At 41.8% G+C, this 124,885-nt stretch overlaps 2 protein-coding genes across 2 annotated transcripts; one reads left to right on the top strand and one right to left on the bottom strand.

Annotated features, from left to right (window-relative positions):
- Window positions 1-3,602: 3,602 nt before the first annotated feature.
- On the bottom strand, window positions 3,603-15,251 carry LOC124595683. Its single transcript, XM_047134541.1, has 2 exons — window positions 15,011-15,251; window positions 3,603-4,507 (listed from the first exon to the last, which is right to left on the bottom strand). Exons 1-2 carry the CDS (start codon window positions 15,165-15,167, stop codon window positions 3,951-3,953), a joined length of 714 nt encoding a protein of 237 aa, XP_046990497.1. The 5' UTR covers window positions 15,168-15,251; the 3' UTR covers window positions 3,603-3,950.
- Window positions 15,252-16,321: 1,070 nt separating this feature from the next.
- Window positions 16,322-69,518, top strand: LOC124596073 (thioredoxin domain-containing protein 15). Its single transcript, XM_047135058.1, has 6 exons — window positions 16,322-16,471; window positions 17,193-17,338; window positions 32,676-32,894; window positions 67,049-67,251; window positions 67,416-67,546; window positions 67,652-69,518. Exons 1-6 carry the CDS (start codon window positions 16,426-16,428, stop codon window positions 67,873-67,875), a joined length of 969 nt encoding a protein of 322 aa, XP_046991014.1. The 5' UTR covers window positions 16,322-16,425; the 3' UTR covers window positions 67,876-69,518.
- Window positions 69,519-124,885: the final 55,367 nt, after the last annotated feature.

Here is a 124,885-nt window from a genome sequence, read left to right as displayed (position 1 = left end):
TAGCTGTAAATGCTGGTGGTCTAGAAGTAAAGGCTGCACAATGATAACAGAAAGTATCGGAAAAATATCGAAATCAAATCCACTCACTGCTGACCTCTCCTCCCCCCCCCCCCCCCCCCCCCTCTTTTCTTAATACTGCTAAAGGTATCAGTCTTGTGGGACCTCAAAGATAATTTTCTCCACTTTCTAGCCCGCCAGTAACAACAAAACTTTCCACAAAACAGCTTGTGGCTGCACCAAGATCAGAACAGTTAATGCTTGGGAGTTCCCGTGCCCTACAGTGGCAGCCAACACCGGGTGCCTTCACATCAGTTGCCATCCAATGATCTGATCAAGACACAGTGCACTTTGCCATATTCTGCTCTCACATTGTTACTGTAAAATTGGTTCTTATTGTAATGTTATTTTCCACACAAAATAACTCTGATAAACTGAGTGAACACTGTGCAGTTACACAAGATGCATAAGATTCTGCAAATGTATTTATCAAGTGCCATTTTCTTATTTAAAGTTCTAGTTTTTGCCATGCAGCTACGTTTTGGACTCTGCATACAGTTGTAGAACACTATGCATGTTGTGTAATTGCAAGGTTTTCACTCAATTTATTGAAGTTATTTTGTGTGGAAAATCGGACTTTCAATCTAATAAAATTTGTTTAAGTGTTTAAGTTTCTATAGGCTTGCAACTGGTAAACTACTTGAGCACTCCCAGACTGTTTTATGTAATGTAAGAGATATGTATTGTTGATGTTAATTTGTCCCATGTTTATTTTTCGTGTACCATAAACTACTGAAAAATGCTATTAAAATATGCATTGCCTTAGTACAAATGAATTACTATTTACAACTATAACCTTACACAAATATCAAAAAATAAATTATCTGTAAAACAGGCATACCAACATCAGCACAAATTTGTAAGATATTACTGGCACACACTTTGGTCTTCAAAGCAGTCTGAATTTACACGATACCCTGTGTCATACTCAAGTAGTATGGAAATTATGTATTTGGAGTATACAAATGAAGGAGTCCAGTTAAGAAACTATTCACTACCACAATTTCACATATGAAATAGTGTCTCTACAAATACCAAGAATTATCTTGATAGAAGCAGAAAAGGGCATTATCAATTGTGCAATAACACACATTTTTCAACCTTACAATATGTGGTACTGGAAGTAATGAAAGAACTTATGATGCAGGAATTTTCTTAAGTTTTCCCTACTGGCTTGGAATCTGGCTGATGGAGGCTCTGTCACAGAACAGGGAAAATATTGGCCTACACTGAGAATGGAAACAAGACCAGATGCTGCACTTATTTTGCAGTATGACCCCATCACCTCTGACCTAGCAAAGATCTATGGCATTTGTCTCTCCCAGTGGTGGCTAGAACAGATAAACCTCAATGTAAAACATGAAATTAGCTGCAATTTCTGTGTGAAGCATGCTCCCTGGGTGCAAAACTCTAAATCGCTTATCCCATGTCACATTTTAAGTCACTCAGACTGTTCAACAGAAATGGCAAGAAAATATCGAGTGAATTTAGCATTAGATGCAAGACATTATCTGTTCACACTCCCTTTTCCTCGAGGAAATGCTCCCTCTCTTTTTTTTTAAGGGGGTCGGCCACTGATTTCTTCTTAAGAAGTTAACATAACGGCATCATCAAATCGTCACAGTACCAATATTGCAAAGGAATGTTCAATGAGCGAACTGATGATACTTGAATACAAATGTAACAGTATTCACCCCGTTGATTTTTGTTGCTTTGAATCAGAACATGCAGTGCCACTGCACCCAACCTCTTGCATGCAAATGCTGCAGTTCAACATATATGTCAATTATTGAGCCTTTCTGAATATGGAAAATCATTCACAGGAAAATGAACTTTCTTGAAACATGAAAATCCTTTCCTTTCCTGACATTATTATTACATACTCACCTCAGACATGAAACAAATGTTTTGATTTGCTTCCACCTCTGTTGCACTGCACCCCCAATCCCCCCCAATTAAACCCGAATTGAACAACATGTCCCAAATGTTAGGCATTTTCCTTCCACCTTCAACTGTTTTATAATGCTTAAGCAACTTCCATAAGACTGAAGTAAACAAATTCCAATCTATTACCCCACAATAAATACTAGAACTTTAAATCAGAAAATGATACTTGATAAACACACCCACAGCAAACTAAGCATCCTGTGTAGCTGCATGGTGTTCACTCAATTTATTGAATGTACTCTGCATGGAAAATCAAAGAACAATAAGAAATAATTTTATGCTAACAATGTACAAGCAGAAATGTGCCAAAGTGCACCATGATCAGCTGGTCAGACAGTAGCTGGCATAAAGGTGCCCAATGGCAGTAGCCACTTTAGGACAAGGAAAGTGTAGCAGAAACAGCTCTGATCACAACACAGCGATGAGCTCTTTTGTTTGTGGTTTTGCTATTAGTGGTACTTAGAAAATGTAACATTATTTTTGATGTTCGATGAGACTTACACCTTTAATAGACAGCCAAATTGCAGTTCAAAAATAAAGGAATGAGTGAACTTTAATTCACTACTTTGCATCTCCATTGTGCGACGTTTACAACTAGACCACTAGCAGATACAGCACTGTACAGCTTCAGCAAACTCTTCCACATCTTACAGTGTTGCCAGATCATGCAGATTTTGAATTCTAAGGAGCAGCCACTTTTACGAGAGACTAAGTGGAAAACTTGGACTTAGTCTTGTGGCAGCCGGCTGACGGCCATGTTTTACATCTAAGACTGTACACATACATGGAGGTGACAAAAATCATGGGATACCTCCTAATATCACATCAGACCTCCTTTTGCCCGGCGTAGTGCAGCAACTCGATGGGGCATGGGCTCAACAAGTCACTGGAAGTCCCCTGTAGAAATACCGTACCACGCTACCACTACAGCCACCCATAATTGCACAAGTGTTGCCAGTGCAAATTTTGCCGCAAGCTAACCCCTCAATTATGCCACATAAATGTTCGATGGAATTCATGTTGGGCAATCTGAATGGCCAAATCATTTGCTCGAAACATTCATAATGTTTTTCAAACCATTCTCTAGCAACAGTGGCCCAGTTCCATGAATCATTGTCATCCATAAAAATTCCATTGTCGTTTGGGAACATGAAAACCATGAATGGCTGTAAACGGTCTCAAAGCAGCCAAACATAATCATTTCCAGCAATGATTGGTTTCAATTGGACAAAAGGATCCAGTCCATTCCATGTAAACACAGCCCACACCACTATGGAGGCACCACCAGCTTGCACAATACCTTGTTGACATCCTGGGTTCATGGCTTCAAGGTCTCTACACCACACTCAAACCCTACCATCATCTCCTACCAACTGAAACTTGGACTCATCTCACCAGGCTGTGATTTGTTTTCAAGCTCTATGCAAACACTGCTGCTCTCAGTCATTAAGTACAGGGCACTGTTTGTGTATTCTCAGCACACTTGACACTGTGGATCTCAGAATATTGAATTCTCGATTTCCGATATGGAATGCCCTATGCATCTAGCTCCAGCTACCATTCCACATTCAGAGTCTGTTAATTCCTGTTGTGTGGCCATAAGCACATCAGAAACCTTTTCGTACAAATCACCTGAGCACAAATGGTAGCTCTGCAAATGCACTGCCCTTTTATTCCTTGTGTACATAATGTTACTATCATCTGTATTTGAGCACATCACTATCCCATTACTTTCGTCACCTCATAATGTAAACAATGGTTACAAGTTAAAAAGTAACAGCTGCTCCATATCCTAAGGTAGAATGTAATTCTGCTTGAAGTGTATTCACAAGAAGCATTGTCGGATTTGAGGGGAAAACCGTCACCATCGATCTTGTAGCAGTGGATGATTAACTCTGTGTAGTGGCATAAATTTGTTAACTAGATGCAGTCTATGATGAGGAAAATCACGATGTATCATTCTCAGCTTCATCCAGCTGCTCATTCAAAAGCAACAGGAATTTTGCTTTCAGGTCTCTCCTACGCCTGTCACTAAGTTTCTTGAAATCAGGGAGGATGGATTGAAAAAACATCCAGTCAGCATCACCAGCTGATGACGCCCAGTTTCTCTTCATTTCATTAAATTGTTTAATTTCCAGCCAGTCAGCATATACTTTATGGGCATCGCTGTTGCTGGCTTCGGCTTTTCTTTTAGGAGGAGTTGATTGTAGCACCACATCACAATCAACCAAATCACACATTTCTTCCGAAATTTCACAACTTTCCATTTCCTGATGGTCTGTGGTGGTCAGCGTTGCATTTGAAGCTGCCATGTTGTCTTCATTTTCCTCAAGTGGAGATACATTCCCAGAAGAAGGAGCCCCTTTCATGTATGGGTGAAGAAATGAGAGGTGGGGGGCCAAATAATATGGTTTCTTTAGCCTTCCCGATCCTGATTTCAAAGGTTTCAATGACCTTCCAAAAGCAGTGCGGATGTTTTTCCATCGGTCACGACAAATCTGTTCTGAAAATTAAGGCAAAATAAAGTAAATACAAAGTAGGTGCATGTTTAAAAATTACTTAAGATTACATTTGTTTCTATAATGTAAACACTTGTCAATTATATTGACGATTACTTAGCATACATGTACGATGTAGAAGTGATGTATATTTTCCAATATCTGTTATTACAATATTTAATTTCTGATGTAACCCCACAAATATTCATTCATTATTATTGCAGGTATTTGGCTACAAGAAGCAGCTTTCGAGACCATCATTTATGGTTGTCCTAGACCAAAATATTTGAAAAGTTACTGCAGATCAGTACGCTGAACTGTGAAATCTGCCAAACTGGGTCAGTGCTGTGTCCTCCGAGTCTTTTGCAGTGGCTTACTTCAATAAAAGCTGAGTCGCTTCAAATAACACATTGAGCCTACAATAGCTATCTTTGTCATTGTCCTCAGAAGTTAAAATAACTGACTACAGGAGCTGGCATGATATTCCGCTTTTACAAGTATGGTAGTAGCATCTAAAAAACATGATGAATTAATGGGAGCAACAATATGGAGCAGGGCAAGGAAGAGTGAGGGATAGCAGGGTAAGGGTGGCAGAGAGGAATCAGTGCTGCCTGGCAGAGCATGCAGGGACTAGAGGTGGCAGGACAGGGCTGATAAGTGCAGTGTCAGGAGGCTGTGGGGGAAGGAATGGGAGAGCTTTTCATTTTTCTCCTCATCTCCCTCCTCCATCTGCCATGCAGCACCGATTCCTCATTCCTCCCCCCCCCCCCCCCTCCACCTGTACCCTGCTATCCCTCCCCCTCCCCTCTTGCCCACACTGTTACTCCCATTCAGTGTGTTTCTGTTACAGTCTGGGTGGAGTGGTTGGAGGTAGCTATGACCTGTGTGAGAGGTGTGTGTGCTTGTGAGAATGTATGTGCATTTTTCTTTTCTAAAAAAGGTATTGTCCAAAAGCTTATTCGTAATAGTCTTTTCATCGTGCCTGTCTGCAACTACATCACTTGGTCTTTGTGTCAATGTATTTGCAGCTGCCTACTGCTAGAGGGCTCCAAATTGTAATGTATAGCATGACGGTGTGTAATGTAACTATGTCAGTGCATGTTGTAATCTATTTTTGAATTCTAAGAGTTTGTCTATACATGTGGCACCCTCTCCACGTTACAATGCGAGACCACACAGCCACTGATCATCCTCCATTCAGACCCAACTTGGCCCCAACTGATTTTCATCTATTTCCATAACAAAGAACACCTTTGAGGACTTCACTTTGATAGTGAGGAAGCAGTGCAATCACAGGTGAGGTTGCTCCACCAACAAAGTCAAACATTCTGCAATGATGGTATCAACAAGCTGGTCTCTCATTGGGAGACGTGTTCATTGTCAGGGTTACAAAATAAATATGTAGACATGAAGAATAAAGATGTAGAATGTCAATTTGTTGTCTTATTTAAAAATCTTTCCAAGTTTTCACATAAAAAATTTGAAGGCATTACTTTTCAGCGTGTTCTCATATTTATATCTGTTCTCTAGGCAATGTTCAGCCTGGCTGACTTCACACATTCCCTTTGTTTAACATGTCATGACTGCTCAGCACAAAACTCAGAAATCATTCTAACAGTTTGTCCTTTGTAAAGACTACCACATTTGCAGGGGACACCATACATGCTAGGAACTCTGAGACTTATGCTGCCTTTAATGGGGCATTACATCTCAGAAGCAGATAAGTGAAGCAACACTGGTTTCAGTCCATGTTCCTGCTGCATGCTAGTCACTGCCCCACTGTATGGAAGGAATGCAGCTAGCTCAGCCTCTTCCACCAATTCAAAAGCTGTCTTTCAATGGTGGAACTTGAAAGTTTTTACTATCTCTCCTTAACTGTCACCATTCTCCCTGAACACGTGTCTCAAATGCTGAAACTCAGACTGTGCATGGTCATCACCCAAAATAATCTTTGCCTAGTGTACTAATTTGTTCATGACTGCTTTCTTGTGTAAAGGGTGGTAAAAGTCACTATTTTTTCAAGAACCAGTCTTATACACTGAATGACCAAGCCAGCCTCGTGCTTTCCACTCAGCTCAAACAGCTAAGAACATAAGCTGGCCATCCCTCTCCATCTAAACAGTGACTTAAATGTTAGGCTGGACACTGTTCATGTGGCTGATGAACTGCTTCAGTGCATTTTCATCACGAGCCCATATCAAGCAATTTGGATGCAGTCCCACAGAGTTCGAAGCTTGCACCTCAAAGTGCTCCATGAAGAAGTTCAGGAAAGATGGAGACAGTGGGCATCCCATTACTGTGCCCCGCATCATCTCATAACATTCACAGCAGTACAAGTAGTACATTGTCATTAAGGCACAGCAGAATACCTTTAGAGTAAAGGAGGATACTGAAGGCCCAAAAATGTTCAAATGTGTGTGAATTTCTACGGGACCAAACTGCTGAGGTCCCTAGACTTACACACTACTTAAACAAACTTAAGCTAAGAACTGAAGGCCCAAAGATCCCGCTTTTCTTGTATCAGCACCCCCATAAAAAGTGACAATGTCCAGACTAACCATTACATCATTCCGGCCTATCTTTATTTTCCTGAGGGTAACGAAATGCTGTTCAGTGTCTTCAGTCCACACTAACTACTGGTCTCAGAGGAATGACTTCATCTGTATGTTCAGCAATCCATAAAGTGTGGCATTAATTTCTTCAACATTTCTTTTGGCATGTGAGCTACCTTTCATAACTTCCCTACCTTTCTGTGATAGCCCGTGTTGATCGAGACTAAGCTGCCAGAATGAATCATCCTTTAATAAATTAGCACCTTCAGATGACAGACTTAAGTGTTCAGGACCACAGTGGCATTTCCAGTGTTTTCTGGTAAGACAACCAAGTCCTCTTTCTCACACAATAAAATGAGCACTCATGATGTATTAAACAAAGGGAACTTGAGAACTTATCCAGGACTTCCAGGTAAGACATCCTGTGAAATATTAGTAAATGCCTTCTCTGAAAACTACCTGGAACAAACAGTTAGGAACACCACTCATGATGGAAATATACTGGGTCTGTTGGCAACAAACAGACCTGACCTCTTTTAGGATCTTCACATCAAAGCTGATATCACTGATCATGATGCAGTTGTGGCAACAATGATGACCACAGTACAAAGGACAACTAAAGTAAGCGGAAAGATATATATGTTCAATAAGCTAGATAAAACATCAGTAGTGTCATATCTCAATGAGGAACTTGAAACTTTCAGCACAGGGCAGGAGCACGTATAGGAACTCTGGCTCAAATTTAAAAGAATAGCTGACCACGCACTGGATAGGTACGTACCCAGAAGAACAGTTCATAATGGGAGGGACCCACCATGGTATACAGTCACTGTAAAGAAATTTCTTTAGAAGCAGAGATTACTGCACGATAGGTGTAAAACAAAGCCTAGGGCTATAGACAGAGAGATACTGAATGAAAAACGTTTGGCTGTCAAGAAAGCAATGCCTGATGCCTTCAGTGACTATCATAGCAGAATATTGTCAAGTGATCTTTCAGAGAACCCAAGGAAATCCTGGTTGTATGTAAAGGCTGCCAGTTGCACCAAACTTACAAGGGAACCTCCCCATCGCACCCCCCTCAGATTTAGTAATAAGTTGGCACAGTGGATAGGCCTCGATAAACTGAACACAGATCAATTGAGAAAACAGGAAGAAGTTGTGTGGAACTGTGAAAAAATAAGCAAAATATACAAACTGAGTAGTCCATGGGCGACATAAGCAACATCATGGACGAAGTGTGCTTAGAAGCGCCATGGTCCCGTGGTAGCGTGAGCAGCTGCTGAACGAGAGATCCTTGGTTCAAGTCTTCCCCCGACTGAAAATTTTACTTTCTTTATTTTTGCATAGTTATTATCTGTCCGTTCGTTCATTGACATCTCTGTTCACTGTAATAAGTTTAGTGTCTGTGTTTTGCGACCGCACTGCAAAACCGTCCGATTAGTAGACGAAAGGACGTGCCTCTCCAATGGGAATAGAAAACATTTGATCGTAAGGTCATAGGTCAACCGATTCCTCCACAGGAAAACACATCTGATATATTCTATACGACACTGGTGACGGCATGTGCGTCACATGACAGGAATACGTTGTCGACCCACCTAACTTGTTCACTTGGCGAATGGGTAAAAAGATTCTTCTACCTTGCCCGATTTAGGTTTTCTTGTGGATGTGATAATCACTCCCAAAAAAGTGATGAAAACATAAGAGTTTGTCACATAAACTGAAAATAAAAAATTAAAATTTACACTTGATGGAAGATTTGAACCTAGGACCTTTCGTTCCGCAGCTGCTCACGTTACCACGAGACCACGGCGCTCCTGTGTTCCTATTGTCCGTATTGTTGCTTATCTTCCCTTGAACTACTCAGTTTGTATATTTTGCTTATTTTTTCACAGTTCTACACAACTTCTTCCTGTTTTCTCAATTGATCTGTGTTCAGTTTTTCAAGGCCTATCCACACTGTGCCAACTTATAACTAAATCTGAGGGGGGTGCGATGGGGAGGTTCCCTTGTTAGTACCCCGTCCCTAGCGAGTAGCAAAAGCAAAAGCTGAAATGCTTAACTTTGTTTTCAAATGTTCCTTTACAAAGGAAAACCCTGGATAACTGCCCCAATTTAATCATCAAACCACTGAAAAGATGAATGAAATAAATATTATTGTCAGTGGTGCTGAGAAACAGCTGAAGTCATTAAAATCAAACAAGCTCCGGGCATGATGGGATCCCTGTCAGATACTATAGTAAATTTGTGACTGAGTTAGCCCCTCTTATAAACATAATCTATCGTAGATCCCTCAAACAAAAAAACCCTGCCCAATTCTAGGAAAAAAGGCACTGTCTACAACCATCAACAAGAAGGGTAGTAAAAGTTATCCACAAAACTACCGTTCAATATCCTTGGCATAGGTCTGTTGTAGAATCTTAGAAAATATTCTGTGCTCAAACATAATGAGATATCTTGAACAAAATGACCTCCTCACTGCCAACCAAAATGGATTTCAAAAACATTGATCATGTGTAACCCAACTCACACTTTTTCTCACATGACATACTGAAAGCTTTGGATCAAGGCAACCAGGTAGATGCAGTATTTGATTTTTGAAAAGTATTTGACTCAGTATCGCACATAGGCTTTTTGTCAAAAGTACGATCATAAGGGGTATCAAGTGAAATTTGTGAATGGATTGAGGACTGTTTGGTAGGGACAACACAGCATGTTATCTTGGATGGAAAGCCATTGTCAGGTGTAGAAGTAACTTTGGGTATGCCCCAGATAAGTGTGTTGGGACTCTTGCTGTTCATATTGTATATCAATGACTTTGCAGACAATATTAACAGTAAAATCAGGCTTTTTGCAGATGATGCAGCTATCTATAATGAAGTACTCTCTGAAAGAAGCTGCATAAATATTCAGTCAGATGTTGATAATATTTCAATGTGGTGCAGAGTTTGGTAACTTGCTCTAAATGATCAGAAATGTAAACTTTTGCAATTTATAAAAAGAAAAAGAAAAAAATTGTTCCAGCATAAAGTCAAGTGCCGGTATGCCAGGCAGAAACGTTAGAGCAGAGAGGGCTGTGAAGAAGATGTCAGCCAATAGAATGCTGACTGACCCCTCACTAGGACAACACGAGACAACAGTGGCATCTACACGAAGAGGACATAAGCACCACGCCGCCTGGCCACGGCCCAGTTGTAGACAAACCATTCAACAAGCTTTACAGCAACAACTTAGGAATTGTATTGTTTCACTTGTATTAGGAGTTGTGTATACCGAGGAGATTTTCTTAATTTGTTTGTCGCCCACTGCTTGCAACACCTCATTGTAAATTTCTCAATGTTAAGTATTGTCATTTATCTTACTGTACTAAAAACTCATTAATACGATTTGCTTGGATTGTTGTCTAGCAATCTGAGAAAGCAGGTTTCCTAGGCACCTGAGTCGTGGCCCCTTATATCAATCTTGTCTACAGTGTGCATATCGGGAGAATGACTCACGCCTGCAAAGTGACAGATGGTCTGAAGCAGGTTCAGTCAAGCACATAGTTATTTTCATCTGCTAGAGGACAGTAGCAGACAGGACTGAACAGGAAGAATTATGATGTAGTTAAGAATCTTGACCACCAGAGTCCAGCAGTGTACAGAGACATTCAATAAACAGGTCAATAAAATGTTTTTGTGAATTGTTCTGTTTATTTCTTGAAGGCTTTTTTTGTTTATTTATGTTTGTACAGTTTTGTATATGCCTTTAGTGGTGTGAATGTGGTCTAAAGTAAATATGTAGATCACTGGTCTACTGGTGAATACTGTACGAACTAGTGTGAGAAAGTTTTAAGGCAGTGTGAATGCAGGCGACAGGGAATTTTGTATCACAATAAGTTAAGTAAGTTTACAGTAAAAGGAAAGCTAATAAAGAGCAAATTTAAAAAAAAAAATAAAGAAAAAAAAAAAGTATAAACAAAATGTTAAATGTTTATTTTGGGAAAAAGTACAGTTCGAAAGTGTGGAATTTGTTGATTGGTTAATCATGAAGAGTGCAAACTAACACAGGAGGATAATGTTTTTCTATTGGCTTTAAAGAAAATTGACCTATCAAACGGAGTATTCTTCACACGTCTTTTTTCTTGGAAATATAGAATGCTGACAGCAGTCTAAGGGAGTCGGAGCCAAGCCTTTCAATGGTATGATCATGCATAGTATGAGCTCCAAAGGAAGTTATAATTTGCCATTTTAGTTGTGCTACATGTTTCAAAAGTGTTTTAGAGTGAAGGCTTATTTATATTCCAGTGTACTTTTTTTTAGAAATTATGGATTTTTTTAAGTAATTCTGTGTGTCAGAAAAGACAGTAATTCTGCGTGGCATATTGAGCAGATCGGTGACTATAATCTTGAGCACATTAGACACCGATAAACTTAATAGTATGGCGAGCATCTTCATTTCAGAACAATCCGTGCTTAGTAGCTGTTCAGATTTCGGGAAATACATTACCATAAACTCATTCAAAATGAGAACATTTCAACATATCCAAGGGCATTATTGCTGCTAAACTTTTTATAATTACATTCAAAGTAACTAACCAGTGATGTGTAGAGTAACAGCACTGACAGATGGAGCACAATGTGCTGGAACAGCCTCCTCTTATTGCTATGAGCAGCTATGCAGAGCTGCAAACCTGCTGATGATGGTGCTCTGGCAGCACAGATAAGAAAACTGCTTTTCTCGTCCTGTGGTAGTTAAACTACCAAGCATAAACACAGTCTAATGGCACTGTGCTTGTGTTCATACTTTAATAATAAAAAAGAAAATATACAAGCTGGTTTATTATTCTTTCCTTCGTTCCAAAACTCAATGTTTATGTAGTAGATAATAATATAGGCCTCTCAGGTTCACATCCTCTCCTTTAGCTAACAGCGAAAAAAAATCTACGTTTGACAGATGCTTGTCATATGGAGTAGTCTTGATTTGCCAGACCATTAGCTCATCACAGTACAGTCTCACTTCTGTGACAACACACTACTGAGCTACCGTACATTTATAAAATACTAAAATGAGTTACTTTATGATCTGCACAACAATCCAACATTCTCTGGCTGCATACTGCAGCAAACTATATAATGAATATTTTTTGTATTATTGCGCTGACGAGTGTTTACTTGCAACAACAGAGCAAAATACACAAAAACCGTTCAAATAATTCACAGGTGTCCAGTGCACGTGTAGTACCACCAGCGGTAGGGAGTATGCTGTGCGTCTTCCCGATTCATATTCTCTTAGGTCCCATTCAACTCTATCGTAATTCTGACATCGTCATGGTATCCAATGATTAAAGTTTTATCTGTTCGTCGAAGCAGCTGACGACAAATTTCATTCCAACCTAAATTTTTAAGTGACAAACTGAGGCTTGCACAATTTGTATGCCTGCAATTAATGTTTTCAGAACCTTAAATGAGGGCTCACCATAGCTAACACTTGGCTTAAGAATCATGACAGAAGGTTGTATACATGGAAGAACCCTGGAGATACTAAAAGGTATCAGATAGATTATATAATGGTAAGACAGATTTAGGAACCACGTTTTAAATTGTAAGACATTTCCAGGGGCAGATGTGGACTCTGACCACAATCTATTGGTTATGACCTGTAGATTAAAACTGAAGAAACTGCAACAAAGGTGGGAATTTAAGGAGATGGCACCTGGATAAACTGAAAGAACCAGAGGTTGTACAGAGTTTCAGGGAGAGCATAAGGGAACAACTGACAGGAATGGGGGAAAGAAATACAGTAGAAGAAGAATGGGTAGCTTTGAGGGATGAAGTAGTGAAGGCAGCAGAGGATCAAGTAGGTAAAAAGACGAGGGCTAGAAGAAATCCTTGGGTGACAGAAGAAATACTGAATTTAATTGATGAAAGGAGAAAACATAAAAATGCAGTACATGAAGCAGGTAAAAAGGAATACAAACGTCTCAAAAATGAGATCGACAAGCAGGGATGGCTACAGGACAAATGTAAGGATGTAGAGGCTTATCTCACAAGGGGTAAGATAGATACTGCCTATAGGAAAATTAAAGAGACCTTTGGAGATAAGAGAACCACTTGTATGAACATCAAGAGCTCAGATGGAAACCCAGTTCTTTGTATGAACATCAAGAGCTCAGATGGAAACCCAGTTCTAAGCAAAGAAGGGAAAGCAGAAAGGTGGAAGGAGTATATAGAGGCTCTATACAAGGGTGATGTACTTGAGGACAATATTATGGAAATGAAAGAGGATGTAGATGTAGATGAAGATCAAATGGGAGATACGATACTGCTTGAAGAGTTTGACAGAGCACTGAAAGACCTGAGTCGAAACGAGGCCCCCAGAGTAGACAACATTCCATTGGAACTACTGACAGCCTTGGGAGAGCCAGGCCAAACAAAACTCTACCATCTGGTGAGCAAGATGTATGAAACAGGCGAAATACCCTCAGACTTCAAGAAGAATATAATAATTCCAATCCCAAAGAAAGCAGGTGTTGACAGATGTCAAAATTTCTGAACAATCAGTTTAATAAGCCACAGCTGCAAAATACTAACATGAATTCTTTACAGACGAATGGAAAAACTAGTAGAAGCCTACCTCGGGGAAAATCAGTTTGGATTCCGTAGAAATATTGGAACACGTGAGGCAATACTGACCTTACGACTTATCTTAGAAGAAAGATTAAGGAAAGGCAAACCTATGTTTCTATCATTTGTAGACTTAGAGAAAGCTTTTGACAATGTTTACTGGAATACTCTCTTTCAAATTCTAAAGGTGGCAGACGTAAAATACGGGGAGCGAAAGGCTATTTATAATTTGTACAGAAACCAAATGGCAGTTATAAGAGTCGAGGGACATGAAAGGGAAGCAGTTGTTGGGGAGGGAGTAAGACAGGGTTGTAGCCTCTCCCCGATGTTATTCAATCTGTATATTGAGCAAGCAGTAAAGGAAACAAAAGAAAAATTCGGAGTAGGTATTAAAATTCATGGAGAAGAAATAAAAACTCAGGTTCGCCGATGACATTGTAATTCTGTCAGAGACAGCAAAGGACTTGGAAGAGCAGTTGAATGGAATGGATAGCGTCTTGAAAGGAGGATATAAGATGAACATCAACAAAAGCAAAACAAAGATAATGGAATGTAGTCGAATTAAGTCGGGTGATGCTGAGGGAATTAGATTAGGAAATGAGACACTTAACGTAGTAAAGGAGCTTTGCTATTTGGGGAGCAAAATAACTGATGATGGTCGAAGTAGAGAGGATATAAAATGTAGACTGGCAATGGCAAGGAAAGCGTTTCTGAAGAAGAGAAATTTGTTAACATCGAGTATAGATTTAAGTGTCAGGAAGTCATTTCTGTAAGTATTTGTATGGAGTGTAACCATGTATGGAAGTGGAACATGGACGATAAATAGAAGCTTTCGAAATGTGGTGCTACAGAAGAATGCTGAAGATTAGATGGGTAGATCACATAACTAATGAGGAAGTACTGAATAGGATTGGGGAGAAGAGAAGTTTGTGGCACAACTTGACCAGAAGAAGGGATCGGTTGGCAGGACATGTTCTGAGGCATCAAGGGATCACCAATTTAGTATTGGAGGGCAGCGTGGAGGGTAAAAATCGTAGAGGGAGACCAAGAGATGAATACACTAAGCAGATTCAGAAGGATGTAGGTTGCAGTAGGTACTGGGAGATGATGAAGCTTGCACAGGATAGATTAGCATGGAGAGCTGCATCAAACCAGTCTCAGGACTGAAGACCACAACAACAACAACAACAAATGAGGGCTCCTCCATTTCAGTTTCGAATGAAACAGTTTTAGAATACGATTAACGTTTTACAACCACAGGCCAAAATCGTGCGTTTGTTACATGAATTACAAACTGCAACGACAAAGTTAAGGATTTCCAAATGACGATACAGATTCCACAAGTTCTTACCAGTTTCCTTCATTTCAGTTGCTATATTTTTCCAAGCCAAACTCGTCACATCTGCCCTTGAATAAGATTTCATTGTGTGATTCCACAGACAAGGATTTTTTTCAACAAGCTGCACGAAAAAGATCATCTTCGAACACTCTTCCTGTGTGAACGACATATTGACTATACACAGTACAGAAGGAAATATAAAAACGAAGACGTCTTGAATGGACACGTGCGATAGAGCGCAGACAGCCAAGCGCCTTGGCTCTCATCTGTTATCATTTATGTTTAGTACAGGCAGCATGCGAAAAAAAGCAGCTCTGGCGTCGTATGTGACGCGTCACTGCCAACCTTGTCGTGGACACTTATTACGTCTGTTTATGCGGTCAAACCACGATTTACAGCACACTCGAGACATTCTAGAATATTGCTCACGTTTGTAGAACCCGTGCCAAATAAGACTAATAGGGGACACTGAACTTATAAAGTGAAGGGCAGTACGAATGCTCACAGGTATGGATGACCCATAGGGGAGTAACACAGAGATAATGAAAGAACTGAAGTAGTAGACTTCTGAAGGCAGACGTAAACCATTCCGAGAAAGTCTGCTAACACAGCTTCAAGCACTGGCTTTAAATGACGACTCTAGGAATGTATTATATCCCCCTACTTATCCCACAGTAGGGACTGTGAGGGCAAAAATAGAATAATTACAGCACACACAGAGGTATCCAAATAATCTTTCTTCCCGTGCTCCATACTTCAATGAAACTGCAAGAAACTCTAAAACTGGTACAACGGTACAACTGGTACACCATGTAGGTGTAGACAAAAAAGAAGGTATAGCTCGCCATTCATGGCTAAATACAATCTTTAGCTACATTCCACACGCAGCAGCAGCTATCAGATCACAGGCATTAGGCCTCTTCAGTTTGAACCGAAAGTAAACAAAACTGACCAGCGACTACATTCTTCAGGGCAAGCTTCACAAAGTATGCCATGCAGTTCACTTATTTACTTATTTTCGAAGTCTCACAATACATGGGAAATAGTGAAAAACAAAACCAGTCCATTATAATTATCAAGCTATGATGTGGAGCGATAAGATGCAAGGAAATCTTTTTGTTACCGCTTAAAAACAGTCTTGTCTCAAATCGAAAAAATTCTGTGTAAATCTTTTTCATTTTTATTGTATGTAAATGTTACTAATTCTGTGTTTTCTATATTTTCGGTTAATGCAATCTGTCTACTCATAACTGGTTAATGTAATACAGAAAATAACATTTTTGAGAGTGAACACTTGTTATTTGCGGGCTCTATATAACTTATGAAGTTGGCAGTTCCGACCCAAAACTTGACAGAAACAAGTGCAAATTAATCCAGAGTGCAGACGATTGGGATTTGGGAACAATGTTTAGTGGTAAACATTTGGAATGAGTATTGAAGCTCTGTCACTTTCTTCGTTTTTTGTATTATTTGGTGAGTTCATCAAAGTTTTGTCCCGTGTAATGCATGAAGTATGTCTGTTGAACAGTACAGCAGTACGGAAAAGCGCAATTAAATTGCTAACAAAATAGGAAAAAAAAATTTCTTTTCATTGTATCAAAAAGAATACAGAAACTGAAATTTTCTTGTTCACAGAACATAATGTTTTATAGCAGAGCTACGTCCATAAACACAGTGTCTCTCTCTCTCTCTCTCTCTCTCTCTCTCTCTCTCTCTCTCTCTCTCTCTCTCTCTCTCGTGTGTTGATCTCTACTATATATCTATATATGGTGTAGTGAAAGTTCTATTGTTTTCGCAGTCCCCAAGAAAAATGAAACTCCAATTTCTCACTGTAAATAACATTATTTAATAATTTGCAATAGTTCATTGTTTGTTGGCCACTTCACAATCTCACTGAGCATGGTTTCGTTAAACACAAATTATTAACCTTAAAAATTCAGAGAACCCAGCATATACAAAATATGGTGCAGTGTTCTACATAGAATTTTCTGTTTTGCCAATGCAAATGAAAGTGGTATTTATTATTTACTTGTAATTACTAAAAGCTTTTAAACATATTGTAATTTGAAAATATTATTAGTTTTAAACAATGTTCCATAATGTGTAGGCCTGTTGATTTAGTACGACCATCTTTTTGCTAGAAAATGATGTTTCTAAGTATGTCAGAACAAATACTATGCTTTGGAATTTACAGTGTCAGTTGGTGTTTGTGCAGAAGATTTAGGACTTCAGTCTGTTGCTGCTTTGAATAGTGAAGTAGACTCCTTCGGGCATGAAAGTAAATCTGAAGTTTTGCCTCTGCGAGCTACTGTAGTGAGCAAAAGAGTTGCAGAGTTCACGGTAAGAACCTACCTGTTTATATTAATGATTTCAAAGAAATTAAAGAAAGGGATATCTAAGTAAATCTGTGAAAGTTTTGTCCTGTTAATTAGTTAATATTAAAAGCACTACATCCTCAGAATGACAATCCCCTTTACTGTAAGAGTCAGCAATCAAAAGTCACAGCTTTTAGTGCTGTTTCATACTACCCTAATTCTTTCCATTGAGAGAAAAAGAATGACATTTTCTTTGACCTCTGTCTTGATGCTTCCTCAGATATGAGGATATAGACATAGATTTCTATCACTCAAATTCTAGTGACCATAACTAGATGGCGAACGAGTCATATGGGTGGGGGGAGGATAGAGACTATATCACAGTTCATTTTAGCAGACTAAATCATGTCCAATTATGTTGCTGAAAAGTTATTGAACCTGCCGATACTGCTTGTTTACATTGACCAATGTTATCCTTAAACTGGACAAAATTCTTCTGAAATACGAGCCAATAAGTGTAAAATAAATGTCGTATAATGTATTATTGTTTTTCTTCTGTCATCACATTTCTGAACTTTGCAAACTTGCGAATAAACCATCACCTTTCCAACCTAACCTAGAGCTGGGGTACATTACGGTTTAGGCTGTCACCACTATAAAGCTGATAACGTAGAAACAAAATAAATATTGTCAAAGTCTATCTTCTCAGTATTTTGTTCATGTATGACATCGCGCGCCCCAACATCATTCCGTTAGAGATCTGTGCGTGCTTGGAATTTTGGGACTGTGAAGCATGTCATTGGATGAACTTGGATAGCAAGAGTGCATGTGGAGTGCACATGGTGCTTTTTGAGTTAGGCAATAATTTAAGATCCTCTGAATGCTCACCAGTCAATACGCAGAAAGTTATCATGTATGAAGAATATACACTTGGAATGACAGGATTTGGGTCTAGTGCAGCAGGGGATACAACCCGTCGGCTTTGGACAAGGACGTCACAAGCCGCCAGAGAGCAGTTTACCATTTTCGCTTTTGCTGTTATGTTTCAGTTTAGTTTTTTTACTGATTGCTTAATAAAGTGGATCTGTTTATTCTATCTCGTGAGATTTTTTTTTTTTTTTTTTTAAAGTCAAAAAACACTTATCAGCCACTGAAGGGAGCTACAACACTAAGAAGAATCGCTTCTCGATTGGCCACTTGTGACGTCATTGTCCAAAGCCGACGGGTTGTATCCCCTGCTGCACTAGTCCCCAGGATTTTAACTGTAAGTTGTTGAAGAATTCATAAAAAAAGTCACTGAATTTACTGCCCTCCAGGAAGGCTGTCACCCCCAAATTACATTTGTAACAAAGAACGTGTTGGAACCTGATGTAGAATGCTTCATGCTGTTGCATGGAACATATATCGAAAATGACAGGTGGGCAGTGTTCATTGCAATTGACAAAAATATTATATTGAGGACCAAATTGAGTTTGTCTGCAAAGTTATCTGGGTGCTATAACAGGACTACCGTATTTACTTGAATCTAAGCCACACTTTTTTCCGGTTTTTGTAATCCAAAAAACTGCCTGTGGCTTAGAATCGAGTGCAAAGTAAGCGGAAGTTCTGAAAAATGTTGGTAGGTGCCGCCACAACTAACTCTGCTGTCGAATATATGTAGTGCTACAAAGGGATGCTTTGCAGGCACAAAGATAAATACTGGCACCAAAACCTCTGCGTTAGCAAATATATTAAAAGAAAAGGTAGAAGAATGTAAACATTATGCCGTGTATTCTTTCGTATTTGCTGCTCTCTCATTTAAATCCTGTCTGCCTAATAAACTACAAAACTAGAGTGTGACAACAGCAAACGCAGAAGAATATACATATCATTTCATGTTTATATTCGTATTATTCTTATGCTGAATAGTGATACAGTCAGAAATGAAGCACGGCAACTGACTAGATTTTTAAATCTAAAATATCTCTAATTTCTGTGCAGAATGTAATGTACTAAAGAGGCGTCTGCAAAGATTTTCAAACGGAGAAAAATGTTCGCTGAACTCTCGTTCAGAACCTCTTCTATCATACAAAGTCTATCATTTGGTTCTTGTTGATCATTATCAAAGAAAGCAGCAGTGTAAGTAACAACAAATAGCAGTCTATTGCTTTTGTTTCGCTTATGAGAACATTCCTCTCTGTTTTTATTGTAAGCAGCGGTAGCGCGCACAAAAGCGAGCCATGCCGCGAGCGGCTACAAGTCGTAAACACTCATTATCAGAATGCGACAAACAATGCATGACACAGTACAATAATGCATTTTCAGCTTAGAGTGATGTAAACACTTATAACAAAAAGAACGGCACTTATCAGATCAAAGCAAAATAAGCAATCGATTCAAACCAGGCGAAGCATGTGAGAAAGGAAGGGTACCCGTATAAATACGGACGGAGCACCTGACACATAGCAATGGCTATTTGGTAAACCTTAACTGTTAAGCTTACGACTCGAACCAAACTACTGTAGCTGTATTTTCATCCTTTTTACCTAAATTGTGTCTCATGCTACAGTGGACCAACTTTGCTTCGATTTGGAGGTGCGGTCTAAAACTTTTCTCTACCCTTGAATTTAGAGTCTCAAATTTCATGTGCGGCTTAGATTCGGGAACATTTTTTTTTCCCTTGATTTCGAGTCTCATTTTTCAGGTGCAGCTTAGATTCGAATAAATACGGTAGATGAACTCGAATTAATCATCAGATGTTTCTACCAGTCACTAGCATCTGCTGTAATACTGTAGGTTCATTGGAAGAATGTGTACAGTCAGTAGTATGGAAGTACTCCAGTTTACATCTACCTCTAGACTCTGCAAACCACCCTGAGGTACATGGCAGTGTATGCCCCATTGCACCAGTTATTAGGGTTTCTTCCCAAGCCCTTCACCTATGGAGAACAGACGTAATAAATCAGATGTGATGACAGATATGACAAAACACAAATATTTCAAGAAAATAAAATCGAAACAGAAAATTAGAAAAAAAGATAGCGCATCCCCCTCATGACCACAACTTCTCTATTGTATGTAAATAAAGATAGATGTGGAACCTGGAAACCAATAAATTTATTATATTATTATACCTTTCATTTAATCTTTCTTTTCTATCACAATAAAGAATACATAATATAATAGGTTTATTAGAATGAGTTATATAGTTTATTGTAATATGTTACTAATATAAAATTAACTTTTTATTAAGTTGTGCAAGTGATTTGTAAGCAATCTCCATTGTAGAGTGATTGCACTTTCCCAGTACTCTACCAATAAACCATTGTCTACCACCTGTGTTATCCACGACTGAGCCTCTGTGGTCATTCCATTTCATATCCCTACAAAAAGTTAAATCCAAGTATTTCTCTGAGTTGGCTGTTTGCAATAGTATCTCATTGATATTATAGTCCTATGATACGTGTTTTTGTTTTGTGAAGTGCATAATTTTAAATTTGTGAACATTTTAAGCAAGTTACCAGTGTGTGTACACCACATTGAAATTTTAGCAATACCTCAGTTAATATTTACACAGCTTCTTTCAGATAATACTCCACAAAAGATAATTACATGATCTGCAAAAATCTCAGGCTACTACTAATATTGTTCATAAGGTCAGACTTCTGAGACACAACTGAAGTTACTTCTACATCCAGTGATGACTCTCCATCCGAGATAACATGCTGTGTCCTCCCTGCCGCAAAGTTCTCAATCCAGTTGCAAATTTCACTTGATACCCCATTTGAATGTACTTTTGACAGTAATTGTAGTTGTGACATTGAGTCAGATGCTTTTTTTTAAATCAAATACTGCACCTACCTGGTTCCTCTGATCCAAAGCTTACAGTATGTCATTTGACAAAAGTGTGAGTTTGGTTTCACATGATCGATGTTCCTGAAATTCATGTTGTTTGGTATTGAGGAGGTCATTTTGTTCAATATATCTCATTATGTTTTAGCTCAGAGTATGTTCTAAGATTCTACAACAAATCGATGTCAAGGATAGTGGGTGGTAGTTTTGTGGATAACTTCTACTACCTTTCTTGTAGATGGGTGTAACCTGTGCATTTTCCCAAAGACGTGGGCACGGTTTTTTGTTTGAGGGATCTACGATAGATACTAATTCAGTATAAAATCTGACAGGGATTCCGTTGGAGCCTGGAGCTTGTTTGATTTTAACGACTTGAGCTTTTTCTCAACACCATTGACAATAACATTTATTTCATTCATCTTTTCAGTGGTACAAGGATTACATTGAGGCAATAATCATGGGTTTTCCTTTGTAAATGAACATTTGAAAATAGTTAAGCATTTCAGCTTTTGCTTTGATGCTCTCAATTTCAGTTCCTGTCTCATTCGCTAGGGACAGGACACTAACTTTGGTGCAACTGGCAGCGTTTTGACACAACCAGAATTCCCTTGGTTTCTCTGAAAGATCACTTGACAATATTCTTCTACGATAGTCACTGAAGGCATCATGCATTGCTTTCTTCACATCCATATGTGTTTCATTCAGCATCTCTCTATCTGTAGCCCCATGCTTTGTTTTACACCAGTTATGTAGTAATCTCTTCTTTGTTAGAAGTTTCTTTACAATGACTGTATACCATGGAGGGTCCCTCCCATTATGAAATGATCTTCTGGGTACATATCTATCCAGTGTGTGGTCATCTAGATTCTTTTAAATTTGAGCCAGAGTTTATCTACATGCTCCTGCCCTGTGCTGAAAGTTTCAAGTTCCTCACTGAGATAGGACACTACTGATGTTTTATCTACTTTACTGAACATATATATATTTCTGCTTGTTTTAGTTGCCCTTTCTACTTTGGTCATCATTGTTCCCACAGGTGTGTCATATTCACTGATACCAGTTTTGATACGGACATTCTCAAAGAGGTCAAGTCTATTTGTTGCTGTCAGATGGGATATATTTCCGTCATGACTGGTGTTCCTAACTATCTGTTCTAGGTAGTTTCTAGAGAAGGCATTTAGTAACACTTCACAGGGTGTCTTAGCATTCTCACTACTAGCAAAACTGTACTCTCTCCAGTTAATTGTTGGGTGATTTAAGTCTCCACTGATGATTACAGTATGATTGAGGAACTTACATACAAGTGAACAGAGAGCTTTTCTCTAAACTTTCCAGTTACATCAGGAGACGAGTCTGGTGAGCAATAGAAGGATCCAGTTATCATTTTATGCCCATCCTGATACTGAGTCTTGCCAAAACTATCTCACATGCAGCTCCAGTTTCTATGTAAGTGGGTCTGTGTTTCTTGTCTACTGCAACTAATCCGCCACCTCCATTTTCCATTTGCCAATCCATTCAATATACACTTAAATTTCCCCAAAACTTCACTGTTTTCAGTCTCAGGTTTCAGCCAGTTTTTGTGCCCATTATTATGTGAACCTCACTGCTTTTCATGAGCACATCAAACTGGGGCACTTTGTTATGAATGCTTCAACCGATTAGCATGTTGTCATCGTCTTAAGTCCAAAAACTGGTTTGATGCAACTCTCCATCCTACTCTATCCTGTGCAAGCGTCGTCATCTCCGAGTAACTACTGCAACATACGCCCCTCTGAATCTGATTAATATATTTATCTCTTGGTCTTCCTCTTATGGTTTTTACCCCCCCCCCCTCCCCCCCCCCCCCCCCCCCCCACACACACACACACACACACACACACACACACACACACACACACACACACACACACTCTTCCCTCCAGTACTAAATTGGTGATCCCTTGATATCTCAGAATGTGTTCTATCAAACAATCCCTTCATCTAGTCAGTCTGTACTACAGATTTCTTTTCTCCCCAGTTCTGTTCAGTACCTCCTCATTAGTTACCCAATCTCTCCATATTAGATTAGATTAATTATTCATTCCATAGACCCACAAAAGAGGGGATCCTCCTGGGTGTGGAACATGCCAGATAAACACATTACAAAAATGTAATTAGAAAAACTTGAGCTTCATTAAATTTAATGATACTCAGTCAGTAAACAGTAAAATTATGTACATGGATTAAAATTAAACTTCTGATATTTACAGGTTTAATACTTACATCTGCTTTCATTAAATCCATCATTCGCACAGTAGCTAGTTACTTGGCTATTACAATCAAGTATTGTCAAAAATTAATGTAAATTATTCATTTCAATGATCCTCAGCGAAGAACAGTCAAATGATGTATAAGATTTAAAATTAAACTTCCATTATTTACAGACTTACGACTTACATCTGCTTTACGTACATCCATCATTCACACAGTAGGTAGTTAGTTGGCAGTTACAACCAAGTATTGTCAAAAATTAAAGTATAATAAATTTTCATTAAACTGGTCTACTGCACTTGTTGAGAAATTCATGGATGGAATAGGAGGAGTTGGCCACCAAAAATTCTTTTAAATTATGTTTAAATTGTGCCTTGTCTGAAACTAAAATGCTGCTTCTGTAGCAGCACTTTTCAAAAGCTTCTTTTTCTCTTCTTGCCTAAACTGTTTATCGTCCATGATTCACTTCCATACATGGATACACTCCATAAAAATACTTTCAGAAAAAAATTCCCAACACTTAATCTATATTCGATGTCAACAAATTTCTCTTCTTCATAAACGGTTTTATTGCCATTGCCAGTCTACATTTTATATTATCCCTATTTCAACCATCATCAGTTATTTTGCTTCCTAAATAGCAAAACTCATTTACTACTTTTTAAATATCTCATTTCCTAATCTAATTCCCTTAGCATCACCTGCTTTAATTCAACTACACTTCATTATCTTCGTTTTGCTTTTGTTGATGCTCATCTTATATCTTCTTTTCAAGACACTGTCCATACTGTTCAACTGTTCTTCCATGTCCTTTACTGTCTCTGACAGAATTACAATGCCATTGGCAAACCTTAAAGTTTTTATTTCTGTTCCCTGGACTTTAATTCCTGATCCAAATTTTTCTTTCGTTTTCTTTACTGCCTGCTCGGTGTACAGATTGAATAACATCGGGGATAGGCTACAACCCTGTGTCACTCAGTTCTCAACCACTGCTTCCTTTTCATGCCCCCTAGACTCTTATAACTGACTTCTGGTTTCTATACAAATTGTAACTAACCTTTTTATCCCTGTATTTTACCCCTGCCACCTTTAGAATTTGAAAGAGAGTCTTCCAGATAACATTGTCAAAAGCTATCTCTTAAGTCCACAAATGCTATAAACATAGTTTTGCCTTTTCTTAACCTATCTTCTATGAGAAGTCAGTCAGTATTGCCTCGCGTGTTCCTACATTTCTCTGGAACCCAAACTAGTCTTCCCCAAAGTGTGCTTCTACCAGTTTTTCTATCCTTCTGTAAAGGATTCGTGTTAATATTTTGTAACCCTGATGTATTAAACTGGTAATTAGGTAATTTTCATGCCTGTCAGCACTGCTTTTTTTGGAATTGGGATTATAATATTCTTCTTACAGTCTGAGGGTATTTTGCCTGTTTCATACATCTTGCTCACCAGATGGACTCTTTTTCAACAGTTTTATCATGGCTGGCTCTCCCAAAGCTATCAGTAATTCGAACAGAATGTTGTCTACTCCCGGGGCCTTGTTCCAACTTAAGTCATTCGGTGCTTTGTCAGATTCTTCACACAGAACCACATCTCCCTGTTCATCTTCCTCTACATACTCTTCCATTTCCATAACATTGGCCACAGGTACATCTCCCGTGTATAGCCCCTCTATATACTCCTCCCACCTTTCTGCTTTCCCTTCTTTGCTTAGGACTGGTTTTCCATCAGAGCTCGTGAAATTCATACAGGTGGTTCTCTTTCCTCCAAAGGCCTCTTTAATTTTCCTGTAGGCAGTATCTGTATTACCCCTAGTGATATGTGCTTCTACATCCTTACATTTGTCCTCTAACCGTTCCAACTTAGCCATATCACATTTCCTGTCGATCCCATTTCTTAGACATTTGTGTTCCTTTTTGCTAGCTTCATTTATTGCATTTTTATATTGTCTCCTTCCCTCGATTAAATTCAGTGTCTCTACTAAGAATTTCTACTACCCCTCGTCTTTTTACCTACTGAATCCTCTGCTGTCTTAGCACTTCATCTCTCAAAGCTACCCATTCTTCCCCTGTTGTATTCCTTTCCCCTGCTCTTATCAATCATTCCCTAATGCCCCCTCTGAAACCATCTACAACCTCTGGTTCTTTCAGTTTATCCAGGTCCCATCTTCTTAAATTCCTGCCTTTTTGCAGTTTCAGTTCAGTTTTAATCTACAGTTAAAACCAATAAATTGTGGTCAGAGTCCACATCTGCCCCTGTTCATAACACTTTGTATGAAAATAGCTGAGTAAATTGTTCAACCACCCAAGCAGAAAGGAAACGTTTTAGACTTCTTAGCTACAAACACCTGACCTTTCTGGACAATGTCAATATAGAGGTAGGAGAGATAGGAATTAGTGATAATGATTTCATCATAGCCACTTTGATTACTAAGTTTAATAAATGCAACATGAAATCTAAGAGAATATTCACACTGAAGACAGAAAATAAGCTGTTAGCATCCCACTTGGACACTGAGTAAGCATCATGTAGTTACAATGTGATGGATCACCACCATTCTCACCCCAACCTTCACTGGACATAACAACCCCACCAGCCTAGTTCAAAATCAGATTTTCTTGGCCACCACATCCAATCCTGGTATTGCTGATGCCTCCAAGAAAACAACTTTGGAGCACAGCACAGTCAGTGTTATCTGGAACGTATTAATTATCTGGAATGTATTAATCAGCTACTTCGACAAGGCCATCATTTCCTAAACTCATGCCCTGAAATGAGATCCATTCTCTCTGAGATTTTGCCCACCACACCTAGAATAGCTTGTCTCTGCAATATTCTTGTCACACCCTATGCTGCTCCTGCACCCGTCTCCCTATCGATGGATCCTGCTCCTGTGACTGTCCCTGCTGTGAGACTTGCCCTCTGCACCCTCCTATCATCATCTGTACCAGCCCTGTAACTGGCAAAATATATATGATCAAAGGGAGAGCCACCTGTGAAACAGTACGTGTCACATACCAGCTGTTATGTAACGACTGCTCGGCTTTTTAGGTCTATATGACTACCACTAAATTATCAGGACAGATGAATGGGCATATACTGAGGGTGTATACTGGCAACACACAATATCCTGTTGCAGAGTATGATCTACTTGACAGTCGTGATCTCTGTGCCTGTTTCACCACACGCGACATCTGGGTTCTTCCCCCAGACACCAGTTTCTCATAATTCCACAGGCAGGAACGAGCGCTACAACGTGTCCTCGGTTCTCATACCCATCTGGTCTTAATTTACGTTAATTTCTTAGTCTCAGCGTTTCTTCAAAGTAACTACTCCTTTCTTCACTCCATTTTAGTTTTCTACATCTTTCATTTTTTATCTGTCTATTTTTTGCCACCCACCTCTGTTATGTACAATGCACTTAGCTTTTCACTCTCATTAACTAGTGTACGATGTTTAAGCAGTAATCTCTGTCTTGTGTATTATCCTATCTTCCACCTTTAAACTCTCAGGTTTTCAAATTTAATCTGTTGCTGTCCCCAAAAAATCAGTCTTTCCTTTTCATCCTGTCTCTGCTTACCCATGGCTGCGGCTGACCTTCCTGAAATCTACTCCTTTTCTGAGACCTTTCCAGTCCTTTTCCTTCACCCCTCTTCCTTCCCCTTCAACACTTCTGTCTGAAAAAGGAGCCACTGGCCGCAAAGCTTGCCTAATTATAACCTTTTATGTGTGTGATCTGCCGTCGCTTGGTGAGTAGATTTTTCATCCAGCCAATTAGATTATTTTGTCAAAAATTGATTGATTTCATTGTGTTATTAGTCCATGTGGCCCTCATTTCTTCTTGTGTAACCCTCTTGTCAGTCTTTGTTGTAGTGTGTCTTGTTCAAACTGTTGTCTGTTTTCTACCATTCCGTTCGTTTATTTATCTCTCTATCACCAAGATTAATCAACGCTTTGCCCCCTACAGTTTTCGATTTCTGATTTCTGTGCATGTAGATGGATCTATTTTTATCTGCATATAACAATTCCATTGTTATTTATGAATTTGCATCTAACAATTTACACTGAGTACACTGCAGGGCCTTCTTCCGATCGTCGATTGCCGATTTTATTTTATTTTATTTTATTTTATTTTATTTTTTTTTCTTTTATTTTTCTTCCCCCACCCCCCACCCCCACGGATTTGACAGCTATTTTCTTTCTGACCTTCCACTTATCTTGCTTATACGTAATTATTTCATGTTTTTGTGCATTTGTGTTTCGCCAAACCACTCTGATCCACTTTTACTGCCGTCTCCTACGTTAGATTAATTGCTGATCTAAGTGGTTTAAATTTTCCCTTTCTGTTACCAAGTTCTTAAAATTTCCTCTCTTTTTCACAACATTCCCAATCTTTTCCCCCCTCCCCCCCTCTCCAATCTTTCTTTCGTATCATATGGGCCACTTTCTAGCAAGAAATTCTCGTTCGCTAATTACCTGTTGTTAACCATTGTCTGTTCTCACAATTTTCATACGAATTTTTATGCTTTTTTCTGAACTCTTTCCTTGTCTTTCTTCAATTTTTCTATCTTGTATCCACTCTCTGATTTATCTTTTTTGCCACTCCCACAATTTCTAACACTCCAAACTGTCCTTTCGTGCCATGATGAATCCCATCTCACATTACATCCGTTCTTTTCAAAAATGTGCTTTTCCACCATCAAGACTAAGGGCACATGTTCCATTTTTTGAAACCTGATTTTCCTGTGGAATTACTCCAAAAGGCCTAACAGTGAATGTCCCTCTTTCTGGATGTAATCCTACTGTACACTAGGCTCTTACCGTTTCAAATACAGTAATCTGTGACCTGTATGCATCATCAGCCAATATCCACTCCATCAGACTTCTCGCCTCCTACAAAATCCTGCAGTTAGCTGCCCCTCATGTTTCCTCCAATGGTGTCATCCACCAAGCCAGCTTCAGATTGCAACATCATGCCATACTTCACCCCAAAAAGCTATCCCACCTTCTCCTAAACTACCTGAACAGCAGTGTTTCCATTCCAGCCCCCCTGCAACTCCCTAAACAGCCACACCATCAACCACTGTCCTCTGCTACAAACAGCGCTTGGCCAACCTCCTTAACATCCTCCCACAGCCTTTGCCACTGCTTCCCAGACCAAGAACAACTCATAATCACAAGAACCAGTCAGAACAGTACAGTATCCTCAGCCTCCTGTCTAAAGCACTCTCCACCCCTGAGATATCAGTATTATCTAAGGGTCTCACTTTGAGCCCTAAACTTGCTTTTGATCATACTGCTTTGGTGAAGAATGTACTTACCCTCTTTCCTTCGCATGTAATGTCAGCTGGAAATATCACGTAGCAACCCAATCCCAACACCTTTTCAACAGCAAACCCAACATTGAACCCTGCCTTTAACAATTCTGGTCATGATCCCGACTTGACCACTATCTCAAAATCATCCCTAACAAGCCCTCCAAGAATTCCTCGCATCCAGCATTGCTTCACAACCCTTCCTCAGGTCCCTACAATATGACATTAACCTGTCACTGCAGAACTCCAAGCTCTACATTCCCTAAAAAATCATGACTCTATCATTATCCTTCCCGCAGACAAAGGATTTACCATGGTGGTACTTGACCAAAAGGAGTAGGTTAGTGAAGATCTACACCAGCTGTCTGCCTCCACACACAGCTTCTGCCATCAAGATCCCATCCCTGTGATTCAGAATGTCCTGCAGTCCCTCCTCAAAACCTCGGGCCCCTCACAGGGACTAACACCTCGGTCCATTAAACTTCTCACCTCACCCAAACCATGCACTCCCACCTTTTACTTTCTTACTAAGATCCACAAACCCAGTCATCCTGGTGAAGTGTTGCTAGAGGAGGCCAAAATGCACGCGTTTAATTACACGCTGACTGGCGTGAGGTCTGGAACAGTTAAGGGAATTAATAGTAGCAAATAAAGTACGTAGTTGATATAATACTTAACTTTAATCCACAATTGGTGTACATCGCTCTTGACGGTACATGTTATAATCTCAATATCAAATGCTATGGCACCTTGCTAGGTCGTAGCAAATGACGCAGCTGAAGGCCATGCTAACCATCGTCTCGGCAAATGAGAGCGCAGTCGTCAGTGATCCATCTCTGGCTAAGTCGGCTGTACAACTGGGGTGAGTGCTAGTACGTCTCACCAGACCAGCCGTGTGGCGGCGCTCGGTCTGCCACCACTGACAGTGGCGACACGGGGGTCCATCGTATACTAGCGGACCGCGGCCGATTTAAAAGCTACCACCTAGCAAGTGCGGTGTCTGGCGGTGACACCACACCTGGCCATTCTATAGTTGTTGGCTTCAGAACACCCGCTGAATGTATATCTGCCTTAGTTGATCAACACCTGCAACACATAGTACAGAGACTTCCCTACTATATCAGAGATACCAACCATATCCTAGATATACTGAAAACCATGTCTGTCCAACTCCCACCACCCACCTTGCTTGTCACCATTGATGCCATCTCTCTCTATACCAACATCCCCCATGTATGTGGTCTGTCTGCTGCTGAACATTTCATCAGTCAGCACCCACCTGATTCCAAGCCTATGACATCCTTCCTACTCAGCTTAATCAACTTTATTCTTACCAACACCTACTTCACCTTTGAGGGGCATTCCTATGCCAGTCTTTTCATTGATCGCTTGGAGAGGGCTTGGTTTAGATACATTTTTACCATATGGACTCAGGATGTTGACCTGTTAAAATTACTGGACTCTCTGAATACCTTCTCCCAGTTAAATTTCATGTGGTCCTATTCCAAATCCTATGCCACTTTCTTTGATGTTGATCTCAACCTCACCAAAGACCAGCTACACGTTTCTGTCCGTATTATACCTACTAACAATCAACAATACTTACAATTTGACAGTTGCCATCCTTTCCATGTCAAACGTTCCCTCCCGTACATTCTTGTCATTAAAGGCAAATGTATTTGTTCTGATGCAGACCCTTTACAGCAATACGCCACCATTTTCACCTCAGCCTTCACTGGATGTAATTACCTCATAGGCCTGGTTCAAAAGCTGATTTCCCAGGCCATCGCATCCAATCCTGGTACTGCTGATCCCTCCAAAAACCCAACTTTGGAGTGTACCACTGGTCGCTCAGTATTATCCTAGTCTGAAATGTGTTAATGAGCTACTTCAACAAGGCCATCATTTCCTAAACTCATTCCCTGAAATGAGATCCATTCTGTCTGAGTTTTTACCCACCACACCTAGAATAGCTTTTCACCGCCCTCCTAATCTCTGAAGTATTCTTGTCAGATCCTATGCTCCTTCTGCACCCACTTATTACTGATGGCTCCTACGTCTGTGACTATTCCTGCTGCAAGACTTGCATTATGCATGCTCCTACCACCACCTGTACTAGCCCTGTAACTGGCAAAACATACACTATCAAAGGGAGAGCCCCCTGTGAAACCACACATCGTATACCAGCTGTTATGTAAACACTGTTCGGCCTTTTACATTGGCATGACTGCCACCAAATTATCAGTAAGGATGAATGGACATAGGCTGAGGGTATATGCTGGCAACACGCAGTATCCTGTTGCAGAGCATGCTCTACAAAATGACAGTTGAGACCTCTGTACCTGTTTAACCACACGTGCCATCTGGATTCTTCCCCCAGCACCAGTTTCTCAGAATTCCACTGGTACGAACGAGCTCTACAACATGTCCTCGGTTCTCGTACCCATCTGGTCTTAATTTACGTTAATTTCTTAGTCTCAGCATTTCTTCAAAGTAACTACTCCTTTCTTCACTTTATTTTAGTTTTCTACGTCTTTCATTTTTTATCTGTCTATTTTTCGCCACCCACCTCTGTTATGTACAATGCACTTCGCTTTTCGCTCTCATTAACTAGTGTAAGATGTTTAAGCAGTAATCTCTGTCTTGTGTATTATCCTATCTTCCACCTTTAAACTCTCAGGTTTTCAAATATCATCTGTTGCTGTCACCAAAAAATCAGTCTTTCCTTCTCATCCTGTCTGGTAAGTCTCCGCTGACCCATGGTTGTGGCTGACCTTTCCGAAATCTATCCCTTTTCCTAGACCTCTCCAGTCGTTTTTTCTTCACACCTCTTCTGTCTCCTTCAACACTTTATTTTGTCAAAAATTGATTGATTTTGTTGTTATAAATAGTCTACTTTGTTTTATTGGGAGAATTCAAAGAAAGTGCAGTGCATCACTAAAGGAGACCACATACAGAACACTTGTGAAACACATTCTTGAGTGCTGCTAGAGTACCTGGGATCCTCTCCAGGTCAGATTAAAGAAATACATCAAAGCTGTTAACAGGTGCACTATTACGGGTAGATTTATTAAAGACGAGATTATTACGGAAATGCTCCAGGCACTAAAACGGGGGTCCCTGAGGGAAGACGACATTCTTTTCACAAAAAAAGAGAAGTTAAGAGAATTAGCATTTGTAATAGCCTGCTGTATGATCATATGGTTACCAATGTACATCTTGCATAAGGATCGCAAAGATGGGGGAAATCAGGGTCCATGTGCAAAAATAAAGACAGTATTATTTCTCTGCTCCATTTGCAAGTGGAACAGGAAAGAGAATGACTTGCAGTGGTAAAAGTTGCCCTCTGTCATGCATCGTATGGCGTCTTGCGGAGTATGTAGATGTGTTCCACATTATCTTGTGTGCTTAGTTTGTCATTTTGTAAATGAAAGGTTGATGGCAAAAGTCTTTTTTTGCACTCATATGTTTGTGAACAGCAAACATACATGCTAGAATTTGGTTAAGGCTGTATGGTATTGTAACAGATTTAAAGCTCATTATGGTAAGCACATTTTGATTCATTTAGTTACAATTTGTTCTGAAATAATGAAATAAACATTAATTTCTATTTTATATAAATTAGAATGTTGTTAATATTCCCCATTCTGTTCACATTGAATGAATAGAAACCAATGATTAACATATGTTTTTATGGAAAGTAAATGGTTACATTATAACTGTGTTGCAGATTTCAGCTATAGTTTACAAATCCAGAGTGACACCTTAACCACCCACCTATTGGCTCAGTTAAAGCCATTAGCCCATGGGCATCTTGGAAGACTTCTATAGCGACTTCTTCAAAAACTTCTACTCCAAAGTTGAAATAGTTGTTCTTATTCTTTTAAAGATCTTTTTTGTATATAGTTGATTGATTGACTCTGTATGGATGATTATGGTTATCAACCTTTTTCTACTTTGTTTCTTTAGGATCAGTTTATAAAACAAGATGATCTGTCATTATCATCAGATGCTGAAGTACTCCAGGGAGATGTTGAGGACCTGCAGGTGACAACTGCTCCTGCCTCTCAAACTGAAGATATTGAAACAGTGGAAAACTCAACATTAAACAATACTGATAATGGCCTGAATAGAAGTACACTTGTATCCTGCGTTGTAGGAAACAGTAGTATTGGGAAACCAGTGGAGGTAGGCCACTTGTGTAGGCTATTGCTAAAGTAGATCAACATGTAGATCATTTACAGAGAAAGAAATAAAACTAAATCCCTATATTAATAGGAAAAGAATGCTTATTTGAGTTTGTATTTGTCTGTTCTTCCCCCCCCCCCCCCCCACCCCCCCCCCACCCACCCCACCCCCACCCCCCCACCCTCCCGCCTCCAAAATCTACACATTTGTTATAGGCTGGCAAAAGCAGTTGCAATTTAGGTGGAAATGTAAACATTATTAACCGTGTATGTTACCACTCACTGCAAAAAATGGTCTATGAAATATAATCATCAGCTGTTTTATCCAGTGCAGGATAAAAGCCCCCTGAAGCTTTTTCATATGGTGAAGATAGCCTGTGAATGAATGATGAATAAATAAATGCATTATAGTCTTCACTTGTACACATCTGTGTTGCTTCTGCACGATTTTCAATGTTACCCGCATTGCGTTATATTTCAATCTCATTTTTTTCCTTTTAGTTGCTGAAATCCAACAAAGAACTTCCTTACTCCATCTACCATCCATTCATGTTGCTTCCTGTCCCACCTACATCCATCTCATTTGCTGTATGCCAATAATTATGTCTTCCACTCCTTTATTTTTCTGCTCCATCTAGTAATTCTCAAAATCTCCCTAGTGCTTGCTTGAGTAATCCTTCAGTTTTTGTACGGTTTTAGCATTACAACACAATGGCCTCACTGTCATAAGTATTTTCGAGTGCAAATTTTCTGCTTGAGATACACTGGTTACTTAGTTTTGGCCCATTTATAGTCGAAATGCTATTACAGTATTTTAATACATGTTTTAATGCATAGGTGTAGTTCTTACCTGCACTTTAGGGAAGAGGGTAGACTCCACAGACTTCATAGATAGTTGTCACTATACACATTTCCCAGGTCATTGTCACCATCTTTACGAGTGGTGGTGGTGGTGGTGGTGGTGCTACTGCCGCTGCCACCGCCACCACTGCCCCCGATCTTATTATTAACTCTTCCACACTTTCTTCCAATGCCCCTTCTCGTTGCCATGCCAATTCTGAGATGTGACATGCATGTTTGAAAATATTGTTCCATTTTATGTGAGTAATGCTACCAAATGCATCACACAATAAAAATTTAAACTTTTACATTAAAAAAACTTTCATTTTTTGTTTTCAAAATATGACTTCACCTGAGCCCACGCGAGTTCTATTGCATTAAAATGACAATGATGTAGTGAAACACATAACACTCTATGACCATTTTCTTGTGCAATTGTCAGTCTCCTGAATGATATTACGTGATTTGTGCTCCTTCACCTTTTGTAGCAGTTAAGTGTTTTTCATTTTGCTATCATATGACTGTGTGCCTTTCTTTTCCAGCCAGTCTACTATGTTACTCTTCCTGCTGCAGCATGTTGTGGCTTTGTTTAAAATAACAGAGTGATATGGAGCATTATCCAATGATATAGTGGAGTTCTATTTTAGGTTCAGTAGCAAAGATTGCATGAATCACTTTTTAAATTTTGTTTCCATCATTTCCTCATGGTAAGGCCAGATTTCTTTGATGTAAACAATGACGGCAACAACAACAATAATAATAATAATAATTAAGCATTGCACAAACCCACTGATCATTCTGGCATGTAAAAGAATGAGCCAACTTCATTTCCAACTGGAACTTTCATTGTTCCTTGTGCAGTCATCAGTGAACATAGTCAGTCTGGAACGACCAGCATTTACTCATGTTTTGTCCAACCTGATGATTTTGTGAGCTTTATACCTAGGTGCTGTCCTCAAAAAAATTGCATCTCCAGGCAACAGTATCCTAAACAACAGCTGCTCAGTCAACAACTTTCGGCAAAGGTATGAGACCTCCCCCTGCGGGTTCGGGGGTAAGAATAGGCCCGCGGTATTCCTGCCTGTCGTAAGAGGCGACTAAAAGGAGTCTCAAACGTTTCGGCTTTATGTGATGGTCCCCTCTCGGGTTTGACCTCCATCTATCTAAATTATTCCGAAGAGCGAGCCAATTGGGGAAGGGCACCTTACATGGTGCACTGTATCCTTCGTGCAATTAGACCTCTAGCCGTCTTTCTCGTCGTTGCAATGGTGTCCCGCTCGTTTTCGATCTCTTGGGCGATTACCACGCTGCACTCTGCAGTGTTTCTTTTAACTGTGACGACGACCTTGGCCATTTTTGCACCTAAGATCCAGCACGGTAGCCAGTCCGTTGTGGTGGGGTCGCCATGTACCCTCTTGGTTGTAGCCCCCTGACAACACAGGGATCGCTCTACTGATGCCTGCGCCGTTCACTCTCCACGTATGCCAAGGAGTAGATGCCCATCTCCCTGGGGCATCAGGACTCCCGGCAATGGCCATCCTGCCAGGTGGCCTTTGCTGTGGCTGGGTGGCGCCCGTGGGGAGGGCCCTTGGTCGGAGTAGGTGGCATCAGGGCGGATGACCCGCAATGAAGCGTGGTACATCATCTGTCGCTGGCGGCCAGCCGTCAGCAGTCTCTAAGCGTTCGAGAGCCCATTTTAAAGGTAACGTTTATGACCCCAAATCGTTCCCCTCCCTCGCCACACCATGGGAGGACCGACAGGCATTGCGTGACACTGAGACGTATTCGCCCAGATATCTTGTCTGTACCAGAGCTGATGGGGAATCTTTTCTATCCGTGAAGCCTCAGTTCTTTGTAGAGCATTTAGAGGACAAGTTCAGTGAGGTGGAGGGCTTGTCCAAGATGCGGTCTGGATCGGTGTTGATAAAAACGGCATCCTCTGCCCAGTCACGGAGGTTGCTCAATTGTGACAAGTTGGGGGATGTTTCCGTTAGCATCACGCCGCATAAGAGTCTGAACATGGTCCAGGGTATTATATTCCACCGGGATCTTCTTCTGCAGTCCGACGATGAATTACGCGCCAACCTCGAACGACGAGGTGTTCACTTCGTCCGGCGCGTCCATCGGGGTCCGAGGGATAATCAGGTCGCCACCGGTGCCTTCATCTTGGCCTTTGAGGGTGATGTCTTACCCGAAAAGGTTAAGGTGATGGTTTACCGTTGTGATGTGAAACCATATATCCCTCCTCCGATGCGGTGTTTTAAATGCTGGAAGTTCGGGCACATGTCATCTCGCTGTACTTCCAGCATGACGTGTCGGGATTGCGGGCGTCCTTCGCATCCCGATACTCCATGTGCCCCGCCTCCTATCTGTGTTAACTGCAGAGAACACCATTCCCCCTGCTCGCCGGACTGTAGGATATTGCAGAAAGAACGGAAGATAATGGAATATAAGACCTTGGATCGGCTGACCTACCCCGAGGCTAGACGGAAATATGAGAGGCTCCATCCTGTGGCAATGCCGTCAACTTACGCCGCTGCTGCAACGACGGTTCTCCCGTCATCACGAATCGGCTCTACGATCGGTCAGCATCCACCGGCCCCCTTGCTTGTGGGGGGCACTTCACACCCTGTTGCTCCTGCTCCATCCTCTCCAGGAGCAACGCCCTCCCAACCATCGGGGACATCAGCTCCCCCTTCCCAGCCGGAGAAGCGTAAGACTTCTTCGGCTGCTCTCGCCAGGAAGGGATCCCTTGGGGCTCTCCCTTCACCAGTTCCGACCAGTGGAAAAGCGGACGCCCGCAAGTGGTTGAAACAACCGCCAGTCCCTGGTCGTCGAGCCTCGCGGTCGTCGTCTGTCCCTGAGACTGACCCGGTGAAGCCCATGCCGCCTGAACCGCCGAAGGCGCAGCGTGACAAGCAGACTAAGAAGAAAGTCCCCAAGCCCAACGGTATTGCGGTGGCACCGATCCCACCGCTTCCTACAAGCTCTGCCTCTGAGGACGAGGTGGAGATTCTGGCGTCCGCTGAGGACCTCGCTCTTGCCGGTCCCTCGGACGCAATGGATGGCATTTGTACGGATGCTCCATCGGCGGCAGCAGGTGACCCAGTGGCGTAATCTGCCTTCCCAGTCTCCTCACGCCTTTCCCAGCCATGGACAACACCATCCTCCAGTGGAACTGCAGCGGTTTCTTCCACCATCTAGCCGAGCTCCGTCAACTTATCAGCCTTCACCCTTTCTTCTGCATTGCTCTCCAGGAAACTTGGTTTCCAGCGATGCGAACCCCCGCCCTCCGTGGCTATCGGGGTTATTACAAGAACCGAGCAGCTTATGACAGGGTGTCTGGTGGCGTCTGCATATATGTCCTTCACACTCTGCATAGCGAGTCTGTCCCTCTCCAGACGCCTTTAGAGGCTGTTGCTGTACGCGTGTGGACGCCACAGGCTGTTACCGTCTGCAGTCTTTACATTCCACCGGATGGTGATGTCTCGCAGCATGTCCTGGCTGCACTGGTCGCCCAATTGCCGCCACCTTTCTTGCTATTGGGCGACTTCAACGCCCATAACCCTCTGTGGGGTGGGTCAGTGGCAACAGGTCGAGGCACCATCGTTGAGCATTTATTGTCGCAGCTCGATCTCTCGCTGTTAAATGATGGTGCCTTCACAAACTTCAGTGTGGCGCATGGCACCTACTCCGCCATTGACCTTTCAATCTGTAGCCATAGCCTCTTACCGTCTGTCCAATGGAGTGTGCATGACGACCTGTGTGGTAGTGACCATTTTCCGATCTTTTTGTCACTACCACAGCGCCACTCTTCTGGGCGCCCTAGCAGATGGGCTATGAATAAGGCTGACTGGGACTTGTTCTCCTCCACTGCCGCTTTTGAGCCTCTCTCTACCGATGACATTGATGCGGTGGTTCAATCGGTCACCACCGGCATCGTTACTGCCGCCGAATCTGCCATTCCCCATTCCTGTGGGTCCCCTCGGCGGAAGGCTGTGCCTTGGTGGTCGCCTGAGATCGCTGAAGCGATTAAAGATCGCCGGCGGGCGCTCCAGCGTCACAAGCGACACCCCTCCCTCGACCACCTTATCGCCTTCAAACGGCTGCGTGCGCGGGCCCGCCTCCTTATCCGCCAGGGCAAGGAGGAGTGCTGGGAGCGGTATGTGTCCACCATTGGCCTCCATGTCACTCCCTCGCAGGTCTGGGCCAAGATTCGACGCGTCTACGGCTATCGGCCACCTGCCAGCGTCCCTGCGCTCTCACTGAATGGAGCAGTTTGTACTGACTCCGACGTCATTGCCAATCGCTTAGCAGAGCATTTTGCTATGAGTTCCGCTTCTGCGAATTACCCCCAGGCCTTCCGCTCCATTAAAGAGCGGATGGAACGTCGGAGCCTTTCGTTTCGCACCGACCACCCAGAATCTTACAATGCTCCATTTAGTGAGTGGGAATTTCGCAGTGCCCTCGCTGCTTGCCCTGATACCGCTCCTGGGCCAGATGGCGTCCACTGTCAGATGCTGAAACACCTTTCAGTGGACTGCCAGCGGCGCCTTCTCGATCTTTACAACCGTCTTTGGGTCGAGGGGGAGTTTCCGTCGCAATGGCGGGAAGGCATTGTCATCCCCGTTTTGAAGCCTGGAAAGAACCCTCTGGAGGTGGACAGCTACCGTCCCATTAGCCTCACCAACGTTCTTTGCAAGTTGCTTGAACGGATGGTGAGCCGGCGCTTGAATTGGGTACTGGAGTCTCGGGGCCTTCTGGCTCCATCTCAGGGTGGGTTCCGTAAAGGCCGCTCCGCCGCCGACAATCTGGTGAGCCTGGAGTCGGCCATCCGTACTGCCTTTTCCCGCCGTCAGCACCTGGTCGCTGTCTTTTTCGACATGCGGAAGGCGTACGATACGACGTGGCGTCATCACATTCTTTCTACGCTTCATGGATGGGGTCTTCGGGGTCCTCTGCCGATTTTTATCCGCAATTTTCTGTCGTGTCGTACCTTCCGCGTGCAAGTCACGGCCTCGTCTAGTTCCTCCCACGTCCAGGAGAACGGTGTGCCACAGGGCTCTGTTTTAAGTGCCTGTCTGTTTTTAATAGCCATTAACGGGCTTGCTGCGGCCGTGGGAAATTCTGTCTCTGCTTCCCTGTATGCTGACGACTTCTGCCTTTATTACAGCTCTACTGGCATTGCAGCTGTTGAACGTCAGCTACAGGGCACTATCCGTAGGGCGCAGTCTTGGGCTGTAGCGCATGGGTTTCAGTTTTCGGCAGCCAAGACCTGCGTTATGCATTTCTGCCGGCGACGTACTGTCCACCCGGAGCCGCAGCTTTCTCTTAACGGCGAACTTCTTTCGGTGGTGGAATCACACAGGTTTTTGGGGGTGGTTTTCGATGCCCGGTTGACTTGGCTGCCTCATATCCGGCAGCTCAAACAGACGTGTTGGCGGCATCTCAATGCACTGCGATGTTTGAGCCACACCCGCTGGGGAGCCGACCGCTCTACCCTGTTACGGCTCTACCAGGCGTTAATCCAGTCCCGTCTGGATTATGGGTGCCTGGCATATGGCTCAGCATCCCCGTCTGCGTTGCGGGTGCTGGACCCAATCCTCCACAGCGGGATACGCCTTGCCACTGGTGCTTTCCGCACCAGCCCTGTGGTCAGCTTACTCGTGGAGGCAGGTGTCCCTCCACTGCGGTTCCGGCGCCAACGTTTGCTGGCCGCTTATGCTGCCCATGTTCTAAGCTCGCCCGGGCATCCTAACTATCGTCTCCTGTTCCCGCAGTCAGTCGTCCGTCTGCCGGAACGTCGGCCCCAGTCGGGTTGTCCGATCGCCATACGCGTCAAGGAGCTTCTCTCCGGGCTTGGGCTTGTCCCTGTTCCGCCTCCTTTCCGGGCACCTCTGCGTACACCCCCATGGTGCGTTCCTCGCCCTTGCCTTCGGCTAGACTTGGCACAGGGCTCGAAGGACTCAGTCCCTCCAGAGGCCTTCCGCCGCCGCTTTTATTCCATCCTGGCCACGTATCAGGGCTCTGGCATTGTTTACACCGACGGCTCGATGGTTGCTGGTCGAGTCGGCTATGCGCTCACTCTAGGGGACCATTCCGAACAACGTTCCTTGCCGGCTGGCTGCAGCGTTTACACTGCTGAGCTGGTCGCCATCTTTCGAGCCCTAGAGTATATCCGCTCCTGCTCAGGTGAGTCCTTCGTTATCTGTAGCGATTCCCTGAGCAGTTTACGAGCACTCGACCAGTGTTTTCCTCGTTCCCGTCTGGTGATGGCTATCCATGAGTCCCTGCATACTCTTGCGCGTTGCGGCCGCTCTGCGGTCTTCGTGTGGACCCCAGGCCATGTTGGGATCCCCGGCAACGAGAATGTTGACGGGCTGGCGAAAGAGGCGACTAGTGCACCATCTCTGGACGTTGGCCTCCCGGAGACAGATTTGCGGGCGTTCCTACGCCGCAAAATTCTGGACCTTTGGGACACTGAATGGCGCGCCCTGCCTTCACGCAACAAACTTCGGGCCATCAAGGGGGCTACCGGTGTGTGGCGCTCCTCCTTGCGGGTTTCTCGCAAGGAGTCTGTTGTCCTCTGCCGGCTGCGCATTGGGCACACTCGGCTTACCCACGGCCACTTATTGCGCCGTGAGGATGCGCCTCTATGTCGCTGCGGCTCCGTTTTATCCGTGGTTCATGTTTTATTGGAGTGTCCGTTTTTAGCTGCGCTCAGGCAGTCGTTCGCACTGCCTGACTCGCTCCCTGCCCTTTTAACAGATGACCCGGCTATGGCTGACTTAGTTTTACGTTTTCTTCGGGCAGGGGGTTTTTATTCTTTACTCTGAGTGTTTCTGTTTTTATCTTATTGTTTTGTGTTGATTCTGGCCTTTGGCCTCCGGTTTTAAACTGATTTTTTAATGTGTTTCCAGTGGTTGGCTTTTCCTTTTTTATTTCTCTGGTCGGCCAACCACCGTCACACTCTGTGTGCTTTTAGTTCGTTTTGTCTTGTCTTTGTCTCAGTTTCTCTTGTCCTGTATCGTCTGTGATCTCTTTTGTTCCTCGTTTTTATTCTCTGTGGGTGTTCTTTGTCTTTGGAAAAAGGGACCGATGACCATAGCAGTCTGGTCCCTTTAAATCCCCCAAACCAACCAACCAAAGGTATGAGACCCGACATTATCCCTTTCTTCTTCAAAATAGCATCATACATTATGCAAGAGCTCACGAGATTTGCTCTTTAAGATAGTGCCCCTGCCAACTTTCGTACGGCTAAAGGAAGAGCTGCATCACATAACTGGAAATCAATGACACTTTACATCTCACCATTAACACAAACTACATCTGTAGCTCACAGTTGGGAGAAATGATGAATATTTAACAGCTATTTTGCTGCCACTAAGAAAGTATGGAACAAATGCAACTGTGAGTGGTAGGGGTGGCATCCCTGCACCACCACCATGGCAGTGTTTACGAATTCCAGATCTTGGACTTCTATTTGACAACATGGTCCACATGTGCAAAGTGTCAGGGAAGTACTTTTATCAGCCTAACTATAGTTCACAAAAAGCAGTCCAAGCTGTTTCACTCTCTTGTTCATTCATTCTATTGTCCATCCAGCCACAGTTTTCAGCTGCCCTAAATACCTCTGCCAAAATTTATCAGTTGGTCCTATGACAACATTTTCAGGCTGTACAAGTTTCTTTTCAGTGATGTGATCACACATTTCATCAAATTATAATCGATTTTCGACCAGTTACGAAAACTGACAACAGCTGGGAGAGCGGTGGGCTGACCACGTACTCCTCTGTATCCACATCCGGTGACGCCTAAGGGCTGAGGATGACACGGTGGCCAGTTGATACTGTTGGCCCTTCGAGGCCTATTCAGTTGGAGTTGTTTTGTTTTTATACCTGATTTTCAGGCCTGCTTGCAAAATTGCTACATTAAGTATTTCCATTTGTAGTTTGTGGGGTTTGCTGCTAATGCAGATAATGCGATTGGTAAAATCAAGGTGTTTTAGGTATATTCCATTAACACATTTTCCACGTTTCCCCCCAACTTCAGGATCTGGAAATACATCCTAAGGTTGCTGCAAATATTTTTGATGCTGTGGAATCTCCTTGTCCGAATTTGCTGTAAATTTTGAATTTACCACTGTCTAGTGGAAGCTGTACTACTTGTGCACATGTATTCTCAAGGGCAGCTAGTACAAGTTGTATTGAAAAGGAGTTGAAAACATCTCCAGAATCTATGAATCATAGTCAGTGTACTAACTATCAACTCATCGATTAACTCGGATATTTTGTTCCCGTCAGGGTGTTTGAACGCCTAAAGCTAGTGGTTTTTCTATGCTTGGCTAACGATCCATCTGTGTTTTTACTTCCGTATGCTTAAGTAACTGTTTCAGAGGATATGTTGTACTTTACCCAGAGAAAGCTAACAGATAAATACATTTGTTGTGTTTAAAAAAATTGTCTTCTTTTGCAAACATTCTGCAAATAATTCAGTGTCAAAGTGTTCTGTTACTTTGCTTTCCGCTTAAATAATTTCTGGTGAAACACCAATTTAAATACAACAATATGAATCCATCCCAAATTTTCCACTGTTCATTCTAAATACAATATTGATAAACTTTCATAGCCATGAAGCATGTGAGGTAAATAATAAATTAATTGAACAGATTTCGGTTTAAATTTGTATGTAATTAAAAGTAACATAGTGGATTGTTGATTTTCAGCCTTCAAAAAGCTATTGATTTAGGTGAAATACATAAATCATAGCGTGCAAACCATTTGTCATTATTACTCACTGTTCCTAAGATGTGTGACATCAGCCATTTATAATGTGTAACAGATAGCCTGGCTTAGTGGTAAAATGAAAAACTGATATGACCCCTGGTGAATCATAGGATTTTTCTCTGTCATTCATCTCTTCTTTCTCCTCTGCCAATATTAGTTAATCAGAGAAAAATGACAAGTTGCATTGTGACTTGAAGTTCATTTTAAATTGTAAGTCTCCTTGGCTACGTAAGTCAGTTCAAAGGTTGGAGGGTAGCAAATACGTCCCCCCCCCCCCCCCTTCAATAGGATCATGAATAATACAGCGCTGTGGTGTTCAAACCAACCTTAAATCGAATGACAGGTTTACCTGTGAACAATGTATCAAGGCAACTGACACACTACAAGGAGTGCTAATGAGTGTGCCTTAGGTTTAGTAGACCTAAACTTATTTATGTACATACTCCTATCCATAAGTTAATGTTTATTTGGTTTGAATTTTGTGGCTGTAATTGATTTGACTGAACATCAGCAGAGGGGACAGTTACAGGCTCCTGACATCCTTGTTTCTTAGTATGATGGGCCTTGCTAGGCAGCAGCAACAGCAGACATTGCCATGAGTTTGTAAAGAAATTACACAGACAGAGCTATTGCCATACATCCACAACCACCAGGCAGGGAAACCCAAGACCAACGATTGTAGCTGATATTCCTGGTCTGTGAATTATTTGTGTACTTTGGAATTAGTGTGTAGTCTTCCGTAATCTCCTCCTGTTCAATAACAACTAGTGTCATTTTATGGCCAATATAAATACAAAACTGATGTCAGGGGGTTGATATTTAAGTGTTCACTACAGACAAAGGTATTGATAATACCTGATGGGAGACCACTGCAGCTTGGTCAAAATCGTGGTATAGAACACTGCAGTATGCCCAGAACTATTTTTATTAAAGTAACTACTAAGATGTTTGATTTACATAAAAAGAATAATTTTTAGTTTTATAGTTTGGAGAACTAAACTTTGTGACTCAAACAATGGAAAATCCAGGATGGAATGTAACAATATTATGAAAAGGAAAGTTGCTACTCACCGTATAGTGGAGATGATGAGTGGCAGATGGGCACAACAAAAAGTGTGTTCCAAATAAAACTTTTAGCCCATAAGGCCTTCATCAAAAATAAACCACGCACATGTGCCCACACATGCACACGCGCGCTCGACTGCACGCTCGAGCAACTGTAACCTACATAAATTAGTATGTCATGAGCTTCCAACAGACTAGCTAGGTAGGTTTTCCGCTAATCTCAAACTACTAATTGTTTTGCCTGGCATAGTGCAGCAACTCTATTTGGCATGGACTCGCTCAACAAGTTGTTGGAAGTCGACTGAAGAAATATTGAGCTATGATACCTCTACAGCCACCATAATTGTGAAAGTGTTGCCAGTGCAGGACTCGGTGCATGAACTGACCTCTCAATTATGCCCCATAAATATTCAATGGGATTCATTTTGGTCGATTTAGGCATCCAAATAATTCTCTCAAATTGTCCAGAATGTTCTTTAAATCAATTGCAAACAGTTGTGGCCAGATGAAATGGCGCATAGTCATACGTAAAAATACCATCATTGTTTCGGAACATGGTCCATAAATGGCTACAAAATGTCTCGAAGTAGCTGAACATAGCCATTTTCAATCAGTGATCAGTTCAGTTGGACCAGATGACAGTCAATTCTATGTAAACACACCCCACTTCATTATGGAACCACCGGCATCTTGCACAGTGTGTTGTTGACGACTTGGGTCCATGGCTTCATGGGTATGTGTTACACTCATACCCTACCATCAGCTCTTACCAACTGAATTGGGGACTCATCTGACCATGCCACATTTTTCTGGTCATCTAGGACCCAACCCCAACCGATATGGTCACAAGTCCAGGAAAGGCGCCGCAGGTGATGTCGTGCTTAGGTGCTGTCGGTCGTCTGCTGCTGTAGCTCGTTAACACAAAATTTCACCACATTGTCTTAACAGATATGTTCGTCGTATGTCCCACATTGATTTCTAGTTATTTCGTCCAGTGTTTCTTGTCTATTTGCACTGACAACTCTACACAAACACAGTTGCTCTTAGTCTTATAGTGAAGACCTTCAGCCACTGTGTTATCCATGGTGAGAGGCAACACTTGAAATATTGTATTCTTGGCATGCTCTTAATACTGTGGATCTCAGAATATTGAATTCCCCAATGATTTCCAAAACGCAATGTCCCATGCATCTAGTTCCAACTACCACTCTGCGTTCAAAGTCTGTTAATTCTCCTCATTGGCCGTAAACACATTGGAAACCTTTTTCACATGAATCACTTGAGTACAAATGAGAGCTCTGCCAATGCACTGCCCTTTTATACCTTGTGTAAGTGATACTACTGCCATCTGTGCATATGCGTATTGCTGCCCATAACTTTTGGTGCCTCAGTGTATAATGTACATTCACATATCTGTGTTACTTCAGTTTGAAATGTATAACAATTCAGAAGATTGGTACAATACATACATGCCCATAAGTTGTCAGGAAAATATTCCCCGTCATGTCCCGTCACCGTGCAACAACAAATGTACCTGATCCTGTATGAATCTATGCCTTGTTTGTGAGTATAAAAAGTACCATTAAGTTTTGTTGTTCAGTTTTCGGTAAACAAAAAGAAAGAATGCAGTGCGCCAGTCTAATTGAGTCCAGTCTACCCTCTCTCTGTGAAAATAAAGTTCACTTAACTTGTGTAATCTTATAATGCTTGACAAGTGCCTAGGAAGGGACACATTAGTAATTTGATCATTTCAAGTCACTATAAAAAAAAGTCTGGTATCAGTGTATTTTGTTTCTGAACTTGATTTCAAAGTTCAATTATACAAGATCAGCCAGGTGTATCATTGAAAAATTGTTAATGTTATTCAAATGGGCACATGAGCTTTATTGTAATGTCATTAATCATAATCTTTCAAAATGATGAAGATCTGATGAGCCCTTTCATTTCAGATACCCTTCACAATCCAAAGGCTATATAAGACGACTTCAGGTTTGTTCTTGAATCTGGATTTTTATTTATTCTATTTGCAAAACAAACTTACATACATAAATAAAATTGTGAAATTTTCTGACTCGTGGTCCCCCCCTGCGGGTCCGGGGTAAGAATAGGCCCGAGGTATTCCTGCCTGTCGTAAGAGGCGACTAAAAGGAGTTTCAACCGTTTCGGCCTTCCTTGTGATGGTCCCCCTTGGGGTTTGACCTCCATTTTTCAAAATTCTATAGAAGTACGAGCCTTTTGGGGAAGGACACCTTACGTGGTGTACCACTGGTCCTAAGTGCACTAAGACCTTGGCACTCAGCATTGCACCGGCGTTGTAACCATACCCACTATTCCTCAAATTGGGCCTAAACGCCTGATGGGTTGTCCAAGTTACGCCCATAGTGCATCTCCATCTGCACCAGCGATCATGATGGACTTTCCATGGCACCAGAAATCCAGCACGGTAGCCAGCCCGTTGTGGTGGGGTCGTCATGTACCCTCTAGGTTGTAGCCCCCTGACTACACAGGGATTGTACTGCCGATACCTGAGCTGCACCCTCCCCACGTCGGCCAAGGAGTAGATGCCCGTCTCCTTGGGGCATCAGGACTCCCGGCAATGGTCATCCTGCCAGGTGGCCCTTGCTGCGGCTGGGTGGCGCCCGTGGGGAGAGCCCCTGGTCGGAGTGGGTGGTATCGGGGCGGACGTTTCGCAGATGAAACGTCAACACGTATCAGGTCGCTCTGCAGCCGAGTCTTTCAAAAGAAAAGGTACCGTTTCTAGTTCTGGTTCTCCTGCCCTTTCCCCCTTGGCCACTCCATGGGAGGAGGGACAGGCCCGCCGGCTTGGGGCGAAGTACTTCCCCCGCTATTTGGTCTGTTCTCGAACTGATGGGGGACATTCGCCACCTCCAAGCCCATGTTCTTTGTTCAGCACATTGAGGACATCTTTGGGGAAATCAAGGCTCTCAGCAAGATGTGTTAAGGGTCCATCCTTATCAAGACCACCTCCGCCACACAGTCGGCGGCGCTCCAGGCGTGCGACCGCCTAGGGGACATCCCAGTATCCATTGTCCCACATCTGGCACTAAATAGGACGCAGGGGGTTATTTTTCATCGTGACCTCCTGCTACAATCTGATGAGGAGCTCAGGGCCAACCTGGAGCGCCGAGGCGCGCATTTCGTCCGGCGAGTCCAGCGCGGCCCCAAAGACCGTCGCATCGACACCGGGGCCTTTATCCTCGCCTTCGAGGGGGACGTTCTCCCAGAGAAGGTAAAGGTGATGTGCTACCGGTGTGACGTGCGACCTTATGTCCCGCCTCCTATGCGCTGTTCTAGGTGTTTGCGCTTTGGGCACATGTCGTCACGGTGTGAGGCTGAGCCCCTTTGTGGCGATTGTGGACGTCCTCTTCGTGAAGAACATACATGCACCCCACCACGTCGGTGCATTAATTGTCCTGGCATCCACTCATCTAGATCCTCAGACTGCCCCGCATATCAGGAGAAGAAGATACAAGAAATCAAAACTTTGGATCGGCTCTCTTATTCTGAGGCCCGGAAGAAGTACGACCGCCTCCATCCCGTGCCGTTGACCACTTCGTTTGCCTCAGTTGTGTCCACTCCTTCCGCGGTATCCTCACCCCTATCCTGTCCCCCTTCCGCCTCCTCCGCCCATCAGGGGGCTCTGCCTCCGCCTCCCAAATCCCTCCCTTCCAAATCCTCCTCCCCCGTGGCCCCCACCCCCTCTGCCCCAGGGGCCACCCTTCCTCCTCCTCCTCCTCCTCCTCCTCCCCCCACGCCACCTGAGAAGCGATCCTCTTCTCAGGCGTCCATCGGGGAAACGTTCCGAACCCCAGCTTCCGAGGTCCAGCGTTCCAAAACGGACCCCGCGCATGAGGACCTTCTTCGGGTCCAGCCCACCATCCCTGTGCCTCCTTGGCCTTCCAAGAACGCCTCCAAGAAGAAGTCTCTATCCCCCTCTCCACCCCGGCGCGTTTCGTCTGACGCTCCATCCGTGAGTCGCTGCTCCCGGCCGTCCTCAGTTTCGCCGGGATGCTCTGCTGCCAGGCGCTCCGTCGGCCTTTCGTCGGCAAATGATGCGGCCCCTCCTACAGAACCAGGGACAGCGGCCGCAGCTGGCGACGAGTCGATGGAACCGGATCCACCTCCCGTCAGTTGTAGCGTTGTTCCCTCGCAACCTGGCCCTCCGCGGCGGTCGAGGTGACCAGCTCTTCCCCCGTCTTGTTCCCCCAACTTTTTGACTAGCGATGGCGTTGTTTCATTGCAACATAAGAGGTATTCAATCTAATCGGGAGGAATTACAACTGCTCCTCCGCCTGCACTGTCCGCTCGTCCTTGGTCTCCAGGAAACCAAGTTGCGCCCGACTGACCGTATTGCCTTTACCCACTATACCTCGGAGCGGTATGACCTCACCCCTGTGGACGGTATCCCAGCTCATGGTGGGGTCATGTTGCTCGTTCAGGACGATGTCTATTACCATCCCATCCCATTGACCACCCCACTCCAAGCAATAGCTGTCCGCATTACTCTTTCTGCTTTTACTTTTTCGGTTTGTACCATCTACACTCCACCGTCATCTGCTGTTAGTCGGGCTGACATGATGCACCTGATCGTTCAGCTTCCCCCGCCGTTCCTATTGTTTGGCGACTTCAATGCCCATCATCCCCTTTGGGGCTCTCCTGCATCCTGTCAAAGAGGCTCACTCTTGGCGGATGTCTTCAACCATCTCAATCTTGTCTGCCTCAATACCGGAGCCCCGACATTCCTCTCGGACTCTACTCATACCTACTCCCACTTGGACCTCTTGATCTGTTCTACCACTCTTGCCCGTCGGTTCGAGTGGTATGTCCTTTCTGACACCTATTCGAGCGACCACTTCCCCTGTGTCGTTCGTCTCCTGCACCACACCCCATCCCCACGTCCTTCGAGCTGGAACATACTGAAAGCTGACTGGGGACTTTACTCCTCCCTGGCGACGTTTCCGGACCACGATTTTCCCAGTTGTGACAGTCAGGTCGAATACCTCACGGCTGTTATCATCAATGCTGCCGAACGTTCCATTCCTCGTACTACTTCTTCTTCACGTCGCGTTTCCGTCCCCTGGTGGAACGAGGCTTGTAGGGACGCTATCCGTGCTCAACGACGTGCTTTACGCACCTTTCGCCGCCATCCTACGTTGGCGAATTGTATTGAATACAAACGACTCCGAGCGCAATGCCGTAGAGTCATCAAAGACAGCAAAAAAGCTTGTTGGGCCTCCTTCACCAGCTCCTTTAACAGTTTCACTCCCTCTTCCGTCGTTTGGGGTAGCCTGCGCCGGCTGTCGGGCATTAAGGCCCACTCCTCGGTACCTGGCCTGACCTCAGGTAATGAGGTCCTTGTTGATCCTGTGGCTGCCTCCAACACCTTTGGCCGCTTTTTCGCGGAGGTTTCAAGCTCCGCCCATTACCATCCTGCCTTCCTTCCCAGGAAAGAGGCAGAAGAGGCTCGGCGACCTTCCTTCCACTCGCTGAATCTGGAAACTTATAATGCCCCATTTACTATGCGGGAACTCGAACGTGCGCTTGCAATGTGCCGGTCCTCTGCTCCGGGGCCAGATGCCATTCACGTTCAGATGCTGGCACACCTTTCTCCGGCGGGCAAAAGCTTCCTGCTTCGTACCTATAATCGCGTCTGGACCGAAGGTCAAGTCCCCATGCGTTGGCGTGACGCCGTTGTTGTTCCTATACCCAAACCCGGGAAGGATAGACACCTTCCTTCTAGTTACCGCCCCATTTCTCTTACAAGCTGTGTCTGTAAGGTGATGGAGCGCATGGTTAATGCTCGGTTAGTTTGGATTCTTGAATCTCGACGACTACTTACTAATGTCCAATGCGGCTTTCGTCGCCGCCGCTCCGCTGTTGACCACCTTGTGACCTTGTCGACATTCATCATGAACAACTTTTTGCGAAGGCGCCAAACGGTAGCCGTGTTCTTCGACTTGGAGAAGGCTTATGATACCTGTTGGAGAGGAGGTATCCTCCGCACTATGCACAAGTGGGGCCTACGCGGTCGTCTGCCCCTTTTTATTGATTCCTTTTTAACGGATCGAAAGTTTAGGGTACGTGTGGGTTCCGTATTGTCCGACGTCTTCCTCCAGGAGAACGGAGTGCCTCAGGGCTCCGTCTTGAGCGTAGCCCTTTTTGCCATCGCGATCAATCCAATTATGGATTGCATTCCACCTAATGTCTCAGGCTCTCTCTTTGTCGATGACTTCGCGATCTACTGCAGTGCCCAGAGAACATGCCTCCTGGACCGCTGCCTCCAGCGTTGTCTAGACAGCCTCTACTCATGGAGCGTGGCAAATGGCTTCCGGTACTCTGAAGAGAAGACGGTTTGTATCAACTTTTGGCGATATAAAGCGTTCCTTCCGCCATCCTTACATCTCGGTCCCGTTGTTCTCCCATTCGTGGACACAACTAAGTTTCTAGGGCTCACGTTGGACCGGAAACTGTGTTGGTCTCCACATGTCTCTTATTTGGCGGCCCGTTGTACACGTTCCCTTAATGTCCTCAGAGTTCTTAGCGGTTCATCTTGGGGAGCGGATCGCACTGTCCTGCTTCGCTTGTATCGGTCCATAGTCCGATCGAAGCTGGATTATGGGAGCTTCGTCTACTCGTCCGCTCGGCCATCCCTCTTACGCCGGCTCAACTCCATCCACCATCGGGGGATACGTCTTGCGACCGGAGCCTTCTACACTAGTCCTGTCGAGAGTCTTTACGCTGAAGCTGCCGAGTTACCGTTGACCTACCGGCGCGACATACTGCTGTGTCGGTATGCCTGCCGGCTGTTGTCTATGCCCGAACACCCCTCTTACAAGTCCTTCTTCGCCGATTCTCTCGACCGTCAGTACGGGTTATATGTGTCTGCCCTGCTGCCCCCTGGAGTCCGCTTCCGTCGCCTGCTTCGACAATTGGATTTTGCCCTCCCTACCACCTTCAGAGAGGGTGAGAGCCCGACACCACCTTGGCTCCAGGCTCCGGTTCGTATTTATCTCGACCTCAGCTCACTCCCGAAGGAGGGTACTCCGGCTGCAGTGTATTGCTCACGGTTTGTCGAACTTCGTGCTCGACTTGCTGGTCACACCTTTATTTACACCGATGGCTCCAAAACTGACGATGGTGTCGGCTGTGCCTTTGTCGTCGGGACCGCCACCTTTAAATACCGGCTCCTTGATCAATGTTCCAGCTTTACGGCCGAGCTTTTTGCTCTCCATCAGGCCATTCAGTATGCCCGCCGCCACCGTCATTCATCGTATGACCTCTGCACTGACTCACTCAGTGCTCTTCAGAGCCTTGGGGCTCCCTATCCGGTCCATCCCTTGATTCAACGAATACAGCAGTCCCTCCATTGTTTCGCTGATAATGGCGGTTCTGTCAGCTTTCTGTGGGTCCCCGGACATGTAGGAGTGCCTGGGAATGAGGCTGCGGATGCTGCAGCCAAGGCTGCAGTCCTCCAGCCTCGGCCAGCCTCCCATTGTGTCCCGTCATCTGACGTTTGTGGGGATGTATGTAAGAGGCTTGTGTCCTTGTGGTGGGATGCTTGGTCATCCCTCCAAGGAAACAAGCTCCAGGCAGTAAAACCGCTCCCAACTGCTTGGACAACTTCCTCCCGACCATCTCGGCGCGAGGAGGTCCTTCTGACCAGGTTGCGGATTGGGCATTGCCGGTTTAGCCACCGCTACCTGCTCTCTGGTGACCCAGCCCCGCAGTGCCCTTGTGGTCAGGCATTAACGGTGCGCCATGTTTTATTGTCGTGTCCCCGTTTTAGTCAATTTCGTGTTGTCCTGTCCCTGCCATCTACATTACCGGATGTTTTAGCTGATGACGCTCGAGCAGCTGCTCGTCTTCTGCGTTTTATAACTTTAACTGGCTTGACCAAAGACATTTAACCTTTTTACTTATTTCATCTGCATCTTTGTCAGGTCCTTCTGGTGTCCCCCCTTCCCCTTGAGTTTTAGCAGATTCCATGTGCTCTAACACCAGTGACTGGGCGCTAATGACCTCAGCAGTTGAGCGCCCTTAAACCCTACCCAAAAAAAAAAAAAAAAAAAAAAAGACTCGTGGTGATGTACTTTTGGGGCTATCTTGTTTATATTTACATTGTTTGGACTGCATGAAATCCTCATTGCGGCTTTGAAATGCCTGGACAACAGGTTACAATATTTATTTTTCAAGTAGTTCTTTTTTTGAAAACTAAGCATTATGAACGGAAAAGCAAGTGGCTGCTGATGCTTTTGATGAACAACTCGCATTGTTAGCAGGGTGTGGCACGGCAGTCTGCTCATGTCTTTCAGCACTGCAGTATGAGAGCAAGTAGCGTTTGTTGCTTGAATCATTCAATTTATATAAAAATGGTGATATCCGTTTGCCTAATGCTCTTCCCCGATTTTTAATCATAACTCTCTGCAGTGGCCTGGAAGCAAAATTTCCACTACAGCAGACAATTCATCTGACATTAGATTCTTACTGCTACCCATGTGAAGCCAGGGCTATAAAATACAGCTGGGAACTGCAGGCTGCATGCACATTTCATCCGGGCTGCAGTCTGAGGACACTGTCGTTACCCAATTTGATTATAGTGTTTTTTGAGAGCTTAGCAGAATGCAGGCGAGCATTATTGTGGAGTAGCATCTTTTCACGCTGTCTTCCTGGCTGCTGTTCTTGGACTGTGACTGCAAGACATCTGAGTTGTTGACAATAAATGTCAGTAGTGATGGTTACACCCAGGGGAAGCAATTTGTAGTACACCACTGTGTTACTGTTCCACCAGATGCATACTATTATCTTTCATGGGTGCACTGATCTTTGTATGACAAGTTGCTGCTTTGTTTGGGTTCAACCATTTCTTTCTGTTCATGTTACAGGCTGTATACACCCTGGAAATCCAGGAAAAACACAGGAATTTTATTGTCCTGAAAAAATTTGGAAATTTTTTAGAATTCTGGGAATTTTTGTATTAATTTCCAGTTAAATTTTTGTAATTTTGACTGATAAGAAATGATACTCTAATGAGCCTACTGCGGAATAATACTGCAGCAATGAAATGTAATGAGATAATAACACCAAAATAAAATTTTAGTTGCAAAGAAAATGCATCATTTACAGCAACAAGACACAGCGCCCACATGAGTGTCTGCAGACAACAAGATGTGTCAAAGGCTTTAGGGTGAAAACTATGCAATACTTCGTAACAACATACTGTTTTCGATGAGCATGACATCACAACTATTTACATTCCTAACAGATTGCTAGAAAATACTGTGAATGGTGGTTTGATAAGCTTTACTTTCAAACTAAATTTCCTTTTACACAAGATGAATTATGATAAGTGTGAGACTGTGTGATGCATTTGTGAAATCGTGGAGCATCAGACCCTCTTTCAAAACTTTAAACATTAAGACCAGCCACTTAAAAAAATTTCAGGCCCAGAGTACCAGCCATTTTAGCCATTATTTAAAATTTTACTGGCACATTTGCATTTGATATATCATAAAGGGTAACATACGGTAAAAAAGACCAAGCTTCAAGTTTAGTTTTTCATATTTATTTTAGTTCTTCCATAGATTACAAATTATGCAAAAATGATGGCAAAAAGTTATCCTTCAAATGGTGGGAGGTGATTTCTTGAGCAATTCCACATGTAGTTGGCTTTTCTACGGAAAAATCAGTGCTAATGGAACATTTATTCAGCCATGTAAACTACGAAATGTTCAGTGCACAGCAGTGAAATTTTTTAATCATACATGTCAGTTATTTTCAGCTGCTGCAATTTAAGCTGTGCTCATAGGATCCTGCCTAACCACGCCCTTAGAACACTCCCCCCCCCCCCCTCCCCCTCCTCCCCTGCAAGTGAACTCACAGCTCTTTGGTTAGTTCACGCTCGGCTACCATGGGGCCCCAGCCTTTGCAATTCCTCTTCCCTTTCCATTCTGCTTGTCTATCCTCCAGCTATTCTTTTTCCCCTCCCTTGGGGAACATGTGTGGGATATTTTGGTAATGTGTTCTGAAGTTTCAATAGCCTGGCATCGGAACAGTCCATCTTTTCTGTGTTTCTTTATTTCTTTCGTTTTTCAATCTCCATCTCCTACCCTTCTTCTGCTTTGGCATTTGAAGTTTCTCTTTGTTTCTTCTTCCTTCCTGTGTGGTTCTTAAGGCAAGCCTATGCTTTTGACATTTAATATGTGACTGGGTAATGTATAATTCCCAGACCCGTGTCGACAGGTAAACTTCGCATGTACCCCCTGGTTCAGGCCAGGCCCAGGGAGGGGTGATTGCCAGTTTGTCCCTCTGTCAGGAGTTCAGGAGGTGTGAACAATCACCTAAGGTGAGGGAGTCTCCAGTTGGAAGGAGTGTGCTATTGGAGATGTTGGCAGACATGGAGGACTTTTTCTCAATGAGCCCATCACCATCTCAGTCTGTCTACTAAATGTAAACAGAATGCGGCTAAAGATTCAGATACTATCCCAGGTGCACCTCGGTTCCTCATATTATCAAGTATCGAAGGAGATCAATCCTTTGCTGTGGTTATCCATTTATTATTCAGAAAAGTGTTAATACAGTTGCAGCCCCTGCAAAATCCTGCTCTCATTTATGTTCTGGGACTTCCCTTCTGGAGACCAGTTGTTACTTTCAAGCCCAACAACTGCTTACACCTTGCCTCATCCATGGGTATTCCGTTCGTGTCAAGGCCCATTGAATGCTGAATTCTTTGCATGGTGTTATTTACACTCGGCTGCTTGATGGTCTTAGCAAGGGAGAAATCCAAACTTACACCTCTGATCAGGACATCACTGCAGTCCATCAGGTAATGAAAAAGGTTGATGCAACTTTAATGCCTACCTACACACTTTTTCTCATGTTTGATTCAGTAGTGCTTCCATTGAAGATCAAAGCAGGCTGTGAAGTAATCATAGTCCAACCGTGTATTACAAACTTGATGTGTTGCTACCAGTGCCAACATTACAAGCACACTCACATGTGCTCTCAAAACACAGTCAAATGTATAACTTGTAGTAAGGATGCTCACAAGGGCAATTGCCTGCCTCCTCCTCCCCACAGTATCAATTGTAATGGCGACCATGCCACCTCATCCCTTGAATGTCCCATGTATCTCGATGAGCGGGCCATCCAGGAGATCTGGGTGAAGGAAAAAGTACCTTACCCTGTCACTTGCTAGTTGTTGGCTAGTAAAATGCCTTTCTTTTTACTGTCTGACACTTATAGTACTGTTCTTGCTACACCTCGCTCCATGAAGGACATGGCCGTGCAGACTTGCGACCTCCAGTTCAGCACTGCAGATGTAAAATCACCCAGTATCGTGGTAGCATCCCTGTCTCCTTCTACTACAGCAGTGTAATGAGCCACCAGATCTTCGCCCTCGGTGGCAAAATCACCTGCTGCACAACCAGCAGGCCGGAAAGGATAAAAAGAATACTCCTTTGAAGATCTTTTATGTTCTTCCAGCCAACAAACATCTGTCTTCATCTGCTAACCCCAAAGGCTCTAAGAAATCAAATGAAGGCTTATGTTCTTCTCCTTTCCTGACTTTGAAATCATCTTAAACAGTGTCACTGCATGATACCTCACCCTACTGACCTCCATTTCACTTGTGTGCACTGCCTAATATTTTTCTGCTCTGGAACTTGCAGGCTGACCCAGGGATAAGGGCGATGCCTCTGTTGACCTCCTGGAACAGGATCATGCAGCCTGTGCACCTTGTTCCGGCGAGTCTTCAAAGGCTAACACTAGACAGCTGCCGAGGTGACTGCCTTCATTTGTTCCCTCCTCCCCACTCCCCATTACGACTCCCCTCTGGTGAAATGATCATGACATTAGATCCAAAAAGGAGGAATTACAGCTGCTCCTGGAATCACACTGTCCACTTGTGTTCTGCCTCCAAGAAACACAATTGCGTCCTCACAACTGCTATGACCTCTCGCATTTTCTTCCAGTCCACTTTGACCCCTCCAGAGGATGGCATTCCATCTCATGAGGGAGGGGTCATGCTGCTCATCGAGCATGATGATCATAGCCAAACGATCTCGCTGAACACTCAGCTGCAAGCTGTTGCAGTCTGCATTATTCTTCCTCACCTCACCTTTTCTCTTTGTAACGTCTACTTCTCTCTGTCATTCGCTGTCACCAGGGCAGACTTCCTCCAGCTTATTGGTCAACTCTCACACTTTAGTGTGCACCATCCCCTTTGGGGCTGTTCCAGAACCTGTCCAAGAGTGCTGTCTTGACTGATCTTCTCGATCAGCTCAACCTCTTCTGTCTTAACACTTAAGCACCCACATTCTTTTCAGACTCCACGCATACCTATTCCCATTTGGACCTCTCATTCTGCACTTCCCAGTTTGTCCGTTGTATCAAGTGATCCATTCTCTCTGGCACATACTCTATTAACCGTATCCAATGTGCTATCAGTTTGTGGTCTCCTACCCACCTACTTGAAAATCCAATTGGCAGCTTTCTAATGCCAACTGAAGGTTTTACTCCTCCCTGGTGACCTTCAATGAACATCGTTTCCCCAGTTGTGATGACAAAGTACAGCAGCTTACGAACGTTATCCTTACTGCTGCAGAACATTCCATACTTCGCACTTCATTTTTACTGTGCTTTGTCATGGTTCCCTGGTGGACTGAGCCATGCCACAACACGATTCATGCACGGAGACGTGCTCTGCGTGTTTTTAACCATCATCCTATGATGGTAAACTGTAATTGTTAAAAGAAGTTGTGTGTGCAGTATCGTTTCTTTCTTAAAGATAGCAAAGAAGCTAGTTGGATTTCATTTACTCCTTCTTTTAACAATTTCACTCCCTCTACTGTCCCCCCTGCGGGTCCGGGGTAAGAATAGGCCCGAGGTATTCCTGCCTGTCGTAAGAGGCGACTAAAAGGAGTTTCAACCGTTTCGGCATTCCATGTGATGTTCCCCCTTAGGGTTTGACCTCCGTTTTTCAAAATTCTACAGAAGTACGAGCCTTTTGGGGAAGGACGCCTTACGTGGTGTATCACTGGTCCTCAGTGCACTAAGACCTTGGCACTCAGCATTGTAACGGCGTTGTAACCACACCCACTATTCCTCAAATTGGGCCTAAAAGCCTGATGGGTTGCACAAGTTCCGCCCATAGTGCGTCCCCATCTGCACCTACGATCATGATGGACTTTCCATGGCACTCGAAATCCAGCACGGTAGCCAGCCCGTTGTGGTGGGGTCGTCATGTACCCTCTGTGTTGTAGCCCCCTGACAACACAGGGATCGTACTGCCGATACTTGAGCTGCACCCTCCCCACGTCGGCCAAGGAGTAGATGCCCGTCTCCTTGGGGCATCAGGACTCCCGGCAACGATCGTCCTGCCAGGTGGCCCTTGCTGAGGCTGGGTGGCGCCCGTGGGGAGAGCCCCTGGTCGGAGTGGATGGTATCGGGGCGGACGTTTCGCAGATGAAACGTCAACATGTATCAGGTCGCTCTGGGGCCGAGTCTTTTAAAAAGAAAGGTACTGTCTCTGGTTCTGGTTCTCCTGCCCTTTCCCCTTCCCCTTCCCTGGGAGGAAGGACAGGCCTGCCAGCTTGGGGCGAAGTACTTCCCCCGCTATTTAGTCTGTTCTCGGACCGATGGGTGGACGTTCGCCACCTCCAAGCCCATGTTCTTTGTCCAGCACATCGAGGACATCTTCGGGGAAATCGAGGCTCTCAGTAAAATGCGTTTCGGGGTCCGTTCTTATAAAGACCGCCTCCGCCACACAGTTGGCGGCGCTCCAGGCGTGCGACCGACTAGGGGACATCCCAGTGTCCATTGTCCCGCATCTGTCACTGAATAGGACGCAGGGGGTTATTTTTCATTGGGACCTCCTGCTGCAGTCTGATGAGGAGCTCAGGGCCAACCTGGAGCGCCGAGGCGTGCATTTCGTCCGGCGAGTTCAGCGCGGCCCCAAGGACCGTCGCATCGACACCGGAGCCTTTATCCTCACCTTCGAGGGGATGTTCTCCCGGAGAAGGTAAAGGTGATGTGCTACCGGTGCGACGTGCGACCTTACGTCCCGCCTCCTATGCGCTGCTTTTGGTGTTTGCGCTTTGGGCACATGTCGTCACGGTGTGAGGCTGAGCCCCTTTGTGGCGATTGTGGACGTCCTCTTCGTGAAGAACATACATGCACTCCACCACCTCGGTAGGTCAATTGTCCTGGCATCCACTCACCTAGATCTTTAGACTGCCCCGCGTATCAGAAGGAGAAGAAGATTCAAGAATTAAAAACTTTGGATCGTCTCTCATATTCTGAGGCCAGGAAGAAGTATGACCACCTCCATCCCGTGACGTTGACAACTTCGTTTGCCACAGTCGTGTCCACTCCTTCCACAGTATCCTCACCCTATCCTGTCCCCCCTCCACCTCCTCACCCCATCCGGGGTCTGTGCCTCCGCCTCTCAAATCCCTCCCTTCCAAATCCTCCTCGCTCGCGGCCCCTGCCCCCTCTGCCCCAGGGGCCACCCTTCCTCCTACTCCCCCTCCGCCGCCTGAGAAGCAATCCTCTTCTCAGGCGTCCATTGGGGAAACGTTCCGGACCCCGGCTTCCAAGGTCCGGCGTTCCAAAACGGACCCCGCGCGTGAGGACCTTCTTCGGGTCCAGCCCACAATCCCCGTGCCTCATCGGACTTCCAAGAAGTCTTTATCCCCCTCTCCACCCCGGCGCATTTCGTCTGATGCTCCATTCGTGAGTCGCTGCTCCCGGCCGTCCTCAGTTTCGCCGGGACGCTCTGCTGCCAGGCGCTCAGCTGGCCTCTCATCGGCGAATGATGCTGCCCCTCCTACGCAACCCGGGAAAGCAGCCGCTGCTGGCGACGACTCGATGGAACAGGATCCGCCTCCCGCCGGTTGTAGCGTTGTTCCCTCGAAACCTGCCCCTCCGCGGCCATCGAGGTGACCAGCTCTTCACCCGTTTCGTTCCCCCTCTTTTCTGACTAGCGATGGCTTTGTTACATTGGAACATAAGAGGTATTCGATCTAATCGGGAGGAATTACAACTGCTCCTCCGCCTGCACTGTCCGCTCATCCTTGGCCTCCAGGAAACCAAGTTGCGCCCAACTGACTGTATTGCTTTTACCCACTATACCTCGGAGCAGTATGACCTCACCCCCGTTGACGGTATTCCAGCTCATGGTGGGGTCATGTTGCTTGTTCGGGACGATGTCTATTACCATCCCATCCCATCGACCACCCCACTCCAAGCAATACCTTTCCGTATTACTCTTTCTGCCTTCACTTTTTCTGTTTGTACCGTCTACACTCCATCGTCATCCGCAGTTAGTTGGGCTGACATGATGCACCTGATTGTTCAGCTTCCTCCGCCGTTTTTATTGTTTGGCGACTTCAATGCCCATCATCCCCTTTGGGGCTCTCCTGCATCCTGTCAGAGAGGCTCCCTCTTGGCGGATGTCTTCAACCATCTCAATCTTGTCTGCCTCAATACTTTCCTCTCGGACTCTACTCATGCCTACTCCCACTTGGACCTCTCGACCTGTTCTACCACTCTTGCCCGTCGGTTCGAGTGGTATGTCCTTTCTGACACCTATTCGAGCGACCACTTCCCCTGTGTCGTTGGTCTCCTGCACCACACCCCATCCCCACGTCCTTCGAGCTGGAACATACCGAAAGCTGACTGGGGACTTTACTCCTCCCTGGGGACCTTTCCGGACCACGTTTTTCTCAGTTGTGACAGTCAGGTCGAATACCTCACGGCTGTTATCATCAATGCTGCCGAACGTTCCATTCCTCGTACTACTTCTTCTTCACGTCGCGTTTCCGTCCCCTGGTGGAATGAGGCTTGTAGAGATGCTATCCGTGCTCGACGACGTGCTTTACGCACCTTTCGCCGCCATCCTACGTTGGCGAACTGTATTGGATACAAACGACTCCGAGCGCAATGCCATAGAGTCATCAAAGACAGCAAAAAAGCTTATTGGGCCTCTTTCACCAGCTCCTTTAACAGTTTTACTCCCTCTTCTGTCGTCTGGGGTGGCCTGCGCCAGCTGTCGGGCACTAAGGCCCACTCCTCGGTACCTGGCCTGACTTCAGGTAATGGGGTCCTTGTTGATCCTGTGGATGTCTCCAACACCTTCGGCCGCTTTTTCGCGGAGGTTTCAAGCTCCGCCCATTACCACCCTGCCTTCCTTCCCAGGAAAGAGGCAGAAGAGGCTTGGCGACCTTCCTTCCACTCGCTGAATCTGGAAAATTATAATGCCCCCTTTACTATGCGGGAACTCGAACGTGCACTTGAACTGTCCTGGTCCTCTGCTCGGGGGCCAGATGCCATTCATGTTCAGATGCTGGCACACCTTTCTCCGGCAGGCAAAAGCTTCCTTCTTCGTACCTACAGTCGCGTCTGGACCGAAGGTCAATTCCCTATGCGTTGGCGTGACGCCGTCGTTGTTCCTATACCCAAACCTGGGAAGGATAGACGCCTTCCTTCTAGTTACTGCCCCATTTCTCTTACAAGCTGTGTCTGTAAGGTGATGGAGCACATGGTTAACACTTGGTTAGTTTGGATTCTTGAATCTCGCGCGGATACTTACCAATGTTCAATGCCGCTTTCGTCACCGCCGCTCCGCTGTTGACCACCTTGTGACCTTGTCGACATTCATCATGGACAACTTTTTGCGAAAGTGCCAAACGGTAGCCGTGTTCTTCGATTTGCAGAAGGCTTATGATACCTGTTGGAGAGGAGGTATCCTCCGCACTATGCACAGGTGGGGTCTACGCAGTCGCCTGCCCCTTTTTATTGATTCCTTTTTAACAGATCGAAAGTTTAGGGTACATGTGGGTTCCGTATTGTCCGACGTCTTCCTCCAGGAGAATGGAGTGCCTCAGGGCTCCGTCTTGAGCATAGCCCTTTTTGCCATAGCGATCAACCCAATTATGGATTGCATTCCACCTAATGCCTCAGGCTCTCTTTTTGTCGATGACTTCGTGATCTACTGCAGTGCCCAGAGAACATGCCTCCTGGACCGCTGCCTTCAGCGTTGTCTAGACAGCCTATGCTCATGGAATGTGGCAAATGGCTTCCGGTTCTCTGAAGAGAAGACGGTTTGCATCAACTTTTGGCGATATAAAGCGTTCCTTCCGCCATCCTTACATCTCGGTCCCGTTGTTCTCCCATTCGTGGAAACAACTAAGTTTCTAGGGCTCACACTGGACAGGAAACATTGTTGGTCTCTGCTCGTCTCTTATTTGACTGCCCGTTGTACACGTTCCCATAATGTCCTCAGAGTTCATAGTGGTTCATCTTGGGGAGCGGATCGCACTGTCCTGCTTTGCTTGTATCGGTCCATAGTCCGATCAAAGCTGGATTATGGGAGCCTCGTCTGCTCGGCCATCCCTCTTACGCCGTCTCAACTCCATCCACCATTGGGGGTTACGTCTTGCGACCGGAGCATTCTACACTAGTCCCGTCGAGAGTCTTTATGCTGAAGCTGCCGAATTACCATTGACCTACCGGCGCGACGTACTGCTTTGTCGGTATGCCTGCCAGCTGTTGTCAATGCCCGACCACCCCTCTCATCAGTCCTCCTTCGCTGATTCTCTTGACCGTCAGTATGGGTTGTATGTCTCTGCCCTGCTGCCCCCCGGAGTCCGCTTTCGTCGCCTGCTTCAACAATTGGATTTTGCCCTCCCTACCACCTTCAGAGAGGGTGAGAGCCCGGCACCACCTTGGCTCCAGGCTCCGGTTCATATTTATCTCAACCTCAGCTCGCTCCTGAAGGAGGGTACTCCGGCTGCAGTGTATTGCTCACGGTTTGTCGAACTTCGTGCGCGACTTGCCAGTCACACCTTTATTTACACTGATGGCTCCAAAACTGACGATGGTGTCGGCTGTGCCTTTGTCTTCGGGGCCGTCACCTTTAAATACCGGCTCCTCGACCAGTGTTCCAGCTTTACGGCCGAGCTTTTTGCTCTCCATCAGGCCGTTCAGTATGCCCGCCGCCACCGCCATTCATCGTATGTACTCTGCTCTGATTCACTCAGTGCTCTTCAGAGCCTTGGAGCTCCGTATCCGGTCCATCCCTTGGTGCAATGGATCCAGCAGTCCCTCCATTTGGGTGCTGACGATGGCTCTCCTGTCAGCTTTCTGTGGGTTCCCGGCCATGTAGGAGAGCCTGGGAATGAGGCTGCTGATGCTGCAGCCAAGGCTGCAGTCCTCCTGCCTCGGCTAGCCTCCCATTGTGTCCCGTCATCTGACGTTAGTGGGATTGTTTGTAAGAGGCTTGTGTCCTTGTGGTGGGATACTTGGTCATCACTTCAAGGAAACAAGCTCCGGGCAGTAAAACCGTTCCCAACAGTTTGGACAACCTCCTCCCGACCATCTCGGCAAGAAGAGGTCCTTCCGACCAGGTTGCGGATTGGGCATTGCCGGTTTAGCCACCGCTACCTGCTCTCCGGTGACCCAGCTCCGCAGTGCCCTTGTGGTCATGCATTAACAGTGGGCCATGTTTTATTGTCGTGTCCCTGTTTTAGTCAATCTCATGTTGTCCTGTCTCTGCCATCTACTTTACAGGATATTTTAGCTGATGACGCTCGAGCAGCTGCTCGTGTACCTCGTTTCATTACTTTGACTGGCATGTCCAAAGACATCTAACTCTTTCATTTATTTTATCTGCATCTTTGTAAGAACTTTCTGGTGTCTCCCCCCCCCCCCCCCCCCCCCTTGAGTTTTACTAGATTCTGTGCGCTCTAACAATTGTGACTGGGCGCTAAAGACCTCAGTAGTTGAGTGCCCTTAAACCCCAAACAAAAAAAAAAAAAAACAAAAAAAAAACTCCCTCTACTGTTGTGTAGGGCAGCCTCTGTTGGCTCTCTGGGACCAACTTCCATTCCCCAATTTCCAGCCTGACTTATTCAGGTTGTATACACCCTAGGACAACTGGGAAATCCGGGAGAAAGTGGGAATTTTTTCAGCTGGGGAAAACCTGGGAATTTTTCGTTGTTTTAGTTTTCAGTTAAATTTTTATAAATGAGAGAAAAAAAAAATCTTAAGTTGCAAAGAAAATGTGCCATTTATAGCTACAAAACACAGTGCACACACAAGTGTCTACCAACAGGAAAATGTGTCAAAGGCTTTGGGGTGAAGACTATGCAATACACCATGACAACAAGCTGCTTCCAAAGGGTGAGACATCAAAACGGGGTACATTAGATTTGTTTGAGTAGTTGCCAGCAGTCTCGTGCCCAGTTCAGTTGCGTATTAGCGGTACCTTGTTCCGCTTCTGGCTACTTAAAGTGTGGCTGGTAGCTATATCAGCTGTAGCAATAGCCAGTCAGATGCTACCTGGAAAAATTTTTCTGGCAGCACCAAAAGCTGCCAGATTTGCGCATGTGCAGAGCAGTCTGAGTTGTAGTGGGGATGGGGTAGTCTCCATGTGACCCGGTTTTATGATTTTGCTCTTTCCTCTTTGTTTAAAACTCTCACATCAAATAATAACAAAACAATTTTCTGTGGCCAGGAGCTATCAAGTGAATTAAAATACCATCACATAATTACGGAAGGCAAAAATACTTTATTTCTAATGTATTTTTATTTACACATTTTTGGCAGTCTAGCATTAATTGCCTTGCAGAACAAACAATTACTTTTGTCACTATGCTAAAGAAATTTAGCTTGTATTAATCTTTTTTCACAGAAGCAGTCTTTTATTTGAAATGAAGTGTTTTATTCCACACCATTGGTTAGTTTCAGCTGCTCGCTGAATTTCAAGTGCACATTTTCACCTTCCAGCATGTATGGCGGTATTTCATAATAAAGAACCAAACGTGAAGTAGTACAGTACTGGTACTCCAAGAAAATTTGCATCCTGAAAACCACACTGGAAAGCTTAATATCAAGTTGGGGCGTACTTCATTGTGAATCTGGCCATACGAATGTGCACTTTCAGGCGAATTACGCATTTTAGCAGGGTTTATGAAATTCCAATGCTCTTGGAATATCCTGTAATGTTCTGTTTTTGTATGATATAATAATCATATGAATAATGCTGTATATGCACGAACACCGAGCGAGGTGGCGCAGTGGTTAGACACTGGACTCGCATTCGGGAGGACGACGGTTAAATCCCGCGTCCGGCCATCCTGATTTAGGTTTTCCGTAATTTCCCTAAATCACTCCAGGCAAATGCCGGGATGGTTCCTCTGAAAGGGCACGGCCGACTTCCTTCCCCATCCTTCCCTAATCCGATGAGACCGATGACCACGCTGTCTGTTCTCCTTCCCCAAACAACCAACAACCAACCAACCTATGCACGAACATTACGGCTTCCTACGTTATCATAGCTAAAACTGAACACTTCAAGGACCAGCCACTTAGAAGAATTTTGAATCCAGAAGACTAGATATATGACATTATTTAAAATGTTACTGGCACTTTTGTGTGATGTATGTTAAAGTGTAACACACGCAAAAAAAGACCAATATTGTATGTGAAAACTTAGCCTTTGTACACTATGTATATTAATTTAAACCACTATCTTTTCCTATTTGTGTGTTCACACTACTTAACAGTAATGTTGCTATTGACTGACTGCATCACATGTCCTGTGCTCTGAATATCTGCTATCATCAACTGGCAAAATCACCTGACACGAGCTATGATTGGCCTACAAAAGCAAATCACAATCTTGATTTAATTGCTTCGGAAACTAACGTGCTGCTTTTGGTTGAAGTCAAATTCATACTTTCGTAATATGAAGATATGCAGTGTATGTGTAGCCCAAGATCAAAGAGCTTTCCAACAAACATGACCACCACCTATTCCTCTTCTTCTTCCTCCTCCTCCTCCTCCTCCTCCCCCTCCCCCTCCCCCTCCCCCTCCCCCTCCTCACCCTTAAGTGATGGGAAGTACTACGCCAATGAATAAAACCTTAGCCATTCAAAGGATTGATATGTTTTACAGTTTTGAGGGAAAGTGTGCTGTCACTTAATGTGGGAAAAGTTTATTTGCACCCAAGAAAAGTGTATTTTTTAACCGGGGAAAAACGGAATTTTTTTCGCCTTGACCAGGTATGGACCCTGCTGTTACCTCCAACACCTTAGGCCACTATTTTGCAGAGATTTTGAGCTCCACCCACCATATCCCGTCTTCCTCCCTCGGAAATTAGTGGAGGCGGCTCAGGTGATGCCCTTCTCCTCTCAGAATCATCAATGCTACAATGCCGCCTTTACTATGAGAGAGTCAGATCATGCCCCCACTTCATCCCGTTCCCCTGCCCCGGGGCTGAATGATGTTGACATAAATGTGCTTCAGCACCTTTCTCTTAAGGGGCATTTTCCGCTTCTTACGTACAATTGCATTTGAGCAGATGGCATGTTTCCAAACACTGGTGTGAAGCCACTGTCATACCCACACCTAAGCCTGGTAAGAACAAACACCTTCCTTGTGGCTGGCACCCCATTTCTCTCACCAGCTGTGTTAGCAAGGTGACAGAACATATGATTCATGTCTAGCTGGTATGGTGGCTCAAGTCTCGCAATCTACAAACCACTGCACAATGTGGATTTCGAGCATGCTGCTCTGCGGTTGGCCATCTTGTCACTTTATCAAACCTTGTCATGAAGCATTTTCGGTGGAATAACAGACTGTGGCTGTGTTTTATTTTGATTTGGAGAAAGCCTACAACACCTGTTGGAGGACTGGCATCCTCCATACTCTATATACATATGGGGCTTCCATGGCCATCTGTTCCATTTCCTTAAGGAATTCTTAAAAGAAAGTGTTTTCAAGGTATGTGTGGATTCAGCCTTGTCAGACATCTTTATCCAGAAGAACGAGTTGCCTCGAGGCTCGATCCTGAGAGCCGTTCTTTTTGCTACAGCCATTAATCCCTTTATGACCTGTCTCCCACCAGGCATCTCTGGCTCCCTTTTCATGATGAATTCACAATCTATTGCAGTTCTCCATGCGCTTGTCTCCATGAGTGGCGTCTTCAGTGATGTCTCATCATCTTTAGTTGTGGAGCATCGGCATTGGCTTTCATTTTCCACTGAGAAAACTGTTTGTATGGATTTCTGGCAGTGCAGTGGGTTTCTTTCACTGTCTTTATATCTTAGACCTGTTGTTCTCCTGTTCACTGAAACTACGAAATTACTGGCCCTCATGCTTGATAGAAAAATTTCTTAGTGCTCTAATGTCTTACCTGGCCTCCTCAAAACAAGAAAAAAATTGTCTTGCCATACTCTGTCCAGTGACATTATCCCCATACATGGTGCAAATGTTTCTGGCTGCCTCTGCTGCTGTCACCCCACTTTTAAGCTCAAACGGAAGAATTTCAGATATTTTCCGATTTCTCCACCTGTGACTCCAGTTTTTAGTATCCACAGCTCCGCTCACTATCTCCAAATGACAGTCGATAAATAAACTCTTACCAATCGGAGTACCAGTATTCAAAACAGAAATGCTTCCAGTGTCATTTCTGTGAGCAGTAAATCTGTAGTCAGAATTCAATGAAATAATGAATTGCCTGGCATTCATTTTCCCGCACTTACAATTATAACTTTATTTCGTTTACCCACTGATGAAAAATTTAAAACGTGTCTTGTCAACTGTTATTCTCCAGCATAGTTTTTTTTTTATTTTTTATTTTTTTAATTGTTCTTTGCTACACAGTCCTTACTTCAAGCCTATGCCGTCTGTATGCAATTTATGCAATAGTAGCACAATAGCATTGTCATGACCCTGTGGGCATAATTTTTCCCCACACTGATTTTAAAACGTTATCAGCCACAATGAGTCGCTGAACATCATCTGACATATGTTCCCAATCTGTTCTTGGTAATTATCAGTTTTGTTTGATTTAAATGATATACAATTTTCCACAAACTACACTTGCACACATTCTTGGAGAAGTGTACTACTTGGCAAAAGTTGCATTGTATGTACTGCTGTTTGTTCACCTCTATGCTGTTGTCATAGGCTATTATTCAGTCTTTAGAAAGACAAAACGAATAGTTGCTTCTGTATCTCATTTTGATGGCTCAAACACAGTGAAATGTAAGGAATATTGTGAGTTGGGTGACATGCTGTAGATGAATACGCAACTATTCAGCCACAGTCTTTCTCCAAGTTACCCTGATCAAAATGGGAACAATTGTTAGTGCAGTAACTTTGATTGCAATTGATTTGGTTACTTACTGATTTGACAGTGTACAAAAGAAAAAGTTGAAATGCAAAATTTATTAATTCATCCTAGTATTTGACAGCGTGGAGCACACTGCAGTGTGACATAGCGCCAATGTTTTAAAAATTTTGGTTGATGGTTGGCCCGAAGCACTTTTCACAAAGAAACAGCAATAACTCTGTTATTTTAGTCAAAGTACATGCAGTCTTATACTTAGGATGTGGTAATTTAATAATGTAACTGTATGTTATCTTTCATTTGCTTCAGCTGATTAATTCTACAAGATTATTGAGCCTTCTGGTAAGTGACCCCAATGTGACACGACGTCGCCAGCCGGCAGAATGCGTAATGGTCCTCTTCTATGCTCGTTATTGCCCATTTAGCAGCCTGGCAGCACCCCACTTCAATGCCCTCCCTAGGGCTTTTCCAGACATAAAAATGGCTGCCATTGATGCAATGAAATACCACAGGTAAGTCTACTTATGTGGTTTGATATTTTTATGTGTGTAGATTTTGTGAGCCTGTTATATACTCAATCTCATCACATTTGCTAATATGTTGTTCTTAGAGCACACATAGCTTTGTGTTCATTGACTTTAACCAAACAAAGTAATTATTGTCCATTGGTTTTCAGTTTCAATACGCAATATGGAATTGTCGGTGTCCCCACAGTAATGTTGTTCCACAATGGTCGACCAGCTGCAAAGTTCAATAATTCTGATTACACCTTAGAAATGTTTGGACGCTTTATAATAGAATATACAGGTAATCTGCTCTTGTAAATCTTCTATTGACAACTTATCATTGTTCAATCAACCAACAACTGCAAGAGACTCTGTTTGTTATATTTTGTAAATGTTATTTTTCCAGGCCTTGAACCCAAAAACAAATTGTTTGTGATGTCTGTTGACTTCAGTGGTCCTGTACCAAGTGTACCGGTCAAAGAGACTGATTACTGTCTTGTCTTGTCATGGGTGTTCATAATGCTGTGTGCAGTGTACTACTTTAGTAAGTCTGCATGGTGGCAATGGATTGTAGAAGCTGTACAGAACTCTTGGAGAGAAGCAGAAGCACACCATGAACATGTGGAGTGACAGTTAACCACTGTTCTTGTTGGAAGGGGACTGTGAACATTTCCTGCTCTTGGATTACAATCGTTGTATTGCTTGTCATTCAGGGATGGATGCCTTATTTTTTCCCAAACTTCAGTGCATTTAGCTTATCAGTTGCAGTTGATATTATCTTTTAATAGCATTTTTCTCAAAGTTGATGAAATTACGCTATATCTCAAGTGTCTCATTACTGGAAAGAACAAGATATCTCCTTTAACTTCTTGTAAATCAATTTAAGAAGTTGAAACAGTGGAATGAAGGGGGTTTATCTGTTACTGATGATCAATTTGAAGTGTTAAAATAAAGAAAATTGTACCTCTTTCAACCAAAGCATTACTATTTACAAATGTCAGTGTTATGTAATCAGATTATATAGTGTTCTTTCAGGAGTCAGTGTCACATCTTGATTTTCTTGTCATCTGAAAAGTAAGTTAAGGTAGCATCAACTAATTTCAAATGAGTTCATGCTGTGAACAAAACAAGGTACATGGAAAAACTCATTATGTTCCTAGATTTTGCTTCAGTTACTTAGTTACAACAGTAATGAAAATGTTGCATTATCTTTATTTAGTCTTTGTTAAAAATGCAGCTGTTTTAAGAAAATATAAATGCACAATTTTAAATAATTTATTTTAGTTATTTCATCCTTTGTTAATCTCATAAGACTGTATTTAACATTTTATTATTATTAAGGAAAAAATTATCTCTAGTTTACTCTGGTAAGTTATAGTAGCCTTAAAAATTGAAGAAAAAGAAATTGTTCACTTGAGCTGATGGGAATGTTGAGCCACGAAAATTAGTGGTTTTTGTAGTTATCCCCTGTTACTGCATCGACCGCACCAGCACCTTGCTGGCCGTGAGCATAGCAAGACGCCAGTGCCTGCAGGCATGGGTCCATCTGCTAAATGGTGGCACTGTCAAACAGCGACAGCAGCAGCACGTGGAGGCCATCTCCTACACCCAATGGACAGTGCCACCTCCCGAGTTGGACTTGCAACCTGTGGTTCTTGGTGTGGTCCACAGCCTTAATATGTTTGAAGGAAGAAAATGTGGTCAAATAGGCTGTAATATGTTTATTTTCCATGCTGTTAGCTAATTTCAACTGTTTGTCGTTTTCAAGTCCTTGGCACAAGCTTCAAGCTCCACATCACACTTGAATAAATAGTCTGTACGTATGTGAATGCACACACAACTTTCATACACGTGTGTAGTCCATATACAAGTCAATAGTGCACTAGATTACATCCATTAGTAATATTTGTATAGAAAACTTTCTGTATACATATTAGATGTAATCTAGTGCAGTATTGAATTGTATTTGTGCTACGCACCCACTTGAAGGTTGTGTGTACCTTTACGAATGTACTGGCTATTTGGTCAAATGTGACAAGTGCTTCAAAATGACTAACAGCCAATATTAGCTAATAGCATGGGCAATAAATATAATACAGCCCGTTTGGACCCTGTTTCTTTGCTTAAAATATCTGTTATAATGGCTGTACATACTCCTGTATATGGTCCAGGTTGTGAACAGTAACAAAAAAAGAATAATCTTGTATACAAGCACCAGAGGTAACATTCAAGATGTATATGTAAGAGCCTGTAATGAAGTGGATAAAACAATACGATCAGATTTGAAAATAACTTCCAGTTAATAACAAGATACAAGAGAATAGGATAAAATGAAAGAATCATGTTGATAGAATGTCGGAATACAGATTGCCATAAAAGATAATGAATTATTGACCGACTGGAGAGGGAGAACTAGGTAGACCTGTAAGGGATGGATGGATAATAGACTAAAACAGGTGATTGCAACATCTAATGGTTGGAAGGAGGTGGTGACGATTCATTCATGTGCTTACTTGACTTTCTTTGGACTCGGCCTTGCTATGTACGTGACCCTTGTATGGAACTTATAAACTAGTAAGTTCTGCTTGAGTGAGTAACTGAGTGGTGGCATTGTCTTGTCGCAACTTACAATGATTTTTGTAACCATCATCTTTAGGCAAAGTCGAAGATAGGGACAAAACTCATTGAAATGTTGTGACAAGGTGATGTTACCACTCAGCTGATCACACAAGAAGAATTTATCACTAAAATACACCAAGGAGGCCCAGTAGCAGCTGCTGTGTAAGAGCACATGAACACCCTAACATTCGACACCTTGTGTGCTTATTGGTTGTTTTTCTTTGAATGTTGTTAAATGTAACATAGATGCTGCCGTCTGAAAGATATGGCACTTAAATCTGCTGCGCTACTGCTCCGCTAGACTCCATGAAACTTAGCAAGAGGGTTGTGAACACACCCTCAGTTGTGCGCGTTTTAAGGAGCTTTTGCACATGCACAACTCACGTGACATAATTGCCTTACTGGCCAAATACATACGGATTTGATAAAAGGTTCACAGTGTGCACAGCTAGCCCTTGCCACTCGACTAGAAGTTTATGTCAGTGCCAAAGCACACTGTGGAAGACTTTTATCCCCATTCGCTCAGCATAAATCCTGCTAGATGATAGCACATTCCTCAGATTTGCTAATTCACTTACCATGTACTGTAGTAAAATTATATCAGCCATCAGTATATGTTAAAGTTGTACTGGCAGTAAACTTATTTTGTGGGTTTCTGAATGAGTTGTAGTATATTAAGTTATGAATTTTTTACCACACAGTAATCCATTTGAGACGCTGACAAGGGAAACTCCCATGGCACCCTCTCAGATTTGGTGGTAAAAGGGTGCGGTGAAGCCTGTCAGAAACTGAACACAGATGAAGCATGAAAACAGGAAGAAAGTCTACTGAATTGTGAAAAAAAATGCAAAATAGAAACAGTGAACGGTCCATGATCAGGAAGTGCAATACAGAGAACTGAGCAGAGCTGTGGAAACTCCATTGTGCCGCAGTTTTTTTTTTTCCACGGTGTAATGTCCGTTTGCAATAGCAAGGTTTAAGGAAGGGGCCTATAATGACGGTTTATTCTGCACAATTACTGTATTAGCAGCCAAAAGTGAGTGGCTTTCAAATGGGAAATGTCAACATTTGACGACAAGGTGGCAACTGAATCGAATCCTCCGCTGGAAAACACAAACACGTCTTTTAAGTCATACACATCAGTGACAGTACATTTGTCATATGATAGGAATGTCTTACCGATGCACCTAATTTGTACACCTAGTAAGTGAGTGAGATTTGTATGAATCTGAATGTGATCACTTCCAAGGAAATGATGAAAAGTAATAGTTTGTCACATAAGCTGCAACAAATGAATGCAGCAGTTGCACAATCACACAGTATCTCTGTGCTGTGTCAAAACATACCTTTTCAACATTTTTGAAGTTGCATTCCATTTTGGAAGTCTTGACTCTTGAATTCCATTATTGTAATGTCGTTCACACCCATTTATTTGTTGTTTTCATTTCTGTGAGAAGTCTATGTGGTATCTTGCATGCTCCCACAATTCATCATGCTTGCTTTCGACGGTAATGTATTATTATCACATGACTCATATTCTATAACCAGTGTATAGTACAATAACCGCCAAAACTACAGAAAGAGAACAAACATTCCAATGACCCCGGAGAGTTCACTGTTCTGAAAAAAAAAAATGAAATTTAGTGCTATGAGGGAGTTTTGAACACGACCCGCCCGCCTAACAAGGTATCACTGTCCTTATTTTGTTTTTTATTTTATTATTTTTTTGTCACAGTTCAGTACACCCTCTTCCTGTTTTCATGCTTGATCTGTGTTCAGTTTTTGATGGGCTATCCACTGGGCCACCTGAGGGGGATGCGATGGGGAGTTGCCCTTGTGAGAATCATAAGGGCCTAACGCACAGCACCGTCAATTGCAAGAGTGTAGCATTCATTCATGCTTTTGAAATCTGTTGATCTTATGGTGAGTCAGGTTTATCTGTGTGGTAGGCCCACATTGCATATATGAAAAATCATGAAAAGGTGTATCACTGCTTTCTCTGATTTTCGCTTAAATGTGGAATCGACGGGGGTATGCTTTAGGCCCTTATCGATCTCAGTGCCTCATTTGTATTCTAGTAAGTGACCATGTTGGTAGACATTACTACTTGAGTTTAATCATTTCTACAAACGGCACTTTGCATTTGGAGTTGGTTGTTTCCTGTGTGGGAATTAGCTTTCTTGTGCAGTGAACTATGTTGAGTCTATTTTAAATGCTAGCAGAAAAGTAAAGTTGTAAGGATGGGTCGTGAGTCTTGCTTGTGTAGCTCAGTTGGTAGAGAACTTGCCTGCAAAAGGCAAAGGTCCCGAGTTCGAGTGTCGGTCCGGCACACAGCTTTAATCTGCGAGGAAGTTCCATAACAGCGCATGCTCCACTGCAAAGTGAAAATCTCATTCTGGGAACAGAAAAGTAAATTACTAGGAAAAGTTAGTCACAAAGGAACTAGGGTCTCTGAGAACAGATCGTTTGTTTGAGAGAATGACGAAATCAAATAAGTGTGACTACAAATGAGCAAGGAAAGTGTACAGTTAGCACAAGCTGCCATTTTGGTGCAGTGTAATAATATCTGATTTTCAGCCTGGAAGTAAATTCGTGAACTTATACATCTCTTAGGGATCTTGTACATTTGTCCGAAAAAATGGAAAAGCATAAAAACTACCACTTACACAAAAATGCGAAATCGTGAGTTGCAAAAACTTACACAGTAATTTGTTATTGCCCTAAACTGTACTTAATTATGTACGAAACACAAGAATACCACAAAAACAATTCTTTCTTTTGTCAGAAAAGCTATGCATGTTGTTGTTACTATTATTATTATTATTATTATTATTTTCTTCTTTCCTTTCTCAGACCTTAGGTCTGGTTAAAAATGGAAAGTGACGTGGACCTTGATCAAGCGTGACTTCCTTTTAACTGCATGGTATATGTTATATTGCATTTAGGAACTTTCGGGTGATTGAACATGTATCAATAATTACGGATTTCTGTAGTTGTTTATATAAGTTTGGATGTAGCTGTATTGCATTGATGTAATGGTGGATATTGTGTGGTATGACTCCTGTTTTTGATAGTATAATTGGTATAATGTCAACTTTATCCTGATGCCACATGTCCTTGACTTCCTCAGCCAGTTGGATGTATTTTTCAGTTTTTTCTCCTGTTTTCTTTTGTATATTTGTTGTATTGGGTATGGATATTTCGATTAGTTGTGTTAATTTCTTCTTTTTATTGGTGAGTATGATGTCAGGTTTGTTATGTGGTGTTGTTTTATCTGTTATAATGGTTCTGTTCCAGTATAATTTGTATTCATCATTCTCCAGTACATTTTGTGGTGCATACTTGTATGTGGGAATGTGTTGTTTTATAAGTTTATGTTGTAAGACAAGCTGTTGTTGTATTATTTTTGCTACATTGTCATGTCTTCTGGGGTATTCTGTATTTGCTAGTATTGTACATCCGCTTGTGATGTGATCTACTGTTTCTATTTGTTGTTTGCAAAGTCTGCATTTATCTGCTGTTTGCAAAGTCTGCATTTATCTGTTGTAGTATTGGGATCTTTAATAATATGCTTGCTGTAATATCTGGTGTTTATTGTTTGATCCTGTATTGCAATCATGAATCCTTCCGTCTCACTGTGTATTGCCTTTTCTTAGCCATGTGTTGGATGCGTCTTGATCGATGTGTGGCTCTGTTAGATGATACGGGTGCTTGCCATGTAGTGTTTTCTTTTTCCAGTTTACTTTCTTCGTATCTGTTGATGTTATGTAATCTAGAGGGTTTTAGAAGTCGTTATGAAATTGCAGTGGTGTAGCCGATGTATTTATATGAGTGATTGCTTTGTGTATTTTGCTAGTTTCTGCTCATTCTAGAAAGAATTTTCTTAAATTGTCTACCTGTCCATAATGTAGGTTTTTTATGTCGATAAATCCCCTTCCTTTCTGCTTAATGTGAATCTTTCTGTTGCTGAATGTATGTGATGTATTCTATATTTGTGGCATTGTGATCGTGTAAGTGTATTGAGTGCTTCTAGGTCTGTGTTACTCCATTTCGCTACTCCAAATGAGTAGGTCAATATTGGTATAGCATAAGTATTTATACCTTTTGTCTTGTTTCTTGCTGTCACTTCTGTTTTCAGTATTTTTGTTAGTCTTTGTCTATATTTTTCTTTTAGTTCTTCTTTAATATTTGTATTATCTATTCCTATTTTTTGCCTGTATCCTAGATATTTATAGGCATCTGTTTTTTCCATCGCTTCTATGCAGTCGCTGTGGTTATCCAATATGTAATCTTCTTGTTTAGTGTGTTTTCCCTTGACTATGCAATTTTTCTTACATTTGTCTGTTCCAAAAGCCATATTTATATCATTGCTGAATACTTCTGTTATCTTTAGTAATTGGTTGAGTTGTTGATTTGTTGCTGCCAGTAGTTTTAGATCATCCATGTAGAGCAAATGTGTGATTTTGTGTGGGTGTGTTCCAGTAATATTGTATCCATAATTTGTATTATTTAGCATCTTGGATAGTGGGTTCAAAGCAAGGCAGAACCAGAAAGGACTTAATGAGTCTCCATGGTATATTCCACGCTTAATCTGTATTGGCTGTGATGTGATATTATTATAATTTGTTTGGATATTAAGTGTGGTTTTCCAGTTTTTCATTACTATGTTTAGGAACTGTATCAATTTAGGATCTACTTTGTATCTTTCCAATATTTGTAGTAACCATGAGTGGGGTACACTATCAAAAGCTTCTTGGTAATCAATGTATGCGTAGTGTAGCGACCTTTGTTTAGTTTTAGCTTGATATGTCACCTCTGCATCTATTATCAGTTGCTCTTTACATCCTCGTGCTCCTTTGCAACAGCCTTTTTGTTCTTCATTTATAATTTTGTTCTTCATTTATAATTTTGTTCTGTGTTGTATGTGTCATTAATTTCTGTGTAATGACTGAAGTTAATATTTTGTATATTGTTGGTAGGCATGTTATGGGGCAATATTTAGCTGGGTTTGCTGTGTCTGCTTGATCTTTGTTTCAGGTAAGTTATTCCATGTTCAAGTGTATCAGGGAATGTGTATGGGTCTGCAATGTAACTGTTAAATAATTTAGTTAGATGTGAATGTGTTGAGGTGAACTTCTTTAGCCAGAAATTTGCTATTTTATCTTTTCCAGGGGCTTTCCAATTGTGAGTAGAATTAATTGCTTGGGTGACTTCATGTTGCAAAATTATCACTTCAGGCATTTGTGGTATCATCTTGTATGTGTCTGTTTCTGCTTGTATCCACTGTGCATGCCTGTTATGTTGTACCGGGTTTGACCATATGTTGCTCCAGAAGTGTTCCATGTCTGTTATGTTTGGTGGATTGTCTATTTTAATGTTATTATTATTATTATTATTATTATTATTATTATTAATTTTGATATAATTGGCAGTGGCTGTAGTTGTATAAATTTGTTGATAAGCATAACTGTTATACAGCATATGCTATTAATTTCACACACTCAAATTTATATGAATCTCAAAATTTGTGAACACCCAGAATGTACACTACGCGATCAAAAGTATCCGGACCCCCCTCCCCAAAAACATAATTTTTTTGTATTAGGTGCATTGTGCTGCCATCAACTGCCACGTACTCCATTTCAGCAACCTCAGCAGTCATTAGACATTGTGAGAGAGCAGAATAGGGTGCTCTGTGTGAAATATGCTCACTATTTTTATATACTTGAATTTAGCATATTTCGTGACAGTACTCACTTTTCCGTGGATGCTTATAAGATGATATTTGACTTTTTTGTGTTGGCTTCAGTCATCTAGTGAAAGTATGATTCCATAATGCTGTTTCGTCGGCTGCGGAAATGTCCTGGTTCAATGTGTTTGCCTCATTTTTGGTGCTTCAAATACCATTTTTTCCGAATGTGCTTCCTTCTTGATGTTTATATAAAAAAGTAGTAGAATAACTCATTTTTGCTGGTCACTTGCAAATTGTTATAACGGGGACCTGTACATCGTTCCACCATCACACACCTAGTGTTCACTGCCGACTGACTACGGTCAAAGACGACTCCAGTGTCAAAGACATTTCACACAACACACAAGCTTCCACTTGTAACCAGTCTCTTTGATATTATTCGTCACATCTACTAATATTAATCAATATGCTGTCACTCTCGAACATATAAGCAAATTAGCATAAAATAGGGCAAATTACAATTCACAAAAAATATACTGACAAAAATATAAGAAAACATTTACAACCTCCCTCATTATATTTGGTATAGACAAATCCGGTAGAAAATAACACATCTCCCAGATCCATCACATGTGGAACTCAAGGACTTTGACTGTGGTCAGGTGATTGGGTGTCACTTGTGTCATATGTCTGTACACGAGATTTCCACACTCCTAAACATCCCTATGTCCACTGATTCCAATGTGATAGTGAAGTGGAAACTTGAAAGGACACATACAGCCAAAAGTGTACAGGCTGACCTTGTCTGTTGACTGACAGAGACCGCTGAAATTGAAGATGGTCGTAATGTGTAATAGGCAGAGATCTATACAGATCATCACACAGGAAATCCTAACTGCATCAGGTCCACTGCAAGTACTATGACAGGTGGGTGGGAGGTGAGAATACTTGGATTTCATGGTCGAGCGGCTGCTCATAAGCCACACATCACCCTGGTAAAATGCCAAATAACGCCTCACTTGGTGTAAGGAGCATAAACATTGGACGATTGAACAGTGGAAAAACATTATGCGGAGTGACAAATCATGGTACACAATGTGGCGATCTGATGGCAGGGTATCGGTATGGCGAATGCCCGGTGAACGTCATCTGCCAGCGCGTGTGGTGCCAACAGTAAAATTCGGAGGCAGTGGTGCTATAGTGTGGTCATGTTTTTCATGGAAGGGCTTGCACCCCTTGTTGTTTTTCGTGGTACTGTCACAGCAGAGGTTTATATTGATGTTTTAAGCACTTTCTTGCTTCCCACTGCTGAAAAGCAATTCGGGGATGGTGTTCGCATCTTTCAACACGATTGAGCACCTGTTCATAATGCACAGCCTGTGGTGGAGTGGTTACACAACAATAACATCCCTGTAATGGACTAGCCTGCACAGAGTCCTGACTTGAATCTTATAGAATACCTCCGGGATGTTTCGGAACACCGACTTCATGCCTGGCTTCACCGACCGATTACGATCTCTCTCTCTGTGCAGCACTTGGTGAAGAAACCTTCCAGCACCTGATTGAACATATGCCTGCGAGAGTGGAAGCTGTCATCAAGTCAAAGGATGGGCCAACACCATATTGAATTTCAGCATTATTGATGTAGGGCACCGCGAACTTGTAAGTCATTTTCAGCCAGGTGTCCTGATACTTTTGACCACATACTGTATACTCGTGAACTACCACTGGTGGGCTCTATTCCTCAGTCATTATCATGCAAGACTCTCTTCTGTCCCTTGCCCCAACACTTTAATGCCATCTCTGACCTTCCGATGAGATCTAACCCCAGCTTCTTTCAGGATAAATTGCTGCATTTCTCTCTCGATGAGGAAGCAAGAAAGACAGTGGATGGATTCCCTACTCCAGATCTTACATCACCCATGTTGTCAATTCCAATCTTGTTCTCAGTCAGGTGCGACATATATTCAGCAGTGTTGGCCTGAGCTTCAGATCCCGTCTGCAGTTATTTTTTTGTAACGCCATAGGTTGACTCTCGTCAAGTGTTCTTTTGTTTTCTACAGAACAATCTGCACCACAGGTGGTATTTTCAGTATCTCTCTGGTGAGACATTCTCTCTGTCCTGCACAAGGGCCACTGGAGAGTGTTGAGAACAAAGAAGCTGGTTCACTTACTTGTTTATTGTCTAGGGATAGATTGTGAGATTGAACATTTAATTGCTGTTGATTCAAAGTGGCTAATCCATGACAGTGCTACTCTCCAAGCCACAGCCTACACAAGAAGATACACTCACACATTTTCTCAGTTCTTCTAAGTTCACCCCATGTGGTGAGAAGAGGTGAACTGCTGCAAGGGTGCCAACACATGATGCTGAACCTCCTGCTGCATGCCCCATACCTTCTTCAGATGCCTACATTGACGAGATGCACTTTTCAGTCTCCTATCTGGGCTTGTGCTTTTGGTCACTGCAAGTATTGCATCTTAGTGGTCATCCACTTCCAGTCGGGGAACTTTCACACTACAGATGGATGTCAGGTTGGGGCCATTTATCTAAACCAACTCTGACCACAGATGGCTGCACCTTCCTCCCTCTAGGGGTCCAGGTCTTCTTCCTCTCCTCTGTCCATGGAGTCCTCCTCTTTGTTTTTGCCTCCAGCTCGACTGAATGCAATATTGCTTACTTACCCTCCTTGGATGTTTTTCCTAACCCTCCACATGGGCCATCAGGGGCCAGGTGTGAAAAAGCTCCAACAACAACCAGTCGTGACGGGTGGTCAGCGAGCACCTCACCAGCCAGTTCCTGTTCCTATCCCTAAGGTCTCGGACGTCCCCATCGATCCATCTCAAGCTTTTCTGCCACTCCCCGCAGCTGACGTCACACTTGTGGGCATCCACCTGCGATGGAACTGTCCGGTCTTACTATCCATTGGTGGCTGGCAAGGAACTTTTGACTTTGCCAAGGTCACTCAACATTGTTCCAGACAATGTCAATGTTCTTTCCTGGGTGCTGTGTGCTGTCCATATTGCAGGGGAGGACAAAGGAGATGCACAATATGGTAATCACCCACCAAGGGGAGAGTACTGTGGTAACCTTATGTTTCCACATCTACCATATAAGCATGTTGCTGGTCATGAACATAACAAGATCGAGGTGCTGGCTCATCCAGTTAAGGCCCAACTGGATTGTGCTGGCACCTGACTGCACAGGTCTGGCTGCCAGGTCATAGTACAAACAAACCACTATAGCACCATCACATTGAGGTTGATATGCCTAACCAACGGAAAGCACCACTTTGCGAATTGGACAAGCATCCTATTTGTGATAATCCCAGAGTGAAGGGCTCTCTTTCTCATTCTGTTATGGTTCATCTTAAAGGACTACATCTTATGACAAACAGTTTATCAGATGATAGTTTATTGGTAAGTAACAGTGGTGTGAAACAGGCATGTCTTGCACTACTGGTAGGTTCTAAGAGTTCCCTTCATAAGAAAATGTGCAAATTATGTTGTGCATTATGTAGATCTGTTCAGTTAGCAAACTTTATTTGTTCATGTGGCAGAAAGTGTTCTAAGGGAACTGTAACATCATGCTTTGTCAGTAAATAATTAATATCAGTTTCTTTATGTATTAAAAGTAATTATTTTCATTAGTAATGGAAAATGATTTTATCACTGCTTGTATTACACAAGTGTGGGCTAATACATACACCTTTAGGATAAAATGTGGTCAGTGTGACATCACAGCACATAATGTGCCATGTTAAAAAAAAGGAGGTGGGAGAGGTTCATGCTAGCTGAGCACAAGTTCTAAAGCATAATGGAATGATAATACTGTATAAATAGAAATAAATATAGTAAAGGAAAGTCTCCTCAGAAGTGTTCTTAGTCTTGCGGATGTGCCCATTGATCACTCATTGCCCTAACTTTTTTGTGAGTTATTGTTTATGCAGTCTTGTCATTATGTTATGGTTCTGATACCATTAGCATGCCCCCCCCCCTCCCCACCACCCTCTCATCCTCTTTCTTTCCTGATTCCAGGAAGTTACTTGTTTTCATGTCAGATTGACACCATTTAACCTAAAAGGGTATGTATTAGACCACACCTCCATAATATTAGCAGTTCTAAAAACATTGAGAAAGAAATTTGAGTAGAATAGATATAATTAACCAGCCTCTATATATGCAGCAATGTAACACAGTCATGTAGGACTTTTTCTTGATATTTAACAGTGGTAAAATGCAGGCCCTCACACATGGTGCCTAAATAATTTTTACAATGGCTGTAGTTTAATGTTGTAAAGAACACAGAAAATTCTCATGTCTGATGGAGAAGTCATCAGCATCTTGAACAGTTTCCAGCCTTTGGCTGGGGCTGTTTGGAACTTAGTCCTCCCCATCATCTTATGTCTTGCCACCATCTCTCCATCTTCACCTTGGTCTAGCCTTGTCCTTTCTTTTGGATGCATTCCTCCACTCCTTTCAGCCATGTGTGTCTTGGTCTTCCTCTTGGTCTCTTTCCTTCCAGTTTCATCTCATGTATCCTCCTGGGTATCCTCTTCTCCTCCATTTGCTGAACATGTCCGTACCATCTCAGCCTTGATTTCTCTCTCTCCTCCTGTAATGGTTCCACCTTCATTAACTCACTGATCCTCTCATTTCTTAACCTGTCTATCTTTGTCACTCCAGTACTGTTCCTCAAGAATTTCATCTCACTAGCTTGTACTTTGCTTTTCTCTCTTCCTTTCGTAATCCAGGATTCGGTTGCACGTGTCAGGATCGGGACGTAGTATGACCGGTATATAACCTTGCAGCTGATTTAGGGTACATTCTTGCTCCATATCAGGCTTCTGACACACTCCCCCGCTCGTTTATTTCTCTGTTGTTTTTTCCATCTTCCTGTATCAGTCTTCCTAGATACTTGAAACTCTCCACTCTCCTCAATCACTCCGCACCAATAGTTATTCCAGTTGTTTCTTTCTCCTTTATCCTTGTTGTGATAATCATCTCACTCTTACTTATACTAAATTCATCCCATGTTCTTGTACTGTTTGTTCCCATATGTCCAAGTGCTTTTGTACTTCCTCCTCCTTATTCCCCCGAATCATCAGATCATCTACAAACATCATAGCTTTCATCTTTCCTTCACCAATTACTCGTGCTACTGTACTTGTTATATCATCCATCAATACAATGAAGAGTAATGGTGAAAGTGCGCTTCCCTGCCTCAAGCAATTCTTCTGTTCAGTCCAAGCTGATCTCTCCATTCCCACTTCCACACAGTTCACACGTCCATGGTACATATCCCTTATCCTCCAAATAATCTGATTTGCTACTCCGCTGTTCCCCAGGGCTTTCAACACATTTTGCTTCTATGTACATTATCATACACTTCTTCAATGTCCAGGAAGGTCATTAGTAGATCTATTACATGTTCATAGTCCTGTTCCTGCAATTGTCTTAAGCAAAAATTAGATCTACCATGGACCTTCCTGTTCTGAAGCCATGTTGCTCTTCTCTCATCCCTCTTTCTAATTTTTCCCATATTCATGCTTCCAAAATTTTCTCAAAAATCTTTGCACAATGACTCATCACTGTTATCCCCTGATAGTTCTTGCGCTCTTTCCTATTTCTCTTCTTAAAGATCGGGACAATTATTCCCTTCTTCCAGTCATCTGGGATCATCTTCTGTCTCCACATAATTTTCATTACTCAATATAGCCATTGTATCCCCACCTCCCCTGCTGCTCTCACCATCTCTACACTTAGCTCATCCAGACCTGGTGACTTCCCTCCCTTCATCTTTCCCAATGCCTCTTCCACTTCTTCCCATGTAAAGTCTTTTTCTATTTTGCTGTTCCTTATCTTTTTTTCTCCTTGACTTGTTCCTCCTCATCCAGCTCTCCATTCAGGTTCAGCAGTTCTTCAAAATACTCCTTCCACATATTCTTGAGTTCCTCCTTATTCTCTACATCTTGGCCACTTTTGTTCACCATTTGAGCATAATCTGTCGTACCGTTCTTCCTCTTACTTTTAATCATCCCTTATAACACCTTTTTTTTTGAACCTTCACTATCTTCCTCCATCATTCTGGTCCACTGTTCCATCCACTTTCTTCTCTCCTCCGACACTCATTTTGCTTCTTTCTTTCTTGCTTGATACTCTTCTCTTGTCTCTACTGGTCTCTTCTGGAACCATGCCCTAAAGAGTCTATTCTTCTTCTGAACTATATCCTTGTTTTATCATTCCACCAGGGTGTTTCTTTCCGTCTTTTTGTTGCTTGTCCTCCCACATATTGCTTCTGCCACACTTACTAATGTCCCTTAGAATCTACTCCATTCCTCCTCTACCATTTTTGGTTCCCCCTTTGGGATGCTTTCCTTTACTTCTTGTAGGTACTGTAGCCTGCTTATTTCCTCCTTCAACTTCCATACCCTTATACATCTTTCCTGGTTTTCTGACCCTTTATTATCCTTAGTCCCTCTGAGTTCATTACCAGCAAATGGTGGTAGCTATCCAAGGCCTCTGATGGTATTACCTTAATGTCAATGATGTTACTGCTAATGCTGCAGTGATGCTGGTTGGGAACTCTTGGTTCAGGAAAAGAGAGAGCTACAAGATTACCTGGTACAGTCAAGACTTAAAGAGAAAGTCAATAGTTGACTACTTCCTGTACGATAGTGAGGAACATTTGATGGAGAAGTAATGGTTATAAATATATTTGTACAATTTTCCTAAGATGCCTAGACATTTTGGTGCCATGCTGTCTGAAATACCTTTGCTGTATTATTAGACAAGTCAAGCCAGATATAAGGCTATTCAGTTCCCTCTAAGAAAGAAGGCAATATTAATGGCAAGTAATTATATACGATGGACCCTCTTCTTTAGGATACAAGAGTTCCTTTGCTGACTTTATGGAAACAAATTATGTCATTGTATGCCCAGTGTTATCAAAGCTGATGGTATATTAGAACATATGAGGAAGCATTTCCTTTCTGTTCAAATATCTAAAAGTCTGATAAAAATAATCTAAAAGCTTATTTGAAACTTCCGTCCCAACTCAAAGGTGTCCACAACTGCACTAAATTTCGTGTAATATAAGTGCAACATTTAATGAAAACCACTGCAGGTATATTATTACACATTTATTGTGTTATGATCGGTTTTGTTCATAGAGCATCAGCAATTTGCTTAGCAGATCCAAAGTCATGACACTTTAACACAGCTTGGTGACCTGAAGATGCTTTACGAATGACACCAGCCATGACACAATAATTGTTTATGTAATACTACATCTGAGGTGGTTTCTATTAATCATTAACATTGTCATCTGTGGTGCTCAACATGATCAAGATTTTAAGTGAAACAGCCATGTTGTTGATCATAACAGGAGGCCAAAAAAGTATTTACAAGCTTTCTTTTGATGGACTCATTTGGATCTACCACTTGCTGGCATAATGAGTATTCCCTGAGTTTTTAGGATTGCAGTCGGACAATTTCGTCTTGTCACAATATTTTGGCTGACAAGTGATCAGCCATCTTCAGGTGTCTTAAATTGAAGTTTTTTGGTGCACATCACTGAGTTTATATCAAAAATTGTCATGGAGGTGCATTTGCATAGGCTACCACTGCAAAAGCGCTCTCTGTTGAGTTTAATACCCACTTTGAATATTGTACCATCTGAAGTGTGTAGGTGCATGCGTAATGGTAATACTGTATACATGCTTTCTTTTGAATAACAAGCCTCCAGAGTTAAAATTCAGGTGTCAACTTAATAAAATTATTTGTTGGTAGACATGTCATTAGGTGTCAAGTTTTCTTTCTGAAGATACTGGAGAAACACTGGGTCGCATGCCTTATCCACATAAAAGCTGTCATCATGGTTAATAAGATCTTTCACCAAACATATTTCCACAGTTTCCTTAATAACTGAATCCACAGGATATTCTGTGGATTATTCTGCTATGGAAATCTCGGTCATGATGAGAGCCTTGTGGAATTCAGTTAATAATTAAGGAATCTGTGTACATACTTTTGCTGGAAGCTCGTATGAACTGTGAAGGCAGCTTTTAATGGATAAGGCATGGGTCCTGGTGATTTCTTTGATATGTTTAGCAAAAAAATGTATGCCTAATGACATGTATAGCGACAGTTAATATTCAAGTGTTAATATAATAAAATTAACTCCATGGGCTCGCGATTCAACAGAGGGTGTGCATATAATGTCGCCATTAAGCATACATCGTATCAAATGGAGCAAATTTTTCGGAGATGATGCAAACTCAACAGAGGACATTTGCAGTGGTACCCTTTGCAAATGCACTGTCACAAAATATTTGACTACAAACTTAGTGATGTACACCAGCAATCTCCGGAGTAACATTAAGAGGGCTGAATGTGTGTCAAATGAAATATCATAGTAAGGTGTAGACATCGTCTGGCTGTAATCCTGAAATCTCATGAAATAGACTGATTGTTTATTTCAAGAACTAAACAGAATTGATGTACAAAATTAACAAAAAACTTTGTTAATAAATGGGGACACTTGTTTAGAAACTCCAAAATGAAATGATTATTTTCACATTACTAATTCTGAAACAATGGCTGGCATTGTGGCACTAGATGCTGGAGTTGGTGGTAATGTGTGCACGAGGTGTGCTTGCTTGTGTGCATGACTTGTGTGTATCTTTCTTTTACTGATGAAGACTGAAGCTGAAAGCTTTATGTAAGTGTCTTTTTAATTGTGCCTGTCTGCAGTTGCATGTGTCTTCTTTACGGTAAGTAGCAATCTGTCTTTTCCCACATAGTGGATATGAATTAAAGCATTGGTATTGTGGGAAAACACAAGTGACTTGTAACCAGATTAAAGTAACAGCTGACCTGCTCACGAAGCTTAATGCACAGCATGCTAACTTGCAAGTTAGAGTGTTGGTGATATATTAGGTGAGCAAATAAACACTGTAAAGCAAGTCACAATTTAGTCTCAAAGCCAATAGTACTAAATCATTGTTAAACTCTGTAGATCAGTGTTTTGCGCAATATTTATGAAAAGTTACTTGCATGAATATTGACCGTAATGTGATCAAGTAGGAAATAGCTGAATGTTATAGCTATTGAACTAGCAAACAGGTTGCTACTTCTTCATAAATTTAACTTTGAGTCAATCAGCATTGTTGATAACACTACAAAAAGGATGAGGTACGTATTATGGGACAAAGAAACTTAAGTTGTTAGTTGTCACATGGTTGGTAAGTTTACTTTTTGGGTAAAAGCTGTGCTCATAATTATCAATTACCGTATAATCGGAGAATTCACAGAATAAAATGAGTAAACATATCAGCAGTGCAGTGTTGCACATTTTGTCCCAATCTTCCTTGGGATTGAAAGACAATTACATATGAATGTGTGCATGTGTTTGTAGTTTGATTATTTGTTTCTTTTTCAAAACACAGTCAGGACACTGAGGGTTGTACACTTGTTTGTTATTACATATCTGTAACAACATACTTTAGATTTCAGTCAGTGGTGCATTGTATGCCACTGGAAGAAAATTATGTTGAGACCATACACGTATGTTATGAAGCATTGTCTGTGCTTTTTTAATTGACCCAAGACATTCTTTGCCATTGGTGTAGTGTGAGTGATGAAAGTGGGTTATGGAGATATTAAAGCATTTCAGATTTCACCGATAAATAGTAAAAAATGATTCGGTGTAGACAATGGATCCAAAAATGTGCAGTGACATCCATTAGAATGCCATTGCCCCTTCCAAACCGTGTTCTCTGTCATTCTTTGATAATGCCACAATTTTAGGAATTATTAATTATTTTAGTTTAAATTAAAGCTATACACCTGCATCTGTGTTAGCCAGCAATATACTTAAACATCTGCTGTTGTGGTCTACCTTCAAAAGTTTTTGCTAGTTAGCCATTAGTGTTTAATCATTTACTTTGATTCTTGTACGTACTTTCTAATGGTTTTGGTGACAAGAGAAGCGGTTCAAAACTGGATTGCGAACTTCACACTTCTCTTACTACAGCTGACTGACTTGAAACATTTAGCCAATCCTCTTCTCTGGACATGCGGCTGCATCGATCTCCACAACTTCTTCTCCGAGCTGGTTAGAGGAATCAAGTCTCTCTCTCTCTCTCTCTCTCTCTCTCTCTCTCTCTCTCTCTCTCTCTCTCTCTCTATCGACATAACTTGGTACACTCATAATACTTTCAGTTCAGTTCAGGTATATTTTCATTTCTACAAGTTTCACATAAGCATACAAACTCTTGCAAGTCAACTGCATCGTTAACCATGAGATACTATTAAATATAATTACAATGTGGTGGGTTTAATAACCACCAGAAATTCAAAGACAGGATTTGCTTCTAGCAAGTCTAACACCAAAATTAAGTAAGAATCTCTAGGCAAATCTTATTTCATTTGTCTATAACAATTACAATTATTCGAACACAAAGGAATAACACATAATTACTCTTTCAACTTTCCATATGGATTCTATGGCGTGAGTGGCAAACACTTGTCGGCATCACTCGTCTGACACAGCTCCTGTCCTCCCATGACCAATGCCCATCCTGCACATACAGACATGTGTTGCACAGTAAATAGGCTCTCTCACACTTATCTTTAGAACATCATGTGTTCGAGGTGGCAGAAAGTAGAGTGGTTCCAGAATTTACAGGGAAATTCTCGAATCTCTACAACTCAGATGAACATTTGCCAATTTTTCGAGGTTTCATGATATACTCCTTTGATTTCTGATGGAACAGTGCTCTGGCATGGTGTCAGTAAAGTACTTGTACAATCCTACATGACGGAAATTAATTGTTTGCTTTGAAAGTGCAACTGTAAACCATTGAAACACACAAATATATTTGGTAACTGCATGGTGAAATTTCTTTCCCTTGCAATTTGTTTGAGTTCCTATAATTATTTTGATTATTGAATTGTAACATGAAAATAAATGGTTGGTTAAAATAAATTCTGGGTAACAGTACAAAATAGATAGCAATCTATAACTGTAGAAATGCTAAGCTGCACAAAGCCAACAAAATCCATAATGTCAAAACTGGTTCAGAAATAATTTGATTTCTGCTCTCACCTTAGAAGAGATTGGTGAATGGCAATCAAATCTCATCTCACTTCACAAACTAAAATAAGCTTCATTTATGTAGTATGCATTTCTTCTGCTAGTTGTTTATAGCACAACTCATTGCTAGTTCAGTGCCACCTGTGTTGTCAACCTGGTTTGTTCTGTTCATCGGCAGTGATTGTTTCTTCTAGCACCGTTTTGATCTTGTTTCGTTTTTTATGATGGCAGGTTTAAGTGAACAATGTGCAGCTGTGAAATTTTGTTTTTTACTTGTAAAAATGCTGCTGAAACTGTTTCAGTGTTAAAAACACCTTACCAAGTTGACACTTTGGGAAAAACTCAAGTGTAAGAGTGATTTGCTCAATTTAAAAATAGCAACACGTCGATTGATGACAAATCTCATTCTGGACATACATCATCTGCCCAAATTGAGGAAAATATTGAAAAAATTTGAGAGCTTGTGCTTACAGACAATTGGTCAACTGTCAGGCTGTGCAGTAGTTTTCATCAAAAAGTTCCGATTTGTGGCAGATAGGAGACTGGTTCTTCCATCATGACAATGCATTTGCAACACAGCCATTTCTGTTGGAAGTTTTGTGCTAAAAATGTCATGGTTCTGCTGCCCCACACACCTTACCTTACCTGGTTCCTTGCAACTTTTTCTCGTATCCATGCATGAAACAGGACGTGAAAGGACATCGATTTGACAACATTGAAGAAGGGGGAAAAAAAGCAAGGAGCTGCCAATGTTTCAAACAGTGGAAGCACTGGTGGCACAAATGTATTAGTTGTAATGGAGAGTATTTTGAAGGGGATAAGGTTGTTTGTAAAGGAGGTAAGGTTGTTTGTAAACAATGTGAAGATATGTAGCTTTTAAAAAATAATTCTGGTTTTTCTGGGTACCACCTCATATGAGGCTGGTTACCTTGCATACATAAAACTGTGAATAGGAAATGAGTGCATATGTTTGAGTCATTCTCAATTACGGTAAGCTTGCTTGCTATATCACAGTTGACTATTAGCCTGCTTGCCTGTTGGGAGCTTGACAAGCTTTTAGGTGATAGCTATGTGCCATTTTGTTTTTAAGATTCTCTGAAATTTGCCTGTGCTGACCAGTCATAAGTCATGTCTGCATCTGGTGTCACAACCTGAACCACCCCCCCCCCCCCCCCCCCCCCTGGGGGACTCGCTGCTCTTTGGCGGGTTTGTGCTTGGCTACCATGGGGCCCCAGCCTTTGCAGCATCTTTTCCCTTCTGTGCTGCATGTCTTTCCTCTTGCTGTTCTTTTTCCCCCCTCCCTTGGGGAACATGTCTGGGGTGTCCTGCATTGTCCGTCACTGACATAAGAACAGTCTCACCACTGTTTCTCATTCCCTTTTCCTTTCTTTGTTTACCTTCTCCTATCTTTTCTCCGCTTTGGCGTTTGAGGTTCCTCTTTTTCTTGTTACTCACTGTGTGCTCCTGAAGGCTGGCCCACACATCTAATGTGTAATAGGTGACAGGGTAACGCATAATTCCCAGCCCCGGATTGACAGGTAGGGTTCGCACGTACCTCCTAATACAGGCCAAATTGCCGATTGGTCCCTCTGTCAGCTGTTCAGGAGGTATGACCTGAGGTGTGAAAAATCACCTAAGGCAGTTGCACCTCCTTGTGAAGGGAGCCCCCAGTTGGAAGGAGCATGCCGTCGGAGATGCTGGCAATCCTGGGGGATTTTCTTGCAATGAGCCCGTCATCTCCACAATGAATGTCTACGAAATGTAAACAGAATGAGGTTAACAATTCAAAGACTCTTCCAGCTGCACTACAGTTCCTCGTGGTTTCACATAGGATGGTAATTCCTTTGCAGCAATAAATTTGTTTATTATTCAGAAAAGTGTTGATGCAATTGCCGGCTCTGTGAAGCCCTGCTCTCATTCACGGAATGGCACTTTCATTTGGAGACTACTTCTGATCCTCAAGCACATTAACTGCTTGCTGCTTCGCTTCTCCATGGCTACCCTATTCGTTTCGAGGCCCATAGAACTCTGAATTCTTCCCATGGTGTTATTTACACTAGGGTGCTCTACCGTCTGACCAAGACTGAAATCCAATTATACCTCTCTGATCAGGATGTCACTGCCATCCATTGGGTGATCAAAAAGGTAGATTCCTCCTTAGTGCCCACATGCACTCTTTTTCTCACCCTTGATAGAGTGTTGCATCTGACCAAGATCAAAAGAGGCTATGAAATTATCACAGTCCAACTGTACATTCCAACTCCAATGCACAGCTACCAGTGTCATCATTTCAACCACACGCGAATGTCTTGTCGACACCTGGCCAAATGTTTAACCTGTGGGAGGGATGCACATGAGGGCAATTGTCTGCCTCCTCCTCCCCGTTGTATCAACGGCAATGGTGACCATGCCACTGCCTCTCAACATTGCCCCATGTATCTCGATCAGTGGACTGTCCACGAGATCCGGGTGAAAGAAAAACTTCCTTACCTGGTCACTCGCAAGTTATTGGCTAGTTGCAAACCCTGCATTCTACCATCTGGTATTTACAATACTGTTTGTGCTACATCTCGCTCCATGAAGGCCATGGCCATGACATGCAACCTCAACTTCAACTCCAATGTTGTGAAATCACCGAGTGTCAAGATAGCATCGTTGTCCCCTCGTCCAGCTATGCAACAAGCCATCAGATTCTCACCTCAGGGGGTGAAGCCACCAGCTACACAACTGACAGGCTGGAAAGGACAGAAGGAATAATTCCTTGAAGACTTCTTACATCCCTCCAGTCAACCAACATCGGAGTCTTCCTCTACTAACCAGAAAGGTTTGAAGAAGTCCAACAAAGACAAATGGTCTTCTCCTTTGCCAACTCAAAGATCTTTGATGGTGTTCGCCTGGCTGGCCTCCGTGTCACCGGTGCACACTACCAATCGCTTTTCTGGGTTGGACTCCGCAGACCAAAAGCATGCTGATGCTTCTGTGGATCTCATGGAGCAGGATCCTCCTGCCTCTGTGCCCTATAGCAGTGAGTCTTTGCAGGCAGACACTCGGCATCCACCAAGTTGACACCCCTTCATTTTTTCCTCATCATGACTCAACTCCATTGGAACATTTGCGGCCTTTGATCCAACAAAGAGGATTTACAGTTGCTTTCAGAATCACAGCGTCCTCTTGTACTCCACCTGCAGGAAACAAAATTGCGTCCTCACCATCACATTCAGCTTTTGCATTTCTTCCCAGTCCGTTTTGACCTTGCCCTGAAGTCTCATGGGGGAGTCATGCTGCTCATATGGGATGAACATTCATAGTGACCCCATCTTTTTGACTACCTGTCTCCAAGCTGATGCAGTTACATGTCACCAGGGCAGACTTCCTCCTGCTTTTTGGGCAGCTGCCTTACGCATTTCTGCTGCTTGGTGACTTTTATGTGCACCAGCCCCTTTGGGTTCTCCCAGAACCTTTCAGAGTAGTGTCCTCTTGGCTGACCTTCTTAATCAACTTAACCTCTTTGGCCTTAACAAATTCCTTTCCAACTCCTCACACAACTATTCCTGTTTGGACCTATCCTTCTGCACTGCCCAGCTTGTCCATCGTCCAAGTGGTCCATTCTTTCGACACCTATTCGAGTGACCATTTCCCATGTGCTATTCATTTGCTGACTCCTACCCCACCTGTGTGCACACCCAAATGGCAGCTTACTAAGGCTGACTGGTGGCTTTACTCCTCCCTGGCAACCTTCAAAGAACAAGATTTTCCCAGATCCGATGACCAGGTGAAATATCTTACAAACGTTATCCTTACTGCTGCAGAACATTCCATTCCTCTCATTTCCTCTTCACCACGCCGTGTCCCAGTCCCTTGCTGGACTGAGGCACGTCATGATGCAATTTGTATCCAGAGACTTGCTCTCCGCATTTTTAATCATCATCCTACAATGGCAAACTGCATTCATTATAAACAGATGCATGCACAATGTCATAGCATTCTTTGGGATAGCATAAAAGTTAGCTGGATTTCATTCACTAATTCTTTTGACAGTTCTGCCCCTTCCTGTGTTGTGTGGGCCAACTTCCAATGGCTCTCTATGACCAAGATCCATTCCCCATTTCCAGCCTGACAGTAGCAGATGATGTCATGGTTGACCCTATTGCTATCTCCAATACCTTGGGCCACCATTTTGTGGAAATTTCGAGCTCTTCCCACTATCAACCTGCCTTTCCCCATCTCGGGCGATACCGTTCTCATCTCTGAATTCTTCAGTGCTACAATGCCACTTTACTATGAGGGAGCTAGATCATGATCTCAGTTCATCCCGATCCTATGCCCCAGGGCCAGATGCTGTTCACATTAAGGTGTTGCATCACTTTTCTCTTGCGGACAAGCACTTCCTGCTATACATACAACTACATTTGGGCACAGGGCACATTTACAAAGATGCTGGCATGAAGCCACTGTCATCCCCATACCTCTCTGACAGCCGTCTTCGATCTACTGTGTGAGATTAAGGATTTGGCCACAGCATGATTTTCCTGGTCGAAATCCAGCTTGTTCGTTAATGAGGGCTTTGTCCACATAATCAGCTATGCATTTGAGGATCATTCGCTCCAGCACTTTAAATAAGTGACAAAGCAGTGAGACAGGCTGGAAATCTCACACAGTACATCAAAGACAGCTATCAGAGAGGAGAAGTAACTGGGGTCACATTCCTGGATCTCAGTGCTGCATATGACACAGTTAACCATAAGTTGCTTACCCAGAAAGTGTATGTCACTAAGGACTACACCCTTTCTATGTTCGTGCAATGTATGCTACAGAACAGACGCTACTATGTAACCTTACAATCTAAAAACAGCCGATGGAGGACACAGAAAAATGGACTTGCACAGGGTAGTGTCTTGGCTCCAATATTATTTAACATCTATACCAATGATCTTCCCATCAGCCACCAGACACGAATGTTGATATATGCTGATGATGCAGCAGTGGCCACACAGGATAAAACCTTTGAACAAGTGGAGGAGAATCTCACAGGAGCCTTAACAGAACTTGCTACCTATTACGACGGCAATAATCTCAAACCAAACCCTAGTAAATCTCAAGTATCTGCCTTCCATCTTAGGAACAAACAATCCAAACGGAAACTCCGAGTCATGTGGCAAGGGGAAGAGCTGAAACATACAAACAGCCCAAAATACCTGGGAGTAACATTGGACAGAGCACTTACTTTTAAGCAGCACTGTCACAACACTAAAAAAAAGGTCTGTGCCAGGAACAACATACTGCGGAAGCTAACAGGTTCATCGTGGGGAGCTCAACCACATGTTTTGCGCACCACGGGTCTGGTGCTGAGTATGTCAGCAGCGGAATATGCGGCGCCAGTTTGGAGGAACTATGCTCACACTAAGCAAGTTGACGTAAACGAAACTGTACGTATTGCCACAGGATGCCTCAAACCAACTCCCACAGACATCATTTACCCCATCACAGGCATAGCACCACCCACTATCCGCAGACAAGTAGCCGCCGAGATCTAAAGATCAAAACAGAAGAATGATCCTCGACACCCGATGCACATGCACCGAAAACAACGTGTCCGGCTGAAATCCCACAGGAGTTTCATTGAAACTACTGAAGAGCTCGCCACCAAGCCCGCCGCAAGGCGGCTATCTCTTTGGGAAGAAATGGTGCCACACTCCACAATGGAACAACTTGAGGAGGGATCTGCAGGATTTCAACTACCCTTTACAACTTGGAGGTCATTAAACCGGCTGCGCACTGGAGTAACTGGGTGCAAATCAAACCTATTTAAATGGGGTTACAGTGATAGCGATAGGTGTGAATGCGGAGCAATACAGGACTTGGACCACCTACTGATCTGCCCAGATATGTCTATAACATGCACTAATGATGATATTTTGAAAGTCAATGACAAAGTAATCTACGTTGCTAATTACTGGGAAAGGAAGATATAATTGGTGCATCCGGACACGGAAGAAGAAGAAGAAGAATCCCCATACCTAAGCCCGGTAAGGACAAGCATCTTCCTTCTAGCTACCGCCCCATCTCTCCTATCAGCTGTGTTTGCAAGGTGGTGGAACGTATCATTCATGCCCAGCTGATATGGTGGCTCGAGTCTTGCAATTTACTAACCACTGCACAGTGTGAATTTCGAGCGCGCCATTCTGCAGTTGACCATCTCGTCACTTTGTCCACCCATGTCATGAGCAGGTTTTATTTATTTACATGTCAAATTCTATAGAACCAAATTGAGGAGCAAATCTCAAAGGTCATGGAACATGTCAGTGCATGAAATTACAACATAAAAGTAATAACAGATAAAATAAAATGTTTATGAACCCAAAATTCAAGCCATAAGTTTAAGTACATGTAATCAACAACATAACATTAGAATTAGCTTAATTTTTCAAGGACCTTCTCAACAGAATAGGAGTGACCCATAAGGAAACTCTTCAGTTTAAATTTGAAAGCATGTGGATTACTGCTAAGATTTTTGAATTTTTGTGATAGTGTATTGAAAATGGATGCAGCAATATACTGCACACCTTTCTGCACAAGAGTTAAGGAAGTCCGATCCAAATGCAGGTTGGATTTCTACTGAGTATTAACTGTGTGAAAGCTGCTTATTCTTGGGAATAAGCTGATATTGTTAACAAGAAATGACATTAAAGAATATATACACTGAGAGGCCAATGTCAAAATACCCAGACTAGTGAACAGGGGTTGACAAGAAGTCCGCAAACTTACACCACTTACTGCCCGACCGACCTTTTTCTGAGTCAAAAATATCTTTTTGGAATGGGAAGAGTTACCCCAAAATATAACACCATATGACATAAGTGAATGAAAGTAAGCAAAGTAGACTAATTTTCGTATCAATCACTCACTCACTTCAGATACCGTTCAAATAATAAAAATGGCAGCATTAAGTCTTCGAACAAGATCCTGAACGTGGGTTTTCCATGACAGTTTGTTAACTATCTGAACACCTAGGAATTTGAACTGTTCAGTTCCACTAATCATATGCCCATTATGTGAAATTAAAACTTCAGGTTTTGTTGAATTGTGTCTTAGAAACTGTAAGAACTGTCTTACTGTTATTAGCATTAGTTTATTTTCTACAAGTCATGAACTTAAGTCATGAACTGCACTATTTGAAACCGAGCCAATGTTGCACACAACACCCTTTATTACTGAGCTAGTGTCATCAGCAAACAGAAATATTTTAGAGTTACCCATAATACTAGAGGCATATCATTTATATAACTAAGGAACAGGAGTGGCTCCAACACTGATCCCTGGGGCACCCCCTATTTGACTGTACATCACTCAGACCTCACATCAGTCCTTCTCGACACTGTAAATAATGACCTTTTGCTGTCTGTTGTAAAGTAAGAGGTGAACCAATTGTGAGCTACTCCCTGTATTCCATAATGGTCCAACTTCTGGAGCAATATTTTGTGATCAACACAATGAAATGCCTTAGTTAAATCAAAAAATATGCCTAGTGTTGAAACCTTTTGTTTAACCCATCCAGTACCTCACAGAAAAAAGAGAATATAGCATTTTCAGTTGTTAAACAACTTCTAAAACTGAACTGTACATTTGATAGAAAATTGTGTAATATAAAATGATCAATTATCCTTACATACACAGCCTTTTCAGTAACTTTAGCAAACACTGATGGCATAGAAATAGCTCTAAAATTGTCTACATTATCCCTTTCTCCCTTTTTATAAAGTAGCTTCTACATTTACATCAGTACTGTGCAAATCACATTTAAGTGCCTGGCAGAGGGCTTTACTACTGAATACTTTAATTGTTCAGGAAACTGACCATTCCTAAAGGAAAAATTACAAATATGGCTGAGCACAGGGCTAACATGTGCAGCACAGTATTTTAATATTCTGCTAGGCACTCCATCATATCCAAGAGAGTCCTTAGTCTTCAGTGATTTAAATATTGACTCAATCTCCTCCTTGTCTGTATCACAGAGGAGTATTTCAGACATCAATCTCAGAAAGGCATTTGCCAAAAAAGTTATGATTCCTTGTAGAAACTAATTTTTTATTTAATTCACCGGCAATGCTCAGAAAAACATAGTTAAGTTCTGTACATATATCTGATTTATCAGCAACAGAAATATTTTTACTATGAACCGACTATATATTGTCGACCTTGTGCTGCTGATCCTTAACAACTTACCATATCATTTTAATTTTATCCTGTGAATTAGCTATTCTATTTGTGTACCACATACTCTTTGCATTCCTAATAACATTTTTAAGCACCTTACAATACTGTCTGTAATAGGCTACTGTAGCTTGATTGTGACTACTTCTAACATTTTGATATAATTCCCACTTTGTTCTACATGATATCCTTATCCCACTAGTCTGCCACCCAGGCTGCCTTTTACTGCTACTACCCCATTGAGAACATTCAAACGGAAAGCAACTCTCAAAGAGCATGGGAAATGTGTTAAGGAAAGCATTATATTTGTCATCTATGGTATCGGCACTATAAACTTCCTGCCACTCTCGTTCCTTGATGAGTTTTAAAAAACTCTTTGCCACTGGATTAACTTTCCTACATAGTTTGTAATTATATGTGATATTTGTTTGAGTATAAAAGCCTTTTAGTGTTAAAATTTGTGCATCAAGGTCTGAAAGACCATTCACACTTTTACCAGCAGAATGTTCATCTAATAATGAAGAAGGAATAAAAATATTTTCTATGGCTGTGCTGCTGTTCCCCTGCACCCCAGTTGGAAAAAACACAGACTGCATCAGATCGTTTGAATTTTGGAGATCTACCAACATCCTTTTTCTTGTACTATCACATACAAAATTAATATTGAAGTCCACATATAATTAATTTCCGGTACTTCCTATAAAGTGAATCAGTAACCCTCTCTAGCTTGAGCAGAAATGCTCTGAAGTCAGAGTTAGTTTAATTGCATTAAATTCAACTGCCCCTGCACAACATTCAAATATCTGTTCAGTGCAGTGCCGTGATACATCTATGGACACAAGTGGTATACCGTTTTTACGTTCATGGCCACTCCCTGACCCCACAAGGAACTCTTTGAAAAAACAGCCAGCAAATCTGTATCCTGGTAAAAGAAGCCTCTGAATTGTCAAATTATTTAAGTGGTGCTTCGATGTACCAATAACTTCAGTCAACATCTATAAGCAGTTCACAAACTTTATCTCTAATACCTCTTACTTTCTGATGAAATATGCTAATTCCTTCTCTACTTGGAAACATGACATCCTCTGAAGGTGATTCCTTAGTTAGAGGGACTTCCTTTAAGCAGGTATACCTATCACTGACCTCAGTCTAAAAAAGGTGCAGCTCTAATCGGAGACTGTGACCGTGTTTTTCGATCTAGAGAAAGCCTATGAGACCTGCTGGAGAACTGGTATTCTCCATAATCTCTACATGTGGGGCTTCCATGGCCATATGCCCTGTTTACTTGGGGAATTTTTAAAAGACCGAGTTTTCAAGTTGCATATGGGTTCTGCATTGCCGGACCCCTTTATCCAGGAAAACAGTGTGCCTCACGATTCTGTCCTCAGCGCAGTCCTCTTTGCTATTGCCATTAACCGTATACAGTAAAACTTTCTTTATACATTTTTCAATGGACTACAGAAAAAAAAAAAATGCATAAATGTGAAGAACGTATGTATGAAATATAGCACCACACTATCAAATTAATTGGTAAACACAAATGAAAATCCAGTAAATAAAAAGTTACATTCTATAAAACATTATACATGCTTACTAGGTACCATACTTAGCAAAGATATAAAGAAAAATGTAAACCTCTATACAGAAGAAAATGTTATTTTGTAAAAAAATCGGTAATTTTTGCTTGTTTTGTCTTTGAGTAGCATACACTGTACCCTCAAAGCGGGATATATCTGTCATTGTTTTGTCAGAAACATTGTGGTGCGTCACAAATTGTTTAATTATTTCTAATGCATTTACTGCATTGTGAAACATTATGGAGGAATTCTGAGGCTCTTCTGTATCATCCTCATCATCAGTTTCTTCCTTGTCCAGATTCCGCGATGCACTTTGAACTATCTCGGCGATAATCACGGGTTCTGTACTGACGAGGTTTTCACCTAAGTTCACGTAATCCTCAAATGGTGCCTTCTATTCAAGTCGATTCCATTCTTCATCATTAGGTGAAATATCGTCAGTATGATCATTTCCACCATGATGTAGAAGTAGTTCAGGTTACAATAAAAAGTCTCAAAATGAAACACACTGCAGGTATGGATGATATACCTGATTTCATTATACAGAAGTGTGGGGACTTGATTACTGAGCCCTTAACCCACCTATGTAACCTATCTTTTGCTACAGGAACTTTTCCTTCATGTTTGAAAGTAGCAAAAGCAAAGCCATTATACAAGAAAGGAAACAAAGATGATGGTTCCAACTACAGACCTCTGGCACTTCTTTCTGTTTTCTCAAAATATTAGGTGTTTACCCAATGTAGTCTCATTCAGAAGAACATTTGTATTTTATCTCTCTGTATATAGCATAAAAACATTTATTTAAGTATTCATCATTCATTGATATATTAATGTGTGTTATTATGTACAAAGGTATATTATATGTAAAACTGTTAATATTAACAAAAAATCCAAATATCTCTTGCACATTGTGCAGCTGTAGATGAAATGGATCATAAATGATAATAATAATAAATGACCATGGACTTCATTTCCAAATTCATATTTTTGGAACAGTTCCAAATGGTATTGTCTGAAACTGTGCCATGAAGCTGCAATGCAGTACATCGCCTATCAGAAGAAACAAATTCATTAATAATTTCTCGAAGTGTTTTTTGTCTCCGGTAGCACAAAATGAAATAAATGGCAAGTAAAAATTGTACCTTTAAAATGTTTATTTTCATTTCATACGTTTTTTCGATGTTTACACACCTGATGGCATGCTGCATGAGCATTTAGCGATAATGCAACTTGAAATTATGTATTACTCCAAGGTCAAGTGGCTGGAGCTCACTCCTGCAATTCGCTGGAAAGAATTCACAGTCACATTTCTCAAATAGGAAGTAAGGGGAGGATGTGCTGCACAGCTGTCTACGAACAATAAAATCTCCTGGCCTGCTTGCACCCATTTTTGCATCGACGTTTTGAAGCCAGCTTTCGAAAACTTTTGTCATAATCCACGACTTCTTTTATCTCTCTGTATATAGCATAAAAACATTTATTTAAGTATTCATCATTCATTGATATATTAATGTGTGTTATTATGTACAAAGGTATATTATATGTAAAACTGTTAATATTAACAAAAAATCCAAATATCTCTTGCACATTGTGCAGCTGTAGATGAAATGGATCATAAATGATAATAATAATAAATGACCATGGACTTCATTTCCAAATTCATATTTTTGGAACAGTTCCAAATGGTATTGTCTGAAACTGTGCCATGAAGCTGCAATGCAGTACATCGCCTATCAGAAGAAACAAATTCATTAATAATTTCTCGAAGTGTTCTTTGTCTCCGGTAGCACAAAATGAAATAAATGGCAAGTAAAAATTGTACCTTTAAAATGTTTATTTTCATTTCATACGTTTTTTCGATGTTTACACACCTGATGGCATGCTGCATGAGCATTTAGCGATAATGCAACTTGAAATTATGTATTACTCCAAGGTCAAGTGGCTGGAGCTCACTCCTGCAATTCGCTGGAAAGAATTCACAGTCACATTTCTCAAATAGGAAGTAAGGGGAGGATGTGCTGCACAGCTGTCTACGAACAATAAAATCTCCTGGCCTGCTTGCACCCATTTTTGCATCGACGTTTTGAAGCCAGCTTTCGAAAACTTTTGTCATAATCCACGACTTCTTGTTACTAGTGTATTTTATGGGAAACGTGACAATGTTTATAAAAGAACGGGGCTTGGCAAATTTCCTGATCGAAAGTGTGGGGGGGCTTCTCACTCCCATCACTGTTCGCACATAAGAGCACTGTTACAAGTTTTTTTCTCTGTGGCAGTTCTCGCCTTTGAATGCCATCGTGCAGTCATGCATTACATTGTAAAAGAAGCCCGTCTCATCCACATTGAAATAGGAACATATTGGGATGTCAGTAATGTCAAACGGGTTTCTTTCCAATCTCGCACTGTCTCGGGATTGACACTTTTGCTTTTGCCACATACATTCAGACAGGTGATGCCATGTCTTACCTTTGTACAGCCAACCTGATGGAACACTGGAATTTTCCACACCGAGTCGAATTGCAAATTCATTTGCTTTTTCAAAAAGCATTAGGTTGCTAATAGGAATGCCTTCTGCTCAATGTTGTCCGAACCACTGCAAGAAACAATTTTCCTTGTCTTCATATTTCCCACCCTGAAAGTGTGTCCATTTCCTAGTAGAAATTCCGAACCCACATGTACTATCTTCAATTTACTTTGCCTTTGCTACTATAAAATTTAAAGTAGACGTAGAAATTCCTAACTCCTTGGCAACATCGACTCACTTTCGATTACTGTTTTCCTTCACAACTCTCAAAATTTGAAGCTTTTCAGCAATAGTAATGCTTTTCTTTTTTCTTCCACTCATGTTAACAGTTCTCAAAATAATTAGAAATACAGTAATACGGTACTGTAGCCTATACAGTATGAGATGTGATGTGTTTCGGGATTCCCAAGTGACGTGCAACAATTCTTCACCAGTTGTGCCCTAGTTCAGCAGAAGTTGTGCGATTCTGGGAAAACAAATGAGTGCTACACCTATTACCAACCTTTCCTATGGCTATCACCACTGCCGTAATAGTAAGGTTCATACGTTATACTGCACTTTCCAATACTGTACAGTCTCTGTATAACATCTAGTTTATGTGACAACTCTATTATTGCAGTTTATACTGTTGTTGCGTATCTGTCAATCTATAAAACAATCTCAATACTGTCACAGAAAAAAATAAGTGTTAGTTGGATTCTGATGCTCGCAACAAAGTGATTTTCTAGTTGGCAACCACAGTGCCATGTTAACAGATGGAGCGGTATTATAGTATCAAATTTTCTTTGACAATGATCTTTGATGTGGCGCAAAAGGGGGTATTACACTGTCATCAAATATATGTCGAAGTTCCTTCATGATGGCCGACAATGACTTAATACTGTTCTCTGCAGTTCAATTTTACTTACGGCATCAGCGATGTAGTGTGCTGATGTTAGCAACACCATCTTCATATAATGCAAATGTTTTCTTACGAAATGTTAATTTTATGAGTATAACTTGTGTACTGAGTGGACAAGGGTACATACAAGAACCTGTCAGACATAGAGCAAGAACAGATTTAATTATTTGCTTTGTGGTGAAGTGAATTCCCAGCAATGACGGTAGTTGCTAAAATCTACACACTACGCCACCGATGCCGTAAGTAAAATTATATCTGGTCTGCAGTTACGTCCACTGCAATTGCATTGTCACTTCATTTGTAAGAGAAGCAGAAGAAAAGGAAAATTCTTGAGTGAAGCCATGGACTTCATGGCGACATGCGAAAGATATACAACAACATTTGCTACAGGAGCTGCAAGTCACATGAAAATTCCTTTGGGAATGGACGAGAGTACATTTCAATATGTGCTCAAAGACAGACTTACCATTATACTGCAATTTCTACCTACTCTAATTTACAGTACCGGTATAACGCTCTAATGCTGCAGTGCACATTGACAAAAATAATACCAGAAACATTTGAAGCTATTTGTAAAGCACTGGAGGAGGAATATATGAAGGCAAATAAATTTAATATGTACTGCAGTCACGAAAAATTTTTACTTCCAAGGAAGTTGTAGATTTTTTCCTTTATATTATTGGGGGTATATTCTGGCCATACTTCACGGCTAATAGCATCCGCAATTTTTTATAGCTCTCACTTTTTATTCTGTTTTTGTATTCGGGATGTCATAAGTTACACGGTGCTTAATCTGCCTGGAATATTTCTGTCAATTTCGTTATATATGCAATGCCCCATGCAAATTTGGTAGTCATATTGATAAACATCGTTTGTCAGACAGTTGCAGCGATGCTAGCGCTCCAAGCGGTTGATTTCTCCATGCAGTAAAAACAAGACGAATGCTTTCTTTGATCAAATCTAGGCGAGGTGCTAGATTTTATCAAAGAAAATTTGACCAATGCCTAACTTTGATGAAGTTCCTTATTACACTATCAGATTTTATTAGTCTAATATCGGCCTTATCAACCCACTTCCCGGCAACTCACTCGGAAACACTGCATCATAACTTGTGCACACTGTGGATATTTTGCCAAAACATGAAAAAAAAAACATGTAAGTGAAAAACATGTAAATGAAGTTTTACCGTAGTTGCCTGTCTCCCACCGGGCATCGCTGGCTCCCTTTTTGTTGACGACATTGCCATCTATTGCAGTTCTCCACATCCCTGTCTCATTGAGCGACATCTTCAGCGATGTCTCGATCATCTTTTCTCATTGAGCATCGACAATGGCTGTGATTTTTCCAGTGACAAAACCATTCGTATGAATGTCTGGCAGTGCAAGTGGTTTCTCCCACCATCTTGACATCTTGGGCCTGTTGCTCTTCTGTTTGTTGCCACTATGAAATTCCTGGGGCTCATGCTCGATAGAAAACACTCTTGGTCCTCCCATATGACTTACCTGGCAGCCCACTTTACATGATCCCTCAGTGACCTACTTGTCCTCAATGGTACTTCCTGGGGTGCAGATTGAATGACTCCCCTCCGTTTGTAACAATCTCTTGTCCGTTCGAAACTAGAGTATGGATGCTTTGTTTATGCATCTGCACATCCATCCCTCTTATGCTGTCTCAACACTATCCACCATCGTGGCATCCGTTTGGCCACTGGCGCCTTTTACACTAGCTCGGTTGAGAGTCTGTATGTCAAAGCTGCTGAATTACCACTGTCCTACCGCCATGACTTTCTCCCTAGCAGGTATGGATGCCATTTGTCTGCCATGCATAGCCACCCATCCTAGGCTTCCATCTTCAATGTCGTCTTTGATCGCCAGTATGGGGCATGTACCTAATCACTGTTACCTCGTGGAGACCGTTTTCAGCTCTTGCTCCAGTGGCTTAACTTCGCACTGCCTGCGACTTTCCCAGTGGATGTGAACCCTGCACCACCTTGGCTTCGTGTGGTGGCCCTTGTTCATCCAGTCCTTCGTTCACTGTCACTTGCTCACTCTTGATGGAACCACTGTGATACTGTGATGTTTATGTGGGTTCCTGGTCATGTCAGTCTGCCAGGAAATGAGGCTGCTGATGCTGCTGCCAAGGCTGCAGTCCTCATACCTCTGCCCACTAGTTCCTATAGTCCCTCTAATGATCTCTGTGTTGCTGTCTGTCAGGAGGTAGTGTGACTTTGGTATCGCCATTGGTCCTCCCTTCATGGGAATAAGCTCCAGATTATTAAGCCTCTCCCAGCAACTTGGACAAACTCCTCTCGGCCTACCAGGAGGAGGTCATTTCAACTAGGCTGCATATTGGGCACTGCCGTTTTAGCCATTGCCATTTGTTAAGTGGCACTCCCCCACCACTTTGTGCACATTGCACCCAAGTTTTAACTTCCACCATTTACTTTCCCACTTGGTTTGCCATCTGAGTTATCAGCCGTTTTAGCAAATGACACATGTGCTGTCAACTGTATTCTACTTTTTATCCATCATAGCAGTATGGCAAAATCCATTTAATTTTTAGTTCTGGATGTCCATTTCTCTATGGTGTATTTTATAGACATTTCTCCAAGTCCCTGTTTTTAGCTGTCTTCTCTTAAATCAACTGGGATTGACATGTAATTGTTTTTTAACTCCTTTCTGTCTTCGTGTTCCATAGTTTTGACTTGGGCTCATAGGACCCCAGTTGTTTTTGTGCCCTTAAAAAAAAAAAAAAAAAAAAAAAACCTGAGAAATGGGGCCCCACTGCAGGCATGACAGGGATAGGGTTGTGTTCAGCTGGAATTTAACCTCAAAGTTCAGTTACTGTGAGTGCGAGTGATATGGACACTAATAAACTTTTCCACAGGATGAGAATGGTAGCTATCTTGTCACTGATGCTTATATTTTGATGTTTCATGTACCCGTCTTAAACTGAGGGACGTGGGAAAGGAGAAACAAGACCTGCTGACTTCTAGCCAGCAGCAGATCCAAACCACGATGCAGCTGACGGCAACCGACACTCCACCGACTCGGCCAGGGGCGGTCCAGCAGCAGCCCCTACCTGTCTGCGGTCCAACAGCTCGACACGGGGGCGGTCTTACGACGACAGCAGCAAATTCTTATGACATTCGATAAATGAGTGACTTTGGAAATTTTATGATACCCCACCATGAGAAAACATTCATTATCTCAGATGCTTACAACAGAGTCATAAATTTGCATTTTCCAGCATATTTTATTACATTCATGTCAAGCCTGACTGTTAAAAGTAGGTGTCTGTATTTTTTTGAAGCCCCTTGGATGGTTTTATTCCCGGTTTTCCGAGTCCAGTGAACCCAAATGGGAGGGGATAAGTTAATCCGGGAAGTATCCACAGCAATTTCCGAGATAATACAGTCACTGAAGTCATTTAAAGTACTCGATTCAACTATAATTTTGTCATGTCTAAAACAACATTGAAACTAAACATATGCATCTTGAGAGTAGCAAATCTACGTGGACTGATAAAAAAAAAATACAATAGATAAACTAATTTTTTTTTCTCAGCCCAAGGGACATTGTAACATCCACGTGATAAATTTTTGGCTACAGTGCGACGAGAGGAAATTATGCCTGTAACAGTTATAAACATTATCTATTCAACATATAAAAAAAGATGATAAATATTAATTATTTATATACTATTTTATGATGTAATTGGACATATCTATGTGTATCATACAAAGACAATGATAATTGTAAATTCCTTTTATGATCTGCGATTGTCTTCCTTTGTTTATGTATGGCTTTTGTAGGTTCAGCACGCAAGACGCATATCAAACTGAGGTCTGTTAAGAAATTGTAGTTATTTGTTAATTATTACTTGAAAATAGAGTTAATTATTATTATAAACATGAGTGAATAATTATTTGTAACTGTAATTCCTCACTCAGTAAGCATTATCTGTGTTAATTATTTCTTTCCACTGCAATGAGCGCAGCCATTGACGATAGCGATTTGTATCGCATTTTTGTCTGTGTTTTCGTTAGAAACAAATCAAATGTTTGCTTGATGATGTCTAAATAGTGCACAATACGAAAGTAGAGTTTCTGTAAAGTTTAATAAGCAGTTAAAATACTTATTTGGTCAAACAATAGAAAGTCTCTATCAATTGTCTGCCGCCATCTTAACAATTGTCTCAGCGGCAAATTCAAATTACGCAACTCTGCAGACATAAATGCTGAACGTAATACAAATGTGTAAAAATAAATGTGCACCGGTAGTCCCGAACTCATTTGAATGAAAATGATTCGAATCAGATTGGCTCTTAAAAAACAGTGCTCATAGCAAGATCCTTATAAGAAACTTTTCTAGCTGATGTGTGGAGCCGAAATTAATTACGCACGAGTTGCGAAGAATATTGTTTCAGGTAACATACGTCAGTGTTGTGCGCGGCTGATATTCGGTGGTTTTAATGATCATTTTGCTGAACATAACTGTTTCCATCATAATCCACAGTTGTATAGAATCCGTTGTATGAACTGTGATTTAGTGATACTTACACAACTTACCGACAACACTTTAACACGACGTTAACTTGGAGTTCTTTAGCAACTTGATCAAATCTTTAGCCGGGAGAAAAATTATTTAGTAATTACTCAATGTAATAAAATAAGATTATCATTTCCATTTACAAATTAGTTAAATACCAAACCACTGAATAACCCAGCGAACTCCACATCTTAAATACAAATGGCAAATTAATTGAAGGCTTTTCGTGTTTTCATGACTTCTGAATAGTGCATACATTTCTTTTTGACAAAAGATACATGGAATAACCTGGTCTGAATGAAGTCAGGCTAGTATTGGTTAATGGCGGTGCTACGGGTTATAAAGTATGATGGACAAAGAATAAGGCTTCTAAAAACCATGAGAATTAGAAATGGAAAGCTTATTTGCTAAAGGAAAATTCCATCAAGGATCATTACGAGGAGGGACAATAAACTGTGTGATAAGACAGAAGAAAGCTAAGGTCTACCAAAGGAATGCAACAGTGTTAAAACTGTAATAGAGCAGGCAGCTGTGGTGGCTCCAGGATGCTGAACTCCAAGAAAGAACCATAAGAGACTGAATTACTGAAACAATTGTATAGAGCGATAGACGAAAAGGAAAAAAGGGAGCTATTTGACATGGTTACAGAATGGCTGATATAAAGGAATATAAAATTATCTAAAGAAATTTGTTGGAAAATTAATGGAATAGATTCATTTTGGAAGTGAAAAAACAATATCCATGGTATATTTAGATTAAAGTTCAGTCTTGATCACGTTATGTCTGTTTTAATGAGTAACCGGTTTCGGTTTTTTCTATAAAACCATCATCAGACCCATTGGTCCCTTGGGTTGGTAGGTGGAGCTCTCCTTGCTGCTGTGCAGTTGACTGCACAGCAGCAAGGAGAGCTCCACCTACCAACCCAAGGGACCAATGGGTCTGATGATGGTTTTATAGAAAAAACCGAAACCGGTTACTCATTAAAACAGACATAACGTGATCAAGACTGAACTTTAATCTAAATATAACAATTTATTGATCACTGCATTCCAAAAATGTTTACCAAAATATCCATGGTAGACAGGAATTCGCTTATAAAATGATGGAGGACTTCAATAAAAATATAATGGATGATGCAAGATTAGAAATGATAAATAAGGCACAATGAAACTTTAGACAATGTAATTAAAAATCTGGATGAAAATTATATGTATGAAGAGGAGGAAGATGGAACAGAAATGAAAGGATTAGAAGATGTGATGTGTAAAATGAGAAATAGCAAAACAATGGGCAGCAACGGATTTAACACAGAACTGATTAAATATGCATCTCCCACACTAAAACATGGATTTTTTAATTACATCAACAGATGGGAACATTAAGAAAATTCCAGATGACTGGAAATTAGCTATAATAAATCCTGTTTACAAGAAATGAGGTAGAAGTAATTGTGAAAAATGTAGGACCATATCTCTGGTAAAAATATTCTGAAAGCCAACACTGAGACTAACTGTAATTGAAACTATTCTGGTAGATGGGCAACTGGGCTTTTAAGTAAAGTAGTGTGTGTGCAGACCTTATGTTTACTATTAGACATATCAATGAGAAACACAGTGTGTTCGATACACACACACACATTTACCATTAATACACTTTGTGAGTGCGTTCACTGGAATAAAGAGGAAAGCTATGGAAGATAATCAACTAAAAGAGGAATAATACATGCTAAGGCAAAGGATAAGTAAATTTTTATACCAGAGACTTCAATGAAAGGAATTATTCTATGACATTACTCTTTGCTAATGAACAAATTATGATTGTTGATAGTGAGAACACATTCTAAACAGCTGCTCATATTTTTCAGGGCTTGGTGCCAAATCCCAAAGAAATAATACATGATCAGAAAACAAACAGAGTAGGCTTGCCCAGCTTCTCTGGCTGACAGAAACAGACATACAAAAGAAAGTGGAAGGATTTAATAACATTAACAAAACAATATATAAATCCTCAGTACTAAAGTAAGAAATGAAATTACGTAAGTTTCTACAAACAATGTCAGTACCACTGATGAAATACAGAAATGAGTTGCAAGCTATAGTGAAAATAAATGAAAACAGAGTGGTTCCTAAGAAGAGTAAGGGGGTACACATTATCTGTCAGGAGTAGGAATTCTGATGTAGGAGAAGAACTGGAAGTGAAAATCTCAAAGGATACAGGAACAACTGAGTGGATCTTGTCACAAGAATGAAAGAAAACAGAATACCAAAAGAGATTATGAATTATTATTAACCAGTGGACCGAAGTTCTTTAGGAAGACTTAAGAAAAGATGGGAAGGTCAATAATTTTAAGCAAGAGGGTACAAGAGGCAAATACCTAATATTTATGGTAAGAAGAGGAAAATTGGATACCTTGAATTGTTCAGCTTCTTTGATAACATTTTGGATTTATTTTTTACATATCAACCGCAATGATTTTTTAAAACATAACATGGCAAGAAAAAAGTGCAACTGGAAAATTTCACACAGGATTTTTCCTTCAAAATATACTGACTATAATTTTATTCCAATAACATCTCTTTGTTACCCTAAACTGAACAATTTCGTTTTGAGACACCAAAATGTGAGCCCAGATAAACTGACTTCTCCTTTTGGGCTACTCCTAGTGATGTCATGATGACTTACCTTGTGTCTATGGCCCACATGTCATGACTTTCCTGTGTGACATTCACTCATATTGTCTGGCAGCATCAGGGTCTGTCACTGCTTCCTATACCTTACAGTCACTTCCCTGGTCATGGATCTGTTGCACTAGTTGTAATGATGCAAAATATGGAGAGAGTTGTTCATTTCTAGACAAAATGATGATTAGTGCTGATGGATAAGATCTTAAATAGTGTATTTCTGTGGATGTTTGTTGTTAATTTTTATAGCTGATGTTAGTTAGACAGGATTAACACGCAAGATTCTCTGGGATATATGGTTATGTTCTGCCTAATGAAAACTTCCTATCTGTAAAAAGATGTAGTTTGCAAACTGTGGGGCATCTCAGAATATAAATCACATTGCATATCATTTAAAAGCAATCCATTTAACACAAATGAGGAAGGTAATTAAAGGGTATCAAACTTTCTGCATGTGCCACATGAAAGGTCCAATATGCAACCTATTTTATGACATGCCCAATGAAGGTAAATTAAGATTTCAGTACAACACAATCACTTTGGAGATTATTTAAAAAAAAAAGTCTTTCACAATCATTAGGATTCATTTAGTGTCAACTTATAGTTGGCACATAAACTGTAAAAATTGTACAACTAACCTACATTCAACTTATAATATGGGATGCAAAACTGATTTATATTCTGCAGCACTCTACATGCAAAATAATTTGAATTACTTTCTACAGTACCAATTCTAGCATTAAACTGATTAATATTAAGAATAATATGTTGCTGTGGCATTTTACTTAAGATCAAGTTTGCCATTACCCAACCATGCTCATATTAAAATTAAATGTATCCCACTTTTACACTGAAGTTTTTCATGGCTGTCTTGCTTTTCTGTATTGACCTTTCATATTTATAACTATCCATAGTAGACTTTTCTTTACTGTTCAAATGATATTTTCCTTCATTGGAAGCTACTGACTACTAACAATTAAGATGTTTCCTCCACTGATTTCACTTATCGTGAATAAACTGAATCATCATTCACTGTTACCCTACCTATTTACATAATACTTCCATACTCTTAAGTCACCACTTAAACAAACTGTCCAAATGTTGAGCAATGGAACCACATACATCCATTTTGCATGAGACTCAAATGATGACCCCCTCCTCACATTCTGACATCTGACTGGTAGCACTTGGACATTGTTGAATATAACAGTAAGACAAAGCCCGAGCTGAGAAAATGTGCACTCAGCTCTGAATGTTCCAGAGAACTGGTAAGGGCTTGATTTATTATGTCATACCACTATCACTAGTAGTACTGGATTTCCTTTATCAGTCCTATCTGGTAGTCTCAGACTGATGAGCTATACTCAAGTATATGTTGAATGAGGGTTTTGTGTCTCCTTTGTGGGTGGACTACACTACCTGCAGTTTCTTCCAGTTAATTTGTCATCTGCCTTCCCTACAAATGAATCACTGATTGCAAAAACAACCTAAGTCACATTCACCTATTTTTAAGGAAAGTGAGAAAAACAATATAAGTACTATATGAATTAGAATAAGGTGAAACTTAAGCTGAAGATTAAGTAGCACTCAACAGATTTATTGTCAGCATCTCACACCTACATGCTAACCCATTTGCATAGCAAAAAAACTTTTTATGCTTTAGATTTAGGTTGTTTTTGCAATCAATGGATTTGATGATCAAAAAAATTCAAAGAAATACAAAAACAAATTAACTATTTTTATTTAGAATAAGTCCACTGTTCTTATGTTTACTGCAGAGCTGTAATAGAACATATTTTAATGCTTTTGCTAATCAACACTGTTAACAAAAGGAAAAACAATTAACAAAACAAAATAATATTTAATGTTTACAGTAGAGAAGTCCACCCAATGTTTCTTGCGTATTTACTGTAGGGCAAGTTAATATTTCATCCCAGAAGGATGACACACTTTCACTGTCAGGAATAAATTGTACCCATTGTTTAATGTCTTCCATTTTCTTCATGCCAATAGGTAATTTTGTATCCTTGTAACACTTTTCATCTGGCATCTGTGGTTTCTGCCTGTGGTCAAATTTCAAGGAGAAGTTATTGGTCTAGAGTCCTTTGATGAATTCCATTGCTTCTACAACTCCTGGCATTGACGATTTATAACAGAAATGATGAAACTTAAATATTTAGTGGTACCTTGTCAGCCTTTGAAATATCTCACTTTGATGTTTCAATAGGAAAAAAAGCAAGTCTTCTTATAAATTGATGGCAACCACTTCTTGAAGTTTACTACTTCATCTCCATCCACCAAAAGCATGATGAAATTGCAGCTTGCAGTTACTACAAGCTCTTTAATTCATGGATTGTGTACATTCTCTCTACTTTCTTGAGAGTCCTCCTTATTACCCCAAATACCCTATCATATGGCAGAAATGAATGACCGTGTATAGGGTAAAAATGTTCAATCTTTTCAAACGATTTAACTCCACAAGAGCTAAATGCAGGCAGAGCATTGTGTTGTGTTTGTTCGGTGCCGGGCAGTTATCGGAAAACAGAAATAAGTTTTTCACATCTTGGGCTACATATTCATTAATGTAGCTTAATAGAAAAGTACAAACTTCATTGGGTCCTTTCTTCACATTCCATTTGTGGTAGAGTTAAAAAAACAGATGACCTTGTATAGAAAATACCACAACAGTCAACTGGCGCAAGTAGAACAGCTCTTGCACCGAGACATGAGGAAGTTGCACATTTTGCATGTAGTTGAAACATAAAGCAGTAGTTCTAGGTCTAGTCTCTGAGTGTCTTTTCTCATCTTGCGGAGCATCATAAAACTTCTTAGATCTTCAGACATAGACAATCTTCTCTGCTATTGCTGTTCGTTTTGCTACCCCATTTAGTGTGTTTGACTTAATCTTTAATGTCAACTCTTTGCATGTGCAGTAAGTGTCTATTTTAGGTCTTCTGGAAGCAAGTGAAAGGTTTTCAGGAAAAATCCTTTTATAGTAATCGTATTTCACTGGCGAGTTAGGATGTTTGGCAATAAAAAGTTGGTGCATTTTTTTCACAGATAGTTTGCAGTCAAGGTAGTGCATAGTGTGGCTACCATAATGACTTTCCTTAGTGGGGAATGATCTGATGTGATCTGTAATTTTGACAATTTCCTCTGATGGCATAGCATTAACATTCTTACATTTCCCTCTTCTGTCTTTCGGTGTCTGCCCACTACACAGCAGTTTGCAAATTCTTTTAACTCAACACATCAGTTACTGCATAAATACTTAGAAAAGCTTTCCTACATACTTCAGATCCTTTGTCTCCAATAAGGACACAGTAGCTAAAAGATTTTTCACACCTGCTCCCCTTCTCACTTTTTGGGCAGTGTCTTTTAACATCACTAGCTGTGATCAGTCCTTGCAGGAAAAGGTCCTGATCATTCCTGCATGCCATTTTCAGAAAATATGCTAAAGCTTGAGTTCTGTTGTCTTCTGCAACAACCCAAAAACAGCTTCTTTGACAATTGCAGTCTTGTTTTGTCATGTTTTTCGAAATTGCTTTTTCTCTACAATTCACATGTTCCTCTCCATGAATTTTAGCTTTCTTTGTAACATTTCTTTGATATTCCGAAGAATGCTTCATCCTTTTCTTCTCATAACTGCTGATACACACCACTTCATCCATTTTCATAAGAACACTGAAATTAACAATGCCAATTTCTTCTGTACAGCTCTACCACACTTCACTGTAGTGCCAACAGTTGAGAAGAAAAATAACCGAAGTCCTGCACTTCCTACCTCTGTTTGAATTGCAACAAATGATGATTTTGGTTGTTTTCATGCACAGGTTGGTGGACTACATGCAGAGTATGCATTTTTGCCTTTAACTCAGTTTTCACCAAAAGTGGACGTAGGAGGTTTTTGCAATCAGCGATTCAATTAGTTTTATGATGATGTCCAACTTTAAACTGCTGTGTACACTTACTTCCAGATATTTAATGGATGTGATTGCTCCAGCTGATCATTCAGCAATTGTGTAATCACATAACATGTCTTTTTGCCTGTTTATTTACAATACATGACATATGCTTACATTGAGGCCCAACTACCAGTCTCTGCACCAAGTATCTATTTTCCTTAGGACTTCATGCATTTCACTAAAACTAGTAATTCCTCAATCCAGTAGCAAAGCTGGTGTGATATTCTGTGCACCTGTATTTTGTTTAGTTGGTGACAGTACGGGAACGTGTGAAATGCCGTCTGGAAGATAAAACAAACAGCATCAACCTGGATGCAGGTCAGACACCCTTCTTCTGTTTAGAAATTTTATTTGATTTTCTATGCTAGGATTGTATATTTTGTAGCTGTCATTTGCCCATTCAGGTGATGATTCGATGGAGGAACCACAGTGTGATGTTCTTCAGTGGAGAGGGTTTAGAAAAAGGAATTTAGTATTTTTGTTTTGTTTCTGTTATCCTCCATTTCATTGCTACTGTAATCACTGTGTGCCTGGACAGATTTCTTTGATCGAGTTATTGATTTGATGTAAGACCAAAAGTTCTGAGGATTTTCTGTCATATCAGTAGATAGAATTTTACTTTCAAATTTGTTGAATGTGTAGTGTCCATGAGTATAACGAAGTAGATGAACTTTCTAGAACACACAAAACACTATAGAATGATAAAAACAAAATGTATTTATTTACACTATATTGCTATAAAGCATTCATAATTTTGTGGCCTGTGGCCTCTCTCTCTCTCTCTCTCTCTCTCTCTCTCTCTCTCAGTTCCTTAGTACTGATTATCAATATTGACTAGCAGTCATAGTTTCACTTGCATCTTGTGAGGTTCATAAAGTTCTATGCTGTAGTGTATAAGCTCAGTGTATTTAGAGAATGATATGAAGATTATCAGAGAACAACCTGAGTTGAAGCTCTGAGTGCAGCAGCTTAGAAAGAGACATGGACCAGTCACAACTGCAGTCGTCAGCGAGCAGGTGTGAATTCGGCACCCTCTATTGGCATGTGTAGTGTCACCTGACAGTGTCTGGTGAGCCGCCCCCCCTCCAATAGTAAAATTGGGATTAATCATTTGAATTCTCAGATATGGCAGTTCTGTAATGGGTCTCTTTGGAAGAGCAATTTACTTTATCAGCATTTGCACACTGTTGTCCATATCCTTGAGAAGTGAACAATCCTGAAATCTTCTGACTTGTGCTGCATGTTGGACCCATCTTCCAGAATCATTTTTCCTCCTCTCATCATTTCTAAAGCAATCATTCTTTCACATGAAATTCCATGATGGGTCATCTCTTCGTGCATCATTGTATTTCAGCCTATCGTTGTTTTGCTGACTAAGGTGGGCACCCAAAACTATCTTGCTTCAGTATGTCATGTCACTGAAAATGTTGGTTGTGTCATGTTGTGTCTTTGTCTGACTCATGTTGTGTTCCTTCATTGTCAGCAGTCAGCAACTCATAGCAGCTCATCAAACTCATCGAAAGTATGTAAAGCTATCTCTCTTCATACTTTTCATGATAATGCACTATCAAAACTATAATCGGATCATCAACACTGATGGGGTCATCTAAATAACTGTATTGTTCATTGTGTTTCTGAAGGATTGATCCCTCGTTGCAGTCATAATTGTGTATCATAAATAATTCCTCTTTGATGTTTCATTGTTTCTTTCATCACCAATGCTTGCAGAGGAATACATTTTCAAAGTCTGCAAACATAGTGTATTGATCAGATACATGTTTTCCCCATGTTGTAGCACCTGCACATGTGTCATACACAATTATCAATTTGTTCTGACTCATTCTGAATTTGCATGACTGCACCTCTAAATTGTTTCTGTGCATCAAACTCATTAAACTGCCCTTAACTGAGCAAATGATCTATGATAAGATCCATGCAACAGCTTGTGCCACAGATTTCTTGCATCAATGTTTCTACTTCCTTTCAGATTAAGTGTGTATCAACCACTGTACTGCAAATGCTGACATTCTTCATTGTCTGTTCCTGTAGTTTCCATTCTGAATTGTAGTATTGTTGTTGCATACCCAAAGCTACTTTAATGACAAAATATTAGTCACAAGCACTTTTCACCTGAACTACCTTCTTATTCATTATTGCACTGTCAATTCGAACTTCTTGTATGATTTCCTGTCATGAGTTTACTTGGGCCTGTATTTCTGTTAGCTCCTGCATGAATTCAAATTGTTGAACGTCAAGAGATTAGTTACATTCCTTTGAAATACTGAAATGATTCTGCATCTCATTATGAATTCTATTACCTTTTTATCCAACATTTTGTACACATCTATTTTCAGTTTTTGACTATGATTATTGATTTATATATGTGCTTGATCCTGCAGCCATACATGTAGACAATGAAATGAAATAAATTCCAATATCAGCTATAATTGAGCACTGAAATGAATTCCGTGGTGACAAGTGAAAAATTGTGTTGGGCCATGAGATGAAACCGCATTTCCTGCTTTACACGAGCCTTAACTGCTTCAGCTATCTGAACATGCTTTCTGTCTGGCCCAAATCCCCCACTTGTTGTCCACTACTCAGGTAGCACTCCCTGACCACCACACCCATTGCTCACACACTGGATTCTCGCAAGAGTTCAGGAGAGATAGGACATCCGCACTGAAATAATCTTACACACCTGTGTGTGTGTGTGTGTGTGTGTGTGTGTGTGTGTGTGTGTGTGTATTCTTTTGGTCAATCCCAAAAGAAGATCACCTATATATACTGATTGAAGGCCACTCAGATCATTTCAGTGTGGATGCCCTCTCTCTCTCTCTCTCTCTCTCTCTCTCTCTCTCCTGAACTGTTGTGGGAATCCAGTGTGATGTGGCATGCAATCAGTATGGTGGACATGGGGAGTTATGTAAGTAGTGTGGAACAAGTTGGGAATTTGGGTTGGATGGAAAGCATGCTTGGATAACCAAAGTGGTTGAGGTGACCACTCACATTTTCCCAGTCCAGGGCAAATTTTTATTTGCTCCCAATGAATTCATTTCAATGTTCAGTTGTGGCTGATGTCATAATTTATTTAATTTTGTGATGTACATGATCACTGAGTTTTTTGTTCAGATCTGTCCTTAATTTTTGATTATCTGTCTTATTCTGCTACTTATTATTATCTAGATTTTTTGTTCAAACCTGTGCTCCATGTTTGACTGTGTGCACTCAGTTTTTGTAAAAACTGTATTACTGCATCCTCCCATCCTATGTCCTCAACATGATTGTTGACTATCACAGCCTTTTGTACCTAATGTCTACATTCAAAATTAAACCTTCATTTAAAGTTGTCTTTACAGTTTGGGTTCTGTTAATTAGTCCCAATTCATTTACAAGATTCCTATCACCACTGTCCTGACCAACACTATCCTCCCCATTAACTACATCTCCAGTCTCAATTTGACTTGTCATAGTTATTCAAATGCATACACTGACGTGACAAAAGTCATGGCCCTCAGACACTCTGCATTCATTTGCTGAGTACAGGATTGGCAACCCCGGAGTTCCTGAGCTGGGGATTAGTAAGTGCTGCCTGCCCTTGTCACCATAAGCCTGGGCATGTTTCAGTGACCACTGTACAGCACAGCAGTGGACGTTGTGTGTAAGGGGATCTCGGCTTAACCAGCAGGGTCATGAGGATGGTGAAAACCTGTTTGAGAAAAATCCAAACCTCATGGTGTATTGTACGCTGATGAGATGCATGGCTGTTGAGGTGGAACAGTTGTTTGTGGGCAACCTCTTGGGAACCTGCTGCAGCTCAGTTGTATAAGTCTTACTGAGACTCTGCCTAGGTGGTCTTTTATTTCCCCAGCTGCTTGTGTGACTGAAATGGACCCTTCAAATTTTCATTTTCTCCTCCCAGCAGAAATGGTGGGCCACTGGAGAGCACCAACACCCAGTACCACACACGGTCTCATGTAGCCAGTCCACCACACCCAGAAGTCCTTCAGAATTCTAGTACTTATAGTAACAGAGTACATGCTGCAAGTCAAAATATATCTGTAGTAGTTAAAACAGAAAGTTTCATCGTTTTACATAAAAATGAGTTTAGAGAGAATTGCTGGAAGTTTACAATGTGTCAAGTGCTCACAAAATAGGACCTTGTTGGTAGAGACAGCCTATTCTTAATAGGCGAAGAACATCCAGAAAGATCAATTCAATATACAGTGAACTGCACAACAACTTTAACTATAGCAAAGGTTTTGTGACTTGCAGAGATCTGGTTGACATTCTCCAAGAAAAACTGAAAGCTGAGTGGTCCCAAGAAGGCATTGTTGATGTGCAAAACATAATGAAAACGGTGGATGGTGATTTCATGAAATTGGACTCATTTCTTCTGAGTTTCAGCGGCACAAAACTTCCAGAGAACATTTAAGCTGGTTTCCTTCACCTCAGCATGCAGCCTCATTTTCCTAACGCAATGCACTGTTTTACATGCCAGCACTTTGGGCACACCGCCTTAAGTTATAAGGGAGAAGGCACTTGTGGCAAACATGATAAGGCCACCCATGAAGGTGTTGGTTATTCATCTCCTCCAAAGTGTGTAAACTACTCTGTGGATCATCCTGTCTGGAGTGGGGACTGCAGTGCCTTCCTTGAAGAAAGGAAGATACAGGATATCAGAAAAACTAAACATGTCTCATATGGTGAGGCCAAAATGATCTGTAAGGCCATGCAGCCAGCCCCTGGATGTGTGCTAACTCCTTTGTGTCTATTCTCAAACAGCCATTTCAGAAGACCGCTGCTGCTACACAAATGGAGGTTGCTAGTGTCAGCAGTAGTACCTGTGTTTGCCAGTGCGCTCCTGCTACTTTTACTTCAAAGCTTACACCTCCTCCCAGAACATGAGACAAGCCTGTGGTCACTAACACAAGTGCCACCCTTTCTGCTGGGAAGAGGAAATGAAAATGTGAAGGGTCCATTTCAGTCACACGAGCAGCTGGGGAAATAAAAGACCACCTAGGCAGAGTCTCAGTAAGCCTTATACACAAGTTCGTGTAAAACAGGACCTTAACAGGTGAAAAACGTCCAGAAAGATCAATTCAGTATACAGTGAACTGCATAACAACTTTAACTCTAGCAAAGGTTTTGTGACTTGCAGAGATCTGGTTGACATTCTCCAAGAAGAACTGAAAGCTGAGTGGTCCCAGGAAGGCATTGTTGATGTGTAAAACATAACTTTAACTCTAGCAAAGGTTTTGTGACTTGCAGAGATCTGGTTGACATTCTCCAAGAAGAACTGAAAGCCGAGTGGTCCCAGGAAGGCATTGTTGATGTGTAAAACATAATGAAGAGGGTGCTCCTCGAAAAGTTCAGTCTAGTCCCCCCATTCAGTGCTGCCACTAGCACTGCCACAGTTGTGGCTCTGAACCCTACCACAGTTGGAGTAAGGAAGTAAACAGTCCGACAATGTCAACCTCATCCTACCTGATGTCTCTCTTGATTCTTCTGTGGAACTAATGGACTTTGATGTCAGACTGGGGCAATCATCTAGCCCCAAGACTGAGTCTCCATCCGTTACGGGTCCTGCTCATTGGCAGAAAGACAGGGTGAAAGTGCAACCCCCATGATAGATGGCTGCCATTTTACAGTGGAACATTATTTGGTTCAGGACACATGGAGCAACTGAAGCTGCTAGCACAGGAACACAACATGTGCCTTTGCTTACAAGAAACACATTTTAAAGCCACTGATGCTCCTGTGCTGTGGGGCTATGCCTTTCACCGAAAGGATGACCTGACTGGGGCAGAGCTGAGGGAGGGGTGGCTGTGCTTGTCAACAACTTGCATCACCCCTCCACTCTTCCCCTGGCTACTGACCTGCAAGCAATTGCCATTGAAATTCATGTTTGTCAGAGGATCAATGTGTGCTCATTTTATCTCCCTCCACAAGATACAACAGACTCTGAGACTCTCACAGATATTATGGAACAACTTCTGCGACTTCAATGCTTATCATGTATTGTGGGACTTGACCTCTCTTGCCCTCAAGCTTTGGTTTTGGAAAGCCTCATGATGTCTCACAAGCTGTGCATTTGTAACACAGGTAGTCAAATTCATTTTTGTGCTGTTACTGGGTCATTCTCGGCCATTGACCTCTGTTTCTGCTCTCCAGCCCTTGCAGATGATGTTCAATGGGAGGTCATTGACAACCTTCATTTCAGTGACCAGTTCCCACTCTGTATTCATCTTCTGTATGGATTACTCCCTGCAGAGAACCACCAATATGGATGGTCAGCAGGGCTAACTGGATGTTGTTCAGCCAGCTGGTTGTGTTTGAACAGTGTGACGGTGTCCAGGAATGGGTGGATCACATCACGCGAGTGATCCATTGTGCTGCTGACTTATCCTTCCAAAAGTCCTCAGGTCATCTTAGGAGTGACCTGTACCTGTGGATAGATGAGTGCCGTTCAGCAATCCAGGACAGGCAAGGGGTTAGAGGAGTGGGCTGCAAAGATGGGTTTTCAGTTTTCTACAGATAAGTGTGTGTGTGTGTGTGTGTGTATCATTTTGATAATTCTCTTTATATTTTTAATTTGCCTAATTTACATATGAGAGACACCTTCTACATTTTAAAGTCTCAATGAGATTCCTGGCCCTTATTTTTTACTCCAACTTGTTGTGATTGCCACACCTGAGAGACAGTAAAGTCAGGACACTGAAGGCACTGAACTGTTTTAGAGCCTTAGCCACAGGGCTTGGGCAGCAGACAGGGTGTATCTGCTCCAGTTTTGTAGTGTTTTCGTCCAATCATGGCTAGACTATGGGTGCATGGCATATTGATTGGCTAATACTTCTTATCTTGGCACTGTCCACCTTGATAGGATTAGGCTGGTCACCATGACCATTGCTTATAGGATCTGTCCCATACCAACTCTCTGTGCTGAGGCTGGTGAACCACCACTTACAGAATGAGATTTTCACTCTGCAAAGGAGTGTGCACTGCTATGAAACTTCCTGGCAGATTAAAACTGTGTGTCACACTGATACTTGAACTCAGTAGAGCACTTTCCCACGAAAGGCAAAGGTCTCGAGTTCGAATCTCGGTCCGGCACACAGTTTTAATCTGCCAGGAAGTTTCACCACTTACAATCTGAAGGCAACTCCTCATGGCGTGCCAGGCATGTAAGTTCCTCTCAGCTCCAACTTCACCGGCATACCATACTGTTACTTGTCCACCTCTGGAATGCCTCTTCTCCAACAGTTCACAAGCAACAAGGCTATTTGGGATTTGCATGCTCCATGTGCTGGAGTCACTTGGAGTGGAGCAGGTACAACCATAAATCCAGGGTTTTAAGAATCTAGCAACCTGGATACTGCAGAAGCCCAGAGCAATTTTAGATTTGGTGCAGTACAGGAGAATTGCACTGTTGCATATGTTTTAATACAGTATTTTTTGACTTTTAAATGAGTACCACAACTCAATGCTATCTTTATGTATGGATCAAATTGGGGGGACTGCTGGTTGCTCTGTTGTTTTCCCTGATGTGTCCTCAAGGTCCAACTGCCTCAGGACTTTACTGTCCTTGGCATGGAATTATATGCAATCTTGTGGGTGCTGGAGCAGATTAGTGCATTGTGAGTATTAAATTCCTTGTCTTTTCTGATTCTCTGAGTGTCCTTTACTCTCTCCAATGCTTGTACCCAGCAGATAAAGATCCAGGACGCCCTTGTCCGACTACAACAGCTGCAGAAGGAGGTGTCATTCTGCTGGGTACCAGGACATATGAGTGGGGACTGAAAAGATGGATAGAGCAGTCAAGGTGGTGTGTTGTGACTCTCAGTCATTTGTGTGTGTCATCACCCTGCATGCTATCACCTCATGGCTGAGGTACAGAATCATGCATTGATGGAAAAATGGGTGGCTAGAAGTGACAGATAACAAGCAGCATCTCATAAAGCCCACTACGCAGCCGTGATGTACCTCCTTTCAGCCACAGCCATGAGGTCATCCTCACTCGTCTTTGCATAGGCCACAGCCCTCTGACGAATGGCTTCTTGCTCCAGGGAGAGGACCCTCCCATGTATGGTGCTTGCAGCACACAGTTCACTGTGTGCCATGTTTTACTAGACTGTGTTTTATTTTTGTACGAGGGGAAAGTGACAGATTTACCAGCAGATGTGCCCTCTATTTTAACTGACATTCAAATGCATGTGGTGCAGCTTTAAAGGTTTTGTGATGTGTCCTACTTGTTTCTGAAAATTTTGGGAAGATGTTTTTAATGTGCTAAAAGGGTGACTGGATCACCCATGATTTTTTGTAAGTGGTCAGCCAGTTACATTTCCTGTGTCTTTATTTTAGCTCTTCCATGGTTTTACAGCAGTTTTATTCCAAGGTGTAGCACCTTCTACCCTTTCTCAATTGTCTTCAAGCTTGTGAGATACTGTAGAGTGATTGTGTGGCTCAATGAGAGTGAGGTGTGTAACCTGCCCCCTCCTTCCTTCTTCCATCTATTTCCACATTAAACAATGCCTATTCCAAGTAATTAATAAGCAAAGTCTTTTATGAAGATTTGAGAGAAGCAAAGATTACAATAAACTTTCATGTTTACTTAGCTTGTGATGTTGAGATGGCTCCAGTTCTTCTTGTCTAGGTGTCTGATTCTTGAAGCTGAAAATCTAACATCAGGTCCTGATGGTTGGTTTGAACTAAATAAAGTTGAAGACTGTTGTTGCAGAATTTTTTTATGTAAATGTACTTTCCACTGATTTTCTCAGATTTTAGTATATCATACGGTATTTTGATTTTTCACATTAACAAAGCCAAAATTACATTGTTTGCACCTATTATACAAAAATACATCCGAACACATCACAGACAAGCTTATGACTCCCACACTCTGTGAAAATAACAATATTCCAAAGGGTTTACAATTTTTCTTAACTAATGAATTCCTACTAGTTTTCATTATATTATTAACTTCAATTATTATTTCATAAATGAATCCAGAAATAAACATAGTACACAGTAAAGGACTGCATAATTAATAGCAGAAATTTTAAGTGTGCAAATAATTCATAATTTCATGTGTATACTGACCTGTCAAAAAAAAAAGATTTCCTGTTACAAGTGAAAGTGAGTGAATGAGTGTCAATTTATAGGCTACCCCCCCCCCCCCCCCCCCCTCAGAATTTTACAGGTTTATCCATATTCCTTTGTTTTCATGATTGTAATGGCACTGTTCAAATGTGTGTGAAATCTTACGGGACTTAACTGCTAAGGTCATCAGTCCCTAAACTTACACATTACTTAACCTAAACTACCCTAAGGACAAACACGCACGCCCATGCCTCAGGGAGGACTCGAACCTCCGCTGGGACCAGCCACACAGTCCATGACTGCAGCGCCTTAGACCGCTCAGCTAATCCTGCGCGGCAATGGCACTGATAACCTCAATGTTGAGTGTTCGTCAGCTGGGACTTATCTGACCGCACTGGCAGGTCGATAGACACACAAACATACACACAAAATTCAAGCTTTTGCAACAAACGGTTGCTTCATCAGGAAAGAGGGAAGGAGAGGGAAAGACGAAAGGATGTGGGTTTTAAGGGAGAGGGTAAGGAGTCATTCCAATCCCGGGAGCGGAAAGACTTACCTTAGGGGGAAAAAGGGACAGGTATACACTCGCGCACACACACACATATCCATCCACACATACACAGACACAAGCAGACATTTGTAAAGGCAAAGATTTTGGGCAGAGATGTCAGTCGAGGCGGAAGTACAGAGGCAAAGATGTTGTTGAAAGACAGGTGAGGTATGAGCGGCGGCAAATTGAAATTAGCGGAGATTGAGGCCTGGCGGATAGCGAGGAGAGAGGATATGCTGAAGGGCAAGTTCCCATCTCCGGAGTTCTGACAGGTTGGTGTTAGTGGGAAGTATCCAGATAACCCGGACGGTGTAACACTGTGCCAAGATGTGCTGGCCGTGCTCCAAGGCATGTTTAACCACAGGGTGATCCTCATTACCAACAAACACTGTCTGCCTGTATCCATTCATGCGAATGGACAGTTTGTTGCTGGTCATTCCCACATAGAAAGCTTCACAGTGTAGGCAGGTCAGTTGGTAAATCACGTGGGTGCTTTCACACTTGGCTCTGCCTTTGATCGTGTACACCTTCCGGGTTACAGGACTGGAGTAGGTGGTGGTGGGAGGGTGCATGGGACAGGTTTTACGCCGGGGGCGGTTACAAGGGTAGGAGCCAGAGGGTAGGGAAGGTGGTTTGGGGATTTCATAGGGTTGAACTAACCTTCGTAACCTCTTAGTTCATATAATAGAGGGAAACATTCCACGTGGGAAAAATATATCTAAAAACAAAGATGATGAGACTTACCAAACAAAAGCGCTGGCAGGTCGATAGACACACAAACATACACACAAAATTCTAACTTTCGCAACCAACGGTTGCCTCATCAGGAAAGAGGGAAGGAGAGGGAAAGACGAAAGGATTTGGGTTTTAAGGGAGAGGGTAAGGAGTCATTCCAATCCCGGGAGCGGAAAGACTTACCTTGGGGGGAAAAAAGGACGGGTATACACTCGCACACACACACATATTCATCCACTCATATACAGACACAAGCAGACATATATATATATATATATATATATATATATATTTTTTTTTTTTTTTTTTTGCTGATACTTTTAGGAAGTGGACAATGATGAGTTTAACTGAGAACAGTTATTAGTGAAATACAAACTGAATAGTTTATTCCAAAATTATTACTAATTTCAAACAATTTAGATACACTCAGTTTTAAAAAATTCCCTGCATGTCACAATATAATGTTAATCACTTCACACTTAAAGACTGATAGAAAGCGGGATGGATAATTAGCCCAAAAACAGTTTAGCGAGCATGGCTGACCAACGACAGACTCTTGCCAACTCCACACTGCAACTACAGTCCCATGCCAAGTGTGCACACGGCAACAACAATCACTACATTAGCAAGGATTGACAGCAAACAAAGATTAGTCTGAAATGCTTGGCTGCTAAACCAGTAGTAGCTGCAGTAATGTAATAAATAATCTGTGATGAAGGTAATTATTACTCTTATGGCAAATGTCACAGAGAATAATAAATACGTCAGTGTGGCATGATATAGGGTCCTCACGATATGATTTATCATGAGATTAAGACTAGCTTGAACAACTTGTAGGATAGTTTATTTATCATCTAAGCTTGTGTGTGGTAAGGTTGATTTTAGGCACCTAGTATGTTTGCATCATCAGCAAACATTACAGTTTTTTTGGTGACAATTTGAAGTTTTCTGTGATTATTTCTGCAGGTGAAAATCAAGCATGGGGCCACGTCCAGTCCTTGTGGGACTCCTCATGTTATGTTCTCCCTTTACGACTAGGAATGATCCAGTCCGATTCGTCAAAACCCAACCTGGAATTTTTTGTGCTCAAAGAACACAACAAAAGAAATGTATAGTCAAAATTTTTGCTGTTGAGATACACTGCAAGTGTTTTTTAAAAATTGTTGAATTTATTTGTTTTTGTCACATAGTGAAACATGTATGACAGTGGTTTGTACAGCCCTTCCTGCATAGTGTGCAATTGACCATGACACGAGAACATAGTGCCATGTAGGGCTAATACCCGGAGTGATAAAAGTGAACTTGAGTGCGAAAACAATAAAAAAATTATGTATCATTAATGTTTTAAGTAGAAGGCAGTTCATGTTGAGAGTTAAACTGTTGCGTATGCGATTCTTACAAAGATGACTGTAAGAGGAAAATAAATTGAGGCAGTGTTTCATGTAACATTATAGAAGACTTTTATTTATTGAAATGAAATATTTCTTACACATACAACAGTTTATAACAATTCCTGTAGCACAGTTTTCTTATGATAAGATTTGAATAATGTATATTTTAGTAACAATGAAACAGTTCTTTGTTTATTCGCCATAGCCATCACAACAAATGGAAATGCCATTTTAATGATGAAAACAAACATTTTCCTTAATCTAAGTACACATGACAAAACAAAAATTGATGTTTTCAGGCATGTCACAGTAATTACTAGTTTTGTTTAGACAGAAATGCAGAAGGGTAAGATATGTTGCTGGCCGTTGCTCTGCTTATTTTGCTGTGTACAGAGCATACTTAAAATAATTCATAAAAAATGCTAAAGCACACTGATAAAGCACAAACGACTGAAATTTAAGACTACTGTTTTCTTGATAAATCTAAAATGGCATAGAGCTATCGGAAATTATAATGTTTGACAGTTTCCTTAAAAATGCTTCCAAAGTAAAAAAAAATCTTTGCGAGAATCACATCGATTGTTCCAGACGGAATCTGAATAATATCAATAGTCTTTTCATTATCCTCCAGAAAGACAGATGTATCATTATGTCCAGGCCAAGAGTCCAACAAAAGCAAAGAATTAACTTTTGCACTGGTTAGAAATTGCTTCAAAGGAAATGTTAAAAATAATTATTTCCTATTTTTCCAGATTTTGATGGGTTGATTATAAGATTTTTCCTGCTGAACAGTCCTCCCTCTGACAGAAGTAAAGCTGCAGAAACGGTAACCCACTCATACTTATCACTGTCGTTATTGTATATTAATGTGTCATAGCTTTAATTGATTGATCAGCAGATTCTGTCTTTTTCACCTTGAAATGATGAAGTGCAGTTTGTTCACAGTTCTTTCATGAAACCTGACTGATCAGCATTAGACACAGCTGATGTGGAGATAACAACAAGCTCTGTCCTCATGTCACCTACGAATTAATGGATCTCCTCTACACTTTCACTTGAAGTACAGTTCATCATTCTGGAATTTACTATATCGTATGACTTGAATCTGTTTAACCAGGTCAAGGAAGACTTGAAATCAGCAATGTTCATCTCAGTTGTGATTTGGATGGCCCAGTCTTGTAGATCTCAATCAGTAATGGTGCATTGCCTCTCATGAGTAGCTCTACATGTTTCATATCTCAAGAAAACTCCTCCAAGGAACTGTTGTTCCCCATTATTTACTCAAGTTTAGTGGTTTGCGTTAGTTATTAGTACGAGTAATGGGACTTTGTGACAACCTTGTACTGTAAATCTTTCAGGTACTTTTTCTTTCACAGTTTTGTGAGTTTTATTTTGGCACATATTTATTACTTCATGTAAGTCTGTCTTCCATATGAATAGTTCGTGCTCAGATGCTATGCAGCAAAACTGTGTTTGCACATTGCTCAACATTAAGCATTAAACACAATGCATATTAATTTTGTTTATCTCCCTTCTTACCACTTATGCTGCCACAAAGGCAATTAGTAATTATTATATATATTAAATGACGCAAATTTGAATGAATAGTAACTGCAGACAATTGTTTCACTGAAACTGTCAATGAAAACTGAAATTCACTATACAAATCATGATCACACCAAGTCAAGTTATCTGTTTACTGATGTACTGCAACCAAAGATACATGCCTACCATGTTGCACATTTCTCTAGCTGCCTGGTGAGCTGCGACTTTGGTAATTTTTGACATTTCTTTTTCAAATACTTGCAGTATGTTTTAGCAGACAAAATTTTAACAGGGTCCTTCTTTTGGTGTATTTTTCCTGTTTAAAAAACTTGATGACATGTTTTTACATGTTGGATTGGACCATTCCCTTGTGAGATTTGTTTCATACCTGTGACTGTCGGAGAGCGCCTCAGCTTTCTGTTATATTAGATAACACTTCATCCATTCAAAAGGGGTGTCATTAATGCCATATCGCTTTAGTTTGCCATGTAGAATGTCGTGG

The sequence above is a fragment of the Schistocerca americana genome, chromosome 2 (genome assembly GCF_021461395.2).
Source record: "Schistocerca americana isolate TAMUIC-IGC-003095 chromosome 2, iqSchAmer2.1, whole genome shotgun sequence".
NCBI classification, from domain to species: Eukaryota; Metazoa; Arthropoda; class Insecta; order Orthoptera; family Acrididae; genus Schistocerca; species Schistocerca americana.
This window is presented reverse-complemented; position numbering and strand designations above follow the sequence as displayed.

Coding starts and splice junctions, on each gene's coding strand:
- LOC124595683 (XM_047134541.1), bottom strand. CDS start 15,167: ATGTCGTTCACACAGGAAGAGTGTTCGAAGATGATCTTTTTCGTGCAG. Junction 4,508..15,010: donor AACTGAAATGAAGGAAACTG/GTAAGAACTTGT, acceptor CTTAATTTTCAG/AACAGATTTGTCGTGACCGA.
- LOC124596073 (XM_047135058.1), top strand. CDS start 16,426: ATGAGTATTGAAGCTCTGTCACTTTCTTCGTTTTTTGTATTATTTG. Junction 32,895..67,048: donor GTATTGGGAAACCAGTGGAG/GTAGGCCACTTG, acceptor CATTTGCTTCAG/CTGATTAATTCTACAAGATT. Junction 67,547..67,651: donor CTTTATAATAGAATATACAG/GTAATCTGCTCT, acceptor TTATTTTTCCAG/GCCTTGAACCCAAAAACAAA.